The 139,434-nt window shown below is 48.2% G+C and overlaps 2 protein-coding genes and 1 pseudogene across 11 annotated transcripts; all 3 read left to right on the top strand.

The window, feature by feature from the left end:
* Positions 1–2,210: 2,210 nt before the first annotated feature.
* LOC128120622 (melanoma antigen preferentially expressed in tumors-like) lies at positions 2,211–6,575 on the top strand (annotated as a pseudogene).
* Positions 6,576–20,743: 14,168 nt separating this feature from the next.
* Positions 20,744–117,670, top strand: Gtf2i (general transcription factor IIi). Of its 10 annotated transcripts, XM_052753913.1 has the most exons (35): positions 20,744–21,079; positions 46,203–46,306; positions 47,701–47,839; positions 53,993–54,127; positions 57,556–57,739; positions 57,900–57,928; positions 65,914–65,968; positions 66,425–66,468; positions 69,605–69,682; positions 72,616–72,675; positions 74,554–74,610; positions 76,485–76,547; positions 82,912–83,025; positions 83,929–83,994; positions 85,832–86,015; positions 89,750–89,808; positions 93,458–93,529; positions 98,206–98,389; positions 99,610–99,668; positions 101,081–101,152; positions 102,480–102,663; positions 105,754–105,812; positions 106,173–106,247; positions 107,821–107,922; positions 108,906–108,971; positions 109,221–109,404; positions 110,134–110,189; positions 110,495–110,575; positions 111,827–111,910; positions 112,133–112,316; positions 113,339–113,367; positions 114,532–114,573; positions 115,256–115,297; positions 116,007–116,079; positions 116,659–117,670. In XM_052753913.1, exons 2-34 carry the CDS (start codon positions 46,208–46,210, stop codon positions 116,063–116,065), a joined length of 3,000 nt encoding a protein of 999 aa, XP_052609873.1. In that variant the 5' UTR covers positions 20,744–21,079; positions 46,203–46,207; the 3' UTR covers positions 116,066–116,079; positions 116,659–117,670. The 10 variants fall into 10 exon arrangements, with proteins under 10 accessions (XP_052609873.1, XP_052609872.1, XP_052609874.1 ...); XM_052753912.1 differs by lacking the exon at positions 20,744–21,079 and having other exon boundaries at positions 72,619–72,675; XM_052753914.1 differs by lacking the exons at positions 20,744–21,079; positions 72,616–72,675.
* Positions 117,671–128,930: 11,260 nt separating this feature from the next.
* On the top strand, positions 128,931–138,567 carry Ncf1 (neutrophil cytosolic factor 1). The gene is made up of 11 exons (XM_052754761.1): positions 128,931–129,036; positions 131,713–131,793; positions 132,738–132,813; positions 132,935–133,100; positions 133,607–133,662; positions 134,252–134,374; positions 134,678–134,785; positions 136,719–136,836; positions 137,409–137,516; positions 137,950–138,095; positions 138,341–138,567. The coding sequence occupies exons 1-11, from the start codon at positions 128,965–128,967 to the stop codon at positions 138,457–138,459; spliced, it is 1,173 nt and encodes a 390-aa protein (XP_052610721.1). The 5' UTR covers positions 128,931–128,964; the 3' UTR covers positions 138,460–138,567.
* The last annotated feature ends 867 nt before the right edge of the window (positions 138,568–139,434 follow it).

Here is a 139,434-nt window from a genome sequence, read left to right as displayed (position 1 = left end):
GATGTTGCTGATGATCCAGATGTTGGGAGACAGGGGACTAGCCCAGGTTATGGTGGTCTGGATTGATCTTCACATGTATATCAGTGTGTCTGTGTACGCTCATATCTGTGCAGGTACACAAGGAAGCCAGAAGAGGGTGTTGGATTTCCTGGAGATGGCATTACAAACCATCAGGAACCGCCAGAAGTGGGTGCTAGGAACCGAACCTCAGTCCTCTCTGCAAGGTCAGCAAGTGCTCTTAACTGTAGAGCATCTCTCTAGCCCCTTGATGAATAATCGTCTTCTTCCCCCCACTCCTCAAGACAGAGTTTCTCTGTCCTAGAACTTGCTCTGTAGACCAGACTGGCCTAAACTCAGAGATCCACCTGCCTCCTGCCTCCCGATTTCTGGCATTAAAGGTGTGCACCACCATGACTGGCAATTTATTTGTTTTTATTTCACGTGCATTGGTATTTTACCTGCATGTCTGTCTGTCTGTCTGTATGAGGGTGTCGGGTCTCCTGGAACTGGAGTTACAGACAGCTGTGAGCTGCCATGTGGATGCTGGGAATTGAACCTGGGTCCTCTGGAAGAGCAGCCAGTGCTGGGGAGCCATCTCTCCAGCTCCCCAGTGTTTTTTTTCCTCTTTTAAGATTTACTTATTATTATTTTATGTGCATACATGTTTGTCTGCAAGTGTGTATGTTCACCATGCACATGCCTAGTGCCTGCAGATCCAGAAGAGGGCACTAGGCTCCCTGGAACTGGAGTTACAGATGTTTGTGAGCCTTCATGTAGGTGCTGCAAACCAACTCCAGTCCTCTGAAAGAGCAGCAACTGCTCTTAACCTTCCCAAGTTTGCCAGTTTTAAACTGTCAAACACAGCTGGGTGGTGGTGGTACACACCTTTCGTCTGAGCACTTGGGAGGCAGAGGCAGGTGGATCTCTGTGAGTTCGAGGTCAGCCTGGTCTACAGAGCAAGTTCCAGGACAACCAGGGCTGTTATACAGACAAACCCTGTCTTGAAACACATCCCCCACCTTCACACACACACACCCCCTGAAAAAGTAAAGAAAGCGGGATGCACAATTGTGCCTTGGGGAGCAAACCAGTAAGCAGTGTTCCTCGATGGCCTCAGCTTCAGTTCCTGCCTTCAGGTTCCTGCTTTGAGTTCCTGCCCTGACTTCTTTCTCTCCATGATGAACCATGATCAGAATGTGTAAGCCAAATAAACACTCTCCTCCCCAAATTGCTTTGAGTCATGATCTTTGTCATAGCAATAGGAAACACATTAAGACAGAGACATTATCTAGGGGGAACAAAGCGGGCAGCTTGGTTGGGCCTGTCTGAGTGGGTGATGTAATGGTGCCTGGAAACAGAGCCTGGAATGACAGGCATCCTGACCAGCATGTCTGCCACAGACTTCTTGGCTGGCACTGAGGGACCATTGTGATCCAGGCCGGAGTGATTCCCCAGCCAGACCTACACCTGGTCCACAGTGACTTTACAAGTCAGAGCTATAGCCAGCGCCAGCTACTGCTTGCCATTTGCTCTGTGAGCTGTGCGCTGTGGCACTTCCTGTGACCACATAGGCTCTACTCTGTGTGTGCACATATGTGTGTGACATCCGCATGTGTGTACATGTGCATTTGACTATGTGGGTGCGTGTGGAGGCCAAAGGCTGGCAACAGGTGTTTTCCTCAATGGCAAATGCGTCTTTGCTAGTTTTTGTTTGTTTTGTTTTGTTTTTTGTTTTTCAAGATAGGGTTTCTCTGTGTAGCTTTTCGCCTTTCCTGGATCTCGCTCTGTAGACCAGGCTGGCCTCGAACTCACAAAGATCCGCCTGCCTCTGCCTCCTGAGTGCTGGGATTAAAGGCATGTGCCACCACTGCCCGGCTTGTTTTGTTTTTGAGACAGGGTTTCACTATGTAGCCCTGGACGGCCTGGAACTATCTTGACCAGGCTGGTCTCAGACTCACAGACATCTGCCTACCTTTGCCTTCTGAGTGATGGGATTTAAAAAAAAAAAAACAAAACCAACTTCACCTTAAAATTTTACTTGTTCTCACACAGCTTTTCAAAGACCTCTCGCTCTCAGCTGGAGATACGCAGCTGCCATGCCTGAGGTGGTGAAAAAGTTGGTAGACTCATCCCACTCTCCCACTCAGATCAGGAAGTAAGCTCTCAGGTACTGCTCCAACACCATGCCTGCCTGCCTGCCTGCCTGTCACCGGACTCCTCACCTTGATGGTCGTGAACTAAGCCTCTGAAACTTAGACCATCTGTTTGAGGGAGGAGGATGCTGCACCTGAAGGCCTTCGTGGACCTGCAACTCAGGATTCTCCATTTCACCAGCACTGAACCACGCAGAAGGTTCACAAAGATGGATGCAAAGAACCCAAAGACACTGTTGGATCTTACTATCCAGAGTCTGCTGAGAAATGAGTCTGCAGCAATCCAAGCTCTGGAGGATATTCCAAGAGACTTTTTTTTTTTAATTGTAATTACTTTATTTGATAAACTTAATCACTATTTTATTTCAAAATAATCCCATTTACAGAAAAAAATGCAAATAGAATTTATAAATAAGATTTTTTTTCTGGCCCTTTTAGGGTAAGTGCTGACCTAATACCTTTTACCTTCTACTGTTAAATATAGTGTGGTTTTCCTACAAATCATCATAATCATACCCATCAAACTCTGGTAATTAACAATGTTTCATGACTATCCTTGAATCCTCAGACCTCCTGCAATAGTCATGGGTCTTTAGTCTCCCTCTTTTTGGGATAGTCCTTCGGTCTTTGTGATAAACTTGACACAAACTGGCTATTTTGTAGTTTGTCCTTAAATTCCCTTGCCTCATGAGTCGATTAAGATTATGTATCGACAGTGGTAACATCACAGAAGTGACACTGTGTTCTCATAGTTCACTACTATCTGATGATCCATGATTTTGACTTGACCTATGGGGAATGATATTTTCTGTGGTCACTTCGGTTGCTTTGGTTGTTGCATGCCAATTTATTTTCCATTCTGAAGAGCTTCCTTTTCTCTTTGTAATTAAGAAATATTCTGTAGGATTTATTTGAAACATTGAGTAATCCCACTCCAAGAGACCTTTTTGGTTCCACTCTTCATTGCTGCTTTCAAGGGTGGGCATGAGAATACACTGAGTGAGTTGGTGAAAGGTTGGCCCTTTTACTGTCTCCATATTGGGTCATCAACTGTACAGGAGCCTCAACATGAACTCCTGAAAACCATGATTGAGAATCTTCCAGCATGTCCTGCAAAGAACTCTGCTTCTCGGTAAGACTGTATAACAGGAAAATGGAGAGACAGAGGCGGTTATACCACAGCCTGCTACTCTCCCCTAAGGAGTAACAAGTAAATGCTGAAGACTGATGTGCGAGGCAGTTGGCCCCAGACTTGGTAACACATTAAAGACTTATTGTATTCAATGTTCATTATGAAATCTGTTACTGAGGGTTCTATTGATGGGTTTACGTTACAGTTGTTACATAAGAGAAAGACAGGAACTTGAAGACTGGAGGGGAGTTAAGGTGTATAAAGGATTGGGGGGAGGGAGGAGGTTGAATTTTCATGGGAAAGATTTGTTGGTAGTACAAGGAGGAGTGTCAGCTATGGATAAAAGAATTAGTTCCTAGATGTCATTGTTGATTCTACTCGGTTTCATTATCGTTGGCTATTTCTCAGCTAGTCTATCTCCTCTTACCCCTATAGGAGACCTAAACTGAGGATCCTAGATTTAAGGCCAGACAACGACTGTAGGACCACATGTCATGAAGTCAGCATCAAGGAACCTTTCTGTTTTCATTCTTGTGCCTATTCTGACAGCTCTATCCTGAAAATTGAAGGACAGCTTCGTTTCGTAAATCCAGAGTCCATGGTTCAGTTCCCCAGGCCTGTAGAGTTACTAGTGGACCTTTCCCCAGATGGCTCCTTAGTGGAAAAAAGGAACTTTTGGTTTTGCTTAAAATTAGGGAGAGTTCAGGGTCTTTGCGCATAATGCTGTCGAGACTTGCACGTTGATAAACCGTGTGACAGCAAATGCACCCTGAAATTTCTTGATCTCAACTGTGTTGATCAGTTATCGATTGATATAGGTTTGCTGAGTGATATCACCAGTGTCCTGTCTCAGATGGCCCACCTAGAGAGCCTCAGTCTGTCTAAAGTCACTTTCAGATCTCTGAGTGGGAAAGTCTTTAAAAATGTCCTCGGTCACTTGAGACGTACGAACATCCTTAAGGAAGTCAGCTTGTCTTCATTCTTTCTCACAGATCATCTGGACAGAGTGCTCAGAGTCCTGCCACCTGGTCTGAATTTCTTGTATCTGCCATTCTGTGATCTTTCATTCAGAGACTTCAGATTTCTGGCCCAGAGCCCTCAGGCCTCCTGCCTAAAGCTATTGAATCTTGGCAACAACCCAATATATTGGGATGATTTGGAGCCCTTTCAAACTCTCCCGGTAAATCTTTCTGGTACTCTTTGGCATCTAGAGATAATCATTGCCTTATAAATGATTCTGCAGTCTCTGTCCTTATCCCTGCCCTGATTCATTGTACTCATCTCCCTCCATGTCCTGTGCTTTACTTCTAACCCTGTCACACTGCGTATGCTTGTGACTATCATGAATAATTTAACACCCTTGAAGAAGCTAAAATATGTGATTATTCCATCCCTGTACATTGCTATGAACTATGGCCTTTTCAGGGGAGTTTAGACCAAAGGAAACTTGCTATTGTACAACTACATCTGAAGGTGATGCTAGAGCTTGCAGAGAGGGCTAACATGAACTGGATCACTTACTTCAAATAAATTTCACAGTCCAACACAGTTTCAGTATGATATGTGCTATTTAAGTACTAAATGCTATTTCCTGGACCCCCCCCCCAATATATAAGGTACTTTACATTGTAGGAAATTACACTTAGGGAATATAGGTATGTAACTGATTCCTACACAGAATAATTTAGAAAAAAAATAGAGGACTTTGAGAATTCCTGTGTATCACTTGTCTACCATTGATATATTTCATTTTACTGACCACAGTGATGTGTACTGCATATAAATCAGGACGATCAGGTCCTAAGGTGCTCTATCTCTGCCCATACTGTTTGGTTCACCTGTTGGTACATCACATAAATCAGAACAATGACAGCCTTTCCTGCCTTTATTTGTGGAAGGGGCAGTGGTTTTTTTTGAAGTCAATGTTTTCATCCTCTAAGTTACTTCAGGCTGGTTTTGGTTGCTTTGGGGACTCGATCAGGATTTAATAGTGGGGCCAGGAAAGAAAGACAGCAGAGCTCTGAGGTTTCAATGGAACCTTCAAGAACATAATTATAATTCCCTACTTCCTTGATGTAGGCCCGCTCTAAAGTTTCCACTACTTCCCATGAAGTCCTCAGCTGGCTATCCAGCCTTTGTCACGTGAATTTTTAGGTGGGATTTAGGGTCCTTGCCATAATATTCCCCCACATCCTTTAATTCTCTTACTCCCAATTCTATTAATCCTGTCATTTCCTTAGCTCTATAAATCATTCACTATATATATTTTGCTTCTCTTTTTCCATTAGCTGTGCCCCATTTGGTATGATACATACTAGCCATGTGTGAGTACTGAGTCCAACTTATTTTATACTCCAGAACATAACATAATTATAAACTCAGTTTGCATATCCTACACTTGCTTAGAAATGGTGTATGTAAACTCTATAGTTAATAATTTACACAGGGCGAAGGAAGTGCCTCAGTCATCCAGTTGCTTACCACACAAGCCCGCCTGTGCTCAGATCTGAAACTAGCGTTTGTGTAAAAAGCTGAGCATCTGCCGGGTGGTGGTGGCGCACGCCTTTAATCCCAGCACTCGGGAGGCAGAGCCAGGCGGATCTCTGTGAGTTTGAGGCCAGCCTGGTCTCCAAAGCAAGTTCCAGGAAAGGCGCAAAGCTACACAGAGAAACCCTGTCTCGAAAAACCAATCAATCAATCAATAAAAAATCTTACTCGTATTGTTAATTTCTCGAAACAGCATACTGCATCGCAAAGACATGGCAAAGATATAATTAGGGTTTGTTCCCTCCACATGTTGAAATGCCAAAACAACTGCATTTCATGGACTGACTAACAAAACGAGTAGACTGTAAGTAATCATTTATACATAATGTTTTCTTACTGAAATAAATTAGTAAAAGCAATGGCTTAGATCCTTACATTGTTTTCTTTTTTAAGTGAGGTCATACTCGGTTTCAGTCTGACCATAGATAAAAGTAATTGAATTTTGTTTTTAGTAGTGATACTGGTAAATATATCAAACTATATTTTATAGGCATTATTATAATGAGAAAGCTGGCAAGACAGTTAACATGTGTTTTTTATTAATTTTTTTGGTGGTAACATTGTATTTCGAAGTTAGTAAGAAAAAGCATGTTAAGATATACTGAAATTAATGTGTCATATTTCTTTTGTGATACATTTCAAATTTGTTAATGTTTTCCATAATGCTTGTATCATGATATAATGCACAAAATTTCAAAGACCTACTAAAATGCCAGTGTAACGAGTGATTTGCTTACATTGTTTCCAAGTTAAAAATTGTGGAGTTTCTGACACTTTGTATTAAATAAAAATATTGAGCCGGGTGGTGGTGGCGGCGGCGGCGGCGGCGGCGGCGGCGGCGGCGGCGGCGGCGGCGGCGGCGGCGGCGGCGGCGGCGGCGGCGCACGCCTTTAATCCCAGCACTCGGGAGGCAGAGCCAGGCGGATCTCTGTGAGTTCGAGGCCAGCCTGGGCTACCAAGTGAGTTCCAGGAGAGGCGCAAAGCTACACAGAGAAACCCTGTCTCGAAAAACCAAAGAAAAAAAAATAAATAAAAAAATATTGAAAATAGAAAAAAATTTTTTTACTTGTTTGGGTCAGGCAGCAGTAGCACACACCTTTAATCCCAGCATTCGGGAGGCAGAGGCAGGCAGATCTCTGTGAGTTTGAGGCCAGCCTGGTCTATAGAGCAAGATCCAGGACAGGCTCCAAAGCTACACAGAAAAACCCTGTCTTGAAAAAAAATTACTTGTTTGTTTAACTTATGGTGTGTGTATGTGGTGTATGTGTAGACATACTTGCTATGGTGTACAGATCCAACTTCATGGTTGGTTCTCTCTTTTCACCTTTATGTAGGTCCTGGGGATCTAACTCTGGTTGCCAGGGCTTACACAGCCAGACCCTTTACCCACGGAGCCGTCTCACCAGCCCACTGCCTTTATTTGTTTGTTTGTTTGTTTATTTATTTATTTGTTTGTTTATTTAAAGGAGGCACTGAACCTGGAGATTGCCAGGGAACCCCAGGGATCCACACGAGGGTTATTCTCAAATACTTTGACTGCCTTCCAGCCTCCCCATCTTCTTTAGTGGTCAGTTGTAAGGCATGGATCCAGGCCTGGCTCAGGCTGAGAGTGGGGCTGTGTGCCTGTAATCCCAGCCTTGGTGATACAGTTCAGATGATGCTGAGTTCCCAACCCGCCTGGACTATTTAGTTCTGCCTCCCATGTGGGTCCCAGGATCGAACTCAAGTCCTCAGACTTGATGGCAAGTGCCTTTTACTCACTGAGCGTTCTTGCTGGTCCAGCCTGGACAACTTAAGAAGACACTGTTTGAAAAAAAACAAAAAAAAAAGAAAAAAAAAATGGAGCTTGACAGCGGCGGCAGCAGTGCAGGCCTTTCATTCCAGCACTCAGGAGGCAGAGGCAGGCGGATCTCTGTGAGTTCAAGGCCAGCCTGGGTTACAGAGTGAGTTCCAAGACAGCCAGGGCTCTTACACAGAGAAACACTATCTCAAAAAACCAAAAACCAAAACCAAACCAAAAAACCTTGAATGGACTAAAATGTACCTTTACTACCTTCCTGGACACTGTATTCTTTTCTTCCTTCTTTTTTGAGGGTGAGTACACATGTGTGTAGTGTGTGTACGCAGGGTGAGTTGTCTGTGCCTGTGTGAGTGAGGAGATCAGAGTACACAAGATTCCCGTTCTTACCATTCTCTACCATGTTTCCTGAGACAAGGTTTCTTACTGAACCTGGATCTAGGCTGACAGCCCGCAAGCCCCAGTGGTCCTCGTGTCTTCACCCCCCCACCCCCCACCCCTGCACTGCCCTGATATTAAAGACAAAGACATCCAGCTTTTTTTTCCTTCTTTCTTTCTTTCTTTTTTTTCTTTGAGACATGGTTTCTCTATGTATTCCTGGCTGTCCTGGAACTCGCTCTGTAGACCAGGCTGGCCCCGAACTCACAGAGATCCACCTGCTTCTGCCTCCTGAGTGCTGGGATGAAAGGTGTATGCCACCAACAACCACCATACCCAACTTTTCAGGAGGGTTCTGGGAATGTGAACCCAGGTCCTCAGGCTTGCATAGCAAGAGCTCTTACCCACTGGGTCTTCTCCCCAGCTCCTCCCACTTCTTCTCTTTGTCAGGACCTTCCAATGCAGCCCCAGCCAGTCTCAAATTTTATCCTGCCTTAGCTTCCTAAATGCTTAGATTACAGGCCTGTGCCACCACAGCTGGCTTATCCGTGAAATATGAGTACAGCCCATCTGAAAGGAGGCCAGCTATAATAAAAGAAGGAAGTGTGGCTACTAAATTCATTAATGAAAGCAATGAATTAGTGAACGTTAAGACGGGGCCACATATCCCTGAACCGGTTTATGTAGCCACAAATGACCTTGAATTTCTGATCCTCCTGCCTCCACTTCCTGAATTCGGGGAATAAAGGTATACATCTCCACTCCCTGTTGATGTGGTGTTAGGGGTGGAAGCCCAGGACCTCCTTCATTCTAGGCAAGACTCCACCGACTGAACTACATTCCCAGCCCTGGCACCTGGAGCTTTCCAGACAGGGTTTCTCTGTGTAACAGTTTAGGCTGACCTGGAACTCACTCTGTAGACCAGGCTAGCCTCGAACTTGGAGATCCACCTGCCTCTGCCTCTTGAGTACTTGGATTAAAGACACGACCGCCCAGCTCTTGGCAGATTCTTATGTAGTCCAGGCTGGTCTTGAACACCTGATCACCCTGCCTCCAGCTGCTGAGCACTGGGATTACAGATGTGGGACTTGCTTGTCTCTGAATAGGTATACTGGGACAAGTGGCCAAACCTAACCTGTCAGTCAGAGATGGGGCTTCAGTCCTACAACTCCAGCTGCATTCTGTCTGTTGATTTGTTTGTTTGAGACAGGGTTTCTCTGTGTAACAGCCCTGGCTGTCCTGGAACTCACTTTGTAGACCAGCCTGGCCTCGAACTCGGAAATCTGCCTGCCTCTGCCTCCTGAGTGCTGGGATTAAATGCATGTGCCACCACCACCTGTCTGCTTTCCATCTTTTTTTTTGTTTTCCATCATTTTAGGTGCTGGATTACAGGCCATGCTCAGTGTCTTTCATTTTTTTAATTGGAATTATGCTTGACAGATAGGTCGTGAACTCTTGTGCTCAACCTCTGCCCACCCCACCCCACTCAGCCTCCTGAGTTGACAGGACTGCAGATGCTCTCTACTATATCCTCCTGTACTTTGGAGATATATATATCTTCCAGAGGACTCAGGTTTAATTCCCAGCATCCTCATAGTGGCTCATAACTCCAGCTCTAGGGTATCCAACAGGCTCTTCAAGCCTCTGCAGGCACCAGACATGCATGTGGTACACACATATACATGCAGACAAAACATTCATACATATAAAATATACATTTTAGGGCTGGAGAGATGGCTCAGCGGTTAAGAGCACTGGCTGCTCTTCCACAGGTCCTGAGTTCAATTCCCAGCAACCATATGGTGGCTCACAAGCATTCGTAATGAGATCTGGTGCCCCTTCTGGTTTACAGGCATACATGCAGACAGAACACTGTATACATAATAAATAAATAAATCTTTAAAAATATATATACATTTAAAAAATCAGATGCATGCTGGACATAGTAGCACACACATATAATTCCAACACTGAGGAGATCTTGGCAGTAGGAAATTGAGTTCAAGGTCAGCCTGGCCTACACAATAAGCCCCTATGTCAGAGCTCCGTAAGCCTGAACCTCCAGTACTCTGAGAGGCAAGGCTTCTCAGTACTGAAGTCCAAGGCTAACATGGTCGACACGGTAAGCCAATGCTCCTGGTTCCTAGAATATTTAATATTCAGATGTAGCCATCAGAGGCTGATGGTGCAGCTTAGCCGACAGCATGCTTGCCGAGCATGCATGAAACCCTGGTTATCTCCTGTATAAACCAGGGTGGTGGTTCATATCTATAATCCTGGTACTTTAAAATTAGAGGCAGGGGGATTAGAAGTTCAAAGTAAAAAAAAAAAAACAAAAATACTTCAGCTACAAGGTGAGTTGGTGAAGGTCAGTATGGGCTACGTCAAGCCTGAAGTCTTGAATTCAATTCCTAGACTCCCCAAAGTTCTCCTTTGCCTCCAACACACTTGCCATGGCATGCATGTGCCCACAGACAGACATACAAATAAAAAAATGTAATTATGGTCTGGGGAGCTGGCTTAGCGGTTAAGAGTACTGGCTGCTCTTCCAGAGGACCTGGGTTCAATTCCTAGCACCCACAGAGCAGCTCACAACCATCTGTAACTCCAGTTCCAGGGGACCTGACACCCTCACACAGACACATGTGCAAACAAAATGCCAGTGCACCAAAAAATAAAATAAAAACAAACAAAAAACCAGCACAAGCTGGTGAGATTGTTTATCTCAGTGGTTCTCAACCTTCCAAATGCTGTGACCCTTTAATACAATTCTTCATGTTGTGGTGACTGTTAGGATCCTTCTCTTACTTTTCCGGGTCTAATGTCAGCATCAGGGGGTGCAGGCGACTCTGTCCCCGCCTTAAAAGGCTGGGTACGGACCCCCACCCTCTCTTTCTGTTTCCTCTTTGCTGTCTGCTCTGTCCTGCTTCCCTCCGCCACCAGGCCTGGCTTCTCCCTCCTGTCCCCTCTTCTTTCTTTCACTGGAGCTGAGGACCCAACCCAGGGCCTTGTGCTTGCTAGGCCGTTCATCCTTTCCGCGTGACCCCCACCATAAAATTATTTCATTGCTACTCCATAACTGTAATCTTGCTACTGTAATGAATCGTAATGCAAACATCCGACATGCAACCCAGGGGGTCGAGACCCACAGGTCGAGAGCCACTGGCATTAGTTGGTAAACATGTTTGTCAAATAGCTTCCTGAAGACTCGAGTTCGATGCCTCAAACTCATGTTTAAAAAAAAGCGTGTGGGGTGACATCTGTCTGTAATCCCAGCACATACCTCTGGCAAGATGGGAGGTAGATTCAAGAACGACCTGCAAGCTCTCCGTGAGCCTCGCGTAGAGAGCGCTGCAAAAACAAGAGAGACGACTTTGCCTCAGCCCGGTGAAGGGAGAGGACTGATTCCAGAAAAGTTGACCTCTGACCTCCACACATGCACCACAGCATGCCTGCGCGCGCGTGTGCGCGCGCGCGCGCACACACACACACACACACACAAAATAAATAAATAAATGTAAAAAAATGTCATTCTAAGATATGGGGGCTTGAGAGATAGCTCAGTATTAAGAGCGCTTGCTGCTCTATTGTCTTAGGTTTTAATTGCTGTGAAGAGACACTATGTCCACAGCGACTCTTATAAAGAAAACATTTCATCGAGGTGGCTCGCTTACAGTTCAGAGGTTTAGTCCATTATCATCATGACAGGGAGCACGGCGGTGTGCAGGCCGACATGGTGCTGGAGCTGAGAGTGCTACTATCTTGAAGGCAACAGGAAGTCAACTGACTGTCACACTGTGTGAAGCTTGAGGAAAGAGACCTCAAAGCCCGCCCCCACAGTGACACACCTCCTCCAACAAGGCCACACCTCCTCCAACAAGACCACACCTACTCCAACGAGGCCACACCTCCTCCAACGAGACCACACCTACCCCAACAAGGCCACACCTACTCCAACAAGGCCACACCTCCTAATAGTGCCACTCCGTTTGGGGGCCATTTTCTTTCAAACCACCACATCTATTATAAAGTACCCCTGTTCAGTTCCCAGGACCCTCATCAGGTGGCTCACACTTGTAACTCCAGCTCCAGGGATCTCTGATGCCCTCTTCTGGACTCCACGGGCACCTGTACACACATACACATATAACATAACAAATAAATAATTTTGGGGTTTTTGTTTGTTTGTTTGTTTTGAGACAGGGTTTCTCTGTGTAATGGATCCTGGCTGTCCTGGAACTCACTTTGTAGACCAGGCTGTCCTCGAACTTACAGAGATCTGCCTGCCTCTGCCTCCGGAGTGTTGGGATTAAAGGTGAGTCACCATGGCCTTTTTTTGTTTTTTCTGTTTTTTTTTAAAGATAGGATGTCTAGCCAGACGGCGGTAGGGCATGCCTTTAATCCCAGCACTTGGGAGGTAGGGCCAGGCAGATCTCTGTGAGTTCAAGACCAACCTGGTCTACAGAGCAAGATCCAGGACAGGCACCAAAACTACATGGAGAAACCCTGTCTCGAAAAACCAAAAAAATAAAAAATAAAAAAGATAGGATGGAAGCTGGAGAGATGGCTCAGAGGTTAAGAGCACTGGCTGTTCTTCCAGAGGTCCTGAGTTCAATTCCCAGCAACCACATAGTGGCTCACAACCATCTGTAATGGGATCTGGTGTTGACTTCTGGAATGCAGGCATACATGCCAGCAGAATACTGTATACATAATAAATAAATAAATCTTAAAACAAAAAAAGATAGGATGTTTCCTTGTTCTCTGGTTCTCCAGGGGTCACATCACAAGTATGTACCACCAAACCAGGCTACAAGTCATAAGCTGATGCATTTACCAAATACAAGTCCGGTTAGCTTCAGCTATCTGGGCTACAGCGAGCAGGAAATCACTGCTAGACTCAATGGTATCATCTAGTGATGTCACTCAGCCTTAGGGTTGGTGGAATCTAAAAGTAAGTTCAACTTCGAGATACCCCCTGGACTTTATCTCTTAGAATTTAGGTCAGAAGGAGAGTTTAGGTAACTGACCCAAGATAAAAGGCCTAGATATAGCCCAAGATAATTTTGGCTGCAGACCAACAACATTCCATGTCTGCCGCACTGTACAGCAGTCCCTGGTAGCTCTAGATGGCTGCCCCTCCCTTAGAGATTCAGTTCATATTGCAGAGAAACCCTGTCTCAGAAAAATAAATAAGTAAAAAGAAAAAAAAAAGAAACTTTAAAAAACTGTTATTTTAGGTGTATGGTTGCTTTGCCTGCATGAATGTGCACCACATGGATGACTGGCGTGCTCAAGGAGGTCAGAAGTTGGTGTTGGATTTCCTGGAACTGGAGTTAACAGAGGGTTGTTAGTTGCCACATGGATGTTGGCAATCAATTCAAGTCTTTTTCTTCTTCTTTTTTGTTTGTTTGTTTGTTTTCGAGACAGGGTTTCTCTGTGTAGTTTTGGTGCCTTCCTGGATCTCGCTCTGTAGACCAGGCTGGCCTCGAACTCACAGAGATCTGCCTGGCTCTGTCTCCCGAGTGCTGGGATTAAAGGCGTGCGCCACCACCGCCGCTGCCATCACCACCCGGCAACCCATGTCTTAACTGCTGAGCCACCTCTTCAGCCCTGACAAATTACTTTTTAAGTATGTTTAGTCCTCAAAATTCTTTTAGTAGTAAGGGAAAAAAATCCGAATGCAAGCTGCACCTTATGTGTAGTAATTAGTAATGTAGCTATGATCTAAACTGAACTTCTGGTTCTCATGTGTCTTTGTGTGAATGGTTGAATTTTGTTGCGCACTTGCTTAGGTTGCTTAAGCCCCCTTTTGCCTGGGCTGGAGAGATGGCTCAGTTGGTAATGTGCCTGCTCTCCAAGTATGAGGACCTGAGTTTGACTCACAGCACCTATGTATAAAAAAAAAAAAAAAAAAAAAAAAAAAGCCAAACAAACCTGGGTGTAATGATATTTGTTTGTAATCCCAGTCCTGGGGAGTCAGAGACAGGCTTGGCCAGCTCGCCAAGCCCGGTTAGTGAGTTCCAGACTAATGAGAGACCCTGTTTAAAAAACAAAACAAAACAAAACCACCAACCAAGATGGTGGTATATTGTATATCAGGTGTAGGTGTTCACGTGGGTCTGTGGAATCAAGAGACAGTGGCACCTCAAGGATGAATCTACCTTTCCCAGCTGCAGGGGGCGGGGATTCACCTCTAAGGATGGAACTGCTCTAGTTTAGCAAAGGGCCCTTTTATTGTTACACAATTCACACCTTTAGCGAGTCAATTCCGATATGCAAATTCTCAGGAAAGGAATTCCCAGGTATCCTGGGCTGTTCCTAATCTAAGTTTGCATAGGCTTTGATCCTCTAGGAAACTCTCAGATAAGACTTCAAAGAGAAGGTCCAGGGGACAGGAGGTAGCAATCACAAAGGACAGATCTAAACTAGGTGCTATCACTCCGGAATCAAAGCGGCTATAGCTCTGCGGGAATTCTCCCATCAGAGGTATGTCTTTTTTGTTTCTTTGTGTAGCCCTTGGCTACTGTCCTGGAACTCCATCTATAGGTCAAGCTGGCCTCAAACTCTGAGATCCACCTGCCTCTGCCTCTGAGTGCTGGAGTTAAACACATGCTGGTAAGCACATTTGGGAGGCAGAAGCAGGAAGATCTCTGTGAGTTCAAGGCTAGCCTAGACTACATAGTGAGTTCCAGGATAGCCAGAATTGCACAGTAAGACCCTGCCTCAAAACACAAAAAAACACCAAAAATCCAAGGTGTATGTCACCAAGAACATCACCCGAGGTTGACCATTGCCAGGAAGTCTGAAACCCTCTCTTGACCTCCAAGGGCACCAGGCACACATGCAATACACATACATACATGCAAGCGAAACACTCAAACACATAAAAGAAAGAGACCTAGGTTTTTTTTTTTTTTTTTTTTGGTTTTTCGAGACAGGGTTTCTCTGTGTAGCTTTGCACTTTTCCTGGAACTCACTTGGTAGTCCAGGCTGGCCTCGAACTCACAGAGATCTGCCTGGCTCTGCCTCCCGAGTGCTGGGATTAAAGGCATGCGCCACCACCGCCTGGCGAGACCTAGATTTTTAAATGCATATTTCATTTCTGATTATGTGTATGTTTGTGTGTCTGCATGTGGGTATGTACACATGTGAGTGCAGGTGCCCCAGAAGGCCAGAAGAGGGCCCTGTAGCTGGAGTTACAGTTGTAAACAGCCTGATGAGGGTGCTGGGGAGAACATGGATTTTCTGTGATCTTAACTGCTGAGCAAGCTTTTGAGCCCTCTGGTTTTTATTTTTTATTTATTTATTTTTGTTTTTTTGAGACAGGGTTTCTCTGTGTAGCTTTGGAGGGAGCCTGTCCTGGAACTCACTCTGTAGCCCAGGCTGGCCTTGAACTCACAGAGATCTGCCTGCTTCTGCCTCCCGAGTGCTGGGATTAAAGATGTGCACCACCACTGCCCGGCTTGTTTTTATTTTTATTATTATTATTTTTTTTCTGGGGTGTACTTTTTTCTTTAACATTTTATTTTACTTTTCTATCATCAGCTTGATACAGTACAAATTCTTATCCTAATAGTGAAATGTTTCACTGATGCTTGCCCAGTGATTGACTAAAACTAAAACTTATAAGCCACAGTCATCCTAGGATCTCCCTTGCTATTCCTGTAGCCTCCCTGGATCTGTGGGTTACAGTCTGATTGTTCTTTGCTTTCTATCTAGTATCCACTTATGAGTGAGTACATACCATGTTTGTCCTCCTGGGTCTGGGTTACCTCACTCGGGATGATATTTTCTAGTTCCATCCATTTGCTTGCAAATTTCATGCTGTCATTGTTTTTCTCTGCTGAGTAGTACTCCAATGTGTATATGTACCACGTTTTCTTAATCCATTCTTCAGTTGACGGGCATCTAGGTTGTAGGTTGTTTCCAGGTTTTGGCTATTATGTATGAATTATTTTTTTAAAGCTTTTTTTTTAAACATTAAAGCCGTAGGTCCCTTATTTTTACACTTTATACTTTATTTGTGTGTGTGTGTGTGAGAGAGAGAGAGAGAGACAGACAGACAGAGATTGAGTGGATGGTGTAGATCAAAGGACAACCTTTTAAGAGTTGTGTGTATCTGATGCTCTCCTGCCATCCTGGGAGGTGGAGGAGGCTAGCCTAGGCTTCCTGTGTCCCTATCTTTTTTTTTTTTTTAACTATGCGCATTAGTGTTTTCTCCTACTTGTAGGTCTGTGTGAGGGTGCTGGATCTGCTGGACCTGGAGTTACAGACAGTTGTGAGCTGCCATGTGGGTGCTGGGAATTGAACCCGGGACCTCTGGAAGAGTAGCTGTTGCTCTTCACCTCTGAGCCATCTCTCCAGCTCATGTGTGTCCCTATCTTAAAACCAAAACTTCTGCTCCATTCAAAGTAGTTTGAGGACATCTCCAGGGCTTGTAACCAACCTGGATATGATTCATTCCTTTGTCCAGGGCAGGCAGCCTGGGAATGACATCTGCCCTCTGGTCATACAGTCATTGTCTCCCTTATCAGATCTAGGCTTGAAGTATTGCTGTTTTCTGTGGTTGCATTCAAGGAATGCTTGTTTTCCTAGAAATTGGCCTCAAGTTCAAGTGTACAGATGCTGTATCTTCTTGTCCTTTTGGCTGAGATGAAGGGCCGTAAGAATACTGATTCTGGCTTTTCTTTTCTTTTCTTTTTTTTCACATATGTATGTGTGTATGGTAGGCACATCTGTGTATGTTTTGTGGGCTCACATGTGTGTGTATGCATGTGCACATGGAGGTCAGAGGTAACACTAAGAGTCTTTGCTTGCTTACCACCCTATTTATTAAGATGGGCTCTCTCAATTGAACTCAGAGCTTGCCAATATGGCAAGTGAGCCAGCTTGCTCAGGGACTCCTGTTACAGGGATCCACCTGCCTCTGCCTCCTGAGTGCTGGGATTAAAGGTATGTGCTATCACCACCCAGCTTGAAAGCTTTTTCTTTTCTTTTTTTTCCTTAGAACTGGCTGTGTAGACCAGGTTGGCCTTGAACTCACAGATGTTGGGGAATATTATTTTAAGGTGTGTTACTTTTGTTTATGTTGCATTTGTTTAACTCTGTGGAGCTGTGTTACTGTGCCTGTGTAAAACACCTGATGGTTTAATAAAGAGCTGAACGGCCAATAGCGAGGCAGGAGAAAGGATAGATGGGGCTGGCAGGCAGAGAGAAGAAATAGAAGGAGAAATCTGGGAGAAAAAGAAGTAGCCAGAGAAGGAGGAGGACCCAGGGTTCAGCCACCCAGCTACACAGCCAGCCAAGGAGTAAGAGTAAGATTTACAGAAAAGAACAGGAAAAGCCCAAAGGCAAAAGGGAGACAGGATAATTTAAGTTAAGGAAAGCTGGCAAGAAACAAGTCAAGCTAAGCCTGGACATTTATAAGTAATAAGCCTGCATGTGTGATTTATTTGGGAGCTGGGTGGTGGGCCCCCCAAAAGAGCAAAAACAACAACACACAGAGATCTGCCTGTCTCTGTCTCTGGAGTGCTGGGATTAAAGGCATTTGCCACCACCCAGCTGAAAGCCTTTTCTTTAAATGAAAAATTTCAAGTTAATTGGAAAGCCATGACGGGTACATATCTGTAATCCTTAAATACTCAGGAGACTCAGGCAAGGAGGATGGGATGTTTAAAGCCTTCCCGGGCTACAGCGTTGAGTTTGAGAACAGCCTGGGCAATTTAGTGAGACTCTGCCTCAAAAGAACCTGTAAGTAAGGAGATAGCTCGGTGGTGGATTGCTTTGTCTAGAATGCTGGAGGCCCTGGGTTCAATCTCTACCTCTAAAGCTGAAAAAAAAAAAAAAAAAAAGGAAAAAAATCTAGAATCTCCAGTAAGAAGTCTTTTCTCTATTAAACTGTGAAGGAAAACGTTATCTTCCGTGTACAAAGATATTTATATATTATTTATTAGTATTATATATTTATATAAGTCAGGTGGTGCACGCCTTTAATCCCAGCACTCAGGAAGCAGAGACAGGCATATCTCTGTGAGTTTGAGACCAGCCTGGTCTACAGAGTGGGTTCTAGGACAGTCAGGGCTACAAAGGGCTACACAGAGAAACCCTGTCTTGAAAAACCAAAACCAAACAAACAAACAAAACCCACAAAGAAAAAAAAAAGATATTTGTATATTGAAGATGAAAAGGGTTTTAACTTTGGGGGTTGAAGACAGGAACAGAAAACTTGTAGGCCACTGTGACTTGTCATAAAGCACTAAGCATCTATGGAGCCTTCAGACCCGGCATGTACTCAGAGGCTGACGAATAAGGGTCGGAAGTTGGAGGCCAGCTTGGGCTACAGAGTGAGACCCATTTCAAAGCCAAAAGAAAACAATGACATCCAGCAAGTCCTCTCCTGAAAGGATTGAGAATGTGTAAGAGACGAAAACCATTTACTGCAGTAAGGGATGGTTACTCAGGAACCAGTTTGGACTGGAAAATACAAGTTGCTGGAGAGGCATTGCTCGCCCATGAAGGAGCTTGAGTACATTTCCAGCAGTGGAAAAGGCTGGCTGAAGATCAAGGATGCCATCCAAAGCCAGTCTTTCCCTGTCAGGAAAGTGGGTAGAAGGGTGTGGACAACTTTAGTATTCTGAGTGATGTGCACATAGATGTTATGATAGTATATTGTTACAAACGGTTTATCATTATTAGTACTATTATTACTTCATACAAGGTCTCAGTATCCCTGGCTGGCTTCTGATTCTCTGGATAGCAGAGGATGGTGCTGAACCTCCCTCTTCCTGCCTCCGTCTACCAAGGGCTGGGATTACCATATGTCCCACCATGTCTGGTTTATGTAGTGCTGAGGGTAGGAGTTTGGGCACGCTAGGCAAGCACTCTACCAACTAAGCTACATCCTGGCCCTAAATCTTCAATTTATTACTTTATTTTTAATCTTATGTGCCTAATTAAAAAAAACCAACAAATCAACTTTGTAATGTTTCCTTTCTTTTTGTTGTTTTGAGAGAGGGTCTTACCAGACAACCTTGGAAGCCCCAAATTCCCTACTTGGACCAGTCTGACCTCCAATTTGTGTCCATCATCCTGCCTCTACTGCCTGAATGCTGGAATTTCAGGCGTGTATCACCACACTCTGCAGAACTTTTGTCCTAAGCATGTATAGGGAAAAAAAATAGTATGTAAGTTTGGACTGATTTCAGGCATGGATCTCAGAACATAACCCCCGCTGCAAAGGAGCAGGACTCTGGTTTCGGGAGTTTGGAATTTGGTTAAATATTCCAAAGATCAGTGAAACCCCAGCGCAAAGAGAAAGTTGTTCTTTTGACAACTTAATGAATAGCTCTGGACAGAGGCGACAAAGTTGAGTCAGTCACAATCGGATTAGGCAAGTGAACGAAGGGTGTAAATATTGTTAGGGGGAAATCGTAAAAAACGTAGGCGGCTTCTGTAATCAGATTGCTTCCCAGGGATCCTTAAAGACTCCGTGGAGTGCAAAGAAATCCAACATGGAGATTCTAGACGAGGCTTTGTGGGTGCGGTTTCATGCAAGAAAGTCGACCAGGGAACGCCAATCCTTGAACCCGAATTCAAAGGCAGGGTTTTGGAACTACATCAAAAGACTGGCTTGCACGGAAAGTTTTCCAGCAAGCGACAAAGAGGCTGGGAGGCTGGAAAAAGCTTTGTGGCCGCCACCTACCGAGAAGCAGCGGGTGGGGGAGGGCGCCCGAATATTCGGCTGGCGTAGGGGGTGGGCAGAAAAAATAGGAAAAAACAAATGAACAAACACCACAAATTCACTCAATTTAGTGCTTTGCATTAACATCCAAGTTCTTCAGACACGGGCTTTTTAAACTTTTGGATTTAACTTAGATGAACAGTTAGTTGTTACTCTCGAAAGTCACTGATCTTATTAAACAGTTGAGAAGTAAAAATAAATTTAATGGACGGAGGAGGAGCTTTAAGTTAAATCTCTTTGCATTTGTGGGAACAGTGGGAATTGTTCCAATTTTCTTTCTAACTGTAGAGGTGTGCAAAGACTCGAGAGAGGAAAAGTGGAAATCACGAGTTCCCCACCCCCTCCCATCCGTTGCCTGTCCCAAGTTAGGGCAAGTCCGCTCTGGTTGCTTCTAAAGCCAGCTTTGAAAACATTGAGTTCTTTGTGTCCCGGAGCTGGGGGACTTCCCTCTGCAAAACAGGCGACAGGCCAGCCCCGGGGCTCCCCTGGTCTTTGCAACGTCGTCCAACTTTGCAATTTGCAAGGGAATGTAGGTTGCGAAGAGTTATTTAAGTGGAAGTTGTGGCCTGGAGCAGAAGCAAGGTGGGGAGGGCACCACGATCTAGATCTCCGTTTCCTTCCACCCCACTCCCCTCCCCCATCCGGACGGCCGCGCAGGCCCCAGGTGCAGCCATGTTCTTGCTCCCACCACCCGCGCTCCTCCATTGACAGTCCTAGCCGGAGAGGGCCGGGCGCCGCGGCGCTTCGGCTCGGCCTAGAGGGGGGCGATGGGGGAAGAGAATCTGGGTTCATCGCGCAAGGCTGTCTGGGAGTTATAGTCCGGGGTACCCACCGGTCGCGTAGGTGAGCGCCAGTCTGGGACTACAACTCCCGGTGGGCGGTGCTGCTCGCGCGCACGCGCAGCGGCACCTTCGAGGAACAAAAAAAAAAAAAAAAGGCCAAAAAAAAAAAAAAAAGGGGGAAAAAAAAGGAGGAGGAGGAGGAGGGTGAGAGAGAAGCTCGGAGAGCAGAGAAAAGGGGGCACCGGCGGCCCCCCCCCGCCCGCTTCCCTGCACGCGCTCGCCGCCCGCCTGCCGCGGTTACCCCCGGGCTTCGTCCCTGTTTTTTTTTTTTTCCCCCCCCGGGTGCGGCGATCCGAGCGAGGAGTGAGGCCCCGCCGGGGGCGGCCATGCGGCGGTGACAGGAGCACGGCCGAGACGCACGGGGGCCCCCCTCGCCCTCTCACCTCCACCCCGTTCGCCAGCTCGCCTCCGCCGAGGCCCCTCCGGCCTACACCCGCTTGCTGTCCGCACTCCCCCCTTCCCCGACCCTCCCCGGCTGCACTTCGGGTGAGTCCCTGTCGCCGCCTTAGAAGGGTTCCCCCTCCCCACCTTTTCCCTCGTGTCCCCCCTCTCCTCCGCCTCGGGGTGCCATGGCGAACAGGGGCGTCTTTATTCGACACTTTTCTGTCCCGTCTCCTCTCCCCCCCCCCCCCCGGCAACCCACGCCGCGGGGGTTCGTGTGCACCGACCCGGGCGTGAGAGTTGCCGGGGGTGGGGGGGGGTCGCTCTTGGTGCGTTGGGAGTGACGGTGGATGGGACAACTTCGGGGTGAGGAGGAGACGGACGCGCTGTGACCCTTTCCCTCCCCTCATCCACCCCCCCCCACCCAAGCCCACTCGACTTGGGGGCCTTGGCCGCGGACGCGACGCGGCTCTGGGGGAGGGGGCGGCCGAGGTTGCGGGGCGTGGGGGGGGGAGAGAGAGAGAGAGAGAGAGAGACGACAGTTGCACGCGCGCACCCGCGGTGCGTGGGGGTGACGGGGTGGGGGGGGGGCTCGCGGCGTCTTGCGCGTGCGCCTGCTAGTCTATACCTAAGCTCGTGTGCGTGCATGCGTGTGTTGCGTGTGCGGGGTGGTCGCGGAGTGTGTGTGTGTGTGTGTGTGTGTGGGGGAAGGGTTGTTCGGGAGGGGTGGTCTCGCGCTCGCAGGCTTTCCCCCCCTCCCCCCCGTGCCCGCGCGCGTGAACGAACGAGCGAGCGAGCGAGCGAGCGGGCGAGCGGACCCCGCGCGGGGCCGCGCAGCCCTTCTCCTTGGCTCTGATTGGCCCCGTCGGCTTTCCGGGGGGCGCGCGCCCAGACGGGGGGCGCGGTGCCAAGGGGCCCCCTCCCGAGCCCCGTGGGGTCGCGTTCGGGTTTGGTGTGTATATGTGTGTATGTGTGTGTGTGTGTGTGTGTACGCGTGTGTGTGTGTGTGTGTGTGTGTGCGTATCTGGGGCTCGCGGCTCCGAGGGCAGCCGACCGCGCGCGCGATTGGCCGGCGGGCACGGCGGGGGCGGGGCATGGGTGCCCTGGTAACTGCGGCGGGGGCCCTGGCAGGGGGGCGGGGGAGCTCCCAGGCTCTGGAGCCAGCGCCCGCCCTGGCCGGCCGGTGCTCCGCCCTGCTCCCAGGTGGAGCCCAGCCGTGGGCTTTGTCCCGAGCTGTTGGCTTGCGGATCCCGCGGGGCCAGGACTTTTTTTTGGGGGGTGGGGTAAGGTGGGGTCGGGGGGAGAGGAGGAGATGGAAATAAACACAATGACCGGAAGGAAGACTTTAGCCTTGAGGCTATGGAAATAATCAGTATGGCTTGGGCAAGCACCCAGACGGCGGGGTTAAGTGAAGGGATGGGGGGGGAAAGAAAAGTTTACTTCTGCACCTCCGTTTTCTTTTCTCATCAAGTTGTTGTCTTTTGGGGGAGGGGGTGTGTGGGAAACCTCAGCATGTAGCTCTGGCTGGTCTGGAACTCAGAGAGTTTCGCCTGCTTCGACCTCCCGGGTGCCAGTGCAACCAGGTCCTGCCCAAGTTTGCTTATTTTTTTTTTTTTTTTTTTTTTTTTTTTTTTTTTTTTTTTTTTTTGGTTTTTCAAGACAGGGTTTCTCTGTGTAGCTTTGCGCCTTTTCCTGGAACTCACTTGGTAGCCCAGGCTGGCCTCGAACTCACAGAGATCCGCCTGGCTCTGCCTCCCGAGTGCTGGGATTAAAGGCGTGCGCCACCAACGCCCGGCTATTTTTTTTTTTTTTTTTTTTTTTTTTTTTTTTTTTTTAACTTTTGAATAAGGTATTTTGTAGCTCAGGCTAGCATGGAACTCGCATTGTAGCCGAGGCTCGCCTTGAGCTCTCGATCCTCCTGTCTTCACCTTGTAAGTTTTGGGATCACAGTTCTAGCACACAAGTTTTGCTGTTTAGTGTATCCCCCGCCCCCCCTGCCTCGCGGCTTTGTGCTCCTTGGCTGCTGAGCGTGCAGATCTGAGATGGTGCTGGGGGAGCGCCGGCTGTGTTTGGGAACAGGGGCGAGATGCAGTGACCTCTCACACTGCCTGGTTGTCTCCGGGCGTTTCCAGGGCAAAGGGGAAACTAGTTTGCAAATAAGGGGGTGCAGGTACGGTACCCACAAACAAGCCTTGGTTTCGGATGTGGAATGGCTGATATTTCCTACAGCAGTTTTTTTTTTTTTTTTTTTTTGAGTCTCTTGCCTGGGGCTCCTTTGTTGCCTGAGTCCCGGGATTTCGCCTCACACCCTGGAGGCACGGAAAACTTTCTCATTTATCTGCAGTCATTTCTGTAAGGCCTTTTATGTTGTGGGGTCACGAGTTGTTTTCTTTTTCACCCTGTTAAGATAGAGACCGCATTCTCTGTTTTTCGGGTCATCCTTGGGCAGGGGCATGGTGATACCCATGTTTACCATTTTGGGAGACGAAACCTAGTACGTGCCTTAGGCAAGCACTCTACTATCGAGCAAAGCTCCCAGCTCCTTGAGGATTCTAGGCTGGCACGTCTCTCCCCCCTCCCTCCCCATCCTCACCCGGTTCTACTTTTTGAAATAAGAGTTTCACTAAGTTGCCCAGGTTGGCTTTGAATTCCCTCTGTAGCCCAGGCCATCTTTAAACTTGGTAATAATTCCCTGTCTCAGCTGCTTGAAAAGCTGGGATGATGGACCTTGGGGAGGGGGTTAGGTTCTGCCTTTGTCCCTTCGCTCTTTTTATTTTATTTATTATATATTTCTTTTACACCCTGGCCCCAGTTTCCCCTCCCACCTCTCATCCAACCTCTCCCCCCTTTGTCGTCCCCCCCCACTCCCCCCTTTCTGTTCAGGAAAGGGCAAGTTTCCCATTGATACCAACAAAACATGGCATATCAAAGTTGCAGTAAGACTATGCACCTCCACCCAGTATGAGTGTCCCTTTGCTCTTTAGGTGGCAAACTCTGGTCAGGTCCTTGTCCAGTCCCCATGTCCTCTGCCAGGTGCCAGATTTATAGTGCCACGCAGCTGTATTTGAGTATGTTTTCAGTGGCAGGTGTGCTCCTTAAACACTTCATGAAATTCCATTTGGAGAGGAGGCCAGCTATGGAGAAGTTAGGTACTTACTCTCTGTAAGCCGGGGCCACGTGACTTCATCTGGGAGGTTCTGGTTCTCTATCCCACCTCTGCTTCTGTAGAGGACTGATGAGGTCATTCCAGAGACTGGGGTTCTGCAGGTCTGGGTTGGGGCCTTGACCATGTCTCAAATTGTGTGTAGCCTAGGCTGGCATGTAAATTGCGGTCCTCCTGTCTCAGCATTCTGAGTGCTTAGATGATAGCCATATACCACTGCCACTTGTTTGAAAACAGGATCCAGCCGGGCGGTGGTGGTGCACGCCTTTAATCCCAGCACTCGGGAGGCAGAGGCCAGCGGATCTCTGTGAGTTTGAGGCCAGCCTGGGCTACCAAGTGAGTTCCAAGAAAGGCACAAAGCTACACAGAGAAACCCTGTCTCGAAAAACAAAAAAAAGAAAACAGGATCCAGATGAAAATAAATGGAACTGTTTATTCTAGATTGCTTGCAAGACTGGTTGAGAATTATTATTTTTTATAATGTATTTGATGTGCATTGGTGTTTTGCCTGCATGTATGTCTGTGTGAGGGTGTCAGATCTTGGAGTTACAGACAGTTGTGAGCTTCCATGTGGGTGCTGGGAATTGAACCCAGGTCCTCTGGAAGAGCAGTCAGTGTTCTTAACCACTGAGTCATATATATCTCCAGCCCTGGCTGAGAATTTTTTAAAAAGTGAATCGTAATTACAAAACTCAGCTCCAGTTTGAAAAGTGGCTGTGGGTTCAAGTGCTGAGTTAAATTTGAAGTCTAAATAGCCCTGACGGTTATTCCACTCTGAGTTATTATTTTAGTCATGACACAGTTTCCCTCTTTCCCTCCCCCACCCCTTCCACTCACAGTGCTGGGGACAAAGCCCAGGCAGTTCTCATGGACGTTTATCACCCTGTCTTCTCCCGGGTGTGCTGGAAGAAGCACCCCACACTCCCCACCGAGTGTAAGGATGGGTTGCAGGCCAGAGTGTGGCAGTTGCACTGTTGGGACATGCAGAGGTGTCTTTGGGATTTGTTCCTCCCCGGCCTTCCTTTCTGCCCTCTGCAGCTTCCCTCCTGTCCACAGAACTCACCGGGCCACTCTCCCGATGGTTCTTTGTTCCCGCAGCCCTTGCCGGTTTCTGCACTGCCCATCTGCTTATTACCGCTTTGGCCAGTGGGAAAGTGAGAATATTTGGTCCAGCTAGAGATCATTGGAGGGCTTGGAGGGTTTTCTTGGTTGTGACCTGATTAAAAACAATGTAGGCTGGGTGTGGCAGCTCACCCCTTCAGTCCCAGCACGTCTCTCAGTAGGCCAGCCTGGTCTACATATCAAGTTCCAGGAAAGCCAAGGAGATCTTGTCTCAAAACCAAACCAAACCAAACGAAAATAAAATGGTTGAGTAGGGCACTGCTGAGTAGGAAGGCTGAGAGTTTTATTGTACTCCATATAGGACTCTATATATTTCTACCTATTATAGATATGGCAAACACACATATATACATATACACATAAACACCCACAAACAGACCAAAAGCATGTATAGTGCTGGAGGCCTGCTTTGCTACTCAGCTGCATCTGCTACTTGGTCTTTTAAAGCATTGGTTTATTCAGACTTTGTATCTTTGAGAACCAATACTTCCTTAGGTTTTTGGTGGTAGTAAGGATTGAATGAGGGCCTCAACTTATTCCAAGAGCTCTTCTGCTAGCCACACCCCAGCCCCTACCCTATCACTGGTGGATGTAGTAAAGCTACTGGAGCTCTTCACATCAGCCTTATTTACCCCCCCCCCCCCCTTTTTGAGATAGCATCTCACTGTGTAGCCTTGGCTGGCCTGGAACTCAGAGATCCAGTGAAATAAATGCCTGGTTTTAGTCGTAGACTTGATTTTTGCATTGCCTAGGCTTTGAACATGCTGAGCAAGGACTCTATTACTGAGCTGTATCCTGGCCCTGGTCTTAGATTTTCTGACACTTAAAATTACATTATCTCATTTACGTTTTTTGACTAAGGAGGATGGCAACATATGCCTTATGATCACAGAAAGGACAGGGAAGCCATGCATATAAAACACAATAACTTCATGCATTTCTTATTCCCCTCCTCGGGACAGGGTTTCTTTGTAGCCCTGGCTGTTCTGGAACTCTTGTAGACCAGACTGGCCTCGAACTCAGAGATCTACCTGCCTCTGCCTCCCGAGTACTGGGACTAAAGGCGTGCACCACCGTGCCCAGCTGTTTGTTTGAATGTTTTCTTTGGGGAGAATTTGCATAGATCTGGGCAAATCTCTTCCTAGCATAGAAGCACCATGTAGGAATTGTTGGCTCCTTTGTGAAGAAGAAGCCCCAGGCTGCATTTTCCGAGTGTTGATCTGGGTCCTCACACATGCTGAGCCAGGGCAGAGGCTCCCTCTCTGAATGTCAACCCTGACTCTGAGCCCCAGATTCGCCAGTGCAATCTTTCGTTGTTTCCACATTTTCTCACTTGACAGTTTATTTGTGGAGTATTCATACAAGTACATAAAATTAGCTTAGATTCTGCCGCACATTTAACAAATCATATTCATAGAAGAAGGTTGTTAAGGCACTTGCCAGGCAAGCGTACGGACTGGGGCTTGCTCTTCAGCACCCACATAGGGTAGTCAGCTGCAGCAGTGACAGGCTGTGAGCCTTCTGCTGGGGGGGGGGGTGAGGACAGCAGCATCCCCACTCCAGCTGAGCTGTGAATTCCAGGTTCAGTGAGAGACTCAGAAACAGGTGGAGCTCCAGAGGAAGATCTCTGCTTCTCCACAATGACAGACATCCGTCACATACTCAGAAGGATGCAGTGGCACTAAGGTACAGCTCAACTTTAGCCTCCACCTTTACTGAATATATGATTTTGCAGAGCGCATTTCCCAGCAAAGACATTTTTGTGGTGGCTAAGTATACATATAAACATCTAAAGTCAGTGTTTACAAAATACCAGTGTGGGGCTGGAGAGATGGCTCAGCAGTTAAGAGCACTTGCTGTTCTTCCAGAGAACCTGCTTCTGTTCCTAGCACCCATGTTGGGCAGCTCACAGCCTGTTCTTCCAGCTCTGGGGTGTCTGATTACCCTCTTCTGGCCTCTTCAGGCACCTGAATCACATGCATACACACACACAGACATATTTACTCATAAGTAAAATAAATCAGCCCCCTCCCCTAGACATCGTTTCTCTGTGTCCTTGGCTGTCCTAGAACTCGCTCTGTGGATCAGGCTGGCCTCGAACTTAAAGAGATCTGCCTGCCTCTGCCTCCTAAGTGCCGGGATCAAAGGTGTGCGCCACCACCACCCATCATAAAAATAAACCTTAAAAAACGAGAAATTCAGCTATGTGCTTTAAGAAACTATGTAAGATACATGTTAAGCATAAAAAACTAAAATCTATTAAAAAAGTAAAAGAAATGGAAATAAATATATCACCATGCACAAATATACCACTAGTCACGGGAAAGCTGAAATGACTGCTAACTCACAAAATAAGACTTTGGAAAAGGCTGTGTTGTTAGGCACAGAAGAGGCGTACCATGAGCAAAGATGAGTTCAGAAGGAATATTACAACACTTTAAAATAGTAGACAGAGCTCCAAACTGCATGGGTGCTGCGACCCCAACTCTGGTCCTCCTGAAGAGCAGAAAGTGTACTTAACTGCTGACTCATCTCTCAGCCCCTACATTTTATTTTATTTTATTTTATGTTGTTGTGGTGCTGGGGATTGAGCCCAGAGCTGTGTACCAGGTAAGCTGAGTACTGAGCCACACCTCTAGATCTTAGGCAAAGCAAGTCCCTGGTTTCTATATTTTTAAAAATAGGCATTTGGAATAAGGTTCATTCTGATGCTGTCCTAGTTATTACGCTTCATCAGAAAATAGGTTATTTTATTTAGTGCTGGGGTAATTAAAGCAGCTGGCTGAGAACTGAGCCTCTTTTAATTTATGGGGTTTAGGTACGAAGTACTTAGCCACATTCTCAGAGCAGCCATTCAGGGTAGGGGTACACACATAGGCTATTGCTGTTTCCTAGGCTACAAAAAGTCCATCCGGATGCAGGTCTTCAAACGCAGGTGATTTTAATGTGTAGCGTAAGGTCAGAGAACACATTGTTTGTGTGCTGGCGGAGCAGGCTCCTCATCAGGATGCTGGACTGGGGGCTTGAGAAGATGGTGAAGTCCGAGCCCAGGGCCTGAGCTGGATCCTGGAACCTGTATTACAAAGATTTGCAGGTGGTGTGTGCTTAAAGTCCTAGTGCTGGAAAGTGGAGCAGGTGAATTCCTGGGGCTCCCTGGCTAGCCAGCCTGATCTGTTAAGTTCCAGGCCAATGGAGATTCGGTCTCAAAAACAAATCGGGCATCTTAAGAACAAATGAGAAATTGACCACTGGCTCCACACCTGTGCCTGGGAGTGCACACTGGGGTGAGGTGGGGAGGGTGTTGATTTTCTTTTTTCTCTCTTGATTTTTGAGACAAGGTCTCATGTAGCCCAGACTCCAGTCAAACTTGCTATAGCTGAGGATGGTCTTGAACCCCCTGATCCTCTGGCCTCACCTTCCAAGTGCTGGGTTTACAGATGTATGCCACCACACCTGGGAGTGGGCGTCTTCTTGACTATTTCCCTGGCCCTTCAGATGAATAGGAGTTCCCCTTTGGATCCTGTTAGAGCCTCATCAGTGGGCTTGTGCACTCATCTCACCCTGACCTTGAAAGCAGAGCTACTCAAATTTTTCTACTCTTCACACCCCTGTGCCTGAGACTTTTTATGTGAACCATGTATAGATTTAAAATCGGCATACGAATCAAACCTTTACTGATAAAAAATGATGACTATATTTTAAACAGTTTTTGGCGTTCGTACAGTTTCACTTTTTATTAAAGATGGGACCTGCTGGGCGGAGTGGTGCCTACCTTTCATCTAATCCCAGTACTCCTGAAACTGAGTTTGAGGCCAGCTTGGTCTACATGGCGACTTCCAGGCCAGCCCTCACTATCCAGTGAGACTTTGTCTTTGTTCCCCTGCTACACTAACCCCATTAAAAGGGGGGTTGGGTGGGTTCTGGGTTTCAGCAGCCTAGCCCAGCCAGGGCTGCAGGCCCTGTAGTGCTGGCTTGGGCACCTTGTGTTTCCCAGGCAGTTCTTGAGCGTTTTATTTTGAAGATAGGTTCTCACTGTAGTCTGGGCTCAGATTCACCCACTGCTTTAGCACACCAGGTTACCACAGTGCCTTCCGACTTCTGGCTTCGGAGTTCTGTAGGTACCACCCCCCCACTTATTTTCCGAGACAGGATCTCATGCAGTCCAGTGGATGGAACTTCATACATAGTTGAGGAATTTCTGATCCTTTCTCTCTCAAGAGCTGTATTCCAGGCATGTACTACCACACTCAGTTCATGGGACTCAGGGGATCGAGCCCAGGGCCTCCCTTAAAGCTTTCTTGACTGACCTACATCTCCAACCCTTGACTCTTTGAAAACCATAGGAGTCATATTACAGGGTCTGTGTCAACTTGGATTTGTCCGTTTTTTTCTTCCTCATGGTTTCCCGGGTGAAGCGTTGAGGGCTGGGCCTAGTGATGTGTTTTCTTGGAGTTCCGGTGGGAGGTGTCTCCGTGTCTGGAACCAGTGTTGTCTTTCTCCCTTGGCTAAGATGGAGGCTCCTCTGTGTCACTTGGTGAAGAGATGGCACTTGGGGACAAGGACATGGTTGTCCAAGCCCGTAGTCTAACCCCCTCTGCTTTTCCTTCTAGGGTGTTGGGGATGGGCTTCGGCAGTGACCTAAGTGCTGTGTCACTGAGCCACACCATATCCCTACTGCTGTTCTTAGGTTACAGCGGAAAGTGTGTTTACCAATTGTATCAAGCGAACGTCAGCCTTTTATAATAAACATCAAGATTCCAAGATAAACCAATAGCATCAATAAACTACCTTAAATGTATCTAAAAACAGAAATTTAAAAACACATTTTTAATAAAAATTACTAAGGAGACAGATTAAATGGAAGTGTGTTTCTAAACTGTTGAGTGTTTGTTGGCGTTTGGGGTTCTGAAGAGCAGGTGCTTTTGGGTCAGTGCCTGGTAACTGTAGACAGAACAAGGGGTGTCTAGCACACACCACACCCTTGATATTACAGGGAGGAAGGCTTGGCAGCCTGAGGTGTTGCTGGAATAGAATATTTCACTGTTGAGAGCCCAGCACACTGCCGTGTGGCCGAACTTGTTAGGACAGCAGCGGACTTGGCTGTTAGTCTTTCTTTGTGTTGTAGGCATCATTTTAGAACAAAGTGAGTGACTTTTCTTTTTTTTTTTCCGAGACAGGGTTTCTCTGTGTAGCTTTGCGCCTTTTCCTGGATCTCGCTCTGTAGACCAGGCTGGCCTCGAACTCACAGAGATCCACCTGCCTCTACCTCCCGAGTGCTGGGATTAAAGGCGTGCGCCACCACCGCCCGGCTGAAGTATCTTTTATAAATAAAAGTTTTGGAGCTGAAGAAATGGCTCAGTGGTTAAGAGCACTAGCTGCTTTTCCAGAGGACCTGGAGCCCCAGCACCCACATAGCAGCTCACAACTCTCTGTAACTCCAGCTCCAGGGCACCTGACACCAAGAAAAGACAAAAAGTTTCTTGAAGTTAAAGATCTCATTTTAGTTTTTCCTTATAATTAAGTGGTAGTTAAGTTATTCAGGATTTTTCTTGTCTCTTTTAATTTTGTTGTGAGTTTAGCAACTTAAATGAGTTGATAAAATTTGGAGTTTATTGTGTGTGTGTGTGTGTGTGTGTGTGTGTGTGTGAGTGTATGAGACAGGGTCTCTCTATATAGCCCTGGCTATCCTAGAAATCGATATGTAGATCAGGCTGGCCTCAGTCAGAGATCTGCCAGCCTCGTCCTCCTGAGTTCTGGGGTTAGAGGTGTGTGCTAGCACCTTGGGTCTAAGTGCTCTTACTTTTTTGTTGTGGTTTTTCGAGACAGGGTTTCTCTGTGTAGTTTCGGTGCCTGTCCTGGATCTCGCTCTATAGAGTGGGCTGGCCCCGCCTCCCGAGTATTGGGATTAAAGGCGTGCACCACCAGCCACCCCACCACCCACCCCTGGACTAGTGCTCTCACCCTTGACCCTTGACCCTTGAGCCAACCCTCCACTCCCCATCTCTTTTTGTCGGAATGGTGATAATGTGCAAATCTTTACAAGCTCTCTTCCTTTGGCTCATGAGAAAAGCAAAAATATAGTCAGGACAGATTGACATGGAGTTCATTACTGGCTTGTTTTGAGGTGCAGCAGATCAGAACTCTGAGGACACGGATGAACCTGATCCCTGATACTCATCTCCACCAGGAAACAGAAGCAGCTCTGAGAGAATGGACGGTGTCTGTTTTCAGAGCTGAGAGGAGGCACCTCATCTATTAGACAGCAGCCACCTGGGGCTGGGAGACAGCACAGCCCAGAGAAATCATAGCGGGGGAGTACATAGCGGGGGAGTACATAGAGGGCATAAGAGAACTGCTACTGCAGAACCCCAGGCAGGAGACTCAAGGTCCAGAAGAGGGGGTGTCTGGGGCACTGCCGCCCGTGACCCTCACCACTCCTGTTCTGGCCTTGTGTGATTTAGGTTCGCTGGGTGGGAAAAGCCAGGGACAGTGGGTAGTTCCCAGGATGCTTGGCTTGGAGTAGCGGGATGTGGGCTCCAATAGGCTAGATGGGGCTCCTTCCTGTGTCCGGTGCTTGCTTAGCTGCCCTGGCCTCGGATCCTGGTCCCTTGGGTTCACATAATTTCTGTGTGCTTTAGCAATGGCCGAGTACTACAAGTCCTCGTAACTACAAGTACAAGTAACAACAGGAGTACTGACTGCCTGGGTGTGTTTGAGGAGCTTCTGGGGGACTCCATTGAGTGAGAAGGTGCAAGTCCTGACTACAGTAGGAGCAGATCTTGCGTCTGACAGTTCAATTGGTGGAGGAGAGGGAAATCAACACCATGTTTGTGGCTCTATAGACCGCTAATGTCATGGCCACAGTGTGAGGCAGGTGCTTGGTGCAGATGGAGAAGGCACTGAGCCTGTGGGCGGAGGACACACCCTGCACCCGGGTACACAGCTGTGACGGCAGGCCAGGTGCCTGTCACCCCAGTAAGGACTGGCTGCACAGATTCTGCGGCAAGTTGGCACTACAGAACCCAAAGGCCACTGCAGAGGTGGCAGCAGCCCAGACGTTGGCTCTGTTTCGTGCACAGTGGCGGAAGTTGGCCAGAGAGCAAGGATGCCACCCATCCCAGGCCAGTCTTCATTTCCATGACAGGCGGCCTAAGGGTGAGTACATAGGGATGACCCCACTTGGCTGTCCTTCCTCACAGGGCATTTTGATAATTGCTGTCAGTCTCCCTGGGCCTAGGTCACAGTGAAACTTTGTCCTAGGTGTGACTGAGCAGGAACAAACCAGGATCTGCAGGGTTTTGTCCTGTCCCCGATGGTGATGATGATGATGATGATGATGAGGAGGAGGAGGAGGAGGAGGTCCTCCTGGTGCCTGGCCTGCTTTTCCACCTCTTTCCCATGATACTGCTGCTGCCTTTGCTTTGTGAGAACTGTTCAATTTGCAGTAGACTGGTGCTGATCACAGCTGGTCCTGGGTTATCGTATTGTGGCTAGCCACTGAAATTGGTCCAGCCTAGGCTTCTGACTAACAAATTGTTTTTGCCTTGGGGTCATGGTAGAAGCATTGGCAAGCTTGTGGCCTGAGGCTCTTGCTTGTGCTTTGGGTGGGAATGGAGAAGACAGACAATATATTTTGTGTTCTTGAGCCTAGCTGTACATGGAATCCATGCAACCTTGAGAAATTAACTAAATTAATAAAACTGCTTTTATACTTGAGTTGGCCTGAGTTGGGAGTTTGTAACCTCACAATCTAAGATCTACCTAATAATTCATACTGTTAATTAGACAATTAATATATTTACAGCAGGGCTAGAAAGTTGGCTCAGTGGTTAAGAACACTTGTTTTTCTAAAAGACCTGGGTTTGATCCCAGTACCCACATTTTGGCTAACAACTAACTCCAGTCCTAGGGGATCTGATACCCTTTTCTGACCTCTGTGGGCACATAATACACAAACATACATACAGGCAAAACATTCATACACATAAAATAATAACTCTAGCTGGGCATAGTGGCACATGCCTTAATCCCAGCAGGGAGGCAGAGACAGGTGGATCTCTGAGTTAGTCTGGTCTACGGAGTAAGTTCTAGGGCAGCCAGGGTACACAGAGAAATCCTGTCTTGAAAAAGAGAAGGGGGAGGGGATATGTACAACAAAGAATATTTAAGGCACTAGTCATTCTTACTGAAAACAACTGAGAATGCTCTGAAATTATAAAATCTTAAAAAAAAAAAACAAACCCAAGAGGGCTGGAGAGATGTCTCTTTGTCTGTTCTTGCAGAGAAACAAGGTTCAATTCCTATTATCCACATGGTGGTTCAATCATCCGTAACTCCAGTTCTAGGGGATCTGATGTCCTCTTCTGACTTCTGTGGGCACCAGGCATGTATGTGGTGCACATAAATACATACAGGCAAAACACTCATACACATAATAAAAATGTAAAAAAATTTTTTAAAAAAGCCTAAGACATGTTCCCACAGAGAGGCATTTGGAGAGAAGAGGAGGAGGGGCGCAGCTTGGCAGAGTGCACTTATGCCATTCTCCACACAAGACACACATTCAAGGGGACTAGAGTTCCAGTAATAGAAATGGGAGCTACCACGCCCTGTTTGGAAAGAAAGCACGTTGGGGTAAGAAGTTGAGAAATCAGCACAGGCATCGAACTCGTTGGTCAGACAGGAGGACGCTTCAGGTGAGATACAGATGGGCACGGGTGATGAGGACCCTTGTTTGTGGGTGGTCCAGAGACAGCTGTGGTGATTCCGGGAGGAAGCGGCTTCATTCTGACTTCAGATTATAAACAGCTTTACAAAATTAAGGTATCAGCACATGACGAGAAAATTAAATAAAGGAATATGTAAGTATAGGAAATAAGAGCAAGAACCACGAGAAATAACAGACAACTGCCAAGACTGGAGGTCTTTTAGTTACTGGAGACTTGTGAAAACTCTTTGAGGTCTGAACAAATAGAAGACATTTTTAGGGGTAGGAAGACCATCAATGTGACAAAGAAATAAGTGAAATGGAGGGTAAGTTAGAAGAAGTGTAGTTCAGCACCGAGGGAAGAATGAGCAATGGTAAGATGGTGAGAGACTCGGGATGAAGGTATTCACTATGTCCAGTGGAGCTGAGCTGCCCTGGCTGGCCTCTGCCCCCCCCCCCCCCCCGAGGGTGCGGTTAAAGGTGTGCGCCACGACGCCCGGCTCAGGCTGAGGCTTCACGGGAGATGGAGAATGGCAGGTCTGAAGAGGTGGGAGCTGAGTTTCCCCCAGCCAGACACTGTAGCCCATTGTTAGCCCTGTGAGTAACAAACATGGAGTGAGGAGAAATCTGCCCTAGACAGGTGGGGACGCCGTAGAGAGCGAAGACAAACCGTCTTAGAGATAAGCGGAGGTTACGTGCACGGGGATTATCTTGGGAGGACGCTGTCGATGACTTTTCAGAGACAGCAGTGGAGGACAAAATACGATGACTACGAAAGAGACGAAAGGGCTTGAGTGTGCAGAATGGAAACAGCCGTTAGGTGGAGTTTCCATTGCAGTGAAATGCCCCACCAGAAGAAAGAATTTTTAGTAGACAGAACCGGAGTTTGTCACTGGAAGGCAGTTCTGAAGGATTGATGTCAGGCAGAGGGACTATCTGAGACGCAGGAATAAGCAAAGAATATCACAAGTAAGTGATTGTTTTAAATAGGTATAAATTGTTTCAAACAAAGTAATTCTGCATTAAAAAACTCAATTGTATGGGCTGGAGAGATGGCTCAGTGGTTAAGAGTACTGGTTCCTGTTCTAGAGGACCCAAGTTAGATTTCCAGCACCCACATGGGAGCTCACAACCGACTATAACTACAGTTCCAGGGGATCTGACACTGTCTTCTGGTTACCACAGGTACCAGGCATACCATGGTGTGCATACATACAGGTAAAACACTCACAAATAAATAAAAAACACTCAGAATTAGACCAGCAAGATGGCTCAGCAGGTAAAGGCACTTACCACCAAGCTTGGTAATTTGAGTTGGATCCCTGGGATCCATGTGGTGGAAGGAGAGACCAGATTCCTACTGTCTGTCCTCTAACTCAAGATATATCCATGGTGGCACATCCTTACCCCTACCTACACTAAACAAATGAACTTAAAAACAAAACCCAGAACCAAATACCGAAGGTGTTAACATCACCATAACAATTTCCAGAATCAAAAGAAGAACAAGGGTTGGAATGATTGGCAATTTATACAAATAGTATAGCCAGCACCAGGCATTGGACATCATTGACTTCACGATGGGCACAGGGTATAAAGTGAAGATGCTTTACAAAGGAACTTAGCTCTCCTAAATGTTGGTAAGTCTGATGGAGTTAGTATGTTTAAACATTTCTGGCATCTGTAGCATGAATCTTAAAAGTTCTTATTAATAAAATCAAACCCAGGCAGGTATTGGGGTGAACGCTGGAAAATCAGAGAACCAGAACAAGCCACAGCTAACCTCACCTGGCCAACTTCTCAGCTGGTCTTGTTTCCTCAGACTGGAAGCTTCTGTGTCCTCATCCTAATGGCTCTCAGCTGAACTGTGCTACTCAAAACCCAAAAGCTTAACCAGCCAAATGCTTCTAGTTTCTGGTCTTCACGCCTTATATACCTTTCTGCTTTCTACCACCACTCCCTGGGATTAAAAGCTCGCTTTCTGGGATTAAAGGCGTGTGTCACCATGCCTGGCCGTTTCCAATGTGGCCTTGAACTCACAGAGATCCAGAGGGATTTCTACCTCTGGAGTGCTAGGATTAGAGGTGTGAGTGCCACCATTTTCTAGCCTTTGTATCTAGTGGCTGTTCTGTCTCTGACCCCAGATAAGTTTATTAGGGTGCTAAGTTTATTAGGGTGCACAATATTTTGGGGAACACAATACCACCACAGGTATCGATGATCATATGTCAGCTACAAAGACGTTTGTTTGTTTCAGTACTGAGAATTTTTAAAATGTTGAAATAGGGGCCGGAGATGTTGCTCAGTGGTTAAGAGGGCTGGTTGCTCTTGTAGAGAACCTTATTGGGTGGTTCATGCCTGCCAGTAACTCCATCTTCAGGGGCGACTCTTCAGGCACCCCAACAGGTACAGATACATACACAATGTGTGCACACACATACACACTCTCTCTAAATAGAATCTTTAAAATACATTGAGATCAAAAGGTCACGGTACTTTTACTGAGCTGCTGAGAACTCCACGGCATTATCTGTTAGACTGCTGTGCAGGTAGGTAGGTACTTACAGCTCTTTGAGAATGTGGAGACCCACTAACCCCTGGGACAAGGGCAGCACCCTGCGGTAGCTCCCAGTTCCATCCCCAGCTCTTTAGGCTCTTGTCTGCTGACACATGACTTGGAGCTGTGTTTGTGGTCTCTTCTCAGACATCCTGGCTGTCTCCTTTTTCTGTAGGTGTTCGGTGCCACTAACCTGTGGAGAACACGGTCTCTGAGACGAGAGACTTGCTTACTGCCTGAGGGTCCTTGCTGTTCAACCCTTGCCTAACTCATTCTGTTACCCCCAGGGTGCCTCTGGGGCTGAGAATGGAGATGAGTGTGTTCCATATAGCTTGGTCTCTTAGTCCTCCGAGGGGACTTTGTGTGATGATGAAAACACTCGGTGTCTAGGTGCCGGTGGCTCATCTGCCCTTGAGATGTGGCTAGTGGTCCTGAGGAAGGAACTGAACCTTTAATTTGCTTCCATCTTATCCTCACTATGACTAACTGCGTGTGGCTGCAGACTTTTCTGCTGTGGATGGTGGATATCTTCTCCCCACACCCACCTCCTCAGGAGTGTGGGAGATGCACACACCCTGGGGAGCCAGACCCTCGTGTCACCTCCAGGAAGGGTCTGCTGTGCCTGTGCGTTCTCACATCAGTTCCCCTTTTCCCTTTTCTAATGGTACTGGGGCTAGTGAAAGCTCAGAGTTGGTGACCAGCACCTTTGTTTATAGAAGACCCAGCCGGGCACAGTCCTGGGCTCTGCAGTTTCTGGGAAATGTGAGAAGGGACAGTCACCAGGTGAGGGGCTCTGTCAGTGGCCCTCACAGGAAGACTGCTCAGGAAATTGCCTCTTGGCAACAGAGATGGGGCCAGTGAGGTACTAGAGCCCCTGACAAAAGTCTTCCCTGCCCTCAAGCCCAGCTGGACTCCTGCCTCCACAGTCAACAGCACTCTCCCTTCAAGGAGTCCGTCACCCCCTCCTGAGTAGCTCCAATAAAGGAGAAGTTAGCAGCAGGTGGTGGGTGGCACCTGTGGGCTGTTGATGGGGGTGGCATTTGTCTGGATTAGACAAAAAATAAATGCGATCTTTATTTGAGAATTTCATACTTGCTTGCCCTCACATAGAATATATTTTGATCATGTCTCCCTTCTCTTGTTGAGACAGGGTCTCACTCTGTAGCCCTGGCTGGCCTGGATCTCACTCATAGGGATCTGCCTGCCTTTGCCTCCCCAGTGCTGGGATTAAAGGCTCTCCGGTGTCTTAAAGCACATCAAGGTGACTTTAGGGCAGGTTTATGGCAAGCAAGTCTGGAGGCCAGCAGTAGATAAAACATCATCCTAGTTTTTTGTTCTGATTCCAGTTAGGGCCACATGGCTTGGACAGAGCCCTGCATGTGTAAAATGAGAACATCTTCTGTATTTATTTAATTATTCATTTATTTATTCCTTGCTGGGAAGTTTAAAAAGTGAGCTTTAGAAGAAATATGAGCTTTCAGAAATAATGACAGGATATTTTAAGTGAATCTCTGTGATGATGGAAAAAACGATTATTTTGACACCTCTCTCTGTATTCCATATTTATACAGGTTTATCAAAGAGAAAAGAATGCAACACAGGCATTCCTGTGTGCTGTTTTCTGGCTTGTGGCTCCATCTCCTGACTCTGTCTCCAGTCGTCATGGAGGCCTTGTTTTTTGAGACAGTATAATAGTTTAGCAGAGGAAGGTGACCTTGGTGGGTTGGAGCCAAGGGGCACCACAGAGTCACACCATGCAACAGACCTCACGTGGGAGGTTTATTGGGGGGAGGTGCAGAGGTGGCCACTGAGGGAGAGCAAAAGGAGAGAGAGAGAGAGAGAGAGAGAGAGAGAGAGAGAGAGAGAGAGAGAGAGTGTGTGGGAATTTTGTTAGAGTCCAGCTCTGACCTGTTGAAGGATTCTTGAGGGGAGGAGAGAGAAATGAGGAAGGATTTGATAGAAATCTAGGCGGAGACAACAAGAAAGAGACACAGGATAGCTTCGGGAGGGCCCTGGGTCAATACCGAGTTGTCTTGAGGTTTATTCCAAAAGGGTTTTTATACAATGCCAAGGGGCAAGGCAAAAGACCTCCCTCTTTCAAGATCAAAGCACAATGTACAGCCAAGTGTAGACCCTTCAAAATACCTGGTAACCACGCCCATAGTCAAATCATACCTTTATGCAGCCCTGATGGGTGAAGCAAGCTCAGACCTTCTGACCTTGAATAAGGTCTTACTAGGAAGCCTCAGGGGGCCTCCACAGAGGGAAGGGTTTGCCTTTTATAAGGGGATATAGCGCATGTACATAGGGAGCGTGCTCTTCTTGGTGGCTGCAGTAGCTACAGTGTCCCATCTTTGACTGCTGCTGATTAGGTCCCCGAGAGCAGGCCAGTATAAATGCCTGGATGCTAATATTCCTCCCTCTTGTTTATTATAAAAAGGTGAGGAAGTAGGAAGGGATAGCTGGTGAAGTGGGAATGGGGGCATCATACTCTGTAGACTGCTTCCTGCTTTCTGGGGGTGTCAGCATCTTTGGGGGAACCTGAGAAAGCTGGGATGCTGGCCAAGTCCTGGGATAGCCGTGTGTTTCACTGCTGTCCGGTGCTAGGAAAGTGCAGGTCTAGTCGAAGCAGTCTGTAAGGTTGGACCACTTGGGGCTAGCCACTTTGAAGCAGTCCGGGATGCAGGTGTTGAGAGGACCTGGCAGAATGCTGGCAGAGCAGAAGATAAAGTTAAGTTTAGTAGGGGAATTTTTTTCTTAAGTCCTGGTTATTAAGGGAGGGGAGTCCCAAGACCAGGGGAAAGTAGGGGAGATCCCACCCTCAGAAATAGGAAGTAGGTCGGGAAACTTAGGCTGTTGATTGACAATACTTATCTGGAGTGCATCTGACAATGTATCTGACCTGTTTGAGATGGAGCCAAGTTGACTCCCTGGAGCTCACAAGAATTTTTTGAGTTTACAAAAAGATGGTTTAGACACATCAGCATTCCCACTGTTTGTAACCTGTACTGAAATCCACATTGTAGAGAAGGCAGTCTACTCATGCCTTTGAGTCATAGGGGACCCAAAAATGATTCTGGTTCAAAGCATTAATATTCTTTTCTCTATCCAGAAGACTGAGTGTATATAGATTAGACAGATGTTTTTAGCACAATGAGAAGCACTTTTAAGTCTATAGAAGACAACCAAAGGGAATTTAAAACCCTGAGCTTTTGGCTATGATAATAGTGGTACTCTGCTGGAGCTAGATTAGTAGCTTATCAGAGGTCCATCAGTTAATGTTAAGACTATGAACTTCTGGAGTGGTAATATACAGTAGAATAGCAAGGGAAAGAAATCTGAAACTTTTCATCTTTTATATACCTTAAATCACTTTCTTTTTATCACCACTTAAGCTTTTTCATCCTCAGACCTTTATAACTTGCATTTACACACCTTAAGTCACTTTCTTAGACCCTAAAACATCTTTCTAAGATCCTCACATCTTAAGCTTTTATATCTTCACATAAACTTTACACCTTAAAACACCTTCTTTGTATCTAATTGACCAGGAGATACAGGAGATTACTGAGAGAAGTCATTGTAAAGTGAGTTCCTTTAAATAACAGAATAGTAAGACGCTACATTGAAATCTGTTGTGTGAGTTTATCTCTTTTCTGAGTCTGGTAATGGGGTAAATTGTGTCTAGACCTAGTAGTAGCTCTAGCAGAGAGAGGCCCGAGACCCGAGATTACACAAAGAGAACCGAGAAGGCAGACAACTGAAGCCTTGGCTGCTGCTCTTAAACTGACAGAGCTTTCACTAGCCTGGTGGCCAAACACGGTCAGAGTTCTGAGAAGGATACATTTTACCTGAGTTAGCAGAAGTGCAGACCAAGCAGCTTCCAAACCTAATAAAAATGACACTTACTTACCTACCCCAAGGTCCGTCCTCCATGGCGGTTGGAGGAAGAGGTCTTAGCAGCTCCAGTCTTCAGCTGCCAGGCCCAGAAGGTCTGACAGACTTTTCTGTGGAGATGGAACTTGGGGGGACCAGCCTACCTTGGCTAGGCAAAGCGGGGCAATTGATTTCCCAGTGTCCTGTTTTCCACAGTCTGGACAGGGTCTTGGCAGCAGTTGAGGTGAAAGGCAGTTTTTTGCTTCGTGGCTGCATTGCCACATTTAAAGCAACCTCCAGGTGGAGGTTCTGGGCCCATCCATCTTGTTTGGAGGAGATGGGGTGCTGCATCTGGCATGTTTCTCTGTCACCAAAAGTTTTTTTTTTTTTAAATTAAACATTTAAATGCCATAATCTCCGATCTCTGAAGCATTTGAGGACTATCTGTGTAGTAGGTATATCTGCATAGACAAACTTTGCTTGTTTCTAGTTACTTATTTTAAGCTTAACTTTGAGAATATATATAGGGGACTAAGTAAGGCTTATCCCTGTAATTATATCAGTACTTAGCATGTCTACAATTAAAGAACTTAATCATTTATAAGATGACTGACTATTAACTTGTGTTCCTTAACAGTCTATAGTAAGTTAGTGCCTTTTATAAGACTAGGACTTGACATTCCATTCCTGTCAGAATAAATATCAAAATAAAACTTTTTAATCATAGATAATGGGCTCAGTAAAGAAACCAAAATAGCCATTCTGTGGGTAAAAATAGGAACAAGTTTGTTCCAAATTGCTAAGGCTGTCTCCCGAGAAGACAAGTAATAATGACGGAAAGATCCCCAAGGCCAAATGGGAACAGGGGAAAAGGGGCCTGTGAGCTGGGGTGGGGCCTGTGAGCAAGGACTGAGGGAGCCCAGAGGCCAGCACTGTCCTTGACAAGTCATGGGGGCCTCTGCCCAAATGCCCAGCTCTGGGAAGGGACCCTCTCCGGAGACCAGAAACTCCATTATAGAATATATATATCTTATTTATCAAATGTGTTGCCACTTACCTAAATTCTCTAGAAGCTTAGTGTTGAACACTTGGCAAAGGCATAAATACTTAGGTTTAAATCTCTAAGTCAGCTTTTGTTAATCTGAGTAGACCTTTTGTAACCTCAAATTTTTATCACCATACAGAGTATATTCTAAACCAGAGTTGAATCACATATACAGTATTTTGTAAAAATCTAACCTTATATTTCTATTATCATACTAAAGTCCATACCAACCCCAAATATTTGAGACTTGTTGCTTTTCTTCCTCTCATCTGCCTGCCTGTCTCAAGTCCCCACTGTTCTAGTGGACCTTAACTCCCCTCCCCTACCTCTCTCCCCAGACCCCGCCCCTCAGGAAGCCCCACAGCTCCTCCCCCAGAGATGCTCAGGACCACTCCCACAGGGTATTTCAACTGCACCCCAGAAAACAGACACGTGGTTTTTCGGTCTCTCTTCCCAGTCCCCTCTCTGGGGGGCTGGAAAATCATCCAGGAGCACTTTACCTGTTAAATTGGGGGTTTTTCTTAATTTGGTTGGATTTGGACTGATTGGGATTGCTGTGTCAGCGGAGAGGCTTATGGGGTACAGAAACTTCTCACCCACTCCACACAGCCTTTAACCCTTTCGCTCTTCACTCTCCCCCTCCCCCAATAAACCTCTTACACGAACTCTGTTGTGTGTGGCGTGTTTGCTCAGTGGCACAGCTTGGCAGGGCTGGCAGAAAGGTACCCACTTCATGCTTGTACCAGAGCTTGCAAACGAGGCCACAGAAGAGAAACGAGAGAAAAGACGCAGAGAGGGAATTAGAGACCGAGAGGTAAAGAGGCAAAAAGAGCAAGCTGTGCCTGGCGGGCAGTTTTGAAGGGCACACGTGTCGGGTAGCTCACGGTGGAAAGGTTACCTGGTAACAGGTGGTGACGTGACTGCTTTGGCAGCAGAGGCAGGCTGCTGTCCCCGAGGAAACTAACTTTCCTCTTTGAGAGTTCACTTAAGGAAAAGGGGTCATGCATCTTAGCCAGGCCATCCACCCCAGCTACCTCCCACAAAGGGGGAACTGTGGCCCGGTTAGGCTGGGTAGAGAGAGAGGGAGGGGGTCACACAGCGGAGCAGGAGTGCGTAACGGGGACTGAAGGCTGCTGGTGGAGTGAAGGTGGGGGCCAGATTGGGTCCGTTAGATCGGACTGAGGAGGAAGAGGAGACTGCAGGAACTGGAGGGGGAGGAGGAGTTGTACATTTGAGATCGGTAAGGTGGAGCTCATTAGCAGGGTCAAGAGCATTGGAGGGTTCCTCTGTTTCAGGCTTCATAGCTACTAGGAGCTGAGTGGAGGCACAGGAAGAACAGAGGGAAGGCTTGGGCATAGGGTACCTCCTTCTATCTATCGGATCGCTGGCAGAAGTTGCAAAGGTCCCGTTATAATATCGGGATCTTAGCGGTGTCTGTAAGCGGCCACTTGGACTGATATCTAAGGGGTACTGGGGCCAGATTTGACTGCAAAGGTGGATAAGTTTAGAAGCCCTTAAGTCAGGTGCTAGGTGTAGAGGTCTGAGGTTTTCCAAAAGGCATCCCATGGGTGGAGCTTGGAAGTATGGTGGAGGATGCAATTTCCACGAGTGAGGTAGAGGAAGAAAATCCAAAGCCTGAAAGTCCTGGTGTCTCAGGGATCCAGCGGGGATCGGATTGTGGGTACGACTGTTCAGTAAGTCGTCATGCAAGAACCAAGGACTCTGAACCCCAGTGAGACATGGTCACCTGTACCAGGGCTTACAGACGAGGCCAAAGGATGAGAAACTGCTCGAGGTTTTAAGCTCCACTCATGGGAGATGGCCAGAGATGAGTGAGTGTCGGGGAAAAGGGTCAACTGTAGCCTTAAAGACTGTGGTTGGAGGGTTGGGGATTTAGCTCAGTGGTAGAGCACTTGCCTAGCAAGCACAAGGCCCGGGGTTCGATCCTCAGCTAAAAAAAGACTGTGGTTGGAGGTTCCTCTGCCTCCAAGAATACGGGGTGTGTTGGGAGTGCTCAACAGACACTCCTGCGGATCGGATCCAGGGAAGTGTTTACGCCAACCCTTGGTACCAATGAAGTAGTTTAATGGAGGAAGGTGACCTTGGTGGGTTGGAGGCAAGGAGCACCACAGAGTCACCCCATGCAACAGAGCTCACATGGGAGGTTTATTGCGGGGAGGTGCGGAGGCAGAGCAGAGGGGAAGAGAGAGGGCTGGGAAGACCCTGCCTTTTATAAGGGGCTATGGTGCTTGCACATAAGGAGAGGGCTCGTCCTGACTGCTGCTGCTGAAGTGTCCTGCTAGGTCCCCAAGAGCAGGCCAGTGTAAATGCCTGAATGCATTTACAAACGTTGTTTGTAAATGTGAGGTGGGCCTGGAGGGGCTCTGGTTCTCAGTACAAAGCCTGCCTTCTAAGCAGGTATAAGTGAGTACTTGGTGGTACCGGAGTCTAGTGTCAAGGCAGGCACAGTCAGACCCCAGCCTGTCCTGGCAGGAGGCAGTCTCCCTCTGGGAGTGAGGGAGGATTCTCATGAGCTCTTCTGCAGAGCTCACAGCTCTGTGAGTGCCGCTCTAGAGCACTGGGCCCTTTCAGAGGCATCCGTTTGCAATGCAGTCACACACATAGGGAGGATTTTAGAACTTAGTATTTCAGTCATCCTTCCTGAAGTTCATCTTATGGTAAAAATGGTTGCTTAAAATAGAATCTATTTAAGTTGAAAGATAATGTTAACAGGCGTGTGATTTGCATACTATTTATAGAAAATCAATTTTAGAGTATTTGGTTTAATTTTACCTCAGATTGTCTTGTGTCTCCCCTACCGAATGCTAATGGAGTGTCTGTGTGGGGTCTTTGTTTTTGCTTCTAAATTAAGTTTGGCAAAATTGTATCATAAAAACTTCAGCCTTGGCTGTTCTCCAAGTGTTGAGGTTCCTGGCCATCACTATTCACATTGTGTGGGACCAACCTTCATAATGGCACCTGAGTACATTCCTTCCTGTCAGCCTCTCTCCTCTGCTCCCGCTTCCCACTGTTCTACTTCTGCCTCACGATTTGACTCTTCTGGGTCCCCTCGGGACTAGAACCGTTCATTGCACTTGGCCTTCTGCGTCTGACTTACTTCACTTGCAATGCTCTTGAGGTTCATCTGTGTTACAGCATGAATCATATCTTCGTTACTTTTCTCCTGCTGTGAAAAGCACCAAGGCAACTTATGAAAGACAGCATTTAATTTGGGGCCCACGGTTCTAGAGGGTTAGAGTCCATGACCACCATCGCAGGGAACATGGCGGCAGGCGGCAGGTACGGTGCTGCCGAGAATTCACATCTGATCTACAAGCATGAGGGAGAAATAGAGACAGAGCCAATGGGAGTGGCTTGGGCTTTTGAAAGCTCCAATGATGCCTCCTCCAACAAGGCACACCTCCTAATCCTTCTCAAACAGTTCCTTCCACTGGGGACCAAGTGTTCAAATGTATGAGCCTATGGGGGTCATTCTCATTCAAACCACAAGTCAGAACCTCCTTTTTTTTTTTTTTTTTTCAAGACAGGGTTTCTCTGTGTAGCTTTGCGCCTTTTCCTGGAACTCACTTGGTAGCCCAGGCTGGCCTCGAACTCACAGAGATCTGCCTGGCTCTGCCTCCCGAGTGCTGGGATTAAAGGCGTGCGCCACCACTGCCCGGCTTCTCTCTTTTTTTTTTTTTTTATGTTTTGTTTTGTTTTGTTTGTTGTTTTTGAGACAGGGTCATTAGCCCAGGCTGGCCCTGAATTTACTATATGTCCAAGGATGACATTGAACTACTGATCCTTTTGCCTCTGCTTCTTAGTGGTGAGACCGCAGCTGTACACAAGTACTGGGGACGGAACCCAGGCCCTTATGCATGCCAGGAAAGCACCTCAGCAACTGAGCCGCATCTGAGCTGCATTTCCAGCCCAACATCCTTCTTTTAAAGACTGAGTAATACTCTACATGCATAGCTCACATTTCATTTACTCACATACTGGTAGCTTTGGAGTGTTGCCACTGTTAGACTGTTAAGAATGTAAGAGTACAATCCCAAATGTGGAATGGCTGAATTATATAATTCCCCCCCAAGGTTTCTCTTTGTCGTCTTGGCCGTCCTGGAGCTTGCTCTGTGGACCAGGCTAGCCTTGAACTCACAGAGATCCGCCTGAGCGCTGGGATTAAAGGCGTGTATACCACCACTGTCCAGCAATTTCAAGGGTTCTAAGCCTTTTACATCTTTCCCTGTGGTTACTAGTTTATGACTTTTTGTTGTTTGAAATTTGGCTGAGCCTTCTTGCTGATACCGTAGTACCAAAAACCATCTCTGAAGTGAGTAATGCGCTGTGTTACAGAGTTCTGGGTGCTACCCAGTGCCCTGCATCCTGTTCCCTTCCTAGAGAGAAGCGGCTTCGCCCAGCCTTAGTACCGCCATCTGTTCCTCCTGTCAGTGCACACAGGGGAGAGAGAGGCAGAAGTTGGTTGCTTTCCTGGGAATTGGATCATGAAGTGTGGCTCTCTCCCTAGAGAGCATGTCACTGGGCCTGGGCATCATCTGGATTTAGTTGGGATGTGATGCTAAACTAGTGTTATGGAAATGACACACCATGGAAAGTTAAGCATGTATCTTAAAGGAAAAGAGTTTGGGTAAATATGAAGCTCTAAGTGCCGTGGGCTGTGATGGATCCCTGGGGATGCGTGGAGAATCGGTCATGGCGGGTTTCCCACATTCACTTTCCGGTGTTTTTCTTGGGCAGGAATCATGGCCCAAGTAGCGATGTCCACACTACCTGCTGAAGATGAGGAGTCCTCGGAGAGCAGAATGGTGGTGACGTTCCTCATGTCTGCCCTGGAGTCCATGGTGAGACACTGGTAGTTCATTGTTGGATAGGATTGGGCTTCTAGAGAAAATGCTCGTGTTCCTATGAAACATTAAATTAATTAATTATTTTTATTGCATTGCTGGGGATTAAACCGAGGGCATTGCCTGTGCTAGGCCAGCACTCTACTGCTCTGCAGCACGCTCCAGCACGCTCCAGCACCCTAGGCCTCTTTACTCCTTTTGAAGCCAGCTGACCCTGCACTTTTTGATCGTTTTGTCTCAGTTGCTCCAAAATGCTAGGATTATGGTAGGCAAGCACTCTACCAACTGAGCCACATCCTCCCACTCCAAGATTTGAGCTTTCAAGTCGTATTTTTTTTTTTTTTTTTTTTTTTTTTTTTTGGTTTTTCGAGACAGGGTTTCTCTGTGTAGCTTTGCGCCTTTCCTGGAACTCGCTTTGGAGACCAGGCTGGCCTCGAACTCACAGAGATCCGCCTGGCTCTGCCTCCCGAGTGCTGGGATTAAAGGCGTGCGCCCGGCTTCAAGTCGTATTTTATTGCTATGTTTTTGAACATTGTGTTGCTGGGACTCAAGCTAGGCGTGGCTCCAGCATTGTGCTATACCCCTACACATCCTCGGCCCTCAAATTCTTAAAAATACTTAATCTCAGATGGGCGGTGGTGGTGCACGTCTTTAATCCCAGCAGTCGGGAGGCAGAGGCAGGTGGATCTCTGAATTCGAGGCCAGCCTTGGTCTACAAAGCGAGATCCAGGACAGGCACCAAAGCTACACAGAGAAACCCTGTCTGAAAAAAAAAAAAATCTCACTGGAGTAGCTTTAGAAAAGTCAATCAGAAACTGAGTAGAACCCTAACATTTTTAGAAACTGAGGCAGGAGGATCTTGTGTTCTAGCATAGTTTGGGCTATATAATGAGCCCTATTGCAGTATACCAAGAAATACTCCAAAGAAGCAAAATATCTTAGGAGTGGAATTGCATAGTGGCCATATGAGGGGGCTTCAGGTCTCCTCTCAGGATGGTGGCCCTAGTTCTCCGGCTACTCTTCACCAACATCACCTCAGTGTGTCTAGAGTCCCAGTCCTTCCCGGTGTAGCAGCAGCGACCCTTTGACCCTGCTCTGCCGCAGGCCTCTAATGTGCAGGTCTGCAGATCTGAGCTTGTTCCTGAGGAGTCAGACTCCAACCCACAAAGGTTTTCGGCTTTTGTGGTTGTTCTTATTTTGTTTTGTCTTTGGTTTCGAGACAGGGTTTCTCTGTGTAGTTTTGGTGCCCATCCTGGATCTCGCTCTGTAGACCAGGCTGGCCTCGAACTCACAATATTACGATGGTTTAAGTGTTGGATTTTTAGATTTCACTAGAAAGCAATGGTGCTTACATCGCTACTGTACTCTGACTTTGACTGTTTCGGTTTCAGTGTAAAGAGCTGGCCAAGTCCAAGGCTGAGGTGGCCTGCATCGCCGTGTACGAGACGGACGTGTTTGTTGTTGGAACTGAGAGAGGACGTGCTTTTGTCAATACCAGAAAGGATTTCCAAAAAGATTTTGTAAAGTATTGTAAGTGGAATGTTTTTATCTTGTGTAGCTTGTACATTTTAAATATAATTATTTCTGGGTAAGACATCTCAGACTTTTTTTTTTTTTGGTTTTTCGAGACAGGGTTTCTCTGTCTAGCTTTGCGCCTCTCCTGGAACTCACTCTGTAGCCCAGGCTGGCCTCGAACTCACAGAGATCCGCCTGGCTCTGCCTCCCGAGTGCTGGGATTAAAGGCGTGCGCCACCACCGCCCGGCGACATCTCAGACTTTAAAAGAGTGAGTTATGCCAGACAGAGACAAGAGACGTTCTGACTTGTTTGTGGGCGTGGTTGGGGACGAGTCACCGAAGTGGTCACGTAGAAGGAAGTATGAGGAGGGTGCTGGCAGGTGTCTGGGGTAGCTGAGTGCATTTGCTGCTACAGTGAACAGGAGCTGAACAACTCTGGAAGATAAGACCAAGCTGCAGAGATGGAGGGAGGGCGAAGCCTAAGGCTCCAGGCCTGTTAAGGGACAGACCCTGGCTTGGGTTTTTAGTAGGGCTCCTTGGTCTCCCCTTGCCCTCCTGGTCCTGTTTAGGCAGCACCTCCAAGCCGTCCCTGTTCTTTCTCTTCACCGTGGTCTTCTGGGTACAAGAAGCTGGCATCTCGGGGCCTGCCTACCTATGTTCCTCTAATCTCTCTCCTTTCTCCTGCTCTTGGGGGATGGGGTAATGACCTCTGGCTGCCTCATGGTAGAGTCTGTGGGTGGGGCGTAGGTCCAAGAGAAAGAGCACTCTTATGAGGTGTCTCTTGGGGCAGGTTCAAGGTGTGGCCACATTGGGGTGGGCAATGTCTCTCAGTCTCCATCTTCAGAACCAACTGTAGAAGCAGAGGGAGTGGAGGAGAGCGTGCTAGAGGTTAGGAGAGTGTAGCCCCGTGGGACAGTTGTTCCCAGGGAAGTCCTGTATCCCACTAGCCATCAGTCCAGGCTGGTCTCGAGGGACGAGTCCAGGATCTGCTCTCAGGTACTTTGTTAACGGTTGGAGTGGCTAGCATCACATTGTGAGGCCCCTCCATAGGGCTTCTACAGAAGAAGTTTAACCGTCAATTGGTCCGCAAGTAGGCCCTGCAGTGTTGAACTGAGCTAAGGCCATGATGTCCTATTAGCTGAGTAGCATTTTTCTTATCCCGAAGAAAACCGCTAGAGAGAAATAGTTGCCTAAATAACCTCTCATGGATTTAAGCAAATGCCCAGGGAATGTGATTTCCTTAAACCATTAAAGAAACGTGCCAGTGGGTGGTGGTGGCACACACTTTCAATCCCAGAAGTCAGGAGGGCTACACAGAGAAACCCTGTCTTAGAAAAAACAAATTAAAAAAAAAACATGCCAACCATTCAACTCCATGGCTATATTTTCCTGCTTGGGTGATAAAGACCACACAGGTAGCCAGTCACATTTATATTTTTTTTTTTACTGTCAAGGTCACTTGAGGATCTGGTCCACAGGATCAGATGGGCTTGAGAGGAAGCCCTGTCTCCTCTAGCCTGCCTTTTAGCAATTATTCCATCTGTGTGAGGAAAGTCGAAGGCCTCACTTGACCGTGGCTTGAAATCACGGAGGGAAATTTACTTCTGTATTGACCCTCCTCTGTGTAGACTGGACACTAGGTACAGCTCACCAGGTGGCTCTCATAGCCTCTCTAAACAAGAGAACAGGTGACACCACACATTTTTTTTTTTTCACACAGGGTTTCTCTGTGTACCTCCAGCTGTCCTGGAACTTGCTCTGTAGACCAGGCTGGCATCAAACTCAAGAGATCTGCCTGCCTCTGCCTCCTGGATGCTGGGATTAAAGGTGTGCATCACTATGCCCAGCTGTGACTACCTACAATTGTAAAATATTTTGAGAGATGCCCTAGTCCTGGGACCTATTTGACTTTGGAAGGCAAGGCGAAAAATAGTCTCCCTTTTCGTCCCTCTGACCACATTAGTGTAGCCTCTAAATGGCAGTTGAACACCCAGAAGGAGTTACACCAGTCTGGCCCTTTTAACTACTGTGAAATATTTAGATAAAGCTTGGGCAAAAATGAAACAAATAAACTTTGATTCTGTAAGCCAGTCCTTGTAATTGTTACTGGGAGTAGATCAGTACTCCACTGATAGAAGCACAGGCTTGATGGCAGTGTTTTGAACTTTGACCTTTTGTATCCCTTTTATTTATTTTTTAAAAAATATTTATTTATTTATTTGGTTGGTTGGTTGCTCGAGACAGGGTTTCTCTGTAGCTTTGCGCCTCTCCTGGAACTCACTCTGTAGCCCAGGCTGGCCTCGAACTCACAGAGATCTGCCTGCCTCTGCCTCCCAAGTGCTGGGATTAAAGGCGTGCGCCACCACCGCCCGGCTGTATCCCTTTTATAACTTGTTCAGACTCTGGTAATTTGCTTAAGTTTCCCAGCTTTCTTTTCTGGAGAGGCATCCAGCCATCTGTGAGACAGATAACATTAACAAATGAGCAGTCAGCAAGCCTGGCTGTGGGGATCTTTTACAGGTTGTTACAGCTGACGTCATGGCAGTTGTTTGGCTTAGAAGATAGTGCTATGTAGATCATCGTAATAAAAACACGTTGGAACCAAACTACACACATGATAAATCAGTAGTACCTGTGTACGTATGTACTGTTAAGCTCTGTTCCCAGGTAAACCTTCGAGAAAACAGAAGGCAATCTTTCTATAGTACACAGAGTGATCTGCCCTAACGGTGCTTTAGGTTGTGAAGGAGTGTAAGTAACAGATACCCAAAAGGCGTTTGTTCCTTTGTAAAACCTAATGATTTACACTGTGAGTCCGGTGACTACTGGCTGGACCCAAAGCACCTGGCTGACCTCTTTATAGCCAGCGTAGATTTTTGCAGACGAGTCTGATCACCTGTTGGGTCTTACATTGGGAATGGCATTGATAAGCTTTCCTTTCAGAGTCTCACTTTTATGAGGTCATGAGTGAGTGGCATTCTTAGTTACTGTCGTTCCCACCCCCACTCCCTGTGACGAAACACCATGAGCAAGGCAACTTATACAAAAAAGCATTTAACTGGGGGCCTGCTTAGAGTTTCAGAGGGTTAGTGCATGATCAGCATGGCTGGGAGAGTGGCTGTATGCATGCAGGCAGGCAGGCAGGCATTGGAGCAGTAGCTGAGAGCTTACATCTTATCTGCAAGCTGCAGGCAGACAGCGATAGAGACAGAGATGGACTGAGACAGACTGACTGAGATTGGGCCTGAGCCTGGCAGGGGCTTTTGTAACTTCAAAGCCCACCCCCAATGACATACCTCCTCCAGTGTGGCCACACCTCCTAATCCTTCCCAAACAGTTCCACCAATTGGGGACTAAAGATTCAATCATATGACCCTATGGGGGCCGTTCTCATTTAAACTACCACAGCTGGTAAACACCCACGATCAAAAGGAGGGTCAAGCTAATAGAAGTATCTGCCTTTACCTATGTCTAACCTGACTAGACTTGGGGTGACCAACTGCTTGGAAGCTTGGCACACCCTAACTTCAGACTGTGCTAATGAGAAGGCTCTGTGGATATGGTGTGTCCAAACTGCAAGGGAAACATCCCATGGGATATTGGGTCCTTGCCTTCCTCCCAATAAAAGGTCTGAGGGTCTAATTCTGCCCAGTGTGTGAGCAGCTGAGGGGCAACCTTCAGAGTCTTGGAACTAGTTTGCCCCGTTTGCAGTGAGATAGAGAAGAAAGAAACTGAAGTCTTGAGCATGGCTTGACCAGTCTGTCACCGGGGAGCAGCTGCCGTGATCTGGTCTGTCCCAGGGAGAGGCCAGACTTCGTAGGATTACCACACCTACCATGGAGGTCACCTGCCATCTCCCAGGTTCCTCCTTTAGCCTTCCTTAGGAATCATATTGTGGTCTTGTCCCCTGGCCATGGAGAATCAGGTCCAGGTCTCCTTTAACTGTTTCCCAAGATATTTATGATGCCACCCATGCTCAGAACACTTGGTTAAAGCACATAAGCTCTGACAGGCATTAGAAGCCCCGTTTCCTGAATCTACTAAGCACATGCTATGTGATAAGACATTTCTAGGGATCAGTAACTCACCCAGTTTCATAGAACTGGAGACCACCAGATGCAAACAGGGAGGCAGGAAGCTCCAGTCCTGTAGGCGTGATCTCGAGCATCTCCGAGGGAGGCACTGCCACTTCCTGGGCTTTCCCAGGGGCAGGGTCTGGAGAAAGAAAGGTATGGCCGAGGTGAGGCTTCCACCTAACCTCTCATCACATTCCTGCCTGATCTCCAGATGGGCAGGCTGAAGGCCTTTAGAGGTGACAGCTCCTGGTAGTGCTAAGTTTCACACCTGTGACATGGCTTGAGTCAAGTGTCGTCCTACTGAAACAAGTTACAAGCAGCTCCTGGGTCCTTTTAGACTTGATCGTCAAGGTTTCAGGCACATACCGGGCCTGCATTTGGCCAGTGCTGCTCTGCCCATTTTCAACAGCAATGGCTTTTCAGATCCACCTTCCTTATTATGTCTCACTGACAAGAGGCTAGGAGGTCACGGTTGCAACACGCAGAGCCTATAACATAGAAAGCAGTCACAGAGAAGGGGCGCCTCAGCGGGAGAGGTCTGCATCTGTCCCTGGTGGGACAGAGAGTGACTGTGCTCTGATCTCTGACCCGGCCAGGTGCAGGCCCAGGGGTTGGTTTCAGAGGTGGAAAGGCAGCATTGGGAACAGTGTAACTAGGTGCTGGACCCCCTAGGAGAGTCTCTCCAGGTGCTCAGGACACAGTGGCCTGATTGATGTCACCAGGTTAACTAAGCCGGAAAAGTGACAGCTCTTTACATCCACAACAGGGAGAAGCCTAGGACTAGGACCCAAGCTGGGTGTTTTATAGGGTCCTGGGTCCTCGCTATCCCCACTGCCCCTCTTTAGATATCAGAGTGCGGGGATTACAGGAGCGCTGCGCATTGAACCCAGAGCTTCCTGTCTGATTGTCAAGTGCCAGCTGAGCTGTGTTCCCAGCCTTCTGTTTTCTTGGGGTACAGTCTCATGTGGCAGCCCTGGCTGGCCACCAAATCGCTCTCGCTCTCTCTTTTAAGACTTACTTATTTTTATTTTATGTGCATGAGGTTTTTTGACTGCATGTGTGTCTGTATACCACATGCATGCAGCACCCACCCAGGCCAGAAGAGGACATTGGATTCCCTGGAACAGGTGTTTCAGAGGGTTTTAAGCTACTAATGGATGCTGGGAATTCAACCTGTATCCCCAGTCTTCCTGCCTCAGCCTCCCCAAGAGCTGGGATTACAGGTACAAACCACCTAACCCAGCTAATTTTATTTTTACTTTATTTATTTATTTATTTTTGGTTTTTCGAGACAGAGTTTCTCTGTGTAACAGAGCCCTGGCTGCCCTGGAACTCACTCTGTAGTTCTGGAGTTGGCTGGCCTCCAACTCCCAGAGATCCACCTGCCTCTGCCTCCCAAGTGCTGGGATTAAAGTCTTGTACCACCGCACCCAGCTCTAAGTTTTTGTTTTTAAATTTCCCCTCATTCCTTTTTTCACTGAATTTTCATAACATATAATGTTAGGATGTAGTGCCTGAGCGTGGTGGGTCATGCCTGTACACCAGCACTTAGAAGACCGAGGCAGGAGGACTACTAAGAGTTCAAGACCATTGGTGGCCACATTGAGGTAAAGCTAGGTGATTTCTTGATACCTTATCTCCAAAAGGGAGGAGGGGAGGCAGAAGGGTAGGAAGGCCGGAAGAAAAAGGCGTAATAAAACTATTCTTTCTAAAGGTCAAGTAGTAAGGTGGTGGCTGTGCTAGTTAGCGTGTGTCAACTTGATACTGACCAGTTCCCTAGGAAGAAGGAACCTCACTTGAGTGAGTGACCCCAGCAGATTGGCTGTGGTCATGTCAGTAGAGGCCTTTTCTTGATTGATGATTAATATGGGAGGGTCCAGCCCACTGTGGGCGGCGCCACCCCTGAGCAGGTGGTTCTCAGTTGTCTAAGAAAGCAGGCAGAGAAGGCAGCAAGCAGCATCCCTCCATGGCCTCTGCTGTGACTTCCCTTGATGACGTAAATGTGTTTCCTGCCATGATGGTGTTTACTGCGGCAGCAGAGGCAAACTGGAATGGTGGATGTGAGTCTTTGCCCCACTGGTTATTTTACAGGTGTTGAGGAAGAGGAAAAGGCAGCCGAGATGCATAAGATGAAATCTGCAACCCAGCCGAATCGGATGAGTGTGGACGCTGTGGAGATTGAAACACTCAGGAAAACGGTGGAGGATTATTTCTGTTTTTGCTATGGTAAAAGCACAACACTTTACCATTTAAGAAAAGTGCATTCTATAATGGTATTTCCTTGTTTTAAAAAATTGTGTTTGTATGTACACACGTGTGCATTTATGGGTGTGAAGGTCAGGACAACTTGATGGAGCTGGTTCACTTTCCACTTCATGTGGATTGGGGATTGAACTCGGGTTTGTGCAAGAGTTCCTGTTTCTTCCTCTGGGCAGCCTCCCTGGTCAGTCAGTAAGATGCATTTTCTTTCTTTCTTTTTTTTTTTTTGGTTTTTCAAGACAGGGTTTCTCTGTGTAGTTTCGGTGCCTGTCCTGGATCTTGCTCTGTAGACCAGGCTGGCCTCGAACTCACAGAGATCTGCCTGTCTCTGCCTCCTGAGTGCTGGGATTAAAGGTGTGCATCACCGCTGCCTGGTGAGATACATTTTCTAAATGGTGGATTTTATAATTGATTTGACATTCATATAACATACTTTTACAAATTGAGTAGATTCATTTGTAAATTTAAGAGATTAAGTCAAAAGAATTCAGAAGTACATATAACTTACTTATTTTTCCATTATTGGTCTGGCATATTGGCATGTGAGTGGACCTCTGAGTTTCAGCCCAGTCTGGTCTACATAGTGAGAACCTATCTCAGAAGACAAAAAGAAAAAAAAAATCAGCTACAAATTTTATTGTTCTTCTTGTGCGTATGTGTCTGGGAGGGGCTTGCGCCTGCATGTCATGGTGTGCATGAGGAGTTCAGAGGGCAACTTTGTGGAGTCAGTTCTCCCACATGTGAGGTCTGGGTTCAGACTTGGGCATCAAGGCTTGCGTGTCGAGGATCTCGATCCTTTGAGCCATTCAACTGGCCCGAGAGTGCCTTGTTTTTGACATCAATGCTTGTCTTCAACTCTCCGCACTACCACTCTGCCTTAGTCCTGTCATATGGCACAACCAATTGTACTGTCATCATTATAATTTGTTTTGGTCTGGGGGTGAACCCTCAGCCTCATTAAGAAATTGATTGACAACTGAAATGCACTCCATCCTTAGCCCGATTTTTTTTTTTTTTTTTTTTTTTTTATAAGACAGGGTCTCAATAATCCTCATGCTGGCTTCGCATTCTCATCAGCGGAGGCAGGCTTTGAACATTCCTTGATCCTCCTGCCTCAGTCTTCTACTTAGTTGGGCTTATGGATACACCATACTGGCTGGAGTGAGGCCTGTTGTGCATTTTGTATTCTGGGCCTTTGGGTTGATTTCAGCTTCCGGAATTAGCTGACATGGGAATTGACGAAGTGTTTCAGAGTGTTATTGGAAATTCTATTTTAAGTTAGTGTTGAAGTCAGATAATGTGAGAAAAATTAGACTGCCACTTACTGATCTCTGGCAAGCTGTTTTTATATATTTTTTTGCTTTGTTATTTATTTTCTTTCTTTCTTTATGTAGCCCTGGCTATCTTGGAACTCACTCTGTAGACCAGACTGTTTCAAACTCAGAGATCCTCTTCCTCTGCCTCCTGAGTGCTGGAATTAAAGGTGTACGCCGTCATGCTCTGCTTGTGATAAGCTCTTGACTGGTTACTTTGTATGTGTGTCTGTGGAGGGGGGGTATATGTGTGCAGATGTGTACCCGGTGAGTGCATGTGGTGTGTGTGTGTGTGTGTGTGCGTGCGTGCGCGCGCAGATGTGTACCTGGTGAGTCTGTGGAGGGGTATATGTGTGCAGATGTGTGTGTGTGTGTGTGTGTGTGTGTGTGTGTGTGCAGATGTGTACCCGGTGAGTCTGTGGAGGGGTATATGTGTGCAGATGTGTACCCGGTGAGTCTGTGGAGGGGTGTGTGTGTGTGTGTGTGTGCAGATGTGTACCCGGTGAGTGCATGTGGAGGTCATGTGTCTTTGTCATCTCTCGCTACCTCATATTTCTTTCAGAAGTTTTTTTATATTTATATTTATTTATCATGATTGCACACACCTGTGTGTCTGTGTCCACGTATCCTACAGTATTATCCCACTCTCACCTGCTGAGCCATCTTGTCAACCCTCCTTTACTGATTTATTTAATTAGAAATTAAAATGTTTTTATTTGTATGACTTGTTTTACCTCCATGTGTGTCTGTGTACCATGTGTGTCTGTGTACCGTGTGTGTCTGTGAACCGTGTGTGTCTGTGTATCGTGTGTGTCTGTGTACCGTGTGTGTTTGTGAACCGTGTGTGTCTGTGTATTGTGTGTGTCTGTGTACCGTGTGTGTCTGTGTACCATGTGTGTCTGTGTACCGTGTGTGTGCCTGTTGTCTGTGGAGGCCAGAAGAGCATGTTGGATCCCTTGGAACTGGCCTTACAGACGGTGGTGAGTGGCATGTTGTGGAATATTAGTTGAAGATGTGTTACATTTGTTTATGCTGTGGTATATTATATTTGTCTAATGATGCAAAGACCTGTTGCATTCTTTTATGTTGCATTTGTTTAATCCTCTAAAGCTGTGTTACTTGCCTGCCTAAAATACCCACCTGATTGGTCTAATAAAGAGCTGAATGGCCAATAGCTAGGCAGGAGAAAGGATAGGCGGGCCTGGCATGCAGAGTGAATAGATAGGAAATACCAATGGAAAAGAAAAGAATGAGGAGGGAGAAAAGGAGGAGAGGAGGACCTCAGGAGCCAGCCACACAGTAAGAAGGAAAGAGATATATAGAATAACGAAAGGTAAAGAGCCCAGAGGCAAAATGTAGTTGAAGAGAAACAGAATAATTTAAGTTAGAAAAGCTGGCTAGAAACAAGCCAAACTAAGGCTGGGTATTTGTACCAAGTTTTTTTTTTTTTTTTTTGGTTTTTCTAGACAGGGTTTCTCTGTGTAGCTAAGTAAGAATAAGTCTCCATGTATTTATTTGGGAGCTGGGTGGTGGGTCCCCAACGAATTAAAAACAACAACAATGGCAGTGTGAGTGCTAGGAATCGAACTCAGGTCCTCTGGAAGAGCAGTGCTCTTAGCCACTGAGACATCTTTCCTGGCCCTTCCATCTTACTTTTTTTTTTTTTTTTTTTTTTGAGACAGAGTTTCTCTGTGTATCCCTGGCTGTCCTGGAACTCACTTTGTAGACCAGGCTGGACTTGAACTCACAGGTGTCTACCTGCCTCTGCTTCCTGAGTGCTGGGATTAAAGGCGTGCGTCACCACCCCCATCTTACTTTTTGAGATAGGTCTTCTTACTGAATCTGGAGCTCACTGACTGCCTGGACTGGGTAGCCAGTGAATCCCACAATTCCCTTTCTTCAACACTGGGATTACAGTGAGCCTACCCTGCCCGCTTTTTATGTGGGTAGTGGAGATCCAAATTTGGGTCCTCATGGTTAAGTGGCCATCACTTTACATTCTGACTTAACTTCCCAGCAGCAGTGATTTGGCTTTTAATTGTGACCATGGGGTCATGCTAATTCCATGTTTTCCTTCCATAGGGAAAGCTTTAGGCAAATCCACAGTGGTCCCTGTGCCGTATGAGAAGATGCTGCGCGACCAGTCAGCTGTGGTGGTTCAAGGGCTCCCCGAGGGAGTTGCCTTCAAGCACCCTGAACATTACGACCTTGCAACCTTGAAGTGGATTTTGGAGAACAAGGCGGGGATCTCGTTCATCATTAAGAGGTGAGGTGCTTTCTCCTCTGTTCCCCATGCAGTTTGTGCATACGTGTTGACCGGATCTGTAACCGGATCTGTACAGCTGTGTAATCCAGATGCTGTTTGTGTTGCTGCTTATGCTCATCCTGTGTTTTCATCGGTGGTTTTGTCTTTTGTTTTTATGCAGACCTTTCCTTGAACCGAAGAAACACCTCGGTGAGTACATTCCTTTGTTTACACCTTTGCCTGCTGGATTCCTGATTACTGTCTTTGGTTGTCTTTGAGTCCGTGATGTAAGACATTTCTGAGTCAGGGTTAGGGAAAAACCCGTGGCAGCTCACTGAGGTAAATACGTGGCGGCTATGTGGTGTTTCATGTTTCCATTTCCCGGGTCCCTCTTCCTCTGCCAGATACTAGGAGTGACTGGTTGACTGAGTATCACTGGAAAGGCCGGGCAGTGTTGAACACAGGCGTGTGTTCACCGCTGAATGTAGTACGTACACCTTTGAGTGTTGCTCATGTATTAGGAGATGTCAATGGCTGTCAAGTGACCATGACCAAAGTGTAACGTCCGTATGTCAGAGCTGCTGAGAGGAGTTGAGGAAGATCACTGGAAGACTGTTACAGCAGGGCTTCGTCTGGGGTGGGCTGGCCTTTCCACTCAAGTAAGACAATGAACCGGAGACAGTGGTACCTTCAAGCCAGGTCTACTTGACATGCCATGCTTTGTGTATGTGGGGGGGGGGGGGGGGCGGGCGGGGTTAGGATTTATTTATTATGTATACAGTGTTCTGGCATGTACATGCCAGAAGAGGGCACCAAATCTCATTATAGATGGTCGTGAGCCACCATGTGGTTGCTGGGAATTGATCTCAGGACCTCTGGAAGAGCTGCCAGTGTTCTTAACCTCTGAGCCATCTCTCCAGCCCCGTGTGTGTGTATTTTTAAAGTTTTATTTTTATTTATGTGTGTGTCCATGGAGGCCAAAAGAGAAGGCATCAGATTCCCTGGAGCTGGAGTTCTCGGTAGTTGTGAGCTGTCCATTGTGGCTGCTGGGAACTGAACTCAGGTCCACTGCAAGAGCAGTGTGCACTCTTAACCCATGAAGTGAGTTGCTAGCCCCTATGTGACATGTTTTAAAGGTGATACTCGGTACCATAGAAGACCTTTCTAGCACATAAAGACGGGAGGGAAAAGACACATGGATATGAGTATGTGTATGAGTGTGTGTGTGTGTGTGTGTGTGTGTTTCTCTGTGTAACAATCCTGGCTGTCTTGGAACTTACTCTGTAGACCAGGCTAGCCTTGAACTCACAGAGATCCGCCTGCCTCTGCCTCCCGAGTGCTGGGATTAAAGGCATGCGCCACTGTCGCTGGGCTGGATCAGTTTTATTAAGATGTAATTGACATACTTAAATTCACGTATTTTAAGAGTAGACTACATGATTTTTAGTAAATGCACAGTCTAACCATTTGAAATCAGGGCTGGGAACACAGCTAGTGTCAAGAGTCTCGGCTCAATGTGGGAGGCCGAGTTCAGTGTCCAGCACTGGACACTGTTTGGACACTTGCTGGATGTAGTTCTTGTTTGGTTATTTGAGGCAGCGTGGACTCACAGTCCCATACCTCAGCCTCTCCTCTGGTGCTGGCCATTGTGGGCAGCACCACTATGATGAGCTCAGTGTGGTCAGTCACTGACAAGCGTTGTCTCCAGTTCTGTGAATTGTCTTTTTGCTTGCTTGATAGTTTTTTTAAATTCATTTGATTTTCTATTATTTTGTGTGTATGGATGTCTGTATGTTTGTCTTTGGTGTCTGGTGTCTCAGGAGCTCAGAAGGCCACATCAGATTCCCTGGGACTAGTGTTACCTGTGGTTGTGAGTCAGTCCCCTAGTAGGTGCTGGGAATTGAACTTAGGACCTCTGGAAGAGCAACCAGTTCTCTTAACCACTGAGCCATCTCTCCAGCCCATTTGCTTGGTAGTTTCGTTTGTTTGTTTGTTTGAGACAGGGTTTCTCTGTGTAGCCTTGTGTCCTGGAACTCACCGAGATCTGCCTGCCTCTGCCTCCCCAGGCTGGGACTGAAGAAGGAGTGCTCCACCACTGCCTGGCTGGGAGTTTTACTTTTTATGTGTTGGCACCATGTAAACGTCTGTGTATTTGTGCATGTGTGGATCTGTGCAGATGCCAGAGTTAGCCGATACTGGACTATTCCACCGTCATTCTCCTTGTATTTGAGACAGGGTCTCTCACTGACCCTGGTGCTCACCAGCTGGCCCGTGAACTCCTGGCTCTGCCCCTGCTTCAGCTCCAGCTTTTATGAGGGTACAGGGAATCCAAACTCAGGTTTTTGTGCTTGTGTTACAGATCCTCAAGCGACCGAATCATCTCCCCAGCGCCTAGTTTTACATTAAAAAAAAATTAAATTAAATGTATTTCGTGGCTGGAGGGCACATGTGGACAGCACATGATGGTGGTCAGAGGGCATCTTGCTGGACGTAGTTCTGTCCGTCGTAGGAATTCTAGGGACCGAATGTGGGTCTTCAGGTTGGCAGCGAGTTCTGTCGCCTGCTGAGCTGTCTCCCGAGGCCCAGTCTGGATGTTTAGAGGAAATGGTTTTTCTCCGCTTGTCACTGTGCCCTGGATGTCTGTCTTCTCTGACGAGCTGTCGTTTGGGGGCTGGGAGGTGACTCAGTCCCCGGTGCTTGCTCACCACTCATGCTGTGGGGTCGTATTGAAGAAAAAGAGGGAAGACATCACCTGACCTTGGGACGTGGACCTTGGCCTTGCAAGTGTCCTTCTTCTCCTCCAGGTTACAGCTTTTTAGCTCCTGGATCGAGTTCTTCCATTTCCAGTGGCGCTAGGACTGGAACCCAGGGTGTCGGTCGGTGCCAGTCACAGCTCACTGAGCGACACCTCCCAGATCTCCAGTCTATTTTGGGTTTGTGTATTTCAGAATGTAAAGGCATAAATTTGTCTCTGCATCTGGGTCTCCAGTGTCCCAGCAGCCATCAGTGAAGAGCGCACTCTCTCTCTGCGTTGTCTTGGTAACTTCGCTGGAAGTCAGCTGACCCTGACTCTATTTCTGTGGTGTCTTCACAGCAAATGTGCGAGCGAGAGAGCGTCCCTCTCCTTCCTGCCACAGTGTGCCTTTTGTTCCTGACCCTGTGGTCTGGCTAGGGTTAACACCTTAGCCAGAGGCCACCTTGATGTCTGTGCTGGGAGAACAGTCTGTCACCTCCACATTGTTCTCCCTGTTAGGTGACCATTCCCCTTTGACCGTTAAGAGGGAAGGCATCAGTGCGTGGGGTCCTTTTTAAGATTGAGAGAGGCTGGGCGGTGGTGGCGCACACCTTTTATCCCAGCACTCGGGAGGCAGAGGTAGGTAGATCTCTGTGAGTTCGAGGCCAGCCTGGTCTACAGAGTGAGATCCAGGACAGGCACCAAAAAAAAAAAAAAAAAAAAAAAAAAGCAATTTGTAGTACCAGAGCTTTGCTGTGAAATGGAAGGCAGAGGTAGGAGAATCTGGACACCCTTGAGCCCAGGAGTTCTGAGTACACAGAGAGAGGAAAATAAAAAATAGGAGACAGACCGTGCCTCAATAAGGTGTCCTCTGACCCCTCCTTGTGAGATGCCCGTGGACACACGGTTCGTGTACACACACGTTGGGGGTGGGAGGGGGGGTCGGGAATGACATTTACTGTGAGTGACTTGGAGCTTGTGTTTGATGCGTTCATTGTGGTGTGGCTGTGCCCGCTGAGGAGCGTCCCTTACTCTGTGGGCTTTGGTTGTGAGTGATCATTCATTTTGTGATCAATCTTTTACTTAAATAACAGAAGTCGGCAATTAAAGTACTGAATTAAATTTTAGTTCTTGCAATCAGTCCCAAGATCTTGAGCATGGTAAGCACATGGTGTGTCAATGACTTACATATCCCGTCCCTGTTTTTTTTATTTTGTGTGTATGTTTGTCTGTGTCCATGTCTGTGTGTAAGGGTGCGCACCTAGGTGTGTGTGCACACATGTGGAGGCCAGAGGTTAACGATCAAGTATTGTCCTCTACGGCTCTACACTTTATTTAAAAAGTAATTGAATTTATTTATTTTAGGTCAGGGTGTGGGTACATGTGCCACAGCATGTGTAGGCCAGAGAGCCTTATTTATTTGTTTATGTTTATGTATCTGGAAGCTTATTTAGAGACAACTCTTGTTCAATAAAGTTAAGATTCTCCTGTCGCAACCTCCTGGGCAATCAGGAATTCGCTCTGTAGCCCAAGCTGGATTTAAACTCACAGAGATCCTCCTGCCTCTGCCTCTGGAATTCTGGGATTAAAGTCATGTGCTACCATACCTGGCTAAAATAAGTTTGTTTATTTTATTTATTTTTTCTTTTTTGTTTTTTTTTCAAGACAGGGTTTCTTTGTGTAGTTTTGGTGCCTGTCCTGGATCTCGCTCCGTAGACCAGGCTGGCCTCCAACTCACAGGCTCTGCCTCCTGAGTGCTGGGATTAAAGGCATGTGCCACCACCGCCTGGCTTTGTTTATTTTTAAAAAGCAAACAGAGTATATAACTTATTCTCAGATTAGGGGGCATCAGGTTGTTTCTTTGTTGTAGGAGACCAGCTCCCACCTTTTCTAGGGTTCTTTGGAGGAAGAGAGGGATAAGAAAATATCAGATAGAGATACCTAGCCACTGGATCCAGATAAATCCTGAACGGCCTCGAGGCTTTATTCAAAAGGCATTTTATAACAATGCCAACTGAATTGTGAACTTAAAAATGGTTACAATTGCAAATATTATGTTCATTTAAAAAAATAAGGTGGAATGTAATACATTATTTGTGTGTATGAAATTGAAGACAGCAATGTTCTAAAATAGAAAGTGGTGATGGTGTCATGGGCCTATGAGGATGCTGGACTAAAGTCTATCAAATTGTGCAAACAGGCAAATTGTATCCTATGTGAATAATTTGTCAATAAAGATTTTATAAAGGGTAAAAAAAAATCTCAAGGGGAGGGGCAAAGGACCTCCCCCTTGCAAGATCAAAGCACGCGTCCAGCCAAGTGTAGACCCTTCCAAGCACCTGATAACCACATCCGTGGTCAAATCATCCCATCATGCGGTCCTGCTGGGTAAAGCAAGCCCAGATTCTCTAACCCTGAGTTAAGTTCTCACTAGGAAACCTCTGTGGGCACACTTTTTTTCTGATAGACTTTTGCTGTGGCGTCTTATGACCTTTAGCTCATGGTCCTTTTGTCTTGGTCTCCCTAGTGTTGTGATTACAGAAGGCCACCATGCCCACCTAGGGATCCGACCGAGTTTAAAAAATGGTTCTTTTGGAGCTGGGTATGTGGTTCGTGTTAGGTCAGGGTGAGGCAGGGAGATCGTTTCTCGCTGTGGCCCATAGAATGTGTTCACGGCCAGCCTGGGCAACTTCATGGAATATGTACCAAAATAAGGAAGAAGGAGGCACGAGAACTTGTTCAGTGGGTAAGGCCTTGGCAGCCAAGTGGATGGTCTGAGCTCTACCCCTGGGACTCTCACCGTGGGAAGGACAGAACCAGTTCTTGCACGTTGTCCTCCGACTTTCACGTGGGTGCGTGGTACATGCCTCCCAATACTCAACACACATAAGTAAATACATTTTTAAAAGTAAGAGGAGGGCTGGGCATGGTGGCCCACATCTTCAGTCCCTTCACTCAGGAGGCAGAGGTAGGTGGCTCTTGGTGAGTTTAAAGCCAGCCTGGTCTGCATAGTCATTTCCAGACTCACCAGAGTTACATAGTGAGATCCTGTGTCAAAAATGAAACAAGATAAAACACGAAACAAGAGCTGGAGACAGAGTTTTCAGGGTGAAGTTCTTGCCTAGAATCCCCCTGACAGGCTCCAGATGGTCCTCCTAGGCAGAGCACTTGAGTGGGGACATAGGTTCAGTCCTCAGTACAGCTAAAACCAAACAAATGGTGTCTCACTACCTGACTTCAGGAGTTTTGATGCCTTTTAGAGGTGTGATTGACACACAGTGAACTACAGTGTTGTAAAGTACACAGTATGATCAGTGTGGACCCTTGTGTCCCATATGACCCTTCACCACCACAAGTTGAGTATTGCTTTCATCCTGCCTCCTCATGGTTCCTGCCTGCTGTACCCCCAAGCTTTCATTAAGTCCTTTCCTGTCCCTGTAGGTTTACTGGAATTTCCAGATTCGCTTGCATGTATGTAGGTTCACCATATTGCATGCCCATTCCCCCAGAGGTTAGGACAGGGCATCAGTTCCTCTGGAACTGGAGTTTTGGGTGGTTGTGAGCCATCATATGGGTGCTGGGAACCAGGTCCTCTGCAAGAGCAGCAGTGCTCTTAACCATTGAGCCATCTCTCCAGCCCCAGCATTTCCAGATTTTTACATGGATAGAATGATAATGTGTGTATTCTTTTGCTGGCTTCTCATTTTGAAATTACCTGTGCTTTATATAGTAATAGTTGATTCTCATTTTACTGTTGTGTTGTGTGCATGTCTCCTTGGCCCCCCACCCCTACCACCACACACACTTTAACAAATATTGGAAACAGGGCCTCTCTGTGTAGCGCTGGCTAGCCCGGAATTCACAGAAATCTGCCTGCCTCTGTCTCTTAAGTGCTAGGATTAAAGGCGTGCTCTGTCACATCCAACTTTTGCTTTTCCGGACTTGGTCTTGCGTCCTAGGTGGCCTGGACCTTTTGATACAGACCAGGCTGTTGCCGAACTCAGAGCAGGCCTCCTGCTTTTACCTCCCATGTGCTCTCCACAGGCGATTCCCTTCTTGTCCACGTTGTGTCCCTGTTATATACAGATACAACACAGTGTTTACTTGTTCCTCAGGTGAGGAACATCCGGGTTATGTAGGTCCTCGGCTTTCTCAGGAAGGGCTGTGTAAGGTCTGTGGAGGTTTGACTCCACCAGCGCCCTCCACAGTGCTGGTGAGGTGAGCCGGGGGCTTGTACATGCTAGGTCAGTGGTCTGCTGAGCCGCTGTGCCAGCCTTGTGTAGCGAGGGTGGGACAGGGTTGTGCCGTGTAGTCAAGACTGTAGTCAAGACTGGCCTTGAACTTAGGTTCCTCCTGTCTCAGCATTCCTAGTGCTTGGATTCCCTGTGTGCCTCCAAGCCTGGCAAGACATTTCTTTTTGGGGGAGTGAGGAGGGGGGGCTGGGGGGCATTCCTGAGACAGGGCTTCTTTGTGTAGCTCTGGCTGTCCTGGAACTCACTCTCTAGACTAGACTGGCTTTGAACTCACAGAGATCCATCTGCCTCTGCCTCCCGAGTGCTGGGATCAAAGGTTTGCGACCCCACTGCCAACAGTTTTTTTTTAAGATTTATTTATTTATTACGTATACGGCATATATGACTGCTGGCCAGAAGAGGGCACCAGATCTCATTACAGATGGTTGTGAGCCACCATGTGGTTGCTGGGAATTGAACTTAGGACCTCTGGAAGAGCAGTCAGCCCTCTTAACCTCTGAGCCATCTCTCCAGCCCCGCCAACAGTTCTTTTAATTGCAGTATAATTCACATTTTAAAGTGTATCACAAGTTGGCAACTGATCGTTATGTGACTGTGAACACTTCCATCATATCTCACAAAAGGCCCCGCACTGACCCTTAAGTTGCGTCACATTTGTGTCAGCAGGCTCATTGTATGCCACTCAAGAAATGAATGCTTGATTTCTGTATTCAGCTCACTGACCAAATATTTGTGTGAAGTGAAGGTGGATAAAGGAGGTCAGAGGCTCGGTTTGCACGTCTGTGTTTGCACGTCTGTGTTTGCACGTCTCAGAAAGTTTCTCCTTCAGGGCCTCTCACGCCACCTCAGATCCCCCACAAGCCAGGTCATAGTAGCTTATGCTGTAATCCCAGCACGGTGTGAGGTGGAAGGCCAGCCTGGGTTACGTAGCGAGACCCTACGTACAAACACAGAAGGCGCACACAACCTTTAGTCCTGGCCCTCGGGAGGCAGAGGCAGCCTGAGCTCTCTGAGTTCGAGGCCAGCCAGGTCTACAGATCAAGTTTCCAGGCGCAGCTGGGGCTGTTACGCAGAGAAACCCTGTCTTAAAACAAAATAAAACAAAACAAACACCCAAGAAAAAAGGTGGAGCATGGTTTGGGAATATTAAAATATCAACCCTACTTCAAATGTTGTTAAACCTGCATGGAATTTGCTTTCGTTTGTAGGTGGCCGAGTGATGGCATCAGATACTGAGAGGACCATCCTGTCTCCTGGTGGAAGGTAAGCCATCCCTCACCAGCACTGTTGTGCCTCGTGCCCAGAGTTACCAAAATAGCAGACAGCCTCGTGCCACACATCCAGCGTGCAAATGCAAATTTTGTTTTTGAGGAAAAAACCTTCCTTTCTAGTAGCCCAGGGTAGTCTCATATCGGAAAAACCGTGCCTTGGCCTCCTACGTGCTGGGATTGAAGGCGTGTGCCACCACCGCCCGGCAAAGCCTTACTTTCTAATAGCCCAGGTAGTCTCGTATTGGAATCGTCTTGCCTGGGCCTCCTCAGTGCTGGCATCGCAGGTGTGTGACACCAGGCATGTAGGTTCGCCTCAGGAGCTGTGCACAGTGGCACTTCTTACGGAAGGCCGCACATCTGGAAGGCCGCACATCGGGGAAGCTGTTAACTACTGTGCAGGAGGCCCTCACACTTGCATCCCGTGATCCTCGTCTCTCCCTCCTTTCAGTTGCGGCCCCATCAAAGTGAAAACGGAACCCACGGAAGACTCTGGTATGTACTAGTACTCTTAGAATCACTTATAAACATAGTCTTTCCCTTAGTCGAGGAGGTTATATTTTGAGTTGCTAGTTACTGTGTCTTGTTATGCTGACCAGACTGGCGTCTTAGGAGCCTCCTGCCTTGGCCTGGCCAGTGCTAATATTTCAGGCATGTGCTGCTCTCCCTGGTTTCATTGTAGGAGGGGCCTCTAAAGATTTATTTACAATTAATCATTATTTTCGTGCATGTGCCTGTATGTAAATATGGTATATTTGTATGCATGGGTGGGGCGGGAAGTTGTGTGCCTGTGCATGCTCCAAGGACAGAAGAGGGCGCCCAGTGTCTTCTACTCTATTTCTTTGAGGCAGGGTCTCTCAGAACTCAGGGCCGGCTATCTGGGAAGCTCAGTCCCATTACCCTTGCCTCCCTCAGGGCTGAGGTGACAAGCACTGGCTGGTTTGGTCCACCTGTTAGGAGAATCCTGAGATAGAATGAGCTCTGGTGCTCGGGATTGTGTAGGAAGCCTTCTCAGCCACGGAGCTGTCTCTCCAGCTCCCTCACTGTGGTTGAATTTGTGATTTCCTCATGGGAGATGATGCTGAACATTTCTTTCATGCACTCATTGGCTGTTCCTGTGTCTTTGATGACGTTTCTTCTTTTTAATCGTGTGTGTGTGTGTGTGTGTGTGTGTGTGTGTGTGTGTGTGTGTGTGTGTGTAAGAGAGAGACAGACAGTGGGGGGAGGAAGGGAGGGAATGAATCCAGGCACATGTGTGCCACGGTGTGCCTGTTGAGATCAGGCAGCAACCGCGAGCGTTGGTCTGAGGCGTTTTGCTCCTGGTGGGCCAGACTCTCTGACTGAGAGTTTCCAGGGATTCTCTGCCTTCCATCTCACTGTAAGAACAGAGCGGGCATCAGAGACATGCAGCACCATGTCCCACTTTACATGGCTTCTGGGGTGCAAACTCCAGTCCTTCCGCTGTGTGGCAGCTCTTCACCCAGTGAGTCCTTCTCCAGCCTCCTGTTGCTTTATTTTTAACCTCTGGTTATTGGTTTGTTTGTTTTCCCCTCCCCCAGTTTTCCGAAATTCTGCATATTTTTTTTGGATACGAGTCAGAAATACGGTCTTGCGAATGTTTCTTAGAGCCTGTGCTGGGTCTTTTTATTTTCTTTAATGGTGTCTTTGAAACTCAAAAAATAACAAATTGTGGTTACTATGTTTCCAAGGTTGTGATTTTGTTGTTGTTGTTTTTTAGATTTAAAACATGTTTTACTCTTTAATTTTTTTTTTTTTGAGACAAGGTCTCTTTATGTCGTGCCTGCCTCTCCATCTCCAATTTCTAGGATTAAAGGTGTGCACCACCACGTCTGGTTTAATTCATTTAAATTTTTTTATTTTCAAAGTTATATTATTTCTTCTTTTCTTTCCTCCCTCTAAACCCTTCTCTATACTCTGCCTTTCCCTCTTTCAAATTCAGGTCACATTGTTATTACATTCTCTCCCCCCCCACCCCCCCCAAATATAACCTGCTCAGTCTGTGTAATGTTACTTATATGTAAGTTTTAGCAGAGAAGACTATTTCTTCCTAATCTCAGTATTTCTTAGTTGCCTGTGTTCTTTGTATAGGATTGAGGTCTCATGGGTTTAAAAAAATTTTTTAAACTTAATTTTCAAAGTTAGCATTCAAGGTGGTGGGTTTCTCTGTGGCATTTTTTTTAAAAGAAAATATTTTTTTAAAGCTGGTTGGTGCTGCACACCTTTAATCCCAGCACTCAGGAGGCAAAGGCAGGCAGATCTCTTGAGTTCTAGGCCAGCTTGGTCTTCAGAGTGAGTTCCAGGACAGCCTGGTTTACAGAGCAAGTTCTCGGACAGCCGGGGCTGTACAGAGAAACTCCGTCTCAAAAGCAAAAAATTAAAAATAAAAAATATATATATATATTTATTTTTGGTTAAAAAAATTTGTATGGGGGCTGGAGAGATGGCTTCTTGGAGGTTAAGAACACTGGCTGTCCTTCCAGAGGACCCAGGTTTACTTCCCACCACGCACATGGCAGCCCAACTGTAACTCCAGTTCCAGGGAGTTCAACCTCCCCTCACACAGACACACATGCAGGCAAAACACCAGTGCACAGAAAATAAAAATAAAATGTAAAAAATTGATGTGTATTTGTGTGACTGTGTAGTTGGATGTGAGTGCAGTACTTATAGTGACCAGCAGGGGCATCAGAGCTTCCTGGAGCCCGAGTTATGGGTGGTCCTGAGCTGGAGGAGGAGTCCACACTCTTAACCTCAGAGCCATCTCTCCAGCCCTGTCACTGCGGCATTTTCGTACACAGATATCATTAACGTTTTTCTTATGCCCTCCTCCTCCACAGTACCGCCCCCATCCTCCCGCCCCCTTTCTGTTTTATTGTCCTTTAGAGACAGTATGGCTCTGTGGCTCTGGCTGTCTGCTAATCCTGCAGCCTCCCGGCGGCTGAACCAGACACAGGGTTTCCTTTTATTTTCTTTTTACCTAGAAAATACTTGTCCAACCTAAAGTCAGCAAAGCTTTGTGATTAGGTCTCTTCTGAGGGTTTCTAGCGTTAGTTCTTAGGCTGGTCTGTGCGATGGAGAGATTGTCGTTAGGCACATTGCGAGGTAAGAGCATAAATCACTCAGCTCATGTGAATGCCAAGGCCCTTCCTGCTCTACTGAGTGACTTTGAGTCTCTGTCAGAGGTAGTGGAGTTTTACCTCTCCCTTCCCCAGCCAAGAGCAGTCGGGCAGCCATATTCCACTGGTCCTCTGTGTTCTAAAGTTTCCTTCCTGTCCTGTTGGGGCGAGACGAGGTGGGCATTCTTCCCTTCCTCTCCCCTTTTTCCTAAGTTGATTTTTACTGTGACGTTTGTTCAGGTCGGTCAGTTGGTTGGGTCTGTCTGTCTGTCTATCTGTCAGTTGCCAAAACCTTGGCATGGTTGGGGTTGCAGATTGCTTCCTTCAACACCTACCTGATGCCCTTTCAAAGTCTTTAATGTGTGTGAGGATTTAATGTGCAGTGCCCTGGATCCGTGACCTACTGGAGACTGTCACTTGTTTACATGTATAAGGATTTGAATGTGCAGTGCCCTGGAACCGTGACCTACTGGAGACTGTCACTTGTTTTGTAGGCATTTCTCTGGAAATGGCCGCTGTGACAGTAAAGGAGGAGTCAGAAGATCCTGATTACTATCAGTATAACGTTCAAGGTAACCATTGTTTAATGGGGTCTTTCTTCCTGACACTTGGTGGTGGCGTTCAGCTCTCTGAGCCAATAGCCGTCTGTGCCACAGTGCCTGTTCCTAGTTTCCGTCAGGCGAACGTGAGAGTTCTGGTCCCCATCCGTGTCTTCCCTTGTATGGTCAGCCCGGGTCATCTTAGCAGTTTCAGCGTGGCGTGGTTAGCACATGCTTGTGTGCTCAGCACTCAGGAGGCCAAGGCCAGCCAGAGCTACGCAGGGAGACCTCGCCTCAAACAAACGAACATTTTAGTGGCTGCTTCAGTGTGTGTGTTGTGAAATGTTCACGGAGTTCTAGTTTTCACTTGCCTGGGAGACTTGATTTTCTTTAAAGTGATAAGCCTTACTGGCTGTGGAGTATTTTACAAATGCCTAGAATAATATTTCATGACGTTTAAGTGTGCAAACATCTGTGTACATGTACTGCTCACTGTCAGTGACAAAAGTTGGGGGTAGGGTCCCCGCATATGGAGATGAAGGATAGCTAGGAGTTGGTTCTTTCCTTACACTAGATGGCTCCTGGGGATTGAACTTGGGTCATTAGGCTTGGTGGCATGTGCCTTTACCCCCTAAGCTCTCTTGCTGGCCTTTACTGATTGTGATCCTAGGACTTAAAGCTGACATCATCATCATCATCATCATCATCATCAGGATTCTTTTTTATGGTTTTAGAGTTAGAATATAGCTTGACTTGGTTGGTAGTGTCTTGCTCATGTACATAAAGGTAACAGGTAGATTGATGTTTGAAATAAAATGTCCCCACCTTTATCATTTTCTTCATTGACATCATTTGCATTACCTGCTGTGAGTATAAGTCCCCCACACCCCTCCCCCCACGCACACACACCCTCAACACTCACACTGGGAAGGTGACATTTCTTTGGTATTTTTTGAAACAGGGTTTCTACTATGTAGCTCTGGCTGCCCTGGTACTCATTAAGTAGATCAGGCTGGCCTCAAATTCACAAAGGTCCACCTGCCTCTGCCTCCTGAGTGCTGAGATAGAAGCATACATTATCACTCTTGGGCTTAATTATTTTTTATTGGTGTGTGTTCATTGTGCAGAATGGTAGTTGGCTTGGCTTGGCTTGAGTCAGGGTCTCATATATCTCAGGCTGTCCTCAAGCTCCGTATGTCGCCGAGGATGAGTTCTAACTTGGGATGCTCCTCTTCCCCTCCACGCCCCCCCCCCCAAACTGTTTTCCTCATTGAACTGTTTCTTTAGTGCAGTTGAAGAAGTTAAGCTACACATTCTGCTGCCCATTCCCAGGCCAGTAGAGTAGTGCCTTGTGGGTATTTCCCTTTTTTCTCTCCACCCTTCTCCCTCCGTCTTCCTCTCTCCCACACTGCCCTCTTTGAGCTGGAGATTGACCCCAGGGCCTTGAGCTGCGGGGCGAGCAGGTCTTCGGCCCCTGAGCCACACCACAGCCCTACGATGTCTCTCCTTTGTGACGTGTCTCCTGCTTGTACCTTGTGTTGGTGTCTTTGTGAAATGCCCTATGTGCTGTTGCAGACTGTTCAAATGCAGTGGTTATCAACCTGTGGGTTGTGACCCCTTTGGGAGTGAATGACCCTTTCTCAGGGGTCACCTAAGACCATCGGAAAACACATTTATGTTACGATTCATAATAGTAGCAAAATGACATTTATGAAGTAGCAGGGAAAATAACGTTATGGTTGGAGGTCAACACAACATGAGGAACTATATATATTAAAGAGTCGCAGCATTAAGACGGTCCAGAACCACTGGTCTAGGGTGTTTTCTGTGTTGTATTCAGATAGTGTTTTGTGTTCGTGTTTTCTTTTATTATGGATATGTGGTTTTGCTATGAGCCGAGGTCCCCAAACCCAGGAGTCTCCGTGCTCTCTTGAGTGCTGGTGTTACAGATTGTGGCTTGTTGTTTATTTGTTTTATGTTAAAAAGTAGCCATTGAAAGTAGTGTTTTGCTTCTTTCAGTGGATGAATTCTAAAAAGCCTGTTCAGGGTCTCGGGCTTTAACTCAGGGGTAGTGTTCGCCCAGGATGCCAGAAGCCCTGGTGTCCATCCCCAGTACCACGTAGACTGGCCACACTGGAGCCCGCTTGCGTTCCCAGCACTCCAGAGGTGGAGGCAGGAAGACCTCAGAAGTCAGAGGTCAGCCTGGGCTCCATGTAACTGTCTCACATACAGTGGAAACTTACCTGTGCTGTGTTATTAGATCTGTGACTTTGTGTTTTGTGTTTCCTGGTGAATGAACCTTCATCATGGCATCTTCATACATATGTGTAGTGAGTGCACTTGGACCATAACCCTGTGGCTCTCTTTGTGTACCCAAATCCCCTTCCTCTCTCCCAAGTAATCCCCCTTCTGTTTTTATGTATTTTCAAAATACTTTGACTAATGGGAAAACTTTGTTAACTTAATGAAAAGGATTCTGGACCAGAAAGTGCATTGATTCCTGCCTGGTGGTTTGTTGTGTACGCCTCTGTGGTGGTTGAGGCTTACTAGTAGTGGATGTCCTTCAGCAAGCCTGGGGGAGGTTAAGAGTCTCACTAATCCCTGTTTGGAAGAAGCAAACAGTAGGCAGGCATGCGCAGTCAGCGTCCGCCTTTCCTGGAGCGAGCACTTGTCCATTTGAACCACTCCGAGCCTCCATTACAGACATGCCATTACCATGCCATCCCGTCCTGTCGGTCATCCTCAGTCTCCTTAACTGTGTACACAAACCTTTACCTGAACACACTCCTCCCATCAACCAAGACCATCCACCAAGACCATCAACTAACATCCCCCCCCCTTTTTTTCTTTGTGCCTGTTTTTATTTCTAAAAAGGCCATCATTCCATACACCTCACCCAGATAGGCACTAATGTGACCAACATATGCTTTGAAATTCCTTTTGAAGCTTATCTTTGTATTCCAAAGCAGGCCCTTCTGAAACTGATGATGTTGATGAAAAGCTCCCCCTTTCGAAGGCTTTGCAAGGTATCGCCTTTCACTTCTGCTCTCCCACATCCTGTTCGTATTTACTGTTTCTTTATATTGGACAGACTGTTTTAATAATTATAACTATATTACTTTTCCGAATGGAAAAGGAAAAAAAATGTATTGGCCTTTTTTTTTTTTTTTTAAACATAAATGAACTTCACAAGCAAAATTTTTCAAAACCAATTTTCCCTTTTGTGAATCTAGTAATGAATCTCGAAATGGGTACATGACACACTTTCCTATTGAAGGTAAAGTACACTTTATACCTTTATCAGCATAGTCAGCAGGCAGGCTGTTACTGGGGTTAGCAATGTGAGCAGTGCTAAGGCGTGGTGATGCTTAGCTTGGGAAGGATTGCAGACTATCACTTGTGAATCCCTGTGCTTACTGAATGACTCCTTGGGTAACTCTTGTGCTGTGTCTCCAGACTTGGTCATAGTCTGTTAGTGATGGCTTCTCCTCTGTCCCTTCTGGCTTTGATCTCATGCAATGTATTTTCTTTAGTGTCACTCTAGAATGTAATTAGAATGGTCTCTTCCATTTTCATAGATTTTAGTAGACGAGAGAGGACACACAGGGTCATAGTATGCATGAGCAGCCTCCCTAGCCCGCCCTCGGTATCTCCGCCATGCTGTGGACGGCCGGCCTCTTCTCCCTTCTCTCGTGTTTTGGCTTCACATCTGTTTCCTTTGACTTTATACAGTCAAAGAATTTACAGCTCCGTAAATGCACAAGTGAAGGTCCACCAAGCATAAGAACGTGTGCAGAGGAGGCACACTGTGCCTGTGGCTCGCAGGTCGTCTTGGTAATATAGTGCTGCCTGCCCTTAGCTTTGAGTTCTGGTGAGTTCCCACTGTAGAGCACGTGGGAAGCATCCCGAGACAGTCAGGGCATGACGGCACAGAGCATTGCGACACAAAGACAATTGTGGGCACTGTGAGAGCTCTGAGGCCCTCCAGGTCAAGTCTACCGATGACCTTGGCCTACCCCTGAGGCAGGAGCTGAGCACAGTCGTCAGGAGACATGCCCCTCGGTGACTCCTGTACTGGCAGGTGTCTGTTTTCCTTTATGCACGATGGTGTTTTTCCTCTTTTCCTGTCCCCAGCGTAGACACTTAGAGATTGAGGATGCACTTGGGGGCAGCTGTGCACTGGATCCCAAGGGGCCGTTTGGTGTCCTGGCTGGTGGCTCTCGTGCGGTTGGTCCTCTTGCTCTTCCTGGCTGCCTGACCCAGCAGGTGGCTGGATGTATGCCCCATGTCCAGAAGCAGGCAGGTCATTTCCTGAACTAAAATGCTTTGAAACTAAAAATAGTCTCTAGAATTTTAATTCAAGTGTTTAAGTACAACTTTGATTAAATTATGGACTAGTGTCCATAGCTTCTGTCACTGTAGAAAGGGAAAGAGGGGACATTCCACACACAATACGCCTTGACTTTGTTTTGGTTTTGTTTGTTTTTTTTTTTTGGTTTTGACACCTTGTTAAGTCTCTAGGCAAAGAAAGACTGTCTTCTGATTTGGTGGTTTGTTTGTGGGTTGTTGCCCGATGAGCATGGTACCTGGACTGTAACGGCTTCTCAGCTCCCAGCATCCCTCGGCAATCTAGCATGTGGTGACAGTGACTAATACCAGAGCCCAGCCCTGCATAGTGTCGTTCTGGATGTTTGCATTTCCAAAAGTTCGCAGCTTCCGAATAGCAGAGTTAAAGATTTTTTTCCGAGTTAGCAAACATTGTTTGAATTTATGGCTGAGTTAAAAAATCTTTGCGTGTATGTTTGTTATATTAAAGTGTGTGGTCACCTAGTTTTTCTTCTTTTGCTGCTAGTTTTTTTCTTTTTTTTTACTGGTTTAGTATATGTTGTTCGTTTTCTTTGTAGGAAGCCGTCATTCCTCAGAAGGCAACGAAGGAACAGAAGTGGAAATACCCGCAGAAGGTTAGGAAAGAAGGGCCTTGCATTTTCCCCTGTCGGTTGCCCGCTCTTCGTAGATGAGACGGTGGTGGTCCGCGCCTTCACGGCCAGCACCTTCAGTTTTAGAGAGGAGGCATGTGGTGGCCCGCTCTCACTGTGCTAAAGGCACTGGGCCTGGCCGCCATGGTTAGCGATGCTCTTGGCTGTGCCCAATCAGTGGGTCCTGTTTCTTTTTAGCTTTCTTGTGCCATATTGAAAGAGAAGAAGAAAAACTCCAGTGTTTTATTTTATTACATGAATTAATTATTTTTCAGTAGATTACAGTTCAAGTGATTCCTGGTTGTATTTCTTTAACTTTAAAACGTGCTATGTGCATCCCCAGTTTGTTCGTAGGGCAACAGATAACTTTGTGACTGAGACCCCAGGAATGGCTGCCCCTCAGTTAGCCACTGAGTTCTCCTTAGCACTCCCTGGGCAGCAACACACCGAGGAATGTTAAGCACCTGACTGCACAACGTGCGGGAGCGCCCCCTGCTGGGTGGCTGGCATAGTTCATAGCCCTCCCTGGAGATGGCTGGTGGGTCATCTCTGGTTTCAGAATCAGTATTCCTCTCATTAACTGTTGTTTATGCAACACAGGGGGAATTTATCCTGAAACTTGGCATTCCTTATATCTGCTGTTTCGTTTTATTTAAGAACTCATGGATTTGACCTTTGACCTTCTAGTGAAGGGGTGATCTTAGCAATGACATGGGCTGATCTATGCACATTCAGCTGCAGTAGGCTTCCTAGTGGGAATAAATTTCTCGCAAAAATGTCGATGTTCTAGCTGGGTGTGGTAGCGCACACCTGTTATCCCAGCACTTGGGAGGCTGAGGCAGGAGGATCACCCTTGAGTTCCAGGCCAGCCTGGGCTACGTAGTGAGACCCTGTCTCAAAATAATAAAACAGAAAAAGAAATACTTGTGCATCCTTGAGATGTTCTTCACAGGTGATTGTGTGGTGAGCGCCCTGTTGGGTTTGGGGAGGTAATGTGATGGCAGGTCTTAGGTTGGGGTGGGTGATACTGCTAACAACGGGCCTGTGCACAGGACCTGCATGGTTCATCCAGCACCCAGACTGCTTCACGGTTTCACAAGTCTGTCAACACATACTGGGTCTCGGAGACTCGTTTCTGATGAAATTCTTACCGATGTGTTCCAGTGTTAACAGCCGAGTTAATTTGAGTGCACTTGAGTTTTGCTCTTTATTCCTGTACTAACACCAGACATCGCCTTTGGCAAATCAGTTAATCTCTCAACCTTTGCAAAATGAAAGACCGCTAACGAAAATTCCCTGTGCTTCCAGCACTAACATTTCCCGTGTACGTATGTTTTGTGTCGTAATACAAATCCCGGTCAGAGTCCTGCAAGAGAGTCTGCCGCAGTCCTGCATGCACCTGTCACTGCCTTTCTCCTTGTACGAAGGTCTCCTTTGCACAGAGTTGGCTGTGGTTTTATTTAACAGTATATATAAACCACGCGTAGGGTTCCTGGAAGGAGAGAGGCCATAGTGTCCACACTAGAAAGCATGTTTTTATCTGGCATCCTCCAGTTATAGCAAGGAAACAATTGTGAGTCTGCTGTACCCACATTCCTCCAAGAACACGGGGCTCTTGATTGAGTCCACCGATGCAGGTAACTTGGTGTTCCCTTAACACTTTCCAGCGTTTTCTACGTTTTGTTTTCTTTTATCCCTAGTGGTAATCAAGGGTCAAACTTTTTTAATGAACATGAAATGAATTCAAATGCCAGTTGCCTTTTATTGTAGGCTTCTTTTGGAGCACCAGACAGTAAGTGTTGGAGCACATGGAACATGCTGAATAATGAATGTCATTTTAGAATTTTATTTTTTTCAAGATTCTACTCAACATGTCCCTTCAGAAACAAGTGAGGACCCTGAAGTTGAGGTGACTATTGAAGGTTAGTTATTCAAGCCTTGACTCCAAGAGTCCACTTCTGGTCATGAGCGTATATGTCACAGTCACACTTGAGTCTGCATCTCATTCATTCTGAAAGACAGAGCAGCCCACGCCCCAGTAGGGCTCCCCAGTTGCTTTAGGAGTGCTGGGTGACAGGTTTAAGCTGTGCAAAGTAGATTTGGCCCGGAGGTAGACCAAACTATGCTTTCTGTCAGTAGTAATTGAAAAGTGGAGGAAAAAAGACATCCCAACCTATTTCCACGCACAGAGACAGATTCTAGGATCTCCTGGGTTGTGATAGAAGAAACTGAAGAGGTGCTGGAGGTCCTAGTATCCCAGTCAGCAGAGGGGAGGAGAAGGCTGCCCAAGATGGCCTCAAACGTGTAGGCTCCTGCCGTCCTCCTACCCCAGTTTCCCAAGTATCTGAGACTGTAGGCGTACGCCATCTTACTGGGCGAGTCAGTAGCTTTTAATGCAAGTCCTTCCCCAAGGAAGGACTTACTTGTCTTTTGAAAATGTTTGGAAGCAGTAGTTACGAATAAAAATGAAAATAATCCCCAGTAGCTAAGTTACCTTAATACTTGTTTGTTTGTTTGTTTGTTTTGAAATGGGGTCTCACTGAGTATCCCTGGTTGGCCTGGAACTGAGTATGTAGACCAGGCAGCCTTGTATTCAGAGTGATCTGCCTGCCTCTACTTCCTGAATGCTGAGGTTAAAGGCTTGTGCCTTTACTATTTAAAATTTTTTTTCCTAGAGTAAGTTCTCACTATGAGGCCTTGGCTGTCCTGGAACGGCTTTGTAGACCAGGCTGATCTTGAACTCTTAGAGATCTGCCGGCCTGTTGTCCAGTGCTGGGATTAAAGGTGTGTGCTGCCATCCAGGTTTTCGTCCCCTTCATTTTGGTGTCTCCCAGGACTCCTCTGTAAGTGCTCCTCAGTGTGGTGCACTTGTACAGCACTGGAAGCTAGGGACTGAAGTTCTCACCCAGTCTGCCCCTTCATCTGGGGACGGTGGCAGGACATGGCTGATAGGTTATTAATATGCACATGCGTGTGTGTGGATCTCTGCATTTTTGCAAATGTATAGGTGCATTATGATGCAAGTTTTTGTCACAAAGACCCCCACCTTCCAGTACACACAGTTGGCAGTTCTTTTTTCCTAACCACAGCATAACCTTTCTTGGTTTGGGAGCTTGGGTGTGCTCTGTCTCCCTCTCTCTGTCTCTCTCCGTGACCTGTCCTATTGTGTCTCCATTGTATTGAAGATGTATGATGGCTTTCACGTGATAGAAGAAATCTTTTCATACTTCATGTTTCAATTGCAGTAAATTAATGCATAGATTTGTCTTCCTCATTAACATAATTTTATTAACCTGAAAGCTACTTTGAATTCTTCGTAGCCAATTAGAGAATTGAAATTTTGTCACCTTTAGTTAAAAACCTGTTAAGGACTGGTGAGGGGGCTCAGCTGGTAGAGGTACTTGTCACCAATCCTGATGACCTGAGTTCAGTCCCCAGGACCCACATAACAGAAGATGAGAACCACCTCCTGTTCTCCGAAGCCTAGTGATAGGTGCCTGCCCCCCTCCCCAAACACATACAAAAATGAACAAATAAATTGTACATTTTAAAAACGATTTATTTTTATTTTTGTGCATTGGTGTTTTGCCTACATGTATATCTGTCTAAGGGAGTCAGATCACTGTGAGCTGGAGTTACAGATAGTTGTGAGCTGCCGTGTGGTTGCTGGGAATTGATCCCGGGTCCTCTGGAAGAGCAGCCAATGCCCTTAACTGCTGAGCCATCTCTCCAGCCCCAAATTATAAATTTTTAAATAAAAAAACCCCAATTAACTTCTAGAAGATTATAAGCATGTAAATGAGATAGTAATCAACTTTATCCTTTATATAGAAATGAGAAAAGTAAGTTCTTTGAATTATAGAAATAAAACTGGGTAAGATGAAGAACCAATTTGGGTTTGGAGTTTTGGGTTTTGTTACTTTTTGTTGTTATTTTTGTTTGTTTGTTTTGAGACAGGGTCTCTATGTAGACCCGGATGTCCTGAAACTTGATATGTAGACCAGTAGACCGGGTTGCCCTGGAACTCACATGGATCCACCGGCCTCTGCCTCCCGAGTGCTGGGATTAAAGGCGTGCGCCACCACACCTGGCACCAGGTTAGTCTAGTGGCTGTGTTGATTATTTACAAAGTAAATCCTGTCTTACAGCACCAGAGTCACACAAGTAAACAACCTGAAGGATGGCAAAAAGTCCCTAATGGGTATTATGTTTAATGACAAGGAAAATCCCTGTCTAATGTGCAGGAAACTATTTTCAGAGGAAAAGCCCAGGGCTCCAGAGATGTCTCAGCAGTTGAGAGGACCCGTATGTTGCTGACAGTCTTCCATAACTTCAGTTCTCGGGATCCAGCGTCCTCTTGTGGACTCCAACGGCACCAGGCATGCGTATGGGGCACATACATTCATGAAGGCAAACACTCATACACATAAAATAAAAATAACGAATCTTAAAAAACCATAAAGGAAAAGCATGACTAGAGAAGAAACTTGGTTTTCTTTAGGGATGTGCTTCTACTGTGAAGAAAGGTTTAAGAAGAATGAACCTCTCCTGATGCCCGGGACGACTGTTAACCCTGTTGTATCTTTCTACATTTTCTTCGGAGTTTATAGAAAAGAATAAGGAAAAAAAATACTTGTCGGGCAGTGGTGGTGCACATCTTTAATCCCAAGACTCAGGAGGCTGAGGCAGGTGGATTTCTGAGTTTGAGGATAGCCAGGGCTACACAGAGAAACCCTGTCTGGAAAAACCAAAAACAAGAAACACTTGGTCATATTTTATAGTGTTTGACTTGACCCTTCCTGTGTCTGTGAGTTTCTGGACTCTTCTTTGTGGTGATCCCTCCGCGGCTAGAGGCAGTGGTTGGCAGCCCTGGGTTGCCATAAGTGAGCTGTGTTTGGGTGGCTCTGGAACTGTCTGGCGTCGTAGGCCTCAGTCTCAAACATCACGCTTACAGCTGGGGTTTAGGTCGGGTGCTGTTCCCTTTGGCATAAGCAGAGAAGAGAGATGTAGGGTGTGTGCAGCGCACACTCCACGGTCTCCGCACTCAGGAGGACACTGAGGGAGAAGGATTGCCACGGAATGACTGTCCAGATCCTGTGTATGGGGATGCATGGGGGAGGGCGGAGCTTGGTAAGTTGTCGCTTGCTTTTGTGAGAGTTCTCCTTAGCTCATAAAGAGACTTTTTAGAAAAGCTGTTTCCTTATCCCATAGTTGTCTTTAAGGGTGCTGCTCCCAAACCGAGGTCTTTATGCACACATGTGCTGCAGCCCAGCCTCTGATCCTGACTTGATTTCACTGTTTTCCTGAAGTTGCTTTAGAGTGAATTTGCTTTCTGACTCGGGTTGTGTTTTCATGCATGAGCTACCTTGACTTTTTTTCGGTTGTTTTTTTGTAAGGCCGTACAAATATTTCTGCATGCTTTTGGTCCTTTTGACCACTCAACTGTGCACTGCCACAGACGGTAGTGCAGAGCTGAGTGTGCCACATACTCGGACAGCTCTATTATTCTGCTTCAATATAGTAGCCATTTTCCTACCCACGGCGCATGTATTTCATAGCGTGAACAACCACTTCATTACATGCAGATGAGTGGTGTGAGTTTGCACAGTGTTCTTCAGAGCCGTGGTGTCATCGGAAAGCTTAGGGTTGACAGTCGGTAGATGTCATTTTCCAGAGAAGACTTTTTTTTTTTCTTTCTTTCTTTCTTTATGGTGAAATTAATGCTGAGGGTATTGGCCGCTGCCTGAATGGAATAGGACTTGTGTTCATGTAGTCGTTCCACAAACATAGGAGCTTTACATATGCCTGGTGGTGCTCCTGTCCAGTAGAATGCATTACCTGGAGCAGGAACAGCTCATTCCCTTCACCTTGAGGCGCCAGACAGGGCCACGGTGTGAAGCAGTGGTATCGGAAGGAGGCCTAACCCGGGCAGGGCGGGTGGAAGCCATTGGGGCTGCTGTTGAGTTTGTGGGCATTTGACTCAGCCAGCATTTAGAATGCTTTAAACAGCTCATGTATAACCGGATATGAAATTCCAAGTTCTGGATTGGAGCCACAGGAAAAGATGAGCCACACCCCCCAGCAGCCCGACTAGGGGCTTTGTGAGCAATTGCTTTAGCGCTGAGCCGCTCCTCCAGACCCAATTAGGTCATCTTCATAAAACATGTATCAGTGTATCTTGAATTCTGAAATGGGTTTGTCTGACTCAGGACTTAAGTGAGGTGGTTTTGTTTGTTTGTTTGTTAGTTTTTTTTAGGCAGGCTTTCTCTATGTAGCCCTGGCTGTCCTGGAACTCACTATGTTGAGCAGGCTGGCCTTGCACTCAGAGACCGCCTGTCTCTGCCTCCCAAGTCCTGGGATTAAAGGTGTGAGCTACTATATCCAGCCTAAGAAGGGACCTCTTGACACTAAAGAAAATCTGCCATGATGTTTTTCCTCAGCCTCAGTTTGAAGTAAACCGTCTTTAGAGAGGCCTAGTAGAAAGACTTAAACCCAGAGTCTGTCTTCAGTCTGAGCCCAGTTTTTTGGGGCCAAATCTCAGCCACTGGCTAGCCTCTCTTTGTTTCTTTTTTCTTGTTAAAAATGAGACAGTGTCTAATGCTCCCAGGCTGGCCTTGAACTTACTGTGTAGCCTACCTTGAACTTCTGTTCTGTGTGGGGATTACAAGTGTGTGCCGTGACACCTTTTCCTGCCTGTGTTTGGAAGCCCAGACTGGCCTTGACATTCTCTTTTTCTCAAATTGAGTACAGATTACAGTCTTGTGCCACCACATCTGGCTTCAACCTGTTTGCTTTTTTTTTTTTTCAAGACAGGTTTTTTGTTTGTTTGTTTGTTTATTTGGTATTGGTTTTGTTTTTTGGGGGGGGGGGCGGTCTCAAGACAGGGTTTCTCTGTGTAGTTTTGGTGCCTGTCCTGGATCTCACTCTGTATACCAGGCTGGCCTCGAACTCACAGAGATCCGTCTGTCTCTGCCTCCCAAGTGCTGGGATTAAAGGTTTGTGCCACCACCACCTGGATTTTTTTTTAAAGATTAATTTTATTATGTATACAGTATTCTGCCTGCATGTATGCCTGTGAGTCAGAAGAAGGCGCCAGATGGTTATTAGCCACCATGTGGTTGCTGGGAATTGAACTCAGGACCTCTGGAAGAGCAGTCAGTGCTCTTAACCTCTGAGCCATCTCTCCAGCCCCCACTGATTGATTTTTGAGATAGGGTCACTTGTATTCCAGGCTGGTCTTGAATTTGGTGTTCAACTACGGATGACTTGGAATTTCTAATCTTCCTGTTTATACTTTTCTTTTTACCTTTCTGAGACAGAATCTCACTGTGGAGCGCTGGCTGGCCTGGAACTCACAGAGATCCACCTGTCTCTGCCTCCCAAGTGCTGGGATTAAAGGTGTGCGCCAGTATACCTGACATTCTACACTATGTCTTTAAAATAAAGATTCTGTGAGCTACATTTGCAGACGATGTTGGAGCTGACAGCTTAGCTGTGGGTCCTGACCATCTTGGGACCAGATGATAGTGGCTGTTCTTCCTTGGGCCAGGTGTCCTTGGCGTTAGTATCAGGTGCATTGAGAGACGGGATTTTACTTGGAGGTCCCTTCCATGCCGTTGAAATCAGCATGAACTTCCCAAGTGTGCTGACTTGTGTGTACTCCATGCTCCCGTCCTGCTGGGTATTTGTACATGGTCCTGTGTCGAGGGAGTCAGCATCTCTGTTCCTTTCTTTCTGGAAACTTTGTGCTATGGAGACTTTTTACTTTAGGAAGCTGAGGCAGGAGGATCCTGAGTCCAAAGCCCCCTTGTCTCAAGTAACAGCAACAACAAAAGGCTGGTGTGTGCTTTAGTGGGAGAGCCCAATGCCACGGAATGTCCCAACAGAAACAAAACAAAACAAAAATCCGCAAACTAACAGTATCCAAGGGCAGGCAGTATTGACATAGTCCCGCCCCCGCCCCCTTGTTTGAGGCCATTGGAATAGTTTGTAAGCTTCCATTCAGGGTTCATCTTCCTTTCCCTCATCACACACCTGCATTGTTAGTAGTAGAAGCAGCTGCCTCCATTAAAACCTTTCTTTCTCAGAGCACTTTAATCGAGCCCAACTGTGGTCATGGAAGCTTTTAGAGGAGAGAACTGGTCAGAGGGGCCGAGCAGCTGGCCTGCGGGGTGGTGCAGCTGGTGGTCGTGTGCCAAGTTCCCCTGAGTGCCTAGAGTTGTCCTCGCCGCTGCACTGGGGCTCCAGCAGCCGGTTCCTGCAGTAATGAAGGTTTTCTTTCTCAAGATGACGAGTACTCCCCACCCACCAAGAGGCCAAAGAGCAACGAGCCGCCCCCTCCTCCGCCAGTCCCAGAGCCCGTCAACGCTGGCAAGCGCAAAGTCAGGGAATTCAACTTCGGTGAGGACCTGCTGGGGGTGGGGGGTGGGGGGTGGGGGGTGGGGGGTGGGCGGGGGTGGGGTGGGGGGATATGAGGGGGGAGGGCTAAGAGGTGGGCAGTGGGCAGCTGTGATGTAGGAGGTAGTGGATCTGTAAGCAACCGGGAGTAGATGGCATTGTGTTGGCATTTGGCACCCCATTATTCAAAGCCCCCAAACGTACATTTGTGAACTTTATCTCTCCTGGTGTTCTGTTGCCCACCGGCTACTAATTGTACCTCCAGTGGCCAGTATACTTCTCCTAAGGGACTGAGTAAAACATTAGGGGTGAGTTAGTTTTGTGGTCCCTATTTTGAAGACCACTTCACTTTTGAAAATGTCTTTGTTTTGTCTGTCCTGGGGTAGACCCCAGGGCTCCATCTGGGCCAGTGCTCTCCAGCACTGAACCCCACCCCGGCCTTGATGAAGGCAGCTGGATCTCCCACATGGGTTTTGTTGCATCTACTGGCTCTATCGGGATTTTGTGTATGTGTGAGTTTGTTGAATGTCTCCAGTGTGGGGGAAGTTGCAGCTAGTCCCTATGTGGCCTTGCTTCTCCACAGCTGGCATGCTTCAGGGGGTGCCCCCCAGGACCCCTGGAGGCCTCTCTTTGCTGCAGTTTTGCGGTGCTCAATTGGACTGGTCTTTTCCAATCGCCCATCTTTCAGAAGTTTAAAATCTACAAAGGCAGTCTGTAGACGGTTCTAAAAATAAGTTTCAAATGTCCCTCAGCCTCCAACGGCTTCTAAGAGGCACAGAAAAGGGGACACACTTGGGAAGTCAGGGAGAAGCAGCCTGGGATGGGCTGACAGGCAGGTCGTCTGCTATTGAGAGCGCCCAGTGCCAAGCCGCCCTCGTCCTGAAAATCACCTCCTCTCGTTTGCAGAGAAATGGAACGCGCGCATCACTGACCTACGGAAACAAGTTGAAGAGCTGTTCGAGAGAAAATATGGTATGTCTGCAGGGTCGTCCTCTCAGGTCATTGCTCAGATCAGCCAGGCAGGTCTGCCGGGAATTATGTCTTCCTCACATCTGTCTCTTAGAAGGGCATATTAGAAACCTAAGTTTCCAGATTACCATTAAGTGGAGGTAAAGGACACACACACATACACACACAAACACTTCTTGCTCTAGGGTTTTTTTTTGTCTTTGTTTTTTGTTTTTTGAGGGAGACTCTGACTATGGGGCCTGATTACCGGAATTCACGATGAAGACCAGCGTGGCATCCAATTCACAGAGATCTACCTACCTCTACCTCTAGAGTGGTGGAATTAAAGATGTGAGCCTGGCTCAGATCCATACAGATTCAAATTTTGTTGATCTTGGCACTTGGAAACTTTTAAGACAGGGTTTCTCTGTGTAGCTCTGGCTCTCCTATATAGAACTTGCTCTGTCAACCAGGCTGGCCTTGAACTTACAGAGAACCCCCTGCCTCTGCCTCCTGAGTGCTGGGATTAAAGGTCTGTGCCACCGCTGCCCAGGAACCTTTTTTTAAAAAAGGTTTATTTGTTTTTATTTAGCTTTATCAGTGTTTTGAGTGCAGGTATGTTCTGTGCCCCCTCTGTGCCTGGTACGGAGACGGCTGTGAGCTGCCATGAGCACACTGAGAACTGAACCTCTGCAGGAGCAGCAGATGCTCTGACTGCTGAGCTGTCGCTCCAGCCCCCAACGTGTATTTCGTAACTGTGGCTGAGAACTACAATGAAAGTCTAGAGTTTCAGTCTAATGAATTTGCTAAATGTTACGTATTTTCCTTTGTTCCCTTTATGGCTCCCTTAGTTGGGAAACACAGACACAGTCTATGTAAAAGGAGTGAGGTCCAGCAGTCAGGGCATGGCTAGGCCAGGGTGCCATGTCTTCATGCTCCTGGCCGCCTCTTCTGAGTAGACATCTGGTAAGACGGCACAGTCCTTGCAGGATGCCGGCTGGTAGATGGTCTGTGATCAATCTTTGTGTTTTCATATTTTAATTAGCCCTGTTCTGCCATAGAGTAGTTTAGTATGACGACAGTTCCCTACCCTGTGCTCCTCAGCCATGGAGAACCAAGGCTGCTGTTGAGACTAATGGATTGGATTGTTTTGTCTGCTTGGGATAAGATCTCACCATGCACAGGTTGGCATAGAACTCACAGCGATCCCCCTGCCTCCTGGGTGGTGGAATCACCACCATGCCCATCAAGATTCTTTTGTATATAAGAAAATAAATGTGTGCCAACTACTATGAAATTATCATAACAATCTTTATGTTTTAAGAATTGAAAGCAGCTTGGGTGGTAATTGGCTGAGGAGGAGGAATTCTCACTGTGTTCTATAACCTGGTGTGTGGGCTCAGGGGATTAGTGAGTTTGTGCTTAGTGTCGAGCTCAACCACTGACATGTGTGATGTACTTGCAACTTTAATGCACATGGTAATGCTTATTGGGTGCACTCGTACGCAAAACAGCAGCGACAGTGATGCTGGGCTGACGGGGACTCAGTGTATTTGGTGACCGTGTCCTCCCGGCTGTGACACTTCTGTAACTGTTGCATCATTTTACCCTGGGGTAAAGAGGTGTTATCGTAACTTGTGCAGACCTGTTAATTAATTTAGAAGTTTAGTTGTGAATAACGAGTGCTTATGTTCTAAAGACTCAGCAGTTCCGTTTGTACCATGCACACTAACTGCGGTGGTTTGGGCTTACAGGGCTCAGGAGGACAAAGCAGCATTGCATGTTCGGGTGACGTTCTGTTCTGGAGTTTGCGCAGACCTTGTCTTGTACTGATGGTCCCTTTCTCTTTTTCATCCTAAAGCTCAAGCTATAAAAGCCAAAGGTCCGGTGACGATCCCATACCCTCTCTTCCAGTCCCATGTTGAAGATCTTTATGTAGAAGGGCTTCCCGAAGGGATTCCTTTCAGAAGGCCATCAACATACGGCATTCCTCGCCTTGAGAGGATATTGCTGGCAAAGGAGAGGATCCGCTTTGTGATTAAGAAGTAAGACGCGTGCACTTACATGGGGCTCTTGTCTGCTTAGGTTGGTGCATTTTTTTTTTTTAATGCTGGCAGATACTCATTAATCACGGACTGTATTTTAAAGCTCGGATGATTGTGTATCTCTTTATGTCCCACTCTGTTCCTTTTTCTTGTGTTTGTTTTTTTGGTTTTTTTTTTTTTTTTTTTTTTTTTTTTTTTTGGTTTTTCGAGACAGGGTTTCTCTGTGTAGCTTTGCGCCTTTCCTGGTACTCGCTTTGGAGACCAGGCTGGCCTCGAACTCACAGAGATCTGCCTGGCTCTGCCTCCCGAGTGCTGGGATTAAAGGCGTGCGCCACCACCGCCCGGCTTTCTTGTGTTTGTATGTGTGGTATGTGTGCGTTGGTGGCACGTATTTGCATGTGCGTGTGCTGGTGTGTGGGGGGGCCTTGAGGTTAATATCGGGGTGGATCGCTCTTCCACCTTCTTTTGAGACAGGTCAAATCCAGTCAAACCCAGGGTTCCTCATTGAACTTGTCTGTTTAACCTGTATCGCTCCAGGGATTATATCTCTGCTCTCTGAGGCTGGAATTACAGGTGGGCCACTGTGCCTACCTGACACTTGTTGAGTGCTGAGGGTCTGAGCTCTGGTCCTCTTGCCTGCGGGGAAAGCGCTTTCCTGAGCCGTCTGTGTGCCCAGCAGCCTGACTTCCACCGTAGATTGTGTGTATGCAGGACTGGGGCTGAGTCCTGCCCACCCGGCAGGCCTGCGGCCATCCCTGTCCCTCACTGTTTTCACACTGAGGAGAGTGACCCCAGCGTCTGTGTATTGCTTTTAAGTCTGGAAAATTGAAAGCGCACGTGAGCCTAAGACTGGAACATTGAGATGAGCAAGGCTGGGAGGAATAGTGAAAAGGAAAATGAGGCAAAATGTTGGGGTAATGAAAGCTTTTCAGGTGCCTGCCCCGAAGAACTTGCTCCCTCCTGGAGTCTAGGGAAGGTGCTGGGGGGGGGGGGGGGGGAGACGGGGGAGGGGGACGGACGATGATGATGATGATGATGATGATGACGAATAAATCTACGTACATGTGCCCTTTCAGTCCGTCTACTGTATGTTCTAAGCAAGCTTCTGATCTCTCTGCTGTTCTCTCTTTTTCTACTGCTTCTCTAAGTCTATGGCTTCTTTTCATCTCTCTTTCTTAGCTCCTCTCTTGCCTGACTATCCATACATCTCTAACAGGAGACTCCTTGTCATCCTGAGAAAAGTTTCAAAACCCTCAAGGCCATCGCACATTCCTAGAATAGAAGATAAGGAGCAGAGCCATTACCATGGTAACGCAAGGTTCCAAGGTCTCAGGACCAGAGGGAGGGGGCGCAGTGCCCAGTGAGACAAACTCTGGGACATAGCTTTTTATCAGCAGACTTGGCAAGCGAGGAATTGGCAGGCTTTTCCTAGGGTGTTTTGTGTTAGTTACCTGGGTAGACATCTGCGACTCTGACCTTGAGCATACTGTAAAGTTTTAAACTTATGATCTATTTACAAAGGCCTTTAATCTAGTTTGAAATTGCTGTGAAGTAAAAATGAGCTAAATGCATGCAGTTTGAGTTAGACTGAGGAGAGATTATTATTTTCTGTGTTAGTCTGAGCACAAGTAACAAAGCAGGCTTTGAGTGTCTACAGTCTCATGGGACAATGGATCTGGCTATCAAGCATGTCCTAGTATATTTCTGTATATCAAAATTATACAGCTAAATGAAAAGTCATCTTCCTGACAACCCACAGATTTATGTGCCCATAAGATTGAGATGTAGGGCCGGGCAGTGGTGGCGCACGCCTTTAATCCCAGCACTCGGGAGGCAGAGGCAGGCAGATCTCTGTGAGTTCGAGGCCAGCCTGGTCTACAAAGCGAGATCCAGGAAAGGCGCACAGCTACACAGAGAAACCCTGTCTCGAAAAACAAAAAAAACAAAACAAAACAAAAAAAAATTGAGATGTAATCATGAGATTACATATATACATTGTATGAAAATGCATGGTAATGGGGACATGTCATAGCTGTTCCTGCACAAGAAGTTTACAAGAAGAAACAGCCAGTTCATTCAAAAGGCAATAACTCCACCACACCTTGCATGATGACTTAGTCCTCTATCAGAACCCTCGGTTGGCCCTTTGAACACTCGTTGTCACCTACTGTATACTCCCATGGCCTTCTGCTACCAGCAGCTCTCAATATCGGACTCCCTTCGCACTAATTAGAAAAGTGTATGAGGATGGCTCCTTCGCTGTTTGCTAATCAAGTGCAGCCATCAGAGGTGGTGGTGGTGGTGGTGGTGGTGAATCGCCCCTCTTAAAATGTCAGTCACCTGTACAATGCCATAGTTCCTTTTTCCTTCTTTGCTTTTTACATTATTTTTCTATGTTTATGCATGCTTGTGCATGCATGTACACGTGGAGGTCCAGGAATGTCAGAAGTCAGTTGTCTTCCCACTGGGTGCATTTTCATGGATCAAACCCAGGTTGTCGTGCTTGGCAGTATGTGCTGAAGTCATCTTGCTGACCCCACTTCTGTATTTCTTGACTAAGATTACGGAGTAAAGTGTAAAGATCTGGGAGGGCGTTTTGTAAAGTGATAGCACCAGATGAAGATGGAGGAACCCTTCTGTATCCGTGAAACAGTATGTGCACTTTGAAGGCGTAGGTGGAATGTAGTCCAGGAAACTAAAATGCAGCAGCAACCCTGCATTTCAGATGAGAGGGCTGGAAGACTGTCAGTCTAGTGAGTAGGTCCGAAAAAGTGTGCCAGGGCAAGGAAAGGAAGTCATGTTTCTGTAACATGGACCTTTAGTTTCACCATTCAAGAGGCAGAGGCAAGAGGATCTTTATGAGTTTGAAGCCATTCTGGTCTGGCCAGTGAGGCCTACATAGCTAGACCTTGTTTCAAAAAACAGGAGAAAAATGAAATATTAAAAGTTTGTGACAATTGTTTTACAAGATTGAAAAAGTCTTTACTTTCTACAGTCCTGGGCAGTGTGAGTGAGGGGTCAGAGTTCACAGGGGTCAGTGTCCCTGTCTACAGTAATGGGCTGTGTGAGTGAGGGGTCAGAGTTCACAGGGGTCAGTGTCCCTGTCTACAGTACTGGCTGTGTGAGTGAGGGGGGTCACAGTTCACAGGGAGTTGGTGTCCTGAGTATCTAGGAAAATCTTACCTGCTTCACCTGTCCATTCCTAGAATTAGCAAGCGCTTTCCAGCACAGCCCACCATCGTTGGGCGTCGTGTCCACTGACCCTCACCTGATTTCCCTCTCTTCCTCACGCCTCAGGTTGTTGAAAAGGCCCTCCTGCTCTCCGCTCCAGTAAAGAGCTCCTTGGGACTGTGTGAATTAGGGTGTGATTGATGGGCCGTTTGACTGTTCAGAAAAATACAGTATGTCTCTTGCCTTGCACCTACAAATGCTAAATATGTGCAGAGCTTTAAAAAAAAGTTTATAGATGTGTGGAAGAACATATTTTTGAATATAATATAAAGTTGAAGGACTAAATTTAAAAATTTAAAATATTTCTGGCATGTGAGCACAGAGGCTCCATGAAGCATGTTCCGAGACAGCTGGCATTTAATGCTCTGTAGAAACCTGTGTAGTTCAGTGTAACTGTGCTGGGGTGCAGGCAGTCTTGACGACTGAATGCTCTGTGTGTGCTCTGTTTGCTCCCTGCTAGATACCGTCCGGCAAGTACTGACCATTGAACTCTTGCCTTTCAGACATGAGCTTCTGAACTCCACACGGGAAGACTTACAGCTTGATAAGCCGGCATCAGGAGGTGGGTCTCTAGCCTCCGTTACTCCCAGCAGCGTGCATGGCAATCATGACCACTCAGTATGGCCTCCTCTGTAGGTTGCTGTCCTCACAAAGGAATAGGCATTTGGGTGGTGGCGCATGTCCTGACTTAGGAGGCAGAGGCAGGCAGATCTCTGTGAGTTCGAGGCCCGCCTGGTCTACAAAGCGAGTTTCAGAGCAGGCTCCAAAGCTACACAGAGATACCCTGTTAGAAGAAGAAGAAGAAATAGGCCTTTGATTAGCAACTGTGAGTTGTTACAGTATTGGAGACTATGGGGGTCCAGCCCCTCAATAGTCCCCTCCCAGGGCCCAGGAAGAATCTACAACCAGCTAATAATTAATCTTTGATAAAAAGAAAAGAATCTATGTACACAAAACTCCTTTGTCCATACACTTTATTATTCTGTGTCAGTTCTCTCTCTACACAGCTTCTATTCTGCTCTCATGCCTAGCTCCTTTCTTGCCTGATTTCTCTCTACATTAATCTGCGCTCCCCTCTAAGTTCTATCTTAATTCTCTCATCTTAGCCCTTTCTAGGTTCTCATCCATCTAGTTCTTTCCCATCTCAGCTCCGCCCATGTCCTTCTTTCTCATCTTGTTCTTTCCTGTCTGGCTCCTCCTCATCTTCCATCTTGTTCCTCTAGTACTCTCTTCTAGCCCTTCAATCTAGTTCTTCCCATCTCGTCCGTTCCTTCCCAGCTCGTACCCTTCTAGTTCTTTCGTTCTCTTTTCTATTCTCCGTCTCATCCTCAAGTTCTATCCTCTCTAATCCTCCTCCAAGTCTCCTATATACCCCTCAGTTCTCCTCAAGTCTCTAGGGTATTCAGTTATAAACCCAAGCAGTAGCAATCCTCCCCCTCCAGCCAGGCCACCAGGCTTGAATTCCTACAGGGTCATAAAGGCAGGTAGGGATTTTCCTCAGGCAGTGCCTGTCAGGCTTTCTTTTACAACCCCTAAAGGGACTGGTTAAGGGAGGAGGTCAACTGAGAACTAAGGATCGGTTAGTATATCAAGAAGGGTGTCTATGTGCTCAGTCTACATTCCTAGAAGAAGTTAGGTAAGAAGTTAGGAGTCTATAATGTTAGTAATAGGAAAGGAGGATCTCAGATAGCACAAGAAATAAAGCTATCAGCCTGACTAGGGAACAGGCATAGTTTCCACATAGATCAGGAGATTGCTTGGCCTTGGACGCTTGATAGGTATTTTATTTTATTTTTATTTTTTCTACTGGAAAAACATTAAATTTATTATATTTTTCATATATCTTGCCATTTGAAAATGTAATATTATTACAGAAACACTGGAAGAGTTACTATGAAGATTATAATTTAGATATAAAATTTTACATCAAAATTTCATTTTTGTATCCCAACTCAAAAGGAGAATCCTGTAAGAAATCTGAACCTCAATATACTGGCCTGATATGAGGATAAAAATGCAGTTTCAAGTGATGTTTAATGTTGTCCAAATCTGGATGGTCTTTTAATAAAAAAACCCAGAGCCAGATACCAGAGTGAAAGCTGACAGATCAGAGAAGCAGAGCAGCCAGCCACCAGTTTTTACCTCTACAAAATTCTCAGCCTAAAGAGAGTGAAATCCTGTTTCCTCACGCGTTTTATATGTGCTTCCCCATACTGGGATTAAAGGTGTGTGCCACCACTGCCTGACATCTATGTCTAATCTAGTGGCTGGCTCTGTCCTCTATTTTGGTGAGTCCAAAATGATGTACCTAATTCACTTTCTATCCTAACTTGTACTATCAGCCAAAAATATCTTTTGATGTCTTTCAGTCACACTTTACACCTCTTCAGTGAGTTTCTTTTCTGAAATTGTTAACAAGCAAACTATAATTATCTAATCTTCAACTCCCTCAGAGACCTAAGAAGGATATAATATTCCCTAAGTAAGCAGGAAGTGCAAACAAGCAACCTCCAAAAAATGTGAGAAATGACAGAAATAGTTGTTTGAACAGTCACCCAGGATTTCTCTGCACTGTTAGGGCATTCATGTTTGGACTACAGGCCTAGCATATCCAACAGACTCATCTGTGAAGCAGGATTTTCTAAAGGGCCTTCCTACCTTGTCTTGGCAAGGTTCAACAATCCTTTCTTTTGTGTCTTGCTCATTTGATAGGTATTTTAGATAAATACACTGTTAGGAGTTCTTGGAAGCATGCATAGCATTACAAGAAAATCACTGTAGGAACCAGCTAATTTATATATATATAGCTAAAATATCACCAAGACTTCTAAAGCCATGGCTTGACCTTTGGAAGACTTTTCCAAGTAGTAGCTTTTGTGATAGTAGCTGAATTCCATTATATTTTCCTGCGGCTTGCAGCATTACAGAACATGCATTCCAGAACCTGAGTACCCCATAGAAGAGTAATACTTGTTCTGTTTATAGCCACAGATCGATGGGTAGATTGTGCCCTAAAGCTAGAGTGCTAAAACTTCTCTGTTGCTGTGATAAAACTGACCAACAGGACTTGGGGAGGAGAGGGTTTATTTGACTTACAGGTTACAGTTCATCATCATAAGGGAAGCCAGGGCAGGAGCTCAAACAGGAAGCTAGAGGCAGGAACTGAAGCAGAGCCAATGGAGGAATGCTGCTTACTGGATTGCTCAGCTAGCCCTTACACAGCCTAGACCCCCTTGTCCAGGGATGTAGCACCGCCCACAGTGGACTGGGCACGCCCACATCAATCAGCAGTCAAGAAAATGACCCACATACCCCCATAGGCCAGTCTGGAAATATTCCTCAAATTAAGATTACCTCTTTCACCCAGGCGTGGTTGTGCACACCTTTAATTCCAACACAGGAGGCAGAGGCTAGCATGGTCTACAGAACAAGTTCCAGGATAGCCAGGGCTACACAGAGAAACCTGGGAGATAAACAAAAAAAAAAGATTCCCTCTACCTGGGCATGTCTACTTTTAGGTCAAGTCATGGAAAGCTGTGACACATAGACAGATAGCTACCGCAGTTTTGGACAGACCTGCACAGGTGGCATGGTGGATCATGCTTTTAATCCCAGAACTTGGGAGGTAGAACAGGCTGGTCTTCTCGGCAAGTTCCAGGCCTGCGGGGCTAACGGCTACTATTTCAGAAATACATGAGCTAAAAAGTGTACTGTATGCCAGGTGTGGTGGTGACGCATGCCTTTAATCTCAGCACTCGGGAGGCAGAGCCAGGCAGATCTCTTTGAGTTCGAGGCCAGTCTGGGCTACAGAGCAAGATCCAGGACAGCCACTAAAACTACACAGAGAAACCCTTTCTTGAAAAAACAAAAAAAAAAGGGGGGGGGGGAGTGTATTATAAAGTCTACATTTGTCAGTTGGATAAGGGGTCATCAATCCTATCTAATTCAGGACATAGAAAGATTATCTTTTTAGAACATGGAGCCATGAATACTGTCATGTGGTTTTGAAGGAAAGAGGTCATACTTTGTCTCCTGTTCCTCTGGATGGAGTGGGAGTTGCCCCATGAAGATTAATAAATATTTCCTGAAGCTTTTGAGATAACTTCTGTCAGAGAATGGGAGAAAAATGAACTTAGGGTGTTCTCATAACGTTTGACAACCTAAGTAAGTAAAAGCTGTTGAACTGAGGAAGCTCTGCTGTCCCCTCACAGTGAAGGAAGAGTGGTATGCACGCATCACCAAGCTGAGGAAGATGGTCGACCAGCTCTTCTGCAAGAAATTCGGTGAGTATGCTTTTCCCCCAAACCAAACGTTACAGAGTGACTGCTATGAAACCATGTATGACGGGGTTGGGGATTTAGCTCAGTGGTAGAGCGCTTGCCTAGCAAGCACAAGGCCCTGGGTTCGGTCCTCAGCTCCAAAAGAAAAAAAGAAAGAAAGAAAGAAAGAATATGTGTGAGTTTATGTGACTTTGTGTGAGGCGGTGGGTGCCCACAGATGCCAGGAAAGGGTGTCAGAGCTCGAACTGGAGTTACAGGCAGTTGTGAGCCGTCTCATTTGAACGTGAGTCGTCTGGAGGAACCACAGCACTCTGAACTGCTGAACCATCTTCTCTCCAGACCCAGACGGTTTTGTTTGTTTGTTTGTTTTAAGGGTTGTTTCATTTTAGGGATGAAATGAGATGATTTGACTTAACCTCGTGTTTTCCTGTTGCTTTTAGTGAAAAATAAGTATAAGGTTTTTTTTTGTTTTTTTTTGTTTTTTTTTTGGTTTTTTTTTTTTTTTTTTTTTTTTTTGGTTTTTCCGAGACAGGGTTTCTCTGTGTAGCTTTGCGCCTTTCCTGGAACTCACTTGGTAGCCCAGGCTGGCCTCGAACTCACAGAGATCCGCCTGGCTCTGCCTCCCGAGTGTTGGGATTAAAGGCGTGCGCCACCACCGCCCGGCTAAAGTTTTAAAACTATATGCCTTTAATTCCAGCACTCGGGAGGCAGAGGCAGGGGGATCTGTGAGTTTGAGGCCAGCCTGGTCTACAGAGTGAGTTCCAGGACAGCCAGGGCTATACAGACAGAGATACCCTGTCTCAAAAAACCAAACCTTCCACCCCCCCAAAAAAGACTATATAGAAGACAGCAGAATAAACCCTCAGTATATCCTATTTCTTTTCTTTTTCTCTTTGGGCTGGGGTGGATTTGATCCTGCACACCCTGGGCAAGTGCTTTATCTCATGCTGGCCAGCGTCAGGCAGGTCCTTCATTGTGAGCCACACCCCAGCCCTGAATAATTGCTTCGTACAGTCTCTTGTATGCAGTGTAGCTATGGGACCGTTTGGGTTCATTTCTCTTCGGATCCCATGTCATTGTGTTTTATGAAGTGAGAAGGGCATCAGGGCCAGGACATGCATCTGTCCACTGGCTCCTAAAGAGTCACCATGATCGGGTTTTATGTTACCTTGGTTTTTGCTATTTATTTATGTTGTTTTGAGACAGTCTCACTGTGCAGATGGTATGTAGACCAGGCTGGCTGCAGACTCACAGAGATGCACCTGCATTTGCCTCTGAGTGCTGAGATTAGAGGCACAGTTTACTATCTTGGGTTCAGAGCTTGGTGCATACTAGGCAAGTACTCTTCCCATGTCCTCAGAACCTACGTTTTGGGTGATGGTTTGTTTTGTTTTGTTTATTGTTGTTTGGAGACAAAATGTAGCCTTTGCTGGCCTCAAATTTGCTCTGTATCCCAAGCTGGCCTTAAACTAAAGGTGTGGGCCACCATGGTTTGCTTTTAGTCTTACACGTTTGGACACGTGTATTTGGTTTGTTAGCATTGCAGTGCCTTAAAAAAGAAAGAAATCGGGGTTGGGGATTTAGCTCAGTGGTAGAGCACTTGCCTAGCAAGCGCAAGGCCCTGGGTTCGGTCCTCAGCTCCAGAGGGGAGGGAAGGAAGGAAGGAAGAAAGGAAGGAAGGAAGGGGGGGGAGAGAGAGAGAGAGAGAGAGAGAGAGAGAGAGAAAGAAATCTCATGTATAGGTGTCTGTCTACCCTGTGTGTCTGTTTCTCACTGCAAAGTCTGGTGTCCATGGAGACCAGAAGAGGCCTTGAATCCCCTGGAACTGCAGTTACAGGTGCTTGTGGGCTGCCGTGTGGGTGCTGGGGACCTCACCCAGGTTCTCTGCGAAGGCAGCCGGTGCGCTCACTGCTGGGCCATCCCTCCAGACCCCCAAGTACCCTTTCTTACTGTTCTCTGCATCAGGAACAAATCAAGTTTCTTTTCGGACAGGGAATTTCATTTTTTTCTACTCCACTGGGGTAGTGGCTGGGTTGTAACTAAATAAATACCATCCGCCGACAAGCCCGAGTTTGAGGCTTCTCATCCTCATCAGTTTCCCAGCTGTCCACATGAGTCGGGTCTCGGCAGTATCTTCCTTCCCATCTGGGTATAAATCAGTCAGGGAACAGTAAAGAATCCCCCTCCGTGCGTGTGCCGTCAGAACTTTCCTAGACATTTAGCAACCTGGGTCAAGTGATGGTCCTTGTTTGTTGTTGGGCCTGTCCCCATTGTGTAATTGGGGTTTGTCTGTAGGAGAGACACGTGGTTCTGAGTGTCTGGCACCCTGGGAGTATTGCTGGGGGTGGTGGCTGCCGACTTCACCCAAGGAGTGGGAAGGAAGGAAGGAAGAGGGGGGAAGGAGAAGTGGCCGGCGGGAGATGGCTGGACTTTGTCAGACCTCTGAGGAAACAGACTCGGGCTAAGGGCTGGCTCTTTGTAAGGTGTTTGCTTGGCGGGCCTGAGGCCCTGGCTTTGAGCCCCAATACTATAAAATAATTTTAGAAAACTTTTTTTTTTTTTTTGGTTTTTGGTTTTTCGAGACAGGGTTTCTCTGTGTACTTTTGGTGCCTGTCCTGGCTCTCACTCTGTAGCCCAGGCTGGCCTGGAACTCACAGAGATCCGCCTGGCTCTGCCTCCCAAGAGTGCTGGGATTAAAGGCGTGTGCCACCACCACCTGGCTAGAAAACTTAAAGAGGGAAAGTAGATAATTAAGAGGGTTGACAATGTGGTTCAGTTAGTAAAAATGCCTGCTTGGTATACATGAAACCCAGAATTTTATTGCCAGCTACCACCATCCAAAAAAGAACTGTACTGGGCTCAGTGGGTAGCATTTTTGGTGGATCTGGAAATGTGACTGTTGGGAGCTGACTCAGCGGCTTTCGGTGCTCTTTCTAAGGTTCCTAAGGCAGGAGGAAACTCGACCTCACTGTTTTCATTCAGGAGCTTGCTCCACTTTCTCCAGCATCCACCGCCTGTAACCGGCACCTGCAATTCCTGTGCATTCCTGTGTATGGTGCAGACAGCTCAGGAGGGGAGGTGACCCTGCCCAGCCCTACCTTGGGAGCATTGGTTCCTGTCAGGCAGTGGGCAGGACTTCCTGATCCATGAGCAGACTAAGCGGGGTGGGGCTTAGAGGGTAATACAAGACAGCTGGAGAGCTCACTGACCAGTAGGCAATGTCCTTGACCTCTGCCCTTTCTTTCCTTTTATTCTCTATTGAGACAGGGTCTCACCATGTAGCCCAGGCTGGCCTCAGACTCCTAGCAATCTCTCTGGCTCTGTGAGTGCTGAGATTAAAGGCCTTTGCCATACAGCCAGCCGCCACCTTTTTTCTCTTACGTGCTCTCAATCAAACATGATTTTAATTCATAAAAGGCCTGTTAAAATTAGGTGTCGAAATTGTCTTCCCTAGCAGATACGATAGTTGTAGATCTGAACGGTGGCCTTTTTTTTTTTTTTTTTTTTTTTTTTTAATGTATGATTGCTCTGTCTGCATGTACTCTGGTACGCCAGAAGAGAGCACCAGATTCCATTACAGATGGTTGTGAGCCACCATGTCATTGCCGGGAATTGAACTCAGGGCTGCTGGAAGAGCAGCCAGTGCTCTTAACCACTGTGCCATCCCTCCATCCCTGAGCTGTGGCCGTTTACTGACCATTCCTTTTCCTGCTGTGGTGGTGATGACCTCGTGTGTGGTTTTTCTAACACTAGAGCCCTTCAGATTTGGTGTTGCTGATACGAAGGGAGGATTATGACAGAGTGAGTTGGGGGGATAGTTCAGATGTTAAAGTGCTTGCCTCAAAGGCGTGAGCTCTAGGGCCCACGGTAAAGGAAAGTGGACGTCGTGGTGGGTGCCCTCGTATCATCAGGGTGGGGAGGTGCCGACAGGAGGGTCCCTGGAGCTTACTGGCCAGCCAGCCCAGCCTACACGGAAAGCTTCAGGCTCACCAAGAAGAGAGCAAGCCTGTCTCAGAGACACAGGTCGACAGCTCCCGAGGAACTACACTCTGTACTGACCTTGGTCTTCCACATATATGCGCATGTGCACAAACACGTCCTCGCCCACTTAGAGGAATTAGGACAAAGACCTTAAAGGTGAAAGGAAAGTCCCTCCGAGAACAAAGCAACTCAGGCTGGTTGTGAGCCCCGGATGATCACTGGATGATGCAGGGGTCACCTGCAGGTCCAGGCGCCGTCTGTCTGCTGGCTTGCTGCCAGTCGTGGAATATTTCTTTTGAGAGCTGTTTGGATGTAGTTTCAGACTAGAGATCAGTAAATGCGTTAACCCCCTCCCTTCCCACACAGGGTTGGGGGGTCTCTGTCTCTCTCTCTCTCTGTCTCTCTCTCTGTCTCTCTCTCTCTCTCTCTGTCTCTCTCTCTCTCTCTCTCTCTCTCTCTCTCTCTCTCTCTCTCTCTCTCTCTCTCTCTCTCTCTCTCTCCCTGCTGCTGCTGCTGCTGCTGCTGAGGTTACCCTGGAACTCCATATCCCCCAGCCTCAGCCTCCTGCGTCCTGGATTCCAGGCTCACACCCCAGGCTGGCTCTTCTGTGTTTGAGTGCAGTGTTTGAGCTTTGCCCTGGGGTGTTCCTTGTCTGTGACTTCCGTCTGCGTCTCCTGACTTGCTCTCCTTTTCCACAGCGGAGGCCTTGGGGAGCACCGAAGCCAAGGCTGTACCATACCAAAAATTTGAGGCCCACCCCAATGACCTCTATGTGGAAGGGCTTCCAGAAAACATTCCTTTTAGAAGCCCCTCGTGGTATGGAATCCCAAGACTGGAAAAAATCATCCAAGTGGGCAATCGGATTAAATTTGTTATCAAAAGGTAAGATTATTATCTGTGGAACAGATTTAAAATAATGTTTTTTTCTGACATTTGAAGATGGGTCTTTTCTCCTGAGTGGTTCTTTCTGTGTACACGGTAAATGCAACGTTTCATTTATGTGAGCTGATTGAGCAAATGTTTCTCTAGTACAGTACTGGGCTGTACCAAATGGGGCCCAAGAGCAGCTGTGTTGTGAGCTTAATACTCTATCAGGGCAGTAAAGAGAGAGAGAACATCTGGAATGCAAGGTGGGCACACTTCCAGGTTGTCATTGGTGTAGAGCTGAGAGCAGTGGAGGCAGGAGGGGTCAGCTGTGGCTGCACTCTGTCAGTGTGAGGAGTGGGATGCCACCACAGGGGAGGATGGCGCACACAACGGTATGTGTATAAAGGTCCTGAAGCAAAATCCCTTGGTGGACCTTTGTGCTGGCTCTGTCATAGTTTTTTTTTTTTTTAAGATTTATTTATTTATTATGTATACAGCATGTATGACTGCAGGCCAGAAGAGGGCACCAAGTCTCATTGCAGATGGTTGTGAGCCACCATGTGGTTGCTGGGAATTGAACTCAGAACCTCTGGAAGAGCAGTCAGTGCTCTTAACCTTTGAGCCATCTCTCCAGCACCTGACATGGTTTTATTTTTTTTGTTTGTTTGTTTTTGATTTTTCAAGACAAGGTTTCTCTGTGTAGTTTTGGTCCCTGTCCTGGATCTCGCTCTGTAGACCAGGCTGGCCTCGAACTTATAGAGATCCGCCTGCCTCTGCCTCCCGAGTGCTGGGATTAAAGACGTGCATCACCACCGCCTGGCGGCTGTGTCATGGTCACAGTGGCTGCGTTCTGAAGGGTGTGCTGCAGATGGGTGATGTGTGTAGAGATCAGCACAGAAGGCTGGCCTCACTCGCTCCCAGACGCGTTGGGGTGCTAGTCAGGATGGGGTGGTGACGTGGGACAGCAGTGTTTCAGGTGCCCGGCTCCAGCAGGACAAGAGGTGCAGGGTGCGTTGGTTTGGAAGAGAAAGTGACTGGCACACATTTATTTCTACAGAGACCCCATAATCCACCTGAGTTTGCCGTTTTCAGAACGGTCACCAACATGGTTGGTTTCGCTGCCCCAGAAGGCAGAGTGGGCCATATGAAAAAGTAATTGAGCGTGTACGGCTATGTGGGAGTCTGGACACTGCTCCTCAGCACTCTGACCACTAATGTTGCTAATACTTTCACAGGCCCGAACTCCTGACTCACAGTACAACAGAAGTGACTCAGCCACGGACGAATACGCCAGGTATGGTTGCCCAGAACCCGTCTGTCTGTCTATCCACCTTTCCTTCCTTCCTTCCTTCCTACCATTTTTTATTTATTTATTTTCGTGTTTTGTTTCTGTTTTTTTTTTTTTTTTTTTTTTTTTATGCAGGATGTCTCTGTGTAACAGCCCTGGCTGTCCTAGAACTCACTCTGTAGCCCAGGCTGGCCTCAAACTCACAGAGATCCACCTGCCTCTGCCTCCAGAGTGCTGGGATTAAAGACATGTGCCACCACCACCTGGCTCCTTCCTTTTATTTAAATAATTAAATATTTTTGGAAAAATTTTTTTCCATATTGGTGGGAACCATGCCCAGTGCCTCGTGTATTTGGCAAGAGCTCTATGTTGAATGATGTCCCTAACACTCTTTTGCCTTTTGATTTTGAGATAGATGCCCTCTAAGTTGCTCAGACTAGCCTAGAACTCACTTTGTAGCTCAGGCTAGCATTGAACCTGATTCTGAGGTGGCAAAAGCCAAACCATGCCTGAGGAGTTCTCCAACACTCCACTCCTCCCGCCAGCCCTGACATTTCTACACCTCTCTTCTCTGAGGTCCCCCGTGCCTTGGAGGGAGTGCTCCAGGCTTGTCTCCAGAGCCTTAGGCCTTCGTACCATGGCAACACAGCACCCTGGCAGCTTGACCACAGTAACCACTTTAGAAGTTTCTTATGCTGGGCAGTGGTGGCTCACTTGGGAGGCAGAGGCAAATGGATCTCCGAGTTCGAGGCCAGCCTGGTCTACAGAGCAGTTCCAGTACAGCCAGAGCTACACAAAGAAACCCTATCTCAAAAAACAAACGAAATTCCCTAGCTGGTGTTTTTATGTTTATAGGCCATGGCAGGACTTCTCACCTATTGGAGATATGTATACCTCACCCAGGAATTTCACGACTGAGCCTGTCCTCTGCACCCTGTGTGACAGACAGACTACCCCGTTAGGTGTGCTCGCATGTATGTTAGATGCTTTGCTTTTTGTTTGAGACAGGGACTCTTTATAGCCTACACTGGCTTTAGACTTTTGGCAATCCTCCTGCCTCGTGCTCCTGAGTGCCCACATGCTTGTCTAAATTGGTGACACCCTCAGAGAGGAGCATTACGTAATGGGATCTCTACCTACCACACTAGCTGTTAGCCACAGTTCGGTGTGGGCCTTCCCGGCACCCTCCGTGGTCCTCACTGGCAGGTGCCTGTGGCCAACCCCGTAGAGACGGGACAGGATCAGTGATGGCAGCTACTCTGGTTTCAGGGTGGCACCGCCATGTCCTACCTGGAGCAGGAGTCCACGGCGTCAGTCACTGGAAAGAAGGCGTCTCTTTTGTCCCTAAGTCTGTGTGGTTTGTGTCAGTCCCGTAAACAGCATTATTGGTTACATGCGATTTTGCTTCTTCTTTCCAGTCAAGGAAGATTGGAATGTTAGAATCACCAAGCTTCGCAAGCAGGTGGAAGAGATCTTTAATTTGAAGTTCGGTAAGTGAGGTATAGTGGTTATGTCTTAGTTTACAGACAGTGGCCGTGTTCCGAATGAATTTTACAAGTTCAGAACGTAGTGAAGGAAGGTGCCAGAAAGCGGGCCTTACTTTACATCTGGTACTGAGCTCACTCGTTAAACCAGTGGCGTTATTCATGTCTCTCTGCCTGTTTTCTCCTGTGTCACAGGGAGAGGGAGGGGCCACCGTTCTCACCTGGAGAACACATGGCTTCACCGTCCGCCTCGCCTTAGAGGGGTTGACAGTGTTCCGGAGCGCTGTGGAGAAGTGAGGGTTTCAGTTGGTTCTCCAGTCCGTCGTGGAGAACAAAGGATGACGGGAAGTGGTGTACATGCAGATCGGGCACTCTCAGACATAAAATACATAAATAAATAAATCTTAAGAAAATAAAAAAGTCGTTTTCAAAGTACTGTTTGTTTTCCTGGGTATGGTAGCTCATGCCTGTAGTCCTAACTCTTGAGAAGCTGAGGCAGGAGGACTAATATATAGTGGGCTATATAACAAGAACCTGCCCTAAAAAAACAAAGCAAAATACTAATCTTAAAAAGAATAATGGGCCAGACGGCGGTGGCACATGCCTTGAATCCTAGCACTCGGAAGACAGAAGCAGGCAGATCTCTGTGAGTTCGAGGCCAGCCTGGTCTAGAGAGTGAGATCCAGGACAGGAACCAAAACTACACAGAGAAACCGTGTCTACGAAAAAACCAAAAAAAAGAATAATGGGCCGGGTTGGTGGTGGCACATACCTTTAATCCCAGCACTTGGGAGGCATAGACAGATCTCTGTGAGTTCAAAACCAGCCTGGTCTACAAAGTGAGTTCCAGGACAGCCAGGGCTACACAGAGAAACCCTGTCTCTGGGTGTGGGGGAGGGGTATAATTTAATTCACTTTTAAAATTCTAGATTTCTTGGATTTTATTTTATGTGTATGAATGTTTGATCTACATATATGCATGTGCACCACATGTGTGCCTAACGCCTGTGGATGTCAGAAGAAGGAAACAGATGCCTGGAACTGGAGTCATGGAGGGTTGTGAGCACCATGTGGGTGCTGGGAACTGCATCTCAGGTCCTCTAAAAGAGCAACAAGTGCTCTTAATTGCTTAGCTATCTTTCCCACACTGACTTTTTTATTATTATTATTATTATTTACTTCCATATTGTATAAGTTAGGTCTTAACAGTGAGCGTCTGTGTGGTTAAGATTGCCAGGAAGTTAGCGTGACCTGGTTGATTACAGATACCAGCAGAAGGGGCCCAGGCCTGTGAACTTCTGCTCTCATGAGTCTGCTTCTCTTTGTCTTTCAGCTCAAGCTCTTGGCCTCACAGAGGCAGTGAAGGTGCCCTACCCTGTATTCGAATCGAATCCGGAGTTTCTGTATGTGGAAGGGCTGCCTGAAGGGATCCCCTTCCGAAGCCCCACCTGGTTTGGGATTCCACGCCTTGAGAGGATTGTCCGTGGAAGCAATAAGATCAAGTTTGTTGTTAAAAAGTAAGCTGCCTTTGCCCCCACGGCCATGTGCCGCGGTCCCAGCCTTGCTGTGCCTAGGAGAGTTCTTCATTCTTGGCTAGACCCCCTGTGTGGGAGAGTGGTAACTCTTCCCACTGCTCTGTACTCTAGGCACATGCAGGCTCAGAACACCAAGCTTTGCCAAACTGGGAATCGAACCCAGGGCCCTGCACAATCTAGGCAAGCGTTCTGCTGCAGAGACCCTAGCTCCTCATTGTGGGGGGATTCAAGGAGAGGGGTCTCTTGCTGAGCTGATCCCCACCTCCTCATGATAGATTCTACCATTGAACCTCCCTCAGCTAAAGCCCAGGCTGTCTCCTCTGTTTCCCCAGTTCACCAGTGATGGAGTTACGTACTTTCCTGCAGAGATTCAGTGGTTGAAGGAATTGATCTAGTGTTCATTTGCTGTTTTTAAAGGAGTCACAGGAACTGGAGAGGTGGCTGTTCTAGTGTGGTAAAGACACTATGACCATGGCAACTCTTATAAAAGAAAGCCTTTCATTGGGGCTGGCTTACGGTTTCACAGGCTTCGTCCATGCTCATCCTGGTGGGGAGCGTGACGGCAGCCATCGAAGGCATGGTGCTGGAGAGTAGCCGCGAGCTATGTCCTCATCCACAAGCAGTGGGCCTAGTGTGGGCTTTTGAAACCTCAACAGGCACCCCCAGTAACACCCTTCTTCCAGCAGAGGCCACTGCATGGTGACTAAGCACTCAACTACATGAGCCTATGAGGGCCATTCTTATTCACACCACCACATTCCACCCTACAGCCCCCATAGTGTTACAACCACATCATAATGCAAAATGCAATAAGTCCAACTACAAACGTCCCCAGAGTCTTTCACAGTCCCGACACTATTTAAAAATCCCAATGTTCAGTGTCTGTCCTGAGACTCATGGCAGTCTCTTGACTGTAACCTCCTGTAAAATAAAAAGCAGATCACATACTTCCAACATAAAATGGCACAGGGTATACGTTGCCATTCCAAAAGGGAGCACAGTAAGGAAATCTGGACCAAAGCAAGACCGAAACCCAGCTGGGCAAACCCCAAACTTTGTGTCTCCATGTCTGATGTCACAGCACTCTTCAGATCTCCATCTCCTTTCAGCTTTGTTGACTGCAGCACACTTTTTCTCTTGGGCTGCTTCCACTCCCTGTTAGCAGTTTTCCTCAGCAGATATTGTTAGGCTCAGATCTCTGGGATCCCCCAAAAGACCACCACAGAGACCGAATCCCATATGTAAAAGCAAAGAGCCTTTATTTCAAGCTTGGAGGAGCTTGGTCTCTCTGTCTGTCTGACACAGAGGTGATGAACCCAGGCAGGGTGTGGTTTTTATCATAATAGAGGTTGGGGTGAGGGGATTTCCAGGGTTCAGGACTGATTGGCTAACATTTGTCTATGTGTATAGGTATAGGTGTGTGCTGGGAGTGTTTGGAATATCAGGTATTTTCCCTTAGGTGCTGGCCCCCTCTGGGTGGGCTCAGCTTATGGCTTTTCCTGGATCTGGGTGTTGCCTGCCAGTATGTCACAGAAGCTGTGTCTGGGCCCCTAAGTCTGTCATGGCAGCTGTGTGGTCAAGCCGTTTGGGGCCCCCCACAGTATCCCATTGCTCTGGCCTCTCCAGTATCTTGGGGTCTCCAGGGCAATCCTGGCCTCTTCTCTGGGCCTCCATGCAGGGACACCCCGACACACGCCTGGCCTCCGCAGCTTTCCTCAGCCATGGAGGGAGATTCCAAACCCCTCTCTTGTATTCTTGATGCTAAAGCCAGAACCACGTGGCCAAAACTGCTAAGTTCTTCTGTTTGATGGGGCTGCACTTGCCCCAGTCCTCCAATTACGTTTTCATCATCAACTTCTGCTTATTTTTCCGTCACTCCTCAAGCTTTTCTTTAATTCCTTTTCACAGGTTGAAAGCTTAGCTGGGTGGAGTCTTGCCCTGAGGTCACTACTCCCTTTATTCTATTTAGCATCAGGTTTTTCTATCTCCTTGAGCACTGGACTTAGCCACATTTCTTCTCCTGGTGCCCCTTTCCTCCTCATACTGTACATTTTGTACTTCTCTGTCCAGCTTGCTCCTTTTCATTAGAGTTCTTCCGAAGAGTGATTACTAATAACCTCACAACACAGCCAGTGCTAGGATGTCTGGACATCTCCTCTGCCAATAGTGTTCATCCAAAACTCTTCAATTTAACCTCAGGCAGACTTTTAGGACAGGTCAAGCAGCAGCCACGTTCTTTGCCAAAAATACCCAAGAACAACCTCTAGGCCACGTACTGATAGTCTTCCTCTCTGAAACCTCTTGAGCTGGGCCCCCACGGTTACCTTGCCCTCAGTACTAGCTTCCATACTCTTACTACCGTTAACCCTTGCTTAAAGCCTTCAATCGAGTCTCTAGTCTAAAGTTCATGTGGTCAGGCTTGTCACATCAGCACCCCACTCCCTGGTACCAATTTCTGTGTTACTGTTACTGTTCTTCTGCTGTGAAGAGACACCATGACCAAGGCAATAGAAAGCAGCATTTAATTGGGGGCTGGCTTACAGTTTCAGAGGCGTAGTCCATTATCATCATTGACAAGAGTGCTGGAGAAGTAGCTGAGAGCTACATTCTGATCCAAAAGCAGAGAGAGAGAGATGAGAGAGATACTGGCCTGGTATGGCCTCCTGGGTGTCCACCCTCCAATGACACACTTCCACCAACATGGCCACACCGACCCAACAAAGCTGAACCTCTTAATCCTTCTCAAATAATGCCACTCCTTGGTGACTAAGCATTCAGATCCATGAGCCCACAGGGTCCATTCTCATTCACACCATCACAGATGGCTCCAGTTAAGAGGCTACACTTCCTCCCGAATTCAGTTCTCAGTACTCACACAGCAGCTCACAACTGTCTATCTTCAGTCCTGGGGGTCCAGCACCCCCTTCTGACCTCATGGGCACTCGGCATGCACATGGTGCACAGACAGAGACACACATGCAGGGAAAACACCAATACATACGCTTTTCTTTTTAGACACGGTTCTGGCTGCTTGTGCTGTGTGTAGAGTGACGCACTGTATGTTCTTTCTAGGCCTGAGCTGGTTGTGTCCTACCTGCCTCCTGGGATGGCTAGCAAAATCAACACTAAAGGTAAGAGGCAGCACCCCAGGGCATGAACACATGGCGTTCTCTGCTGCTGTTCCTATGTCACCGGAGTCCTGTTGCGTTGACACCGTGGGCCTTCGGTTTCTTTCTTTTAAGCTGTTTCACTTCGTGCATCTTTTTCTTTCTTCTGTTTTCTCTGCATCTCATCGGAAGTTGATGTTTGCATCCCCTCATTCATGTCTCCACAGCTTGTTGGCACTCATGTGGAGGATTACACTACCCGTTTAATGCTTCAGGTTTCTTTGAAAAGAGCCAAACTGTATGACTTTTAATACTCCGCGTTTATAGAGCACCCTCCGCGTTATAATGCAGCTTGCAAAGGTAACCTTGCACTTTGCCTTACAGCCTTGCAGTCCCCCAAACGGCCACGAAGCCCTGGCAGCAACTCCAAGGTGCCTGAGATTGAGGTCACTGTGGAAGGTGAGGTGCTGCACACTTTCTCACAGCTCTTTACCTCACAGTTGTGTGGACTCCGTAACTTCTGTGCATTTGAGGTGTTATGTCGGAAAAGCAGCTGATGCTTAGTTTATGGATTTTTTTAATGCATGAATATGTGTGTGTGTGTGTGTGTGTGTGTGTGTGTGTGTGTGTGTGTGTGTGTGTGTGTGCGCGCGTGTGTGTGTAGGTGTTCATTGTTACAGGATATCCCAGGAGTCACCTTCAGGAACATTGTCCACATGCTTTGAGATAGGTTACCTTTTTTGGCCTAGACCTAGCTGGGTAGGCTAGACTTGTCTGCCCTTGAGGCCCAGGGATCCACCTAGCAAGGGATCAAACTCAGGTCCTCAGGCATGGGAGTCACGCACTTCAGGGACTGAGCTCTCTCTCTCTCTCTCCCTGGCATAATTGATACCTGTTTGTAATTTGTGGGTCCTGTGAAGACGTACTTGAGGAGAACCTCCCGGATTGTTTTTCCATAATGATTAGGTGAGGCAGACGTAGCACACAGAGATGTTTCCCATCCTTTTTCCTGTTTTTCCTGCTTCTGATGGAATGTGTTTATCGGTGTTTGAACGGCAGTTCGCTTGCTCAGAGCAGGTGTGCGTCTTGACGTACCTTCTCCTTCCAGCCTCTGGTGTGCGGCACTGGCACCTTGGGAAGTTCGTCGTCTAAGATGCCTGACGGACACAGTAACAGGCATCCTGAGCCCACTGCTGGGCAGTTTCCATTATGCAGAAGGGAATAGCTGCCCAGGGGACTCCTGTCCCTTGGTCCTCACTTTCCGGTGTTCTCTCGGCCGTCCCCACTTAGTTGTACTTGTACAGACCCCAGCTTCTCAAAGCAAAGTGAGAGACAATCATGTCAAGTGGTTGGTAAATAATGGACCCTGAGAACCGGATTAAACACCCCTGATGAGCAGTGGCAATAAACTGGGGACAGTAAACTTCCTTTGCTGTTTTTGGAGAAGATCTGAGAAGGGTGACTTGTCCCAGGACTCTGTGCCTTCCTCGTGATCACTTGTAAAGTGCACATGATGTTCCTGTTAGTCCAAAGAGTACACCCAGAAGCCAAGCCAAACCCAGGCCGAGCCCCGGTGACCCGAGCATCATCAGTGACCCTGCATCAGCCCAAGGTTTTGTTCTAAGGTCCTGGTCCACAAAGGAGATGACGCTGCCTTTGGTCTAGTTGCCAGATACATGTTGAGGTGGAGACACAGGAGGCCCCTTCCTGGAAGGCAGGGCTGGGAGCAGAGTGCTGATGATGCAAAGCCACAGCCTGGCTGTGTGTTTTGTTCACATCTGTGCTGGCTCTCAGGAGCCTTTCAACGTCTGTTGCCAGAATCCTGGGGTCAGCTGAGTTAATGTTCAGGTGTGTGTGTGCGTGTGCGCATGTGTGTGTGTGTGTGTGTGTGCGTGCGTGCGTGTGTGTGTGTGTGTGTGTGCGTGCGCGTGTGCGTGTGCATGCGTGTGTGCATGTGCTGTAATTTTTGTTACATACTGACAACAATGAGCGCCCGCCCAGTGACGGTGGTTCGCCTTTGAATTTTCTCTAGGCCCCAACAACAACAGTCCTCAATCCTCCGCCGTTCGAACTCCTACCCAGACCAACGGTTCAAATGTTCCCTTCAAGCCTCGAGGGAGAGAGTTTTCCTTTGGTAAATACATCTTTTATTTCTCTCAATTTCAGCATTTCAGATAAAAAGAATTAGCGTGTCGTGTCAGCAGGACAGTGGTTTTTCTCAGGTGAGTCAGTGTGTGTCAGATTTTCACATGCAGCAAGAGCCGGGCTGCCGGAGTTTGACTCTGGTACCTTCACTTTCTTCTGTGCTGTGGGTGAGGCTCCTCTTCCTGTGGGCCGTGGACAAAGTGTGCACCCCAGGGGTGCCTGAGGACTGTAAGTTGGGTCACTGCATGTACCCAGAGCCAGAGCTGGCACGTGGTGGACACTCTAACAGGCCAGGAGAAGTCCTTTGTTCATTTCAGCAGAGGTCAGACTGTTGGTAATCCAACCTGACAGCTTAGTTTAGTTGTGTGAGGATTGGAGGGGCGGGCGAGACAGCCGTATTACAAACCTGTGTGTTTCTTTTGTTTGTTTGTTTGTTTTCGAGACAGGGTTTCTCTGTGTAGTTTTGGTGCCTGTCCTGGATCTCACTCTGTAGACCAGGCTGGCCTTGAACTCACAGAGATCTGCCTGCCTCTACCTCCTGAGTGCTGGGATTTAAAGGTGTGCACCACTACTGCCCGGCCTGTGTGTTTCTTACATGAAGACTTAGAATCATGTGTGGATACATGATGCGGAAGGAGTGAAGCTGTCTGTGGGACATGGATGCACTGGGGGCAAGACAGAGGGAAAGAGGGAGTATGCTCATGTACTCTCTAAAACGTCTCTATCACACAGTAACACACAGTGTGAATGAAGGAAACAACCCGCTGTGTGTGTTCTCCTGGGCTTTGTAAAGCTGCAAAGTAAGGAGATGAAACCAGGGTGTTGGCGTGCTCCTTGAGTCCCAGCACTCGGGAGGCAGATACAGAGTGAGACCCTGTCTCAGAACAGCGTGAATGGAGAAATTAAGTTCAGTCAATGAAACGGTGAGGTTGGAGACCTTGCTCACCGGTGGCTGCTGCTGTCTCCTCACAGAGGCCTGGAATGCCAAAATCACAGACCTGAAGCAGAAGGTGGAAAACCTTTTCAACGAAAAATGCGGTAGGTTTGTCTGGAAACATCGAATATGAAATAGTTCTCTAATAAAAAGGGTGTGAATTTGACGTTTAACGTCTTTGGGTTTCAGCCTTCCGTTTCTAGCCATTTTCCTGAGTATCAAGAATTCCAAAATCCTTTTCCAAAATTAAAATGAATATGATTTTTCCCATAAATAAGGATTTGTAGTTGCTGCAAAATGTTGCAAATGGCTTTCTAAGTCGTGCTACGGAACGAGAGTGTCGTGTGTTACAGGGGAAGCTCTTGGCCTTAAACAGGCAGTGAAAGTGCCGTTTGCGTTGTTCGAGTCCTTCCCGGAAGACTTCTATGTAGAAGGCTTACCCGAGGGGGTGCCCTTCCGAAGACCATCCACATTTGGCATTCCAAGGCTGGAGAAGATACTCCGGAACAAGGCCAAGATAAAGTTCATCATTAAAAAGTGAGGCCTTAGGTGGAGAAGACGTCCGTGGGCTGGCGTCACAGTGTGGTGGCCTGGGTTGACCTAGCTCTTCAGGGGCCTAAGTGATCACAGGGATGGAGAGACGGCCCAGTGGTTAAGAGTGCCTGCTGCACAGCTTTGAATTCAGGCGCCACCTCCCTCATAATAAACTGGGAGGAGCCTGTAATCTTAGTGCTGGGGGTTGGACAGAGGCAGGAGGATGACTGGGACCTGCTGCCTGGGGTGGTCATTGAGCTGCAGGTTCTAGAACAGATCCTGTCTGAAAGAACTTAGAGAGTAACACGGGCCACCTGGCCTGTACACACAGGCCTGTGCACCAGCACACGTGTGTACATGCGACACAGGCCCTTTTGTTTGTTTGGAGGCAGGATGTTATTTGCACGTGTTCATCATGCATGTACCCAGGCAGTGGGCAGTGGGCGTTTCCTGTTTCTGCTCTTGGGTCTCACACTGATTCTCATGACGTGCTCTCACCTTGGGAAGGAGATGGCCGTGAGACACTGGTGTGTCCAGAGAGGGTCCACCAGCAGTGGAGGCCGGTGTCATTGGCCTGCTTGGGCCCAGGCTGCACCCAAGTGCTGCACATTGTTTGCAGAGCTGCACGCTCCAGCATGCTGCACCTTCCCTGGATGCAGCATGCTGCACCTTCCCTGGGTGGGTGGCTTGCTCTGGGTTAACCAGCCCACGCCTTTTTCCTCTTGCTCGTAGACCTGAGATGTTCGAGACGGCCATCAAAGAGAGCACCTCTTCCAAAAGCCCTCCGAGTGAGTGTCCTTTGAGAGCAGCAGCGTGGCAGCTTGGCTCTTGGGCAGTCGTTAATTCTAGAGCAGTGAATGCTGTGCACGGTGTTGCTCCACACCAAGACACAGCAGAGCAGAAAGATAGCCCCGTCAGAAAGGCGGCCTTCTTTAGTGTCTTACTGAACTAAACCAGCATGCAAGTACCAGCCCTATGGGGCCAGGCTGCGGCCAGCTTGAGGCTGACTGTGGGCATGCGGCTTTGGGTTATTAGAGAAAACTCTGACTATATATGTTTTGTCTGAACCCTAATCTTTAGCTTTTGCTTTCAGGGAAGATAAACTCCTCACCCAACATTAATACTACTGCATCAGGTGTGGAAGACCTTAACATCATTCAGGTGACAATTCCAGGTATGATTTCTGCCTGTATCGTGGAGTCTTTTGGACTCCAGAATCCTTCGGGGACAGCTCATGTAGTACAGCGTGTTGTATGCTTCACCCAAGCCATCCCTCCGTCAGCCTGGCTGCTGAGCACCTCACCTCCATTCAGCCCTGCTCACTACTCCGGGTCTCTGTTCTTCAGAAAGTCTCTGTGGAGCCTGGAGAGGTGGCTCAGTGGTTAAGAGCACTTGTTATTCCTAAGGACTCTGGTTGATTCCCAGAACCCGCATGATGGCTCACAACCATTTGTAATACATTCCCATGGGACCTGATACTCACTGCCCGTCACCTTGGGCACACACACGGTGCATAGGCATATATTCAGGCCAAACATCCATCAATCTTTAAAAAGATAAAATCTTTTTTAGCCAGGTGGTGCTGGCACACACCTTTTACTAGGGTGGCAGAGGCAGGTGGATCTCTGAGTTTGAGGACAACCAGAGCTACACAGAAATCCTGTCTTAAAAAACCAAGTAAATAAATAAGATCTCTTTAAATAACAGTCGGTGTGAAACAGTCGGGGATATTTGCTCAACAGGAATGGAGTTGTACCCTCTTGAGTTGGTTTTAGAAATTTTTTTTTTTTTTTTTTTTTTTGTTTGTTTGTTTTTCGAGACAGGGTTTCTCTGTGTAGCTTTGCGCCTTTCCTGGAACTCACTTGGTAGACCAGGCTGGCCTCGAACTCACAGAGATCCGCCTGGCTCTGCCTCCCGAGTGCTGGGATTAAAGGCGTGCGCCACCACCGCCCGGCTGGTTTTAGAAATTTTTTTAAAAAAATGTTATTTTATGGTTATTTCTTTTTGTCTTGATGATGTCATAATGTGGGAACCCTCCCTCCCTTTATTTATTTCTTTGCTTATTTATTTGTTTATTTTGATTTTTCCGAGACAGGGTTTCTCTGTGTAGCTTTGGAGCCTGTCCTGGAACTCCCTCTGTAGCCCAGGCTGGCCTCGAACTCACAAAGATCTGCCTGGCTCTGCCTCCCAAGTACTGGGATTAAAGGCGTGCGCCGCCGCCACCACCACCCGGCTCCCTTTTTTTTAAAGGTCAGAGTCTCATTATATAGTCTTGGCTGGCCTGGAACTCAGAAATCCACCTGCCTCTGCTTCCTGAGTGCTGGGAGTACAGGTGTGCTATGCCACGCCTGGCTTACCGACCTTTCTCGAAAACCCGTGCATCGGTTGCATGCCGCACGCTCTCAGCCCTCCTCTTGCCTTTTAGATGACGATAATGAACGACTCTCCAAAGTTGAAAAGGCCAGGCAGCTGCGCGAGCAGGTCAATGACCTCTTCAGTCGGAAGTTTGGTAAGTTTCAAACAATCGAGGCAACTGTTTCCCTCCAAGCCTTTGAGTAGATTCCCGTCAGGTAGTTGTGAAACGTTAGTGTTCTGCTGGGGAGTTGTGCGTTAAGGAAACGTCCGATGTCAGCTGCCCCGCCTGATGGCCAGGGTGGCTGCTCGCTGCTCTGTGTCTGATTGCTTTGAAGATGACGTCACGCCGGTCCCTGTGCTGTTTGTCTCGCTGCAGGTGAAGCTATTGGGATGGGCTTCCCTGTGAAGGTTCCCTACAGGAAGATCACCATCAATCCCGGCTGTGTGGTGGTCGATGGCATGCCCCCCGGGGTGTCCTTCAAAGCCCCCAGTTACCTGGAGATCAGCTCCATGAGAAGGATCTTAGATTCCGCTGAGTTTATCAAGTTCACTGTCATTAGGTGAGAATTCCCTGCTTAGTCAGAGCGCGTGTGAAGGCCACGAGGCTGGCATTTCCCAGAGTACTGCCGAATGGAGTCGGCAAAGCAGCGGATGGGTGACGAGGTGACGGGCACGCGTTTAGTTAGACAGCGTTCGATTTCTCTGCCTGAGTTCCCTCACTCGGTTACTGTTTGGTTAGTGCCCAGTGCCCTGCTCCTGTGGACTCTCTTGGTGTTTTTGGACAGTGTCCCACTGGACCCCTGGCTGGCCGGCTCAGAGCCCCAGAGATTCTCTGCCTTCCCAGTTCCGGGATTAGGGGTGTGGGTCACCGTGCCTGACTGTGTCAGCTTCTCTGATAGGGCCTTGCGATGCAGCCCAAATTGTGGACATTTTCAAGATGTTTTCTCATGCCGCTTAAATGAAACACTAGAGTAATGGAGCCTACAAAACCTCAAAAACCTGTTCATTGTCATTTTATCTGATGGCGCCTTTGACACTCCCAGCCAACCAGCCACCCCACCCCCCAATAGGGAGCCCCTTTTTGTTTTCTTTCTGCTTTAGTGAACCTTTTGGTGGGTGTTGGGTGGGACAGTGTCTCACCATGTAACTCTGACTGGCTTAGAACCCACTGTGTAGACCAGGATCTCCTCCTTCCGCACTCAGAGACCTGCTCACCTCCCTCCCGAGGGCTGGGATGAAAGGCATGTGCCACCATACCTGTCCCGGTTGTGGCACTTTCCAGTAGTGACCCGCATATCCTACCACATGTGCTAAAGGTAACTAGTCACACAACACATCAAACGCAGCTCACCTTGCCATATGCACTGTGCGCATTACATGTGACTAGTTATAAATCACTGATGTGTACATTGTATATGATACATATTAACACAACTGGAGTCACCGTCACAAGATAGTAATTTCATATGCATCTTATATGTCTTTTCTATAGGTTATAAAGTAGGATATAAATAGCATAAATTAAGCAGATGTTCTTTAAAAATAAAAACATTACATTATACACTTTGTTTTTCCCCTTTAGACCATTTCCAGGACTTGTGATTAATAACCGTGAGTATTTCATGAAGTTTGGTTTGGTTTGGTTTGTTTCTCGGGATCCGAGAGTGCACGTGGGTGTGGGTGTGGGTGTGGGTGTGGGTGCAGTGCAACCTGCAGAATAACAATGATGTCATCCACCTCTTAGTGCGCCGCCCCCTTGTGAAATTGCTCCTGTTGCCTGACTTCCCTCATCCTCACTTAGTCAGAAAATGGTAACTGGGGGAGGGTGGGCGGAAACCATTTTGAAAGGGCTTATTAGGAGCAGGACTTGGCCAGGTCCTGCCTGGGTTAATAAAGCTCCATTATGCAGACACAGCACTGACGTTCGGGAGGACTGTAGGCCACAGAGTGGTGGGCCTGGAGGAGGAAAACTGTGATTCCAGTGCTTGGGAGGCAGAAGCAGAAGGATCAGGATAGAGTTCAAGACCAGCCTGGGCCACATGAAACCCTCTCTCCAAAAGGAAAGGGAGGAAGGGCTGGTGATGGACCCACGTAAAGGTGGAGAGAACCAACTCCACAGAGTTGTCCTCTGGCCTTCACACGCATGTTGTGGCATGCATGCTCACACAGGCTTCATGTACACACAATTTTAACAGCCCGTGGTAATTTTTTGTTGTCGAATCGCCCTTGCGGATTTCAGTTCCTCTGGTTTTTTTTAAGACAGGACACATAGTCCCCCTGGCTGACCTGGAGCTCAGCTTGTAGACCAGGCTAGCCTCGAACTCAGAGATCCGCCTGCCATCGTCACCGTGACCAGCTCTCCTGTGCCTCTGTATGATTTTAATTTCCAAAGAACATTGTATTTTGTAACCTACCGTTGAGAGGTTCCTATGTGTGACGCTCCGCTTTGTTCTTTGTCCTGTACAGGACTCTGTGGTTCGACTTTGTGGTAACTGCTGTGAAATTGGTGATTTTGGTGGCGTCTACTAGGACCATCAGTGTCTTTTTCCTCTTCCCTTTTCATTTATTTATTTGTGTGTGGGGTCCTGAGGTGCTCAGACCTTGCCATTTCACGCACAGTGGCAGTCAGTTCTCCCCTCCCACCTTAGGGGGCCCAGGGATGGATCTCAGGTTGTCAGGTGTGCCGACGGCCTTTACCTGCAGGGTTGACCCGTCAGCATAGGGATGGTCAGGCCACGGGTCAGTAAGTCATCTGACTGGCCCATTTCCTTGCAGAGCTGGTTGATCAGAGCGAGTCCGAAGGCCCTGTGATACAAGGTAAGAGAAGAGAAGCACAGTGCCCTGCTTACATGGCTGCCCCAAGTCCTGGTTCACACTCTACCTGCTTTCAGTCACAGTGCACACCTGCACACCCTCAAAGTCACACTTGGTTTCTTCCTCTCCTGCCATGTCTGAAGGCCAGTAAACTTTGGGAGACTTGAGCTGTGGCTCCTGCATGGTAGCTGGGCCAGACCATGTAAACCTATGATCCCAGGCCATTTGTAATATCCTGGTGCTCAAGACCAGTGGCCTAAAATAAAGCATCAAAATGAGAGGGCTACCTGTTGAAGTGTGTGTTTGTGCAGGTGTGGGTGCACATGCATGTGGGTGAACATGTGGGTGCACATGCATGTGGAGGCTTGGGCTGGAGAGATGGCCCAGCGGTTAAGAGCACTGGCTGCTCTTCCAAAGGACCCTGGTTCAGTTTTTAGCACCCACATGGTGGATTGCAACTGTCTTTTAACTCCATTTCCAGGGAATCTGAAAGCACCAGACACGTGCCTGGTAGACACACACGCAGACAAAATAACCAGATAATTACAACAAGAAAGTTGACGGGCTGTTTCCATCCCTGGGGCTTTCTCCTCCCTTCTCCTCCTTCTCTCCCTCTAGGCTCTTTAAATAGTTTAAAGCAGCCTTTGAAAATTGTCCAAACGAGACTTGCTGTGTTTCTCTTTAGAGTCCGCTGAGGTGAGCCAGTTGGAAGTTCCTGCAACAGAAGGTAAGGGCTGGGCCGCTCCCATCCTAGAGATCTGGAGTGACTGGTGCCTCAGGACAGCATGACCGTGTTCACTGTGGTGTTCATGCTGTTACTTCTTGGCCGGGTGGTGGTTTTGTGTTGTTTTTTAACGTGTGTGGGTGTTTTTGCCTGCTGTGTGTGGTGACCATGTGTATGCAGTACCCAAGGAAGCCAGAAGGGGGCATCACACACGCATACACACCCCAGAATCTAACTCTAAATTAGGTGGTTGTGAAACGCACGCACGCACGCATGCACGCACGCCCCAGAATCTAGCTCTGGTTGTGAACCTCCATGAGGGCACTGAGAATCGAACTCAAGTCCCCTAGAAGAGCAGCTAGTGCTCTTTATTGCTGAACCGTCTGTCCAGCCCCAGATTGGTAAGACTTCTGGAGACTCCAGGCAGGCTGCCTCTGTCCTGCGTGGCTCTGGCTCAATTCTAGATCCCTCTAGCCTAGACAGTGCATGACCCCAAGTACACACAAAGCAATATGGAATCTGCTACTTGCAAATCAAGTCATGGGCTGGCTGCGGCTCAGATGAACACTTGGCAGGCATGGGCAAGGCCCTGGGTTCCATAAAAAACACATTGGCGGCTTCCAGGCAGATCTTAGGTCTGTGTGGCTCCCTTTACAGGCCGGCAGGCTCACATCAGTAGCGCAGCTCATCATGACCTTTTCTTTCTCTCTAGAAATTAAAGACACAGATGGGAACTCACAGATCAAGCAGGAGCCAGACCCCACGTGGTAGACCACGTCTCCAGGGTAAGTGCCTCGCCTCAGTCCCTCGTGGTCGGTACCTACCTGCAAGCAGGTAAGCACCTGCCACTCTGCTTTAGCTCCAAGATGGTGGGGAGGCCACCCTCAGGGAACACATGGCCCTCACAGGCCTGAGTGCAGGCCAGCTGGGAGCCGCAGGCCAGAGTCTTCTCTCACTCCGAGATGTAGAAGCGGGTGTATCTGTCATGACTTCCAGGCCAGCCAGGCTACACAGTGTGGCTTGTCTTGGGATAGAGGGTGGGAGGTAACGTAGAAGTCTTCCTCCTTAGAAGGGACATGTTTTGAATCTGTGTGCCAAGGTCACCTCCTGTCTGGACTGACCTCTTCAGGCCAATGACCAGCCCAGCCCCGTTATTGCTGACTTGCTGAGTGTGACCCAGCCACTAACGGGAGGGTTATCTGTAGCGCGCAAGAGAGGAGGCTGCCTTACCCCGTCAGGTCACAGAGCAGCTTTCTCAACTGCCTTTGAGCCCGGCACTCTTATCTGATATGTGTGAGGGTGTGTGAGGCTTGTCTCGCCCTGTCGTCCGGTTGACCCGGTGCCTCTTTATTCTTTTTCTGCAGTTCCGCTTCCAGTGTGAGTGGTGGAGAAGAGCTTTCGGACCCGCCTGCCGGCTCTGTAATATACTTGTATAACAGAAATACCTTCTATACAAACCTTCTTTTCTACTTCTAGATAGCAATGTCTACTTTCTCAGCAGTTCTGTGAATTGAACTACGCAGCAGCGTGACGAGAGGCGCGTGCCTGGCTGGCTTGGGAATGCACTAGAGGAGGATTTCACAGCCGTGCTGGAAAGAGACAGGGAATGGCAGGGACGACTCTTAGATTTTTTTATGCATTGGGCAGAGCCTTGGGCTGCGGTGCGTATTCCAGTCAGTGGAGATACTCCTACTGGGCATCTTGGCTTCCGCAGCGAAGAAACCCCTGTGCTAGTCAGTGCTTTAGTTCTTCTATTGAAAATCATTTCCGTGATCTTGCACTCGGCTCCCCTTCCCGCCCGAGGGAGGGCTGCTGTCTGTCCGTCTGACTAAGCCTTTGCCTAAGCTCCATCATGGTTCCTCTTGTTCTCACTGTAATTAAGAGCAAGGCTGGCCACCTCACCCGACGGACGGCCGCAGAGAGAGGACATTCTCAGAGCCTCTTTTCACCCTTACTTTGCAGCAAGTACATGTCTGGGTGTACCCTGAAGGTCAGAGGTCGGAGGTCAGGTATGCATGCTTTAGCAGCTGGATGACTTAAACCCTCCGCAGCTGGGAGCCACAGTGGCCTGGGGTGCTCTGGGACGCAGCTCGGGGTGGAGTCGGGCCGGGTGTGGGGAGTGAGGCAGGCAGGCTCTTGTGCACACCTCCGTGTTCACACCCTCTGGGCCTAAAAGTGGAGGCTCCCGGACGAAGCAGTTGTAGAAAATCACAGCTCTCGAGAGTTAGAGGATGTGAGGGCACAGCGCGGCACCACGATGTTCACGATGGGAAATTATATCACACGGTAGCAGAGATAGGCATTTTTATGTGTTCCTTATATTTTACCTCAAATTGTAGATATAGGGTAATAAATAAAATCCATCCATGCCTTTCACACGCAAATTCATTCTTTTTAAGTTGTCTTCATATGAGTGTCTGGGGAAGGGGGTGTGGGCTGGCGGCAGGAGGAGACAGAGGCTGGGGTGTTCACCTCGGTCCCGCTCGGATTGGATGCCTTTGTTCCGGGTCATGGGTTTGTCCCAGAGCTGTGCCCAGCCGCTCCACCCCTGTGTCTTACCAGTGTTGGAGACAGAACTGAGGTAAAAGCCTCACCACGGAGGGTACTTTGAGTCCCTGCACTTAGAAGCCATCTGCTGCCCAGAGCAAGGGGAGAATGGAAGATGGTGCCCACTCAGGCTGCGGCCACCCAAGGCTGTGAGGGTTGGCAAGCGTGCTGGCCCCCTGCCCCCAATGGTACCTTAGTGCTCTCTGTGCATTCCCTGGTGGGGGAGTGCCAGCAGCAGTGTGTCAGCTGTCGTGGTAACAAGATGCCCGGGAGTGCCAGCCAGGAGGGAGAGTCCTCATTTCTTACCTGAGATCCTTCAGAACATGCTCTTTGACCGTTAGTGGGCAGCGTGTGGTCACAGGGCACAGTGCAGAAGGCGCTGCTCCCCTGAGACCCCTAGGAAGCAGTGGGGGCCAGTGTTGCTTTCAGGGGCGCACCCCTTCAGCGCCCACCTCCTTCCCACCAGACCCTCCTCTCAGCTTCTGCCACCTGCCAGTGGCGCCAAGGCTGAGGTCATGCTCTGATTGTGTGGGCCTTTGGGGACATTACCCATGTCATAGCACACAACAGAACTGCCCCTGGGCCAGACCCGGCTTGTTGACGAGTAGGTGGCGTAATGGCTTCCTCTGCTGGGGGGCTGGTAGATGATGAGCACCGAGGTGGTCAGGGTGGAGAGGGTCGTGGGCACCAGTTCTCATGGCTGGGGGTGTGGTCGGTTTGTTGACGCACGGAAGCCTGAGTTCTATTCCAGCCCTGCGAACGCCAGGTGTGGTTGTGGGGGGTGGGCCAGGTCTTCGTGACATAGTAAGTTCAAGGCCAGACTGGGTTAAATTAGACTTGGTCTCATTTAAAAAAAAAAGAAAAAGAAAAAAAGCTTAGTGGCATGCACTGTCGTATTGGAGCTCAGGAGGCTGATGGAGGGTTGACCCTCAGGTTGCCCTGCCATCTAAGTGACCTGACACTTAGTAGGTGGCCCCTCACCTGCCACCCCCCCCATCTTGTGGTCTGGTTTTGAGGAAGGCCCAGTGCCGAAAGCTCCCCTGACACAATGCCGATTTGTAAAGTGTTTCCTGCCGCAGAGGGAACGGAAAAACAAACCTCGTTATTTATTAGTTTCAACTTTGTGCACCATGTCCAGGCAGCTCCCCCGGCGATCGGACGGGAGAAGGGCAGAGGCCCACCGAGTCCAGGAGCTTCAGGAGCTTCGGGGTCTCCAGCTGGGGGGATGTACTGTGCGCTGCCGGCCCACCGGAACTGCGGCTAACGGTTGCGATGAATTTCTCCGTGTAAAGGGCTTCGTAGAGGCCAGCTGGTACAGCCAAGCTTGGCAGAGCAGGCCTGAGATCCCGGCACTCAGAGAGTGTGGGCAGGAGAGCAGGGCCCGGCTGTGCCTCCAAAACAACAAAACAAAAATTCAGCACATGTTCAAAATGTCAAGTTGAAAGCCAGGTTAAGTGTTTCCATGCCTGTCAGGAGGTCATGGCCGAAGAATCAGTTCAAGGTCATCCTGGGCTAGTTGACTGCAGGAGACCTTGTCTCAAAAAAAAACAAAAACAAGCCGGGCGGTGGTGGCGCACGCCTTTAATCCCAGCACTCGGGAGGCAGAGGCAGGCGGATCTCTGTGAGTTCGAGCCAGCCTGGTCTACAGCGTGAGATCCAGGAAAGGCGCAAAGCTACACAGAGAAACCCTGTCTCGAAAAACCAAAAAAAAAAAAAAAAAAACAGTACTATGATGCTTTGCGCTGAGCATGGTTGGAGAGGCCTGTGATTCCAGCCCTCCAACCCCGTGGGAGGCAGAGGCAAAAGGCCAGGGGCCCATACTCGGGGCTGCAGCATGTTGGAATCTTACGCCTTGGTGACTGCTTATCCATCCCACTGAGTAGTGGCTTCTGTCCTTGGGAGACAGGCTGGTGGGTTCTTGTGTGCAGTGTGCAGAGACAATATGTCCCATTCCTGATCCGCACCCCTCCCAGTCGTATTCTGAGGGAAAGGCATTTGTGTAGCCACTCTGTGCTGTAGGGGATCCTCTCTCTCTCCTGTCCTGGGGCACCCCTTCGGAACAGCAGACCTCTCCCCCTGTGGGTGACTGCCAGCATTCTGGCTACAAAGATCTGGGAATGCTGACTGCCCTGGGGCTTTTGCCTTGGCTGAGCATGCACCCGGAGACAGAGTTGGGGAGCAGGCTTAGGTCTAGGGCACAGAGCCTCAGCCAACGTAAGAGAAGTCAACACTCTACAGACCTAGCCATAGCTTCTGCGGTTGGTTTGTTAATGTGTATGGGTGTTATGCCTATGTGGATGTCTGCAGAGTGTGCCTGGTGCCCACCAAGGCCAGAAGAGGGCGTTGAATCCTGTGGGACTAGAGTATGCTGGGAATTGAACCCAGGTCTTCTGGGAGAGCAGTCAGTGCTCTCAAGCATGGAGCTATCTCTCCGGCCCTTCTCACCCACCATTTCATCTGACAAGCAAGGCTCACTTCCAGCCTGAGTCCGGGGTGCCAGGCGGGCCGACACACACTTCGTTAGTTTAAGACCCAGGGCTAGGTGACGCACGCCTTTAATCCCAGCACTCTGAGAGGCAGAGGCAGGTGGATCTCCGAGTTCGAGGCCAGCCTGGTCTACAAAGTGAGTTTCAGGACAGATAGGGCTGTTACCCACAGAGAAACCCTGTCTGGAAACCGCCGCCCCAGCCACCACCCAAGGGGGAAAAAAAAACTCGGTGCTGACTGAGTTTAGTGCCTAGGACCCACATGGTGGAAGGAGAGAACCAACCCCCAAGTTTTCCTCTGACCGCCACGCTATTTCTTGCATGTGCTTTCCTCCCCCCCCTCCCAATAAATATAAAAAGAAAAAAAAAACTGTTGGCTGGGGATGTGGTTCAGTTGGTCGAATACTCGCTGAGCATGCACAAAGCTGTGGGTTCTATCCCCACATAAACCAGGCCTGGTGAGCCCTTGCCTTTCAAAACATTACCATCCTGGTCACTTCTGGTGACCATTGGGGAAGGAACAGATCTTGTCACAGAGCTCATGGGGTGACAGGGAAGCAGGGCGTCCCAATACACTCACTTCTACGTAACAGTTGAGGATGGGATGTGGCTTAGTTGGTGGAGTGCCCATGAAACCAGGCAGTCCCAGCACTCAGAAGGTACATGCAAGAGGTTCATCCCCAGGCCGGCCTGGGGTACATGAAACCCAGTCACAAAGCCATCTCTTTAGCTCCGTTTTATACGTAATGTTTAGGAAGATGAGGCTGAGGGAGTCTTGACTGACTTGACCCAGGGTACACAGTATAGGTAGAACTCATTACCCATTACCATAAGGTAATTCCTTATCACACTGGGCGGTGGTGGCGCACGTCTTTAATCCCAGCACTCGGGAGGCAGGGGCAGGCGGATCTCTGAGTTTGAGGCCAGCCTGGGCTACAAAGCAAGATCCAAATAGCCACCCTGACTCCTGGCCTGGGCACTAACCCTCTCCACCACTTCCCCCAATGCCAGTCGGCTCTAATGTGGCCACGGCTCACTAATGGCCAGCATTTGCCAGGCCTCACCCTCGACCTTCTTTGCAGCTCACAGCAGTCCACCCAGTGGGTAAAACGGCTCGGAGAACCGGAGTAACATTGCCAAGGGACGTACTAGAAGCCGAGTCTGAGCTCCAAGTCGTCCTATGAATCGAGCTGCAGGACAAAATGCCCACAGCCTGAGTCTATTGGAACCCTGGTGGGGTCCTGGGGAGAAGGGAGTCCCCAGTGTTGGCGCTGAGGGGTGGCCTGAGCTGGACTCTCCAGCTACTGGGTGTTCTGCTGAGGCCTCACCCCCCTCCCCCACCAGCAGAATGCATCTCTCACCCCATGCTGCTGAGAAAGGAGTCTCCAAGTAGGCAAAGAGTTGGAAAGCCACATTTCCATGAGCCTGCTCATACAGCCTCCCCCCCCCCCACAGAACCCCAACCATGAGACCCTGTCCATGCTCCCAGGGGTCCTGGGAAAACTGAAGGTCACTGGTCACTCAGCAAGAAGCAGCAGGAGGCTGGGTGGTGGTGGCACACGCCTTTTATCCCAGCACTCGGGAGGCAGAGGCAGGCAGATCTCTCCGAGTTCGAGGCCAGCCTGGTCTACAGAGCGAGATCCAGGACAGGCACCAAAACTACATACAGAAACCCTGTTTCGAAAAACACAAACAAACAAACAAACAAAAAAGCAGGAACTAATGATGAAGGCAGGTTTGTTTCAATCCGGGGAAGCCCCATGTTCCCTCTGATGGAAGGTCCGTGAGGCCACCTCCCTGTCCTCATCCCCGACAGCAAGCAACTTTTCATGACGTCTTGTCTGCCTAGACTTGGGGATATCCTGGTTAATGAAATGGCCAGCCTGGCCTCAGGTTGAGGGAAAAGCCAAGTGGCTGAGGGCAGTAGAGCCAAAGTCCTAGGGCCAGAGCAGGAAGCCCTGAGGCCTCTGCCTGGCCTGATGGGAAAAACTCTTTTGGGGCTTATGCCTGGAATTGTGCCCCCATTCATTCGGTCAGTCATTCATTCATGTCACTCCAAGGCCAATGATTAAAGGATATGGGCCCAAGGGGCTGGAGAGAGGGCTCAGCACTTAAGAGAGCTTGCCATTTTTCCAGAGGGCCTGAGTTCAATTCCCAGCACCCACCTGTAGCTCCAGGTCCAGGAAACCTGGTGCCCTTTTCTGGCCTCTATGGGCACTAGCACACTGGTGGCATGCATTCACACACACACACACACACACACAAGTAAAAATAAATTCTTAGCCGGGGATGGTAATACACGCCTTTAATCCCGGTACTCAGGAAGCAGAGGCAGGCAGATCTCTGTGAGTTCAAGGCCAGCTTGGTCTACAAAGCGAGTTCTAGGACAGCCAGGACTGTTACACAGAGAAAGCCTATCTTGAAAAAAACAAAACAAAACAAAACAGTAAAAATAAACAAATCTTCATTAATAAACAATATGGGTCTGAGTTTAATTCCAGCTATAACCACCTATGTATTTCTCTGAGCCTCAGTTCCCTCGTCTGTGAAGTGGGGGAATAGTCCCTACCACTCAAAAGACTTGTCATGAGATGTGATCTTAAGCGTAAAACACATCCAAGTGCCAGGTGTAGTACACACACTTGTAACATCAACCCTTGGGAGGCTGAAGCAGGGGGAGGCTAGCCTGGGCTACAGAAACCTTGTCTCAAGTCTGAGGGTGTCACTTTGTTAGTAGAGTGCTTGTCTATCACACATGAAGCCTGGGGTTCCAATCCCAGCCCACTTAAACTGAACATGATGTGTACACTTCTCTTTTTTTTTTTTTTTTTTTTTTTTTTGGTTTTTCGAGACAGGGTTTCTCTGTGTAGCTTCACACCTTTCCTGGAACTCACTCTGTAGAACAGGCTGGCCTCGAACTCACAGAGATCTGCCTGCCTCTGCCTCCCCAGTCCTGGGATTAAAGGCATGCGCCACCACCACCCGGCTTGATGTGTACACTTCTAATTCCAGCACTCAGGAAGTGGAGGCAGGAGGATCAGGAGTTGAAGGATATCCTTAGCTAAGTAGAGTGTGAGGCCAGCTGGGGCTGCAGGAAACCATCTCTAGAGAAGATCCAGGAGGGGCAGACACAGAACCTCAGGAGACTAATCCTCACTGCCAAATTGACTGGATTTACAGTTGCCGTGGGCATGCACCACTAGCTGTTTCCAGAAAAGTTTAACTGAGGTTGGAAGACCCACCCTGAATGTGGACAGCACCATCATTCCATATGCAGCTGTAAGTTTTCCCAGGTCTTGCCCGGGCCTGTGGTCCCTCAGCCAATTATAAAATAATCATTCAGAGGCTTAATATTATTTACAAACTGTACGGCCTATGGCAGGCTTCTTGCTAGCTAGACCTTACAGTTTAACCCATAACTATTAATCTATGTATCGCCACATGTTCTGTGGCTTTACCTGCATCCCATTACATGTTGCTCCTAGGATGGCAATCTGGCGTCTCTTCTGCTCTGCCTCTCTTTCCGGTCTCTCTCCTTGGATTTCCTGCCTGCCTGCCTCTAAGCTGCCTTGCCATTGGCCAAAGCAGCTTACTCCCCCCCCCCCCCCCGCCCCCAGCTGAGGACCGAACCCAGGACCTTGCACTTGCTAGGCAAGTGCTCTGCCACTGAGCTAAATCCCTAACCCCAGCAGCTTACTTATTAACCAATGGGAATAACATATATTCATAGTATATAGAAAGACATCCCCTGTGGGAGACCAGCCCCCACATTTATTTACCCCAGGGACTCTTGAGGAATGAGGAATAAGAGACTTAGAAGTAGAGGGGAGAGAAACAGAGAGAAAACACAGGATAGACTGGGTGGACCTGGATCCTTACCCACCGGCCCAGAATAAATTCCAAAGGGCTATTTATAACAATGCCAAGGGGTGGAGCAAAAGGCTCCTTGCTAGTTAGACCCTTACAAACACCTGGTCCCCAGGCCCGTGGTCCAATCAACTTTTATGTAGTCCTGCTGGGTACAGCCACTAGGAAACCTAGTAGACTTCAACAATCCCCCAGAATCCATGGGCTGGGGTCTCTGACTGAATAAAAAGGAGAAAGTAAACTGAGCAGCAGCATCCATCTCTCTCTGCTTCCTGACTGTGGATGCCATGTGACCCGCCGCCTCAGGCTCCTGCCGCCATGCCTTCCCTGCTGTGATGGACTGTACTAAAACAAAACAAAACAACAAAACATCCTTTCTCCAGTTGCTTTATCACAGCCATGAGAAAAGTCACCAGTACAACAGGCAGTGGGAAGGTGGCTGGTCTAATGCCACTGTGGTGGCTAATGGCTGTCTGGAATAGTTATGGCTTTGGACTGGAGAGAGAGCTCAGGGCTGAGAGCCTCGGCTGCTTTGGTGGAGGACCCGGGTTTGGTTCCGGCACCCACATGGCTGCTCAGAACTTTTTACAACTTCACTTCCAGGAGATTCAATGCAGCAGGCATGCCATCAGAGTACAGACATGCCTGAAATCACTCATACACTAAAATATTTTTAAAAATAGTCATAGCTTTACAATACAAATGAGTAGAAATGGGCACTTTTCTATATATCTCACAATAGGTTTAAAAATGTTTCCTGGGCTCAAGAAATGGCTCAGTGGTTAAGAGCACTGACTGCTCTTCCAGAGGACCCGGGTTCAATTCCCAGCACCCACATGGCAGCTCACAACTGTCTGTAACTCCAAGATCTGACATCTCACACAGACATACATGCAAGCAAAACACCAATGCACATAAAAATAAATTAATTAAAATGGTTTCCCCTCTAAAACATCTTTTTTTTTTTTTTGGTTTTCAAGACAGGGTTTCTCTGTGTAGTTTTGCGCCTTTCCTGGAACTCACTTTGTAGACCAGGCTGGCCTCGAACTCACAGAGATCCGCCTGCCTCTGCCTCCCGAGTGCTGGGATTAAAGACGTGCGCCACCACCGCCTGGCTAAAACATCTTTTATCCACGACTTCCTTTACCTGTTCTCTGTATTTTGGAGGAGGCAGGAAGTTTTGTTTTGGTCTTTTGGTATTTTTTTTTATAATTTTTTGTTTTATATTTAACACTCTGTCTGTTCCTGTCCCTCTCTCTCTCTCTCTCTCTCTCTCTCTCTCTCTCTCTCTCTCTCTCTCTCTTCTCTGTGTGTGTATGCCCATGGAAGTCAGAAAAGGGTGTCTAGTCCTCTAGAGTTTACAATGTGGCTAAGCAGCCATGTAGGTATCTGGGACAAGAGCATACACTCAGCCACTGAGCCATCTCAGGGGGAGGTTTTGAACCTACGACCTGGTACATGTTAGGCACATTTTTTTTTTCTCTCAGTTTTTTTCAAGACAGGGTTTCTCCATGTAGTTTTGGTGCCTGTCCTGGATCTCACTCTGTAGACCAGGCTGGCCTCGAACTCACAGAGATCCGCCTGCCTCTGCCTCCTGAGTGCTGGGATTAAAGTCATGTGCCACCACCGCCCAGCTAGGCACATTCTTTTCAATTGAGCTACACTCCTCATCCTCAATTTGCTTAAAAAAAAATGGGGGCTGGGAGATGGCCCAGTGGGTGAAGGTATTAATCCCCAGGTCCTAAGTGTTGGAAGGACAACCCCTGTAAATGGTCCTCTGACCACCATACATGCATCCTGGTGCACATGACCTGGGCCTTGCCAAATAAATGTAATTTCAAAAATATAAAAGCCTGAGAGGGTGGCAAACACTTGCTAATCCCACACTCAGGAGGAGGAGGAGGTAGAATGATCTGGAGTTCAAGTTGGAGGCTAGCGTGGGCTACATGAGACCATCTCCAAAGATCAAAAGATGAAATAGTTCACATGCATTAAAATAAATATCTTGTTATGACAAAAAAGAACCATTGGCCCTGCTTATAGAGGTTATTACAAGGTCAAATGCTTTAAAAATAATAATAATAATCACTCTTTGCCTCTGTTTCTCATGCAAGGGGCCACGAGAGAACAGGGTGAGGTCTCAGGAGGGCAGTGGGAAGATGGCTGTGTGTGGCCTCAGGCCACTGGTCAGGCCACTGTCTGCAGTTACGCAAGCACCCACAAGACAAGAAGGAAGTGCTCGGGACGTGATGTTTAGCCCACCACAGGTCCCCAGCAGGAACTTTCCACAGCCTACTCCCTCCAGGCCCAGGTGCACAGCAGGGCTGGTGTTTTTGCTGGACTTTCCCCGACTATGGAGTCTGGGACAGAGATGAGTGTGTCCCAGAGTTCAGTGGCCAAAGGGAGTTAGCATGTGAGGAGAACTGGCCAGTGTGTCAGCCACTTGAAATCTACCCCTTATCCTACTCGGCTTCTTATTGTACTAAAACTCACCATTGGTGCTGGGTGTGTTAACACAGGCCCTCCCACTCATCTGGAGACGGAGACAGCAAGATTAAGAGTTCGAGGCTAGCCAGGTGGTGGTGGTGCATGGCTTTAATCCCAGCACTCAGGAGGCAGAGCCAGGCAGATCTCTGTGAGTTCGAGGCCAGCCTGGTCTACAGCGTGAGTTCCAGGAAAGGTGCAAAGCTACACAGAGAAACCTTGTCTTGAAAAACCAAAAAAAAAAAAAAAGAGTTCGAGGCTAACCGGGGTAGCTTAGTCTCCAAATGACAAGAAGGGTTGGTGATGTAACTCGGTGGTAGAGCCCTTTGCTTTTGAATCACCCCGCCCCCAGACAGGCTGGGGACGTGGCTCAGAGGCAGCATGCCTGCAATCCTGGAATCCCCAGACTGCATTACAACCCGGCCCTACCCACTTTCTCTGAGTCCCCTGCAGAGTCATGACAAGGAGGCCCAGCATGGGCCAGCTGGGCTGCAGACAGAAGGCTTGCTTCTGGAGAAGGCCGCGGGTGACCCGGGTGACCCGGCAGCCTCTGAACCACCCAGTATAGAGTAGGTACCACCCCTCAATCCTTGCCGCTTTAAAAGCAGGGTCTCAATATATACATACACACACACACACACATATATATATATATATATATATACACACACATATATATATATATATATTGGCTGGCCTGGAACCCTCAGATCCTGCCCCTGCCACACTGGGGAGACATCCCTGTATACTCTGCCCAGCTGCTTCCCTGTCTACACACTGAGTCCCTCCCTACTGAGAGCCCCCACCAGTGCCCCGGATCCAGGCTCACTCCTCCCAGGAAACCTCTTTGTCAAGTCAGCTCAGGGCCAGGGCGAGGCTCTCTTCCATGGGGTGGGCTCCATTGGAGCCCAGTTCCTCCAGTGCTGGGGTTAAAGACACTTGCCACCATGCCTGGCTCCCATCTCCTCTTCATCTCAAGCCCCCTTCCAAACAGCTGCCTGAGGAGAAAAACTCTGAGGGACCATTATGTGGTCAGGTGGCGGTGTTTCACCTCCGAGGGTATTTGTGTGGGTGTCTACATGTGTGTGCAGATGTCGTTTCTCGAGAATCCCCTTGTTTTTTGAGACAGGGTCCAAAACTGAAACCTCACCTGGAAGGCTGGCCTGACTGGCCAGTGAGTCCCAGGATTCCTCCTGACTCTGCCTTCCCCGTGGTGCTGGGATTCAAAGCGCACACCAGGCCAGAGGGAGGGTTCTGTGGCTAAGAGTTCCTCTCTTGCCGAGGAGCTGGGTTCTGTGTGAGCATCCATGTCCGTGGCTCACAACCACCTGTAACTCCATCTCCAATGGATCCAGTGCCTCTGACCTCCACAGAAACCTGCCCTCACATAACACACCACACACACACACACACACACACACACACACACACACACACACACACACTTAAAACAAATAAAAACAAAACTTGGAAAGCACACGCTACCATACCCAGCTTTTCTTTAAGGTGAGCCCTGGGGATAGAACTCAGGTCCTCTCTGGGTGGTGGTGATGTACCACCCAGAGGCAGGAGGATCTCTGAGTTCAGTTCGAGGCCAGCCTAATCTACAGAGCAAGTTTCAGGACAGCGAGGGCTACACAGAGAAACCCTGTCTTGAAAAAACAAAACAAATTCGGAAAAACAAAAACAAAAAAACTCAGGTCCTCAGGCTTGTATGCCAAGGACTTAACCAGCTGAGCCATGTCCCCAGTGCCGTCCTATTTTTAAAGACAATCTCATGTAGCCAGCTGAAACTGGCCACTAACTACCTCCCGATTCTCCTGCCTCAGCTTCCCAAGTGCTGTGATTACAATGTATCACCGTGCCTGACAGACTTGCTGTTTTGGGTGAGGTTATTCAAAGGCCTCCGGAAGGGGAAACATCTGAGTAGAAACTTAGTGAACTTGAGGCGGAGAGATATACACAGGAGACGAGGACAGGAGAAGGGGGCAGGGAGGGTGCAAAGGTCCTGTGGTGGTTCAGAGCTGCAGAGAGGCCCACGTGCCCGGGGCTGGGGGATAGGCCTTACCCCCCAGCACGTTAGTGGTCTCCCCACCCCCCCCACCCCCCGGCTGCCCCAACCACTCCATTGGAGCTCAAACAATCCCCAGAAAGTGAAAGACTGAGCAAGAGTGTCGGGGCACTCCCCGCCCCCACCCCACAAGCAACAGAAACCACTTCCTCTTTTCAGTGTATTTAAGGCTCAGCCCCAGCTGTAGGGAGAAGTGGCCCTGCCACTGCCCAGCCATGGGGGACACTTTCATCCGCCACATCGCCCTCCTGGGCTTCGAGAAGCGCTTCGTTCCCAGCCAACACTATGTGAGTAGCGTGAGTGGAGCACACGGTAGGGATGGTGCTGTCATCCTGGTGCTATCCAAAGGCAACCTGGACCAGGGAAGGGTATGAGGGGGATGGGGGACCAGGGGAGGATATAAGGGGTGTGGGACCCCTCCGGCAAGGATATAAGGGGGTACCTCTCGGGCACCGGGTTCTTGTCTCTGGGCCTCAGGCTTCTTTCCTGGGTGTCTGTAAAGGACTCTGCCATTCTGGGCCGACATCCCTGTGCACCCCTCTCAATGGCTTCCCTCTCTGTCCCCATACTGAGCCCCGATCCATGCTCAAGCGCCACCACCCCGTGTCCAGTGCTTAGGAGCAAGGCTCGCTCCTCCCAGGAAACTTCCCTGTCCAGTCAGCACAGGGAGAGGCCCTGCAAGGAGAGGCTTGCGGACTGTAGCCGTCTGTCTGTCTTCTATGACGTTGGCCACAGAGTTTAGCTCCCCAGGAGATAACATCACCAGGAGGGAGGGAAACTGTCCCCTTTGCCCTGGGGGAGGTGAGTTGGAGAAATCTCTGCCCGTGTATATAGACTTCATCCTTGGGCCTCTGAGGGGCACCTGGTACTTGGGCGGTGTTTGTGTGGGACATGTAAAGTGTTATGTGCTAAGTGCGTCTCCCCCTTCTGCCCTCCCTCTCTAAATATAAACATTCTGAGTCATTCCAGAATAAGCGTGAGACTCTGGAAACCAAAAGAGGACATTGCGGTCATTCTAGGTGTTTCCTTCATAGCCTCCAGTCCTCCCCCACCCCAGAGACAATCACCGGGGTATGTTTAGAGTCTCACAGTGTAGCTTAGGTTAGCCAGAACTCAGGGCAAACTTCCCACTTCGCCTTCCAAATGCTGGGATTGCAGACATCTCTCTGTCTCTCTGCCCCTCTCTCTCTGTCTCTGCGTCCATCTGTCTCTCTCTCCCCATGTGCCTCTCTGACTCTGTCTCTGCCTCTCCCTCTCTCTGTCTCTCCCTGTCTCTGCCTCTGTCTCTCCCTGTCTGTGCCTCTGTCTGTCTCTGCCTCTGTCTGTCCATCTCTGCCTCTCCCTCTCTCTGTCTCTGCCTCTGTCTCTCTCTGTCTGCCTCTGTCTCTGTCTCTCCCTCTCTCTCTGTTTCTGTCTCTCTCTCTGCCTCTGTCTCTGTCTCTCCCGTCCCGTCCCCCCCACCCCCGCCCCGCACCTGTCATAGTTGTCTCATGGCTTCTTTCAAGCATCACACTGTTTTTAAGATCCCCCTTCCCGGTTTCTTTTTTTGTGGCTAGCATTATTGCTTGAGACAGCATATTCTGTTGCCCAGCCTGTCTCTCTGTCCTTATGTAGTCTCCAACATCCTGAACACTTCCCACTAAGCCTCATAAATAAATAAGTAAATAAATTTATATTTGTGCATTTCTCCTGCATGTGTGTCTGTGAATCAGGTATGTGCAGTGCCCGTGGAGGCCAGAAGAGGGCGCCAGATACACTGGCACTGGAGTTACAGATGGTTGTGAGTCCCAGTGTGGGTGCTGGGGACCCTGGGGGCATTGGCAGTACTGTCTTCCACTTCCCATCTATCTGATGAGCGTCTCTCCAGCCCTAGTCTTCCCCCACCCCGATCTGTTCTCCAAGGTCCCTCCTCTGTTAGCACAGTGGGGACAAGCTTTCCTGCACCTGTCATTCGAAGCCTAGCTGGGGACTGTGGCTAGGGCGCTTGCACAGCGAACATGAGGCCCTTGGTTCAATCCCCTGCACTCGCAAGAAAAAAAAAAAAAGAGGGAGGGGGGAAATAAAGTGAGCAAACATTAGCCGCTCTTCCAGAGGATCAGGGCTCCATTCCCTGCACCCACATGATGACTCACAGCTAGGTATAACTCCTGTTCCAGGGGCTTTGACATCCTCTTCTGACCCCCATAGATTCTGCATGCATGTGATACATGAACATACATGCTGGCCAAACACTATATATATAATATATATAATTATATAAAATTATAATATTAATATATTATATATAATATATATAAAAGAAAAACAGAAAGGAGCTGATGGTACTTGCCACCTTGTCTGATGATCTGAGCTCACTCCTCAGAACCCAGCAGGTGGAAGAAGAAAACTGACTCCCACAATTTGCCCTCTGACCTCCAGCTGCACCCCGTGGCATGCATGTGTACATGTACACACACACACACACACACACACACACATACACACACACATGCAGGCACTGAATAAATGTAAAAAGAATTTTCTAACATACCGGAAGTTGACCACGTTGGTTGGTCTGCTTCTCAAAGCTCCCGGGTCCCTGAAGCTCATGCCCATCCTGTGACCCAGGCTACCCCCCAAAGACTGCCTCACCACAACCCCTTTGGCTTCCATTCAAGACTAAAAGGCAGGGGGGCTGGAGAGATGGCTCAGAGGTTAAGAGCACTGCTTGTTCTTCCAAAGGTCCTGAGTTCAATTCCCAGCAACCACATGGTGGCTCACAACCATCTGTAATAAGATCTGGTGCCCTCTTCTGGCCTGTAGGGATATGTGCAGGCAGAACACTGTATCAATAAATAAATGAATCTTTAAAAAAAAAAAAAAAAAAAAAAAGACTAAAAGGCAGCCCAGGGGCACAGCGTGGTACTCCTGGGTGCTGACTCCCTCCCCCCCGCCCCCCCCTCCATGCTCTGATGTCCCCTCAGGTGTACATGTTCCTGGTTAAGTGGCAAGACCTGTCGGAGAAGGTGGTCTACAGAAAATTCACCGAGATCTACGAGTTCCATGTGAGTGTTGGGGTGCACTAGCCTCAACCTTTGCTCAGCCTTTGCTCAGCATGTATCGAAAGAGGCCAGCCTGGTCTACGTAGTGACTTCCAGGGCCAGGCAGGGCTACAAAGTGGGTCCTTATCTCAAAATAAATAAATGGCCGAGAGGTGGGTGGTAGCACACACCTTTAATCCCAGCACTCGGGAGGCAGAGGCAGGTGGATCTCTTGAGTTTGAGGCCAGCCTGGGCTACAAAGTGAGTTCCAGGACAGCCAGGGCTGTTTGTCTCAAAAAATAAATACATAAACAGATGAGACAAGGACAGACAGACAGACAGACAAAGAGAGACATAATATTTCATTAGACGCTGGGGCAAGATTAGCCTGGAGTGTCCACAGGTGGCACTGCGAACAATGTAAAAAAACTAAGAGAGATGTGGGGGGAGGGGGCTGGAGAGATGGCTCAGTGGTTAAGAGCACTGGCTGCTCTTCTAAGTCCTGAGTTCAGTTCTCAGCAACCACATGGTGGCTCACAACCATCTGTAATGGGATCTGGTGCCCTCTTCTGGCCTGCAGGTGTACATGCAGGCAGAATACTATGTACATAATAAACAGTAAATCTTTGAGAGAGAGAGATGGGGGAAGATGTGTGTAAGGCACAGGCAGCATGTGTGGAGCCGATGGTTTCCCTTCCCAGTGAGTGTTTTGAAGGGCTCCAACTTAGATCTTTTGGAGCACCGCCCCCCCTTCTTTTTCTCACATATCTTAGGCTGGCCTCAAACTCACTACACAACCGAGGATGACTTTGAACTTCTGATCCCCCTCACTTCCTGAGTGCTGGGCTGACAGGAATGCACCCCCACACCCAGCTTATGCAATGCTCAGGGTGGAACCCAAGACTTCATGCATGCTTGGTAAGCACTCTGCCACGGAGCCCCAGCTCAGGATTTCTTCCTCTATCTAGAAAATGCTGAAGGAGATGTTCCCCATCGAGGCTGGTGAGATCCACAGGGAGAACAGGGTCATCCCACACCTCCCGGGTGAGCAGAACTGAGCCCCTCAGTAGGGTCCCCTGCCCCTCGCCTGCTCTCGAAATGCCTTCCCACATCTTTGGAATTGACCTTGTGTGTGTACTCATGGGTCTTTGGTGCCCCCACCCAGCACCCAAATGGTTTGATGGGCAGCGTGCTGCTGAGAGCCGCCAGGGCACACTCACAGAGTACTTCAACGCCCTCATGGGATTGCCCGTGAAGATCTCCCGCTGCCCACATCTGTTGGACTTCTTCAAAGTTCGGCCTGATGACCTGAAGCTGCCCACGGACAGCCAGTGAGTAGCCACCTCCCTGGGGAGGGGACAGGAGAACAGAATACAGAGGGTGGGGAGACCCAAGTTCGGAGAGGATGAGGGACTGACCCACAGGCACACAATGCTCTAAACCTGGGACCTGGCCAAAACTGCATCTATACAGACTCACGTCACCATGGGGTACGCTGGAGGCCCTAGAAGGGCCCCCTCCCTGAGGGCTGATGGGAACCCCTCCCAGGCCAAGCATCTCTATCTAGCTGGTGGAGAAGGCCTTTGCCAACTCCCTAGGGTCCTCTATGCCCCCGTTTCTAAGTCTGGCTGCGGAGACAACCCCTCATTCCTAAGACAGTCTGTGCCCCACCCCCAACTCCCAGGGCCGGGACTGTGGATGCCTTCTCTCTGTGTTGACCATCTTTCCCGTGGTTCCTTTTGATTCTGGGAAGTCCTCCTGCAGCTCTAACCCGAAGCCTTCCCTTCCGCAGTGGGAAAGCAGAGGGCCTGCTCCATAATGCCTGTTCTCTCTCCAGGGTGAAGAAGCCAGAGACATACCTGATGCCCAAAGACGCCAAGAGTAATGTAGCTGGTGAGAGGAGGGTCCCTCATCCTCTCCTCCCCTTTCTCCTCTTTCTCTTCTCGAGCCTAGATTTCTCCTATTTATTCTCTCTCCCTGCCAGCCCCACCTACCTGCCTAGCTATTGGCCGCTCAACTCCTTATTAGACCCATCGAGAGCCGTAGGCAGGCAAGGTGCAACAGATGCAACACATCTTTACATCGTTAAACACACATCCCTACATCGTTAAACAAACACAGCATAAACCAGCATAACGTGCCTTTACACAGTTAGGCGTTACAATGTTACACAGTTAAAAGCAATATTCCACAGCATGAGCAAACGTAACACATCCTTGCCCCGTTAAAAATCATATTCCGGGCCGGGCGGTGGTGGCGCACGCCTTTAATCCCAGCACTCGGGAGGCAGAGCCAGGCGGATCTCTGTGAGTTCGAGGCCAGCCTAGGCTACCAAGTGAGTTCCAGGAAAGGCGCAAAGCTACACAGAGAAACCCTGTCTCGAAAAACAAAAAAACAAAACAAAAACAAAAACAAAATCATATTCCGGAACGGGGACTGCCCTCCGTGCTGTGTCCACTCACCTTGTCCCCGCTCTGTGCAGACATCACAGGCCCCATCATCCTTCAAACCTACCGTGCCATCGCTGACTATGAGAAGAATTCACGCACGGAGATGACCGTGGCTACTGGAGATGTGGTGGACGTGGTGGAGAAAAGCGAGAGCGGTTGGGCTCCCCCTCCCACCCCCGGTCCTGGGGTGACAGAGCCTTGAATTCCATGCAGAGGATCTAGCGGCCTTTGGCCTCCAGCTCAGGCCTATCCCATGCCTGGATTGCATTTAGGGGTGCTGTCCTACCAGCTCGTTGCAAAGGACTCTGAGCTCCTGCTAGTGGGGTGGGATTCGGGGGTGGAGTCTGGGGACATTTATGAGCATTCGGCATCCCCTTCTCTGTATCCTCACCACCCTTGTGGCTGAAGGAGGCTGCCAGGCACCACCCCTCACTTATCTCTCTGTGCTCTTGACATAGGCTGGTGGTTTTGCCAGATGAAGACAAAGAGAGGCTGGGTCCCCGCATCCTACCTGGAGCCCCTTGACAGTCCCGATGAGGCAGAGGACCCGGATCCCGACTACGCAGGTGCTTCCTGCCCTCTGAGGCAATATGGGGTGTGGGATGAAGGAGAGGAAGGGGTGCGGGGACACGAAGAAGCCAGTGCTCCTTCATTATTTTTAGCTTGGAGGCCTGGGTAGACGGTGATATTGTTAGAAAAATAGGAGGCGCCGGGCAGCGGTGGCACGCGCCTTTAATCCCAGCACCCAGGAGGCAGAGGCAGGCGGATCTCTGTGAGTTCGAGGCCAGCCTGGTCTACAGAGCGAGATCCAGGACAGGCACCAAAGCTACACAGAGAAACCCTGTCTCGAAAAACCAAAAAGAAAAAAAGAAGGAAAAATAGGAGGCAGAGAGAGGGACAGGGAGGAGACAGTGAGGACCCTGTGAGCAGTGTGGAGCCCGGTACAAGGGAGGGGGAGCAGAAAGCTGAACTGACTGAGGCTGGGAAGGAGGGCTTCCTGGAGGTAGTGTCATCATCGATGCCCAAGGGGGAAGCTGGCAGCTCCGGGGGTTGAATGGTCTGCACTGAGTTTGAAAGCAGAATTGTGTGGTCATGTTTTAAGATTGAGCAATTCCACCTGGGTGTGGTGGGGCATGTCACCTCACTCCGGTCACCTCAGCTACTCAGGAGCTCAGACAGGAGGAGCTCAAGTCTAAGGCTGCATAGGCAGGCTGCAGAGCATGCATGACCCAGTCAGCAACATAGGGACACCCTGCTACAGAAATAGTGTGTGTGTGTGTGTGTGTGTGTGTGTGTGTGTGTGTGTGTGTGTGTGTTTAGTTTTTTTTTCCTTTTTTCTTTTCTTTCTTTCTCTTTTGAGACAGGGTTTCTCTGTGTAGCCCTGGCTGTCCTGGAACTCATTCTGTAGACCAGGCTGGCCTCGAACATATGGAGGTCTGCCTGCCTCTGTCTCCTGAGTGCTGGGATTAAAGGCATGGGCCACCACCACCCAGCTCTAGTTTGCTTCCTATTGCTGTGATAATCACTATGACCAAAAGCAAGCTGGGGAAGTAAAGGTTATATTCCCTCACACTTACGGGTCACAGTCCATCACTGAGGGAAGTCAGGGCAGGAACTCAAGCAGGGCAGGAACTCAAGTAGAGGCCGTGGAGGAGTGCTGCTTATCAGCTTGCTCATTTTGCTTTCTTATACAATCCAGGGCCACCTGTCCAGGGATGGCACTGCCCACAGTCGGCTGAGTCTTCCCACATCTACCATTAATAAAGAAAACGCCCCATAGACTTGCCTACAACCCATTCTGATGGAGGTATATTCTGATGGAACCTCAAGAGAGGTTCCCACTTCCCAGATGACAGCTTGTGACAAAACACTTAACCAGTGTGCCTACCCACACTACACACACACACACACACACACACACGCTATGAGTGTAGCCCGGTAGTAGAGCTCCTGCCTAGAATCCCCTGGTGAGGGGCTGGGGTGTGGCTCAGTGGTAGAGCACCTGCCTAGAATTCCCCAGTGAGGGGCTGGGGTGTGGCTCAGTGGTAGAGCACCTGCCTAGAATCCCCCAGTGAGGGGCTGGGGTGTGGCTCAGTGGGAGAGCACCTGCCTAGAATCCCCCAGTGAGGGGCTGGGGTGTGGCTCAGTGGTAGAGCCCCTGCCTAGAATCCCCCAGTGAGGAGCTGGGGTGTGGCTCAGTGGGAGAGCACCTGCCTAGAATCCCCCAGTGAAGGGCATGTTCAACATGGTTCAGCTGTAAAGCTCTTTCACTGCATGTTGCAAACCCTTGGTCCCATCCTTGTATCGTTTAAAATAAAATCTCTAAAAACCTAGAGAGGGAAACCAAGAAGGAAGAGATCTGAGGGGACAGAGGAGGGACTTGTGTGTCTGTGGTGGTTGCTGGACAGTTGGAAGAAGCCTAGCACTTAGGGAGGAGGGAGTAGAGTCCTGGGAACTGAGTAGACTCTCACCTCACTGGGTGCTCCCTCCGTGGACCAGGTGAACCCTATGTAACCATCAAAGCCTACACTGCTGTGGAAGAGGATGAAATGTCCCTGTCCGAGGGTGAAGCCATCGAGGTCATTCATAAGCTCCTGGATGGCTGGTGGGTGGTCAGGTAGGAGAGCCCCTCCCCCTGCATGCATCTACCTGGGTGGGTTCTGAGCAGACTTGGCTGTGTGATTCTGGAGTTTTCTTCTCCAGGACCTTCCGAAATCAAACAATCAAAACCAAAGCAAGCAAGAAGGAAAATGACATGGACACTCCCCCCCCACCCCAGACACGGTTTCTCTGTGTAGTTTTAGTGCCTGTCCTGGATCTCGCTCTGTAGACCAGGCTGGCCTTGAACTCACAGAGATCCACCTGGCTCTGCCTCCCAAGTGCTGGGATTAAAGGCATGCATGACCGCTGCTCGGCCACCATGGGGACTCTTAAAAGTGTCCACAACACACTCCTCGGCAGAATACACATCTAACTTTCTCCCCCTGCCCAGACTCGGAAGGGAGGGCTGGGGGCGGTGGAGGCTTGTGTTGCTACAGATGAGGAAACAGTCTGGCCTTTTGGGTGTGGATGTTTGAAATCTCTTAGCCTGCATTGGTCCCCATGGTTGAGGCACCCTGAAGCCCTCCAGCTCTGTGCACACCCCCCTCATGACTACTGCCTGAGCCTCCAGTGTGGCCCATCTTGCAGGAAAGGGGATGTCACCGGCTACTTCCCATCCATATATCTGCAGAAGGCTGGGGAGGAGATAACCCAGGCCCAGAGGCAGATCCGAGGCCGCGGGGCACCGCCGCGCAGGTGAGAGAGCGGCCCCCGAATGGGCAGGCATGGAGGGGAAGGCCGGGACAGAGATAGTGAGGAGCCCGCTGATGCTTAGAGTGCTTTGGGATGGTCAGTGAAGCCGGGGCAGTCTCAGAGTAAGGACATGTTGATGGCCAGAGCGGGCATGGGAAACAGGCCTGGGCTCTGAGACAGGGTAAGATCCGTGACCCCCAGTTCTTGCAGGTTCTCCTGTCTGCACCCCACTTGCTAAATATAGGCTTAGGACCTGAGGGGGGGCCACAGTCCCTCTGCACCCACTGGCTGAGGCCAGACTTAAGGATTTCAGGGTGCCACCGTCTCTCCGCACTCTACTTTTCCTCAGGCCAGGCTCGGGGTCCCAGGGGTGTCCACTCCGTGTCCCGGGGGACAGGGACTCCGGGGTGCTGACATCTCCATCTTGCTGGGCCAGGTCGACCATCCGCAACGCGCAGAGTATCCACCAGCGTTCTCGGAAGCGCCTCAGCCAGGACACTTATCGCCGCAACAGCGTCCGATTCCAGCAGCAGCGCCGGCGCCCCGCACGACCCGGGCCGCAGAGCGCAGAAGGCGCAAGGAGTGAGTGCCAGAAGGGGGCGGGGCCAGGGCTGGAGGGCGGGGCTAACTCCTAAGGGGCCTGGGTGCAAGGGGCGGGACAAGACCTAACGGGGGTCCGGGTGGGGCGTGGTGGAGCGGCGGGGGTGGGGGGGTTGCGGGATGGGGTGGGGTGGAGGTGGCACGAGGTAGGGGGAGATCAGGACTAGAACGTAAGTGCAGCTTAGGGCTAGGAGGCGGAGCCTCATGGTCCCGACCTTCCTTTGCAGACAATATGGGGACCCAGCACACCAAGGCGCAGCCCGCCGTGCCACCACGACCCAGCGCAGACCTCATTCTGCATCGCTGCACAGAGAGCACCAAGCGGAAGCTGGCGTCTGCTGTGTGAGGGCGCGTGGCGCCCAGAAGGCGTCCCATCCCTATCCCTGTATATACTTGTATATAGCCTGGGGTCTGAGGTTCCTCCCTTGCCACAATAAATGTTGTTTGGAGTGGACGGAGACTTTACTGGGCTTTGCTCCAAGGATATTGATAGGATGAGAGGGGACAATGAGACTTGCTGGGGGCGTTTGCAGGAGCAGAGAAAGGTCCGGTTGCATGCGGCTTTAGTCTTGGCCAAGAGCAAGTTTGCAGAAGGCCAAATGCATTACCATGGCCCGAGACAGCAGTTCTCAAGCTGTGGGTCAAGACCTTTACACAGGGGTCGCCTAAGGCCGTGGGAAAAAACAGATTTGTATATTATGATTCATAACAGTAGCAGAATTACAGTTATGAAGTAGCAATGAAAATAATTTTATAGTTGGGGGGTCACCACAACATGAGAAACTCTTAAAGGGTCGCAGCGTTAGGAAGGCTGAGGAACACTGCCCTACAGGAAATGCCCAGCTGGTAGAGTGCTTGACTAGCATGCACCCAGGGCCTGGCTTCCATCCCCTGCACCCCATAATCGGGTGTGTCAGCGGTCCAACATCTGGGAGGAACTCAGGCTCATGTCTGTAAACTCAGAACCAAGAGGCAAGAGAAGCGCTGTTAGGTTCAAGGTCGGCCTGGGCCATGGAGTGAATTTGAGATCGTGTTGAGCTACAGTGTGAGGCCCTGTCTCAAACCGCCGAACCCCAAAATGTAACCTTGGCATAGAGGGTCCTAGGGGGTTATGACAGAAAGCAGCCGTCCCTTAGTGGACAGTGCCCACTTTCATGTTCTAAGACCTTGAGAATGGTTCCTTCCCCAAAGGCAAAGAAACAGTGCCGGCTAATCTTATATCAGCTTGACAAAAGCTAGAGTTATCTGAAAGGAGGGAACCTCAGTGGAGAAAATGCCTCCATGGGGCTGGAGAGATGGCTCAGCGCTCAAGAGCTGAGCC

Source organism: Peromyscus californicus, unplaced genomic scaffold (assembly GCF_007827085.1).
Source record: "Peromyscus californicus insignis strain IS unplaced genomic scaffold, ASM782708v3 Scaffold_2__1_contigs__length_46816999, whole genome shotgun sequence".
Lineage (NCBI taxonomy): Eukaryota > Metazoa > Chordata > Mammalia > Rodentia > Cricetidae > Peromyscus > Peromyscus californicus.
Note: the sequence above shows the minus strand (reverse complement) of the source record. Positions and strands in the feature narration are given on the sequence as shown.

Coding starts and splice junctions, on each gene's coding strand:
- Gtf2i (XM_052753913.1), top strand. CDS start 46,208: ATGGCCCAAGTAGCGATGTCCACACTACCTGCTGAAGATGAGGAGTCC. Junction 57,740..57,899: donor ATCTCGTTCATCATTAAGAG/GTGAGGTGCTTT, acceptor GTTTTTATGCAG/ACCTTTCCTTGAACCGAAGA. Junction 110,190..110,494: donor CTCTTCCAAAAGCCCTCCGA/GTGAGTGTCCTT, acceptor TTTTGCTTTCAG/GGAAGATAAACTCCTCACCC.
- Ncf1 (XM_052754761.1), top strand. CDS start 128,965: ATGGGGGACACTTTCATCCGCCACATCGCCCTCCTGGGCTTCGAGAAG. Junction 129,037..131,712: donor TCGTTCCCAGCCAACACTAT/GTGAGTAGCGTG, acceptor ATGTCCCCTCAG/GTGTACATGTTCCTGGTTAA. Junction 136,837..137,408: donor GATGGCTGGTGGGTGGTCAG/GTAGGAGAGCCC, acceptor CCCATCTTGCAG/GAAAGGGGATGTCACCGGCT.